The 127,685-nt window shown below is 40.3% G+C and overlaps 1 protein-coding gene across 3 annotated transcripts; it reads right to left on the bottom strand.

Annotated features, from left to right (window-relative positions):
* Nucleotides 1–21,269: 21,269 nt before the first annotated feature.
* On the bottom strand, nucleotides 21,270–102,063 carry CNOT10 (CCR4-NOT transcription complex subunit 10). Of its 3 annotated transcripts, none has more exons than XM_004419462.2 (19): nucleotides 101,857–102,063; nucleotides 79,634–79,728; nucleotides 78,045–78,206; nucleotides 74,367–74,517; nucleotides 71,213–71,355; nucleotides 67,919–68,005; nucleotides 67,278–67,361; nucleotides 64,390–64,507; nucleotides 54,313–54,462; nucleotides 52,602–52,804; nucleotides 48,165–48,286; nucleotides 45,990–46,166; nucleotides 45,003–45,083; nucleotides 29,449–29,562; nucleotides 27,201–27,331; nucleotides 26,595–26,630; nucleotides 26,265–26,392; nucleotides 22,685–22,760; nucleotides 21,270–21,703 (listed from the first exon to the last, which is right to left on the bottom strand). In XM_004419462.2, exons 1-19 carry the CDS (start codon nucleotides 101,876–101,878, stop codon nucleotides 21,552–21,554), a joined length of 2,232 nt encoding a protein of 743 aa, XP_004419519.1. In that variant the 5' UTR covers nucleotides 101,879–102,063; the 3' UTR covers nucleotides 21,270–21,551. The 3 variants fall into 3 exon arrangements, with proteins under 3 accessions (XP_004419519.1, XP_087286800.1, XP_004419518.1); XM_087430674.1 differs by having other exon boundaries at nucleotides 45,003–45,080; XM_004419461.2 differs by lacking the exon at nucleotides 101,857–102,063 and adding an exon at nucleotides 94,363–94,579.
* Between the last annotated feature and the right edge of the window lie 25,622 nt (nucleotides 102,064–127,685).

The following is a 127,685-nucleotide window of genomic DNA, read 5'->3' as shown; positions in this document are numbered from 1 at the left end:
AAAGGGGCAAAAAATTATAAAAGTTGTTTTTAAATATAGCAGAAAATCAAAAGATATATATATCAGTGCATAGTTAAGCCTGGCCGGCCTCTTATTCCAAATGCTCTCTGATTTTGTAGCTGGCTCTATGCCATTTGAGTTATCCCTGTCAGCCTCACCCTGACCTTCACTCATTCCACCTGCTCCCAGCTTTAAGGGCTCCCTCTTACCTAAAAAAGTTCACTCAGACTGCTTAACCAGAGCATCAAGGACCTTTCTGCTCAGTCCCAAATCTCCCTTTCCATTATCTTCCACACAAGCCCTGTCCACCACCCACATCCACCTAATTCAACGGCTTATGACCCGTTATGCTTTCTGCCCTGCTCTGGCTGTTTCAACTTGGCCTCTCCCCCACTCCCAGGGCTTTCACTGAGAGAGGGGCGTCTATTGCCCCTCCCCTAGAGTCTGGGCTGGCTCCTGGCTACTTTGACCAATAGAATATGGCAGAAGTGATGCTACGCCAGTTCTCGGCTCAGCCTTTAAGAGAACTGGCGGCTTCCACCTTGGTCTCTGATAGACTGAGCCACCATGTACGACTTGGAGAGTCCCTGAGTCTCCATGGACAGGGAAAGGGACCCATTTGAGCCCAGCCTCCCAGCCGTCCCCACTAAGGTGCCGGGCATGTGAGTGAAGCCATCTCGGAACCTCCAGACTATCTCAGCCTGAATGCTACCGAGTTGGTGCCATAGGGCATCACATAGCTGAGTCAGCCTGATTTCCTAGTCCACAAAATTGTGAAATATAATAAAATAGTTGTTGTTTTAGGCCACTACATTTTGGGATCTTTTGTTACACAGCAATAAATAATTGGGACACTTGCACGCCAGCCTACCCTATGGTCTCTTGCCAGAATGCCCCTAAGGTTCCTCTTTCTTTTCTTAAAATATCTTTATTGAGGTATCATTGACATACAAAAAACAAACTACACACATTTAAAGGGTACAATTTGATAAGTTTTGATATATGGATTCCCCTATAAAACCATCACCAAAAACCAAGAGAATAAATATATCCATCAGCTCCAAAAGTTTTCTTGGGCGCCTTGAGAATTCCTCCATTCAACCCCTCCCTAGGCAACCACTCATCTACTTTCTGTCACTATAGATCAGTTTGCATTTTCTAGAGTTTTATATAAATGGAACCATAGAATATGTATTCTTTTGTACATAAGAACATACTTTTTGGGGCGTGGGGATCTGGCTTCTTTCAGCGTAATTAGACAAATTAGACACTTTGATATTAATCCATGTTGCTGTGTGTACCAGTAATTCATTTCTTTTTATTGCTGAGTAGTATTTTCATTGTATAGATACACTACAATCTGTTGATCCATTCACCTGTTAATGGTCATTTGGGTCGTTTTCAAATTTTGGCTATTACAAATAAGGGTGCTGAGGGGCCGGCCCAGTGCTTAGCAGTTAAGTGCTGGCGCTCCGCTGTTGGCAGCCCGGGTTCGGATCCCGGGCGCGCACCAACGCACCGCTTCTCTGGCCATGCTGAGGCCACATCCCACATACAGCAACTAGAAGGATGTGCAGCTATGACATACAACTATCTACTGGCGCATTGGGGGGAAAAAGATAAATAAATATAATTAAAAAAATAATAAGTGTGCTATGAACATTCATATACAAGTCTTTATATGGACAAATATATCTTTTCTCTGGGGAAAATACCTATGAGTAGAATGGCTGGATCATATGGTAGGTGTATGTTAACTTTGCAAGGAACTACAAAATGGTTTTAAATAGTGGTTGTACCATTTTACATTTCTACCAGCAGTGTGTGAGAATTCAGTCTTGTCCACATGCTCACCAAAACTTTGTATGGTCAGTTTTGTTTTTTATTTAGTTTTAGCCATTCTAATAGGTGTATGGTAATATCTCACTGTGGTTTTAATTTGCTTGTCCCTAATGTCTAATAATGTTGAGCTTCTTTCATGTGTTTATTTGCAAATCACAGATCTGCTTTGGTGAAGTGTTTGGTCAAAGCTTTTGCCTTTTTTTAATGTGTTGTTTGTTTTCTTATTATTGAGTGTTTTCTTATTATTTGAGAGTCCTTTATATATTTTGGATATAAATGCTTTATCAGATACATGCTTTGCAAAGATTTTTCTCCCAGTAACTTGTGTTTTCATTCTCTTTTGAATGAATTTTAAATTTTGATGAAGTTCAGTTTATCAATTTATTCTTTTATGGATTGTGCTTTTGGTGTTGTATCTAAAAACATCTTTCTCTAGGTCTTATTTTCCTTTTCTATAAAATTGGGATAAAAGTAGATCCTAGCTTTCTGGATAATTATGAGGATTAAATGAGATAATGCTTTTACAGCATTTAGCTCAGAGCTTGGTACATGGTAAAGCTCAGAAAATGATAGTGATCTATGTTATTATTACTAATAATATGTTTTCCCTGTAAACGCTTGGACTGTGTATCATCTGAAAAGTCCTAACCCTCCATCTCCATCCATCTAAATCCACCTATCCTCCTTGGGGCCGGCCCTGTGGCTTGGTGGTTAAGTGCGCGCGCTGCGATGCTGGCGGCCCGGGTTCGGATCCCGGGTGCGCATCGAGGCACCACTTCTCCGTTCATCCTGAGGCCGAGTCCCACATACAGCAACTAGAAGGATGTGCAGCTACGACACACAACTATCCACTGGGGCTTTGGGGGGATAAAATAAAAAAATAAAAAAAAAAAAAAAATCCACCTATCCTCTAAAGGCTGACTCAAAGTCTGTTGCTTTTCCAGAACCCTGGGTCAGAAGTCATTTCTCCTTCTTGCCACCTCCCACCCCCATTACACTTTAGCTGTTAACTCTGTCCTGAAATTGAACACTTTCACCTGTTGGGGTAGATTGTAGTAGTAGTGGTCCCCACGTTGTTCATGCATCCCTGTATCATGTCTTTTGATAGTGCCCTCTCACAATGACTGAGATGGCCATGTGATTTGCCTTGGCCAGTGGAACAGTAGCAAATGTGACCTAAGCAGACACCTGAATGTATTTGAGCATATGGAGCTTGTCCTCTTGCTGCTCTTGAAGCCCTGTGACCACCTGGGCCAACCTGCTGGAGGATGAGAGACTTGTGGCCCAGCTACCCCCTTCACCCCACTGACAGCCAGCCAACGAATGAACATGTGAGCGAGGCCATGCAGGAACAGCCAACCTCCAGCCTACCTGCCAACTGACCAGAGGAGTGACTTCCCCAAGGCAATACAGTGAGGGAAGGAGGCAATAGGTGAATTCACTCAATGAATATTTTTTGAGCACCTCTATGCACCAGGCTTTGGGAATGGAGCAGTGAACCAAACAGTCCCTCCCTTGAAGGGGAAGACAGACAGCACAGGCAAATGAATGTGGAGTGTATGGGCTTCTCATCATCAGTGCTATAAAGCAAAGCTGGGTCCAGGGGAAGAGAGTGATGGGCATGGGGTGCTGTTTTAGATGGAGAGATCAAGGAAGGCCTCTCTGAGGAGGTGACATCTAAGCAGAGACCAGAATGAGGTGAGTGAAATAGCCATGCAGAGATCTAGGGAAGGAGAGCAACAGGCAGTGGGAACTGCAGATGAAAGACCCCAGGGTGGGAATATGAGAGACTTGTTTGAGAAACAGCAGTGTTGCCACTGCTGTAAAACGCAATGAACAAGGAGGAAACTGGTGGAAAATAAGGTCGGAAATGAAGTCCGGGGCCTGATTATGTAGGGCCTCATAAGTCAAAGTTAGAACTTTGGATTTCATTCTGGGTGATGGGAAGCCAATAGAGGGTTACCGTCAAAGGAGTCACATGATCTGATTTATGTTTTAGAAAGATCATTTTGGCTACTGTGCAGAGAATAGATGGTGGGGGGTAGCTAGAAGGGAAAGAGTGAAATCACAGAGGCAGATAGATGCTGGTTATGGCTTGGATCAGAGTGGTAGCAGTGGAGGTCATGAGGGGTGGTCGAGTTCAAGACACTGTATTCTGTGGACTCTAAGACCCCACTGATTGTACGATACACTATGACTGTTCTAAAACAGAGCCCCAAATTCTTTGACACTCCACTTTTTTTGTTGTTGTTGGTGAGGTAGATCAGCCCTGAGCTAACATCCGATGCCAATCCTCCTCTTTTTGCCAAGGAAGATTGGCCCTGGGCTAACATCTGTGCCCATCTTCCTCTACTTTATATAGGATGCTGCCACAGCAGGGCTTGACAAGCCGTGCGTTGGTGCACGCCCGGGATCCGAAACTTCGAACCCTCGGGCCACCGAAGCGGAGTGTGCGCACCCAATTGCTGCGCCACCAGGCCAGACCCTGACACTCCTCTTGTGGAGAAGTTGCTGGTCTATGTGTCTTCCCCTAGAATCTGGGTGGGCTCACGACTGCTTCAAGCAATAGAGTACAGTGAAGTGATGCTATGTGACTTCAGAGGCTAAGACGTAAAAGACCATGCAAATTCTGCCTTGCTCACTGGGACTCTCACCCTGGGAACACTGAGCTGCCATAATAGGGAGGCCGAGTGGAAAATCCACATGAAGTCCCAAGAATGTATAGATGATAGATAGGTAGGTAGGTAGATAGATAGATGTCCAGTGAGCTTCAACTATTCATGTCATCCCAACCAAGGAACCAGAAATGTGAGTGAAGTTGTCTCCAGATGATTCTAGCCTCAAATTCTTAGAGTCACCCTGACCATTCAACTCTTCCCAGCTGAGATTTCACACATCCTGAAGCTGACACAAGCCACCCCTGCTGTGCCTTATCTGAATTCCAGACTCACACAATCTATGAGCATAGTACAATGGTGGTTGTTTTATGCAACTAAATTTTGGAGTGGTTTGTTAAGCAGCAACAGATAACTGGAGCATATACTATTATTACCCACCACTAAAAAACCACTACCAGTTTAATATTCTGTACCATCAATCCCAGTTTCAGAAACATTACCATATGAAAAAATGTGCCTCTTGTTTTTTTTTTCCTGCTAAGGAAGATTTACCCTGAGCTAACATCTGTGTCAGTCTTCCTCTATTTTTTAGTATGTGGGCTGCCAGCACAGTATGGCTGCCAGCAGAGCAGTGTAGGTCTGTGCCTGGGAACCAAACCTGGGCCGCCGAAGCAGAGCGTGCTAAACTTAACCGCTAGGCCACCGGGGCTGGCCCCAAAATGTGCCCCTTCAAATTGATGAAACACACTACATTTTGGGGGTTCTCTGGTTTTTAAAAGTTTTTTTATAAAAAATTTTATTCCACTTATTTAAACTAAAGAAGCAAAACAGTTCACTCATTTCTCCTACCCACCGCCACCCCCTGCCTCTTGCAACCATCAATCTATTCTCTGTATCTATGAGCTTGTATTTTTTTTTGTAAATTCCATACATGTAAAATTGATCATATGGTATTTGTGTTTCTCTCTCTGTCTTGTCTCACTTAGCGTGATGCTTTCAAGGTCCATCCATGATGTCGCAAATGGCAAGACTTCATTCTTTGTTTATGGCTGAATAATACTCCATTGTATATACCATAATTTCTTTTTTTTTTTTTTTTTTTAAAGATTTTATTTATTTTATTTTTTCCCCCCAAAGCCCCAGTAGATAGTTGTATGTCATAGCTGCACATCCTTCTAGTTGCTGTATGTGGGACTCGGCCTCAGGATGGACGGAGAAGTGGTGCCTGAATGCGCACCCGGGATCCGAACCCGGGCCACCAGCATTGCAGCGTGCGCACTTAACCACCAAGCCACAGGGCCGGCCCCATAATTTCTTTATCTATTCATCCATCTGTAGATATTTAGGTTGTTTCCATATCTTTTTTTTTTTTTTTTTGCTGAGGAAGATTAGCCCTGAGCTAACATCTGTTGCCAATTTTCCTCTTTTTTTGCTTAAGGATGATTAGCCTTGAGATAACATCTGTGCCACTCTTCCTCCACTCTATATGTGGGTCACTGCCACAGCATGGCTGACAAGTGCTGTAGGTCCGCACCCAGGATCTGAACCCACAAACCCAGGTCACCAAAGTGAAGCGCAGTGAACTCAACCACTATGCCACAGGGCCAGCCCCAGGTTGTTTCCATATCTTGGCTATTGTAAATAATGATGCAATGAACATGGTGGTGCAGATATCTTTTTGAATTAATGTTTTCATATCGTTCAGATAAATACCCAGAAGTTGAATTGCTGGATCATATGATAGTCCTATTTTTAATTTTTTGAAGAACCTCTATACTGTTTTCCATAGTGGCTGCACCAATTTACATTCCCACCAGCAGTGCACAACAGTTCCCTTTTCTCCACATCCTCGCCAACACTTGTTATTTCTTGTCTTTTTGATAATAGCCATTCTGACAGATGTGAGGTGATGTCTCATTGTGGTATTGATTTGCATTTCCTTGATGATTAGTGATGTTGAGCATCTTTTCATGTAACTGTTAGCCATCTGTATGTCTTCTTTGGAAAAAATGTCTATTCAGATTGCCCATTTTTTAATCGGATTTTTTTTTGTTTGCTATTGTTTGTTTGTTTGTTTTTGTGAGGAGGACTAGCCCTGAGCTAACATCCGATGCCAATCCTCCCCTTTTTGCTGAGGAAGATTGGCCCTGGGCTAACATCTGTGCCCATCTTCCTCTACTTTATATGGGACGCTGCCACAGTATGGCTTGACAAACAGTGCATCAGTCTGCACCAGGGATCCGAACCCACGAACCCCGGGCTGCCGAAGCGGAGAGCGCGAACTTAACCGCTACACCACTGGGCTGGCCCCTTGAGTTAATTTTTATGTATGGTGTAAGGTGGTGGTCCACTTTCATTCTTTTGCCTGTGGCTGTCCAGTTTTCCCAACACCATTTATTTATTGAAGAGACTGTCCTTTTCTCATTGTATATTCTTGGCTTGGAGTCAATTCCAACTCCTAGCGACCCTGTGTACAGCAGAGTGGAACCCTGCCCAATCTTTTTGCGCCATCCTCTCACCTTTCGGCGCTGTAGCAGACAACGCTCTACTACTGTTCGTGGCCAATTTTTTTGGAAGTGGGTGCCAGGTCCTTCTTCCTAGTCTGTCTTAATCTGGAAGCTTTGCTAAAACCTGTCCACCATAGGTGACCCTGCTGATATTTGAAATACTGGTGGCATAGCTTTCAGCATCACAGCAACATGCAGCGACCACCATATGACAACTGACAGACGGGTGATGTGGTTCCCTGACCTGAAAACAAACCCAGGCTGCAGCAGTGAGAGTGCCAAATCCTAACCACTAGACCACTAGGGCTGGCTCTTGTCGTAAATTAACTGATCATTTATGTGTGGGTTTATTTCTGGGTTCTCTATTCTGTTCCATTGATGTACGTGTCTGTTTTTATGGCAATACCATGCCGTTTTGATTACCATAGCTTTGTAATATAGTTTGGAATCAGGGAGCATGATGCGTCCAGCTTTGTTCTTTCTCAAGATTACTTTGGCTACACTGTATTTTGAAAATAGAAGAAAAAAAAAAAAAGAAAGTAGAGCCAGTAAGATTTGCTGATGGATTGGATGAGAGAAAGATAAAAGTCAAGACGTAGGCATGGGGGTGACTCCAAAGTTTTTGGCCTGAGAGGTTGGAAAAATGGTGGTACCATTTTCTTTTTTTATTTTTGCTGAGGAAGATTTACCCTGAGCTAACATCTGTGCCAATCTTCCTCTATTTTGCATGTGGGTCACCTCCACAGCATGGGCGCCAACGAGTGGTATAGGTCTGTGCCTGGGATCCAAACCCAGGCTGCCAAAGTGGAGTGGACTAAGCTTAACCACTAGACCACCGGGCTGGCCCCCTAGTGGTACCATTTTCTGAGTTGCAGAATGCTGGGAAATTGAATGAGTTTATGCTGATACTGGTACCAGGAGGACTGTGCAGTTTACGTGTAGGACAAAAAACGGTTCCTGGAAAAGTCCCGACTGGGCTGCTTCTGGGCCTGTGTGCCTTCAGATCTGTTCCTTGCCCTCCCCTGCTCTGTGCTGTATAACGGAGGGGCTGATCCTCACAGCTGATCTTCTCAGGTTCCCGAGTCAGTTGGCTCCTGCCTGGGTTTGGCCAGTCGGAGGCTGGCAGTTGATTACAGAGTGGGAAGAAGGGAAAAGCCAGCATATTTCTCCCCTTCTCTCTCTGGCATGGGTGGCAACTCCAGTCTCCAGCTGTGGCTGCGTCACTTCCACGGCTTCAGCTCCAAGCCTGTTGTGGCTTCAGCTTCCAGCAGGTGACCCCTGGGTCCTGGTAACATCATCCCTTCCTTTGACCCTCCAGCCGAGGAGTGGCAGCAGCTTCCTGCTCTAGCTGACCTCTGGATTCCATCACCTGTCCAACCAAATCTCTCCATTAAATTCCTCTGTTGTAAATATGTAAAGTCACTCCTGTTTTCTTGAGTTGGCCCTGACCATGGGACTCTAGGCTGAGGACTGACATGAAAGCACACAGGCTCAGGTGAGAGGCAAACACCTTGCACAACCCCACCTTGTGCAGACTCCCGGGCTCCAGTCTGTTTACCAGCCCCTCACCTTGGGATTTGCTCATTCTTGACCTCTGTGCTTTTGTACCAGCCGTTCCCTCCGACTGTGTGTAGTACATGGTTTAATGCATCCGTGGCAATCTCCTCTTCAAATCCCAGCTCAGAAAACCTGGCCTCCTCTAAGCTTTTCAGCAATGACTCACGTGTCCAGCCTCCAGCCTATTGCCATTGCTCAATGCACACTTGCTGAAATATTGCCCACTAGTTGCACACTGCCTTCTCCCTCTGTGCTTTGGCAGACTGTCTCCTTTACCACTGCTCACAACTCTCTTTTACTGGAAAACATCTACTCAGCCTTCAAAACCCACTTCAAGTGTCCCATCTGGGGAGTAAGTCATTTTGGGTAGGTTCCCTCCCCAGACTGAGACAAAAACTCCCACATTCATACTGCCATCTTGGTTCCTGTCAAACCACACTACAGTAATTTTACACGTCTGTCTCCCATATAAAACTGCCAGCTCCTTGGAGGTGGGGGCTGGATCACAAACTCTGGTCTGGGCACTAGTGGCCTTCAGTGCCTCTTCATTGCATGCTTGCTGCTGGACGCATGGATGACCAGGGGTTTTCAGTGATTGCAAGCAAGTGCATTAGGTCTTCCCAGTCTGGTTACAAGCTTCTCCGAGAGGGGTTCCTAATTCTTGTGCAGCCTGCTGGCACCTATCTTAGGAATTACCAGGCAGGAGGAAACCAACACATGTTGGAATCAGACACGAATATTTTGTTTATTTCCCTACATACTACCTTTTTTTGTTTCTTTTTTTAGCTTTTATCTCTTCTTAAGTTTCTTTAGGGGCCAGCCCAGTGGCATGGCATTAGGTTCGTGCATTCTGCTTCAGCGGCCCCGGGTTCGCAGGTTCAGATCCTGGGCACGGACCTACTCACTGCTCATCAAGCCATGCTGAGGTGGTATCCCATATAGAAGAGTTATAACTCTACAACTATGATACCCAACTATGTACTGGGGCTTTGAGGAGAAAAAAGAAAAAAGAGGAAGATTGGTAACAGATGTTAGTGCAGGGGCCAATCTTTCTAAAAAAAAAAAAGTTTATTTAGTTTTACTTATTTTTATTTTTGTTTACTTCACATTTTGAATTTTTTTTTTGCTGAGGAAGATTCACCCTGAGCTAACATCTGTTGCCAATCTTGCTCTTTTTCTATGTGAGCCACCACCACCGCAGCACGGCCACTGACAGGTGAGTGGTGTAGGTCTGCACCTGGGAACCGAACCTGGGCTGCCGAAGCAGAGTGCGCCGAACTCAACCACCAGACCCTCTTGGCTGGTCCTGAAATAATTTTAAGTGTAGAGAAAAATTACAATAATAATACAAAGAACTCCCATATATCCTTCACCCAGAGTCCATAAATGTTTACATTTTTCCCCATTTGTATTATCACTCCCCCACCCTCCCCCAAACATATGCATATATTATTATATACATATAATATGTATATATTACATGTACATATGATATGTGTATATTACATGTAGATAAAATATGTATATATTACTTGTACATAATATGTATGTATTATATATGTGTGTATATATATGTGTGTGTGTGTACACACACATATATATACATATAAAATTGTTTTCCTGAACCGTTTGCGAGGGGATATGATGCCCCTCTGTTCCTAATCACTTCCTTGGGCATTTCCTAAGAATACAAACAGTATCTTATATAACCAAAGTACAGTTATCTAAATCAGGAAATTTAGCATTGATACAATACCATTATCTAATCCACAGACTGTATTCACATTTCACCAGTTGTCGCAATAATGTCCTTTCTGGGCACATTTGTTTTTCCCCTCCCAGGACCTGGTCCGGGATCTCATGCTGCCTTCAGGAGTCCTGTCTCCCCAGCCCCCTTTAATCTGGGACAGATCCCCAGGCCTCCTTTGTCTGTCAGGACCCTGACATTTTGAAGCGCCCAGGCAGTTGTTTTGTTTCCTTGCAGGTTTCAGAATGCCCCCTAAGATTTTACCTCTCACCACGTTGTTACCAAACCCTCTTCTCGTCCAGACTCAGGGGAGGGACTCTTTGCAGAGCCTTGTAAAACCTTAAATAAACTACATGAACAAATTCCACTTTGACCACTATCTTGTTAAAATTCCTTAAAAAAGTTAACTCGTTGGGCCCAAAGTACCTTAACAAAAGCCAGGCTGTACTTCTCCTGGTATCCGCTGTTCCTCAAAGGGTTTTATGTGCTGTTTAATGATTTTTCACAAATAGTTTTTCTTGCCCTTAAAGTCGGATTAATTGAATTTTAATTCAGGAGGATCACCTTCTAAAAAAGAGGAATATTGGCTATGCAGGTTGAGTTAGGGCCGCTAGACCTAATTAAGGCCTTTTTCAAGCAGAGTGGGATTTTGAAGGGTGGAAAATCCAAGCGTACAGCGTCCAAACTCACCTCTATTTTGGATCATAATGAAAAAATCCCCTTCTCCTTCTCCGCAAAGGAAAACCCGGATGGCCTATGAAGGGAAACCAACTATTGCAGCTTTCTCAGGCTCTGTCTACTTACCCTCCCAAATTGGATTCTCCCACCTTTGATTTGGCCAGTGGGCCTGATACCACTCTCCAGTGGCCCCAGTCACCCCGCTATTAGCTCCATGGTCTTCTGTGTGTCCTGACTCTTTCAGAACTTCACTCTTGTTTAAAAAAAAAAAAACTTTTTCTCTTTTTTTTATTCGCTGAGGAAGATTTGCCCTGCACTAACATCCATGCCAATCTTCCTCTATTTTGTATGTGGGTTACTGCCACAGCATGGCTGCCCAAGAGTGGTGTAGGTCTGCACCTGGGATCCGAACATGCAAACCCCGGGCCACCAAAGAGGAGCATGCCGAACTTAACCACTATGCCACCAGGCCGGCCCCTAAAGTTTCTTTTGAACAGCTAAATACAGTTGAAAAATCGTCTCTCTCCCCTGCATCCTGGCCTCAATCTCACCATCCTTAGCTGTTTCTGAGGCTCAGGCAGGTTGCCAGGGGCCTTGAATCCTTTTGTTGTATGAATTTTACTGAATGAATCAGTGGATGAGGGACCAAAGCTTGTCATTTCCCACCAGAATCCTGCTCTCTGTTTTCATGGTCAGCCTGGTCTGGACTTCAGTTAAAGTTGATAGATGATAGACAGATAGATAGATAGACGGATAGATGATAGCGATAGAACAACCCGTACTCAGAGTTCTACAAAACATTCTGACTTTAAGTGGAGAAGACAATTATCACAGAAATACCGGGCTAGCCAATAGCCACTCCACTTCTGTGGCCTCTGAGGGGCTAACAGAGGCCAAATGAGGGGCTGCTAGTGACCTCAGATTCCTGATCTGTGAAGCCACTGTTGGGTTTTTCACAGTGTTCTTATGAAAGGCTAGAAAGGAAGAAAAAGCCTATTTCCTTCTCTGAGAGAGAAGGCCTAGAAAAGTCAGGGGATGCCCCTTCCCACTTCTTATTCTTTACACCTGAGCAGACTGGGTTTGAACAGGCAGAAATCAGAAACTCAGGGAACCACTCCTAAAACGGCTGGAGGCTAGAGTACTGAGCAGCGTTCTCTAAGGAGGCACTCCTCTGTAACACCGCCCTGCAAAGTGAACATTACTCTCCTTTTACAGATGTGGAAGCTGAGGTCCAGAGAGGGCGAGCCACCTGCACATAGTCACACAGCGACAGAGCTGGGATTTGAATCCAGGAGTGTCAAATTGCAATGCCCAAGACTTTCCCATGAACCCATCTTTCTTCCTTTCCCAGACTGTAGCAGAGGGCTGGATTCAGGGTTTCCACATGGCATTGATAGTAACCTCTGCATTTACTTAATTTATTTAACCTTCACTGATCTGGTATTTACTAGGTGCCAGGCACTGTTCCTAGAGCTTCACAAATATGACCTCGTTTAAGCTTTATAACAGGCCTATGAGGTTCATATTATTATGATCGCATCTTACAAATGAGGAAACTGCAGCACAGAGAGGTGAAGTAATTTGCCCAAGGTCACACAGGAAGTAGTAGAACTGGGATTTGGACCCAGGCAATTGGGTTCCAAAGTCTGTATGTTTCCTATTTTCCCTGAAGCCAGATCCAGGGGGAGGAGAGGGCATGCGAGCAGATGCATCACAAATTAGAAAGAAAGCAAAGTGGGATACCTCCCAAAATTTGTGGAAAGGAAACCTATCTTTTGCCCAGTTTGAGCGATGAGCGCCTCACTGGGAGTGGTACCTGGGCAGTGTCTGGGCCCATTGCCAACCCCGCCCTTCCCAAGGAACCCTTTCCCACGGGGACAGCAGGAATCTTGTCCAAGCAGGCTCCTTGGCCTTACCACCGACTGTGGCACCATGAGCCACGGGTCCAAGGACTGGAAGGAGGCTTCTTTCTTTATACCCCCTCCCATCCTGCCCCTCTCTGGACTCATAAAGCCCCACGTGAGCTACAGGTCCCTGAGATCTGCCCCCACGTGCAGAGGGATTAATCCCAACTCAGGACTGCTGTCCACCCTGCATTCACCAGACGTGCGCTGAGGATGAACAGATGGCTCCCCGCTTCTCACCACCAGGGTGCGTCTCCTGATCCCAACAAGTGTCCTCCAGCCAGCTTTGGCTGTTGCCTGGGTCTGCACGTCCCCTGTCTCCCAGATTCCTCCCTTTCCAGTGTGCAGTGCTAATGAAAGCCACAGTCATTAAATGGCAACAGAAAGTTGAGCTTCTCAACCTGAAAAATGTGCCATTTTTAGAAAGGGAGATTGGGATGTCTTGGTGCTCTCCTTATTGGGTTGTTTTGAGAGTGGTATGGAGACGGGTGGGGGAATCTAAACAGACGGGAAAGCCAGAGCAGAAAACTTATGAAGAAACTGCAGTCCTGTCTTCTGAGGAGATCCTTCAGCTTGGGGGAAGGGGTGTCATGAATGAAAACAAGGGGTCTCCTCCCCATAAACATGCATGGACAGTATCAAGAAACAATCAGATAAATCCGGGCGGAGGAAGCTTCTCCAAGACCACCAGCATGGAGCCCTCAAAACTATCAATGTCCCAGTGACCAGAAAGGCTGGGGGGATGCTCTGAATTAAAGAAGACTTATGACAACCACATGCAATGCGGGATCCTGAAGAGGATTCCGGACCAAGGGGAAAAACAGCAATAAACAGGATTTGGGGGCAATATAGACTGTGTGTTATTAAATAAAATTATTGTATCAATGTTAAATTTCTTGAGAGTTACAATTGTGTCATGGTTATGTAGAGAATGGCCCTGTTCTTAGAGATACGGGCTGAAGCATTCAATGGTGAAGAATCATCGTGTCTGCATCCTACTCTCAAAACTTTATTGGAAAAAAATGCAGATATATATATATATATATGGAGAGAGAGGAGAGAGAGGTGTATATGTGTGTAAGAGAGAGGGAGCATGCTAAAGTGAATGTTGGCAAAGTGTTAATTGGTGGAGCTAGGGCATAAAGTTTTCATGAAATCACTTTTTCATCTTTTCTACATGTTTAATTTTTTTGTGTGTGTGAGGAAGATTAGCCCCGAGCTAACATCTGTTGCCAATCCTCTTCTTTTTGCTGAGGAAGACTGGCCGTGGGCTAACATCTGTGCCCATCTTCCTCCATTTTATATGGGACGCCGCCACAGCATGACTTGACAAGAGGCGCGTCAGTGCGCGCCCGGGATCCGAACCTGTGAACCCCGCGCCAACGAAGTGGAGCTCGCGCACTTAACCGCTACGCCACTGGGCCGGCCCCTCCTTTTTTCTATATGTTTAATATTTTTCAAAATAAAAGGTTGGGAGAAGATAAGGTTAAAGTTCAGAAATGCAATTGGTAGTGCTTTCTAGAGGATTGGTAGCAAATAAATAGACTCATTGTCCCCTTCCCCAGAACAACACAGGACACACACCACGTTGGACATGGTCTCTCAGGGGAGTCGCAAGCGCCAAGGCCCTCCGTGGAACCCACAGAACCACGGGGTCTGAGAACAGACTTCCCTGACAGACGACCCCCTCGCCTACCTCGAATTACAGACCACTCGCCCTCCCGCACCTAAGACTCTCTGCAGTGTGACAGGGACCTTCTTTCCTAGTTTTCTCTGTCTGGAACATGCCCCCTGTGGTCCAGTCACCGCCGGCAGTCTCCTGCCCCTCTCTATCTGCCCCCCTGGAGTGACACCTCCTCCAGGAGCCTTGTTCCAGGTCTTGGGTCCTTGTCTCCATCCTCAATTTGGCTTGGAGCTCGGGAGGCTAGGACTCTGTCCCCCTCGACTTCCGCCCTGCACACCTGGCCACGTGTCTGGCCCAAAGCAGGTGCCCTGCTGGAGCTTCAAAATCCGATTAACGGGACATGCAACGAGTGTTTTACACTGTGCCCACAGGAGACACATTTGTTAATGACTTTCGGTCAGTTAACATTCCCCTGGCCCAATTATGACTTCAAACTTGTCTCTTACTTTTAGGTGCTTCCAATTTAGTTGTGGAGGTGAGACAAACACTCTAAATAATTAGCTAAGAAAGTATTTGTTTTCACTATTTTTCAAAACTCAGAGGCAGGAAAATACATAAGCCTCAGAATAGGATGAAAAAGGTATCCACCTTTTTCCTTCACCTGCAAATAAAGTAAAATAAGATTAAATAAAATGAAATAAATAAAGTAAATGAGAAAATTAAATTAAATAATAAAGTGAAAACAAAAAATAAACGAAGTTAATAAAATTAGTAAAATAATATGAAATGAAATAATAAACCAAATAAATAACGAAGTGGAATAAACGAAATAAAAACTAAATAAAAGGAATAACTAAAATATATAAAGTAACATAAATAAAACTAACTAAATAAACATAAGCAAATAAGTAAAAGAAAAGAAATGCAAGGAATCAAATGAACACCGTCATCACCGAAGGAAACAGTGTATTGCTGGGCAGGACTCCGCTGTGCCGCCTGCATCTGAGGGCCCCCAGCTGTCCGCCGGACCTGAAGCTCAGCTCCAGGAAATGCTGGGTCCCCGACGCGCTGCGCCTCTTGGGGAGGGGGTGGGTTTCCAAGCCGGTGAACGCGGAGCCTTGCTGGGGAGAAGGGGCCCTCGGGGCTTGTGCGTGTCTCCGCTTTTCCGGGGCGCGCTCGCGGAGCCGACCAGGCCGCCGGTAGGTGGCGCTCTGGGTCCCGAGGCCCACGCGCGGCGCCCGCGGGGCAGGTCCGCTTGGCGCTGGCGGGGCTGCCAGGACCGCCACTTTCAGCCCGCGCGTCTGCGCTCCGTACGCCTCTGCTGTGGGACCTCGGGCCGCCTCTTAAGCCTTTGGGCTGAGTGCCCTGTTTAGTAAAAATGTGCATAAACCCCCCACCCCCACGACCTGCGGTCTCTAGGCTGCTCACTCTGAGGATCAACCACGTAAATGGTTAGTTTGGAGCCCCTTCAAAGTGTCACATCAAGCGCAGGGTTCTTGCCACAAGAACGTAAATGTGAAACTGGACCGGAGGATGGGCCATCCAACTCCTTGATCTACCCTGAAGGAATAAGTTGTTGCATATAAAATAACTGAAAGTGTAAATTGGGGTAAAAAAAAGTCATCTGCCTGGTGCCTCAGGGGAAAGGACACTCATTCAGAAAATTCCAGAATAGCTACCTGTGGCTTTGGTAGGGATTAAATGATGGCAGAGGACATTTGCAGGCGGCCTTTCCAACAGTCCCAGAAGTCCCCAGCAAAGCTGTGCTGGGGGAGGGGAGGCTTGGGGGTGGGCATGGGGACAAGGGGCCGCTCACATGCAAATGCAGCTGTGACAATCCGGCCGGGCGCCTCCGCGCCTCCGGGAGGCCGAGGCTGGAACAAAGCATTAGCATTTTCTACATGTGAAAAGCTCGCATTCCTGGGCGGGGAGGCCGCGAGGGCGCCGCCCCCCTCTCCCCATTCACACTCCAGACCACACAGAGCGCCTCTCGCGCCAAATGCTCGAAGGTTCGTTTCAGCTTTTCTTTTGACCCGGGCGATGCATACGAAATGTAGATATTTCCCTAAACGTCGGCTTTGACATTTAATGCGATCCTAAGTAGTCTGAAATGTGGACGGGATTAGGAGGAGGCTTGGGGCCCACAGGGACACTTGGCCAAATCCTTCTAAATCCTCCAGGACAATTGTTTGTCACCACACGGATCCCCTTTGCCCCAAATGAGGGGGCTAATGAACTTCGCTGCGTCCTCCCGCGGCACCCCCACTCCTACCCCAGAGCCGGCATTTCTGCCCTGTTCTTCCGGGGGAGAAAGGGAAGCTGAATGTGTAAATTGCTTGTGTACGTATGGGTTTGGTTACTTTAGGCTGGGCCAGCTGAGTTTGACCAGCAACCCACCCATCCTGGGCCACTATTTAACTCTCACTCCATAAGGCTCAGAGGGTCAAGGATGCTGAGGCCCTGTGAACCTTGGGATTATGGTAATAGGCCATCCCCACCTTGAAAGAAGGTCCTTGGACATTGCTAAGCCTAGAAAGAAAACATCACCAAAAGTTCTGTTCAGCACTTTATTATTCATCTAGAACAATCCACACACTGTATAATGCACAGTCCTGTCTTCAAAGCACATACTCATAATCCAGGAAGGAGAGGAAAACAGTTGACACGGAAGACAGACTGTGCCTGCAGATTTGTCAAGTTACCGTTGGGCTCAACAGGAAAGCTCAGCAGCCCCCACACGCCCTCCAGCAGCACGTGCAGATGGAGGGGGAGTGGGCATAAGAGGAATCTCCCGGGAGGTGGGGGACACAGAGAGGCAGTGTGAGATGGCAGGGACGTGGACACGCTGAAACTGGGAGGGAGGAAATTCTAGGGAGTGGAGGAGACTGAAGCAAAGCCCTGGGGTGGGAAATGGTGACTCCTTTTGGGAGATGGCAGAGAATCCAGTTTGGGTAACACATGGGACCTAAGGGAAGGATCAATAGAAGCTGAGGAGGGAGAGGGGAGCAGTTACCATGAAGAGACCTTGGTGGTCTTCCTGAAGGAAGCAGGAGTCTGAGCTGAGCTGCAGGCAGTCACAGGCCGTAGGGAGGAGGAAAGGGTGGGAGAAGGGACCCGAGGCAGGGAGACTTGGGACCTCTTGTCATCACAGGACAAGGGCCTGGGCAAGGCAGGTAAGAACGGGATGACAACATAAGATGCCAGTATTGGGGGCCGCCCCGGTGGCGCAGCAGTTAAGTGTGTGCACTCTGCTGCAGCGGCCCAGGGTTCGCAGGTTCGGATCCCGGGTGCACACCGACGCACTACTTGTCAAGCCATGCTGTGGCGGCGTCCCATATAAAGTAGAGAAAGATGGGCATGGATGTTAGCCCAGGGCCAATCTTCCTCAAGAAAAAAAAAGGGGAGGATTGGCATCAGATGTTAGCTCAGGGCTAGTCCTCCTCACAAAAAAAAAAAACAAAAAAAAAACCTCCCAGTATTTACTGAACAACTACTATGCACCAGACACAGGACGTATCCAAAATGGTGGAGGTAGCAGTTTACCTCAAGGAGTCCCCCAAGAAGTCCCCCTGCTCCCTACCACCCACCCACAGCGCTACCCTCCACATGTCAGTGGTTCAGGAAACAGTCTCTGCTTTGATATCCTTTATACTACAAGTGAAAATGATGGGGCTCCCTTTTGAACATGTGAAGTTCAAGGCACATCCAGCAATAGCAACAATGACCAGGCCCTTACACCTCATTCCCACCCTATGAGGTAGGTACTCTCAGTATCCTCCTTTTACAGATGAAGAAACTGAGGCACAAAGAAGCAAACAAGCAGATCACGCTTGTCCCTGTGAGAGAACCAAGATTTGATGTCAAAGTCTGGCGACAGGGTCCACAATGTCATCACTTTTCTCCAGGTGGCTTCCAAAAAGGGGAATGGATGTGAGAGACTGAGGGAGGTAACACTGAGATGAAGCGAATGTAGAGGGTGACCGGGCTGAGCGGGTCCTTTCGGCAACAGGAAGGCTAAGGGAACTCACTTGTATTAAATGTCTACCAGGTGCACTTTGCATCCACCATCTCACTTTAATCTTCACGCTGGGCCCTGAGGAAAGGTACCTTCATTTTGCAAACGGGTCAAAAGACCTCAAGAGAGAGCAAGTCATTTGCTCAGTCACTTGGGTTGAGTAAGGGGCAGAGCTCCCGGCTAACCATCAGATAAGGCACGATGAGTGGTGGAAATGCCAGGGCACGTTGTTATGAAAGGGTGGCACTCTGTTATGAAAGAGGTGGCGGAGGGTGAGCAGTATCCACAAGTAGGCGGCTGGAAGTGGATCAGGAAAGGTCACTGAAGGTTGCTGGGCCTAGATGCTTGTCAGGACAGGGCTGCAGTAGAGCTCTGCAGGGGGCCATTCTATGGGGTAAGGGCCAGAGGGCAAAATGGAAGACTACTCCAGCTCTTCTGAGGGTTCCTGCCTTGCAGTTTTGGGGACACTTGCAATCACATTCTCACTGGGTCTATGAAGGAATCCCTGAGGTCAATTTTGCAGATGTTGCAGCTGAATGGGTGGCGGAGCTTCAAGAGGAGCTAATGGGGCTCTTGGAATTCACAACTCCAGCAAGTAAGATGCCGTCCTTTGAGGCTGACGCCTACAGCACCCATACCTGTTAAACTACAGAAAACCACATACCGTAGAAGAAAAGGTATATATCAGGAGAGACAGAGAGGAGGAAGAAATTGGGGATAGCTAGGAAAAACTTCAGAGAAGTAGCATTTAAAATCTTTTCACATAGTTAGGATTATTTCAGTTAGTTGAGGTGGTGTTAACAAATTGGGGTAGGAAAAACAGGTGGGAAGAAGCCTTCCTGGCTGATACAACCAGTATGAATAGAGTCGCGGAGGAGAGCTTACAGTTGATACGCTGGGGTCTGCCAAGGGTGGGCTGCGGAAGGCAAAGCCGAGCTGCTGGAATGTTAATTTGACAACAAGGCATCAGATATAGTTCTCAGGTTGGGAAAACAATTCACTGGCCTCTCGTTAAGATGTGCAGGGCTATCCCTGCAACTGCAGCAGACACTGTGACGTAACTTCTTTCCTAGCCTTCTCCGCAGCTAAGGACGGCTAGGTGACTTGATCTGAGAAGGAGATGCCAGCTGAGGTCTGCTGGGGATTTCCGGGAAAGCTTTGTTCCTGAGAGTCTCCTATCAAGATCGACTGCCTCTGCCCTCTTCTTCTTGCCTTCAGTGCAGATGTAACACTGGAATATCCTGTGACCATGGGCACAAAAGCCCAATGCTAAGGACAGTGGTGTGGAAAAATAGAGCCGAGTCCCTGGAGGCATCAGTGAGCACTAGAACCAAGGCCGGCAGCTGCCTATGTACCTCTTTCTCAAGTGAGGGAAAAACAATCTCCGTTTAAATCACGGAACCGTTTTTTGCTACCTGCAGCCGAATGCACTCGTATTTAACACAGCAACATGGGGCCTAACCCGCCTCATAGCTAGTCCTGCTTCCCCATAAACCAACTAGCAAGCAGGGAAAGTTCTAATTTCCTGAGATTCCTCCAAAGATGTATTGTCCTTGAGTAAAATTACAGGCCTTCTCCCACTTCACGCTACCAAGACCCTGTGGGGTTCTAGCAATTTATGAGATCTGTGGACTCACTCTCCAGAAAATGCCCAGGCGAAGCAACTCTGCCGCCACCCTGCAGCATACAAGTGGTCCCACAGTGCTGCTGCCTATCTAAGGCTAGGGAAAGCAGAGGCTGCAGACTTGAACCAACACCAGTGCAGCTTTAGGGTCCTCCCCTCATCTCAGAGAGGCCCAAGGAAAGAAGCTAGGCCACCTCTGTTTTCTGTATCCCCCTGGAAAGAATCTACTCTGGCTATAAAACAACTGCAATGTGACAAAAGGGCAATAGAGCCCTTGTGCACATCCATCCTATCTTTAAGTGGAGGAAGAAATCCCCCCTTCTCTGAGTTATTTATGGGCAATGTCTAGTTACATCACAAATACTTAGTTCTGGTATATATCCCTATCTAAACTCTGAATTCAGCAACTGAATAATTCAGGTAAAGTTTCGGATAAATCACGTGCTTATCCAAACACTCCCCTTTCTAGTTGTGAAACTCAGGCACCAAAGATTCAGCTAGTGTGTTACAAATTCTCCAAATCAGGGAAGTGAAGCAATGTACACAGCAAGGGATACTCCTAAACAGCAAGCTTTGATGAATCTACCAAACAAGACCATAACTAGGAGGTCACCCAGTTTTTCTGAAGCAAGTCTGTATTGTGTTGGTGTTTTATCTAGAGTTAACATATTGACCGTATCGACAAATTCTGGCCATGTCAATCCTGTAACACATACCTCTCTCTTGGAAAGAAGCTTTTAAATTTTTGTTTGCATTTGCAAAGGGGTCAGCGATGAACCTTGAACTCCCTGCTAACAGACTCCAGAACCAGTGCTTCTGCCTGAGGGTGTAGGAGGGTGAACAAGACCAGCCCTGAACCCTGTTTGTCTTCATTTGTAATTTTTAAGCAAAGGACTCCTATCAGATCAGTCATCTCTTCTTAACCCAATTTTACTAGCCCTGTGGGTTTTATTACGCATTTTCTGGTCCTTTTAGTCATAACTAGGCATAAAACACATCAACTTCTCCTCCCCTCTGCCCCTGGGTCAGCTCCTGGACTGACTACTCATCTACTGCTGATGTTGCTCTCTCAATTTTTAAAACTTTAACACTAAACCTCAGATGCCAAAATACTCTAACAGTTGCAAGAAAGACAAAGTGTATTATACAAGACTGTTCTGATAAGACCATGTTTTAATTGTCTGTGACACAGATATATCACAAAATTAATAGTCTAGCAAAGATTAAAGAAAAACAGATGAAAATGAGTTTGTGATTCCTTAATTTTAATTAAGCTTTTGGCAAAAAAAATCAGGGGTTAGAATCATTTCAAAATTGTGTCTTCAAAACTAGCACCCTTTACCATCTGTCTTTTATTCATTTTGCTGTGATACAACTAAAAAGGCCCGTAAATACTCCCCTGGGTCTCAGGTAACAGTTTTCCAAGAGCAAAATATCATTTTCTCTGTACAGTGAAAGCTGGCATTTGGATGGGCTGGATCGGGTGGACAGGCTGAAACACTGGCTTCTTTCTCATTTCAGAGAGTGTTTTCACTGCAGGGAGCAGCTGATTCCTTTTGATGATCTGTAAGGCCAGCTGGGTATTACCTATAAAAACACTTTCCATTAAAAACAAAAAGCACATAACAACACCACCATATACAAGGCAAGCCATCAGAACTCTGCAAGGGAGGTAAAAGAGGGTCTGGAAGAGCAGTGGTCTGCAACCTTTGCTATACACTGGAATCATACAATGCTTCCATCCCATCCCCAGAAATTCTGATTTAAGAGATCTAGGGTGTGACCTGGAATGGGATTTTTAAAAGCTCCCCAGTGATTCTAAGGTATAGACCAGGTTGAGAACTTGCCTACAGGTAGACTGCACAGGATAAGGGATCTGGGACCATGCATTGACCCTAATCACACTCTTCAGGAGGCGAAGGCCTGCTGGGTGCCAGGCCCTTCTTCAGCTATAAGAAGAGGAGAGCCTTGTAAGGATTCCCATGATCAACAAGGAGGTATGACTTAGAACTCTTAATGTTTCTGTCTCTTCGAATTTCGCCCATTCACATCTCTTTTCTACTCCGTGCTCTCTCTCAGGTAGCGTCCATAGCCTTTCTTCTAGTAAGCCACATCCTGGAGGCTGTATACACCCCAGAGGTAGGACCTGGATTTAGGTTTGGATAAATAATTCTTAGCAAGAACTGGCTTACTGTAACACTCATTAATGACATGTGTTAAAAATACTACAGTGTACAACTCAGAGCATCTGGCATTCTGACTCATGTTCTCAATTAGAGTCACTTGGCTGCCTAAGTGTAAGGTTAATTAGTAGAGATTAATTATAATTAAGTGTCAGAAGTTATGCTATTCTGAATTTTCACAGATAAAAGGATATATGCTTAACTCGCAAGAAGCAGGAATTTGTAAGATACCAAAAACTACCTGGTTACATTTTTGTTTAGAAGAACTTGACAGGTAGTATCTTCAAGGAAGGCAAAGTTTCAATTTCGAAGAGAAAAAGCAGACACCAAGAATCTTGGGCTCTTTGAAGGGATACAGTCCTAACTAGAGAGAAGAATTACTTACCATTCTGCAGTTCAAGGTAGACTGCCAGTAAGATGGCTTCAGGGGGCACTTCTTTAGGATGGATCATTGAAGCCGCCTTTGCTCAAAACAAAAAAGACACCCATGAAAAACCAACAGCTTGAGATACAAACTCCAAGTAATTCCAAAAAAAAAAAGAAAGTCAGCCTACCAAGGCTAAGTTAGCAAACTTATTCAAGCTCATTCCCACATGACCGCCTAGGAACTACTATAGTTTTGCTCTGACGGCCTCAGCTGCCTTTGTCTTGATCCCTTTCAATTAAACTAGACATGTAATTTTTAGTTCAATATTTATTTTCCCTTGCCTGATCCATAATGAGTTCTTAATAGGGGAAAACCTTTCTTGCCTTTTGGTTTTCAGCTGCTTGGGGTTCTTCATCTACCTCCTGGCTATATTTGGTTTTGAGATGGGTGATCAGATGATTCTAGACTCCAGTCATCTGTCCATGTCTGCTGGTGGATCTTCACCATAGACACAGTTGCACTTATATTAAAATCTGCATGCCCATTTGTTTTCCTAAGTAACAACTCAGTATTTTAAGCTGCAAGTGCCCAATGTTAGCAATACGAATTCAAACTTAAAAGGTTGGTAATACAGAAAAAAATGTACCACTAAGCATGTCCGACGTCCCCATTCTTAAGGACTGAAACAGTTCAATTTAGTCAAATAAAATAATTTATTTGTTTAGGCAACATGCTGTCCTTTCCTAGATGTGAGAGCCACATCACCAGCCAGCAGTTTCTCTCTGATCTCGTCCTGAGAAGAGGAAGCCTGGACTGCTCTGGTCGAGGGTGTGAGATTACAGTTTATTTCCTCAGTCCGGGCCTCTTTGGGCTGCAGCCTCTCCCTCACCCTACTATCAACTTGTAGTTTCCCATCCAGTTTCAGGTGCTCATGCTTCCAGCCTGCTTTGCTTCTTCCCTTAATCTAATCAGAAAGTGCACTTCTACAAATATTTATTGACCAGAGGTGGGTGTGAGGGTAAGACAGGGACTTACTCCTGATAATAAACAAGCATATGCAAACAACTGACAACAATCCAAACAAATTTACCTAAATGCTTGGGAGAGAGGAAAGTGAATGTAGGTGAATATGAAGAGAGAAAGAAGAGTTTCTTTCAAATGGAGAGCTTTGGGGCAAGGGAAGCCCACCTTAGTCCCTGCAGGGCAGATACCTGATAGGCAGAAAAGGGGGAGAAATGGCATTCCAGGCTGAGGGGTGAATGTGGAAACATCTGGGGGACCAGACACTTGCACACGGTCAGTTCCCGGCAGCACTGGAAGAAATCTCAGACTGGGGGGATTCTCATCCAGAGCACATGCTCCTAAGTTCCTCACAAATGAAGCAGGGAGGTTTTTACTCCTGTTAGCACATCACTGAGGTATAACAACTCAGTTCAGAAAATGAGAATCTGTACTTCTAGGCCTAGCTTTATACACACAAAATCATCTTTACAGCATTTTGTGGATATTAAAATCTCCATTTTCCCTCCAGGTGATTAGTTAACACAGGTCATTTATTGTTCTTTGCATTGACCACAGTCTGCAGCTTTTTCTAAAATACAAGAATTCACGGCAACAACTTTATGAGACTTAATGGTATTTTGCTTACTGGCTGTTCAGAATGGTTAGTGGTGGGCAGGCAACCTCGGAAACATCTACTCGGAGCCCTTTCCAACTCTTCACATCATTGTTCTGCCCTCCCAGGCAGGGTGGGCCTCCCAATTAACAAAGGTCCAGGCATTGGATTAACCTAAAAACCAAGGGACCAAAACAAAACCCCCTTCAGACCCCGAACCAGGCCTGACCCCATCTGCTCTCCCACTGTGGCAGCCGCCATGGCCACCTGCTGTACGAGAACCTGAGCTAGACCGCACACACTGTAACTTTAGATCCAGAGCCCCGTTTGCTGCAGTCATTGGGGTTCACTGGCACTTTCAAAAGGGCTGTGAAGCACCCCAGCCTTGCCAATGAGAACAGTGAAATGTTTTAACTCTTAGCCTGTACTCAACTCCTAGATGATGTCAAACATGTTTCCCTGGATAGTCTAACACTTAACTTTTCTGATTTTGGATCAGGACTGCTGATGAAATGCCACTAAGTTGACTAAATATCACTCATGGCTATTTTTGACATGGGAAGTTTCATCACTGCTAGACACAACATGGTGGCCTTCATAGGAAGGAAATTTCTGGAAGTCACCATTATCTCCTGAGAATAGGTTTAATTTCAATTTCAGTTACTCTGACAAGCATATGGGGATGTGGGCTCTCTCATGTGCTGCTGATGAATACACCATTTGGCACAAACTTTCCATATTAGAAGTCTTAAAATTCTGCATACCTTCTGACCTTGCAAGTCCCTTTTAAGGAAGGCATCTCCTAAAGGTAAGGTCCATGGGTTAGGGTTGTATCACACCCACTTATTTACTGTCTTATTCGCACAGCTTAGCACAGAAGTAAGTGCTGAGATACCTACTGAATTTATATCCTTCTGAGGAATTTCCTCTTTCTGATTCTGTGAAACCCCTCTGGGGCTGCCCATGGTGGTACCTGTTCCCTTACTCCAGGTAAGGATCCATGCCCATGACTGGTCTAGGGATGGGTGGGTGACCTAGAGGCCCAATCAGAATCTTCCTTGAGACCTGCTGATGGTGCACCATTTCAGTGGTAGAATTCAGAGGTCTATTTTAGTTATACATTGCCAGTAGCTTTCTTTAGTGTATGTGGAGTTTCTTTGGTACCAGTTTTCTGAACCCTGTGTCTCTGAAAGGTATATCTGTAATTTAACTTTTTTAATAGACATAGATTCACATAATTCAAAATCAAAAAGTATACAAGTATCCTGTGAAAAGTCTCCCATTTTAGTGCTCCAGCCACACAGCACTAATCCTGGCACTCCTGCAACCAATGTTAGCAGTTTCTGGTACATCCTTTCAGAGATCTTTTATGTATATACAGGACTATATAGAAATTGCTTTACATCTTGCTTTTTTCACTTAATATGTCTTGGATATTATTTTATAATTTTATTTATTTATTTATTTTCCTCCAAAGCCCCAGTAGATAGTTGTGTGTCATAGCTGCACATCCTTCTAGTTGCTGTATGTGGGACGCGGCCTCAGCATGGCCGGAGAAGCAGCGCGTCAGTGCGCGCCCGGGATCCGAACCTGGGCTGCCAGCAGCGGAGTGCGCACACTTAACCGCTAAGCCATGGGGCCGGCTCATTGGATATCTTATTTCAGTATACAGAGTTTGCAGCAGCATTGTATTCAACTATATGGAGGTACCATTATTTATTTAAGTGATCCCTTATTTAGACAGTTTTGAATCTTTTGAAATTCTAAAATCACCAAGAAAAACTCTATTTAAAGTCCCTAGGTTCACTTTGCAATTCTGACCAGTTGTTTACCTTACAAGAATATTTTTAAGCTTGGAAGAGTAATATTCCAATTTTTAATAAATTGACCAGAAGCCTCAAACAAAATTACAAAAGCCATAAACTCCACACCCTTTGCTGGCTGCTTTATAAGAGGGTTTGGCACCGCTCTCTCCAGTCTCACCTGGTGGAGACACTTTCGGGCTTTGTCATATTCACTCCTCAGGCAGTAGGCGCTGCCAAGGTTGAACAGCATCACGGTCCTGGCAGAGTTGACGGAACTGGGGTAGCACTGAGGGGCTCGCTTCCCAGCTGGGGGAAAAAGAGCACAGACACTGGTGAAGAGGCTAGGCCAAGGGCAGGGAGCAACTGACTCCACCATCCCTGAGGAGCTGCTTAGAATAAAGCACAGCACTACTCCTCAGGCTGACAAATGAAGGACACAGAAGGCTCGAGTGTAAATCTTTGGGATGCGGGCCAGGCTACTTAAGTATTGACAAAACTTCTTACTTACAGGATTCCATTGCTTCATTTTCTCCTTTGTCTGATCCTACAAAGACATGAAAATAAATCTGAGGGGGCAGGATAACAGAGTATATTTTCTAAAAACCTAATTTTCATTATGAAACGGAAATCTAATATCAAAGCAACTGTCACAGTATTTACTTTTCACATAGTGGAGGTTCTATTAAATGACACCAAAATGCTACCAGCCACCACCATCCCACGCCTGAGAAATAACCTTGAATACAGTGATTGCCAGTCTCACTCCTTCAAAAACTTAGCCATGACTTAAAACTGAATTTCGAACGCAATACTTTTACTCTCCCCTGGATTATGGAATCCCTCCAAAGGAAAAACACAGTATGAGAACCAAAACAAATTGTTCTAACACTATCAGCCTTTCAAAAGTGGGAATTCAGATCATGTGATTGATAATCAACTCCTAGGTCTACTTAGCAAACAATTACTACAAAATCAGTACAACCAAAACTGTAGAGAGACAATATCAAACTTCTTTCCCTTCACAAGTGTGCCCTTAAATTTCCACACATCCCGAGTTACAACAGGAAGGCAGTGGAAATGGTGACAAGTTCTGATCAAATGTGTCCTTATTAACCTTGGTCCTGCTCATTTGAAGAGATCCCTAAGGAAACATCAGTGACATTCTCTGGGTTCAAGTGAGTAATGGCATCAGATATTCTGTCCAGAGAGATGAGAGCTTCTGCAGCATATAAATGGCCCAAAAATCTAAAATGAAAAAAACAGATTCCAAAATGAAAAGCAGGCAATCATAAAAATATCCAATGTATAATAAGATTTGGTATATGTATGTTTCACATATTTCAAGTGCTTGAATTGAAATCTAAGTCTATAACTGGCTCAATTAAGGGTCATTTGAATTTTATCTCTTTAAAAATATCTTAAAATATATAATAATTTTTATATTAGCTAAGTAGGAACAAATTACACATATCAATTGAGAAAGTAGTTCAAAATTGGCAAATTTAGGCTATTCTATTTATACAGAAAAATACCATTAGCATAGGAAGGTAATGAAGTTCTAAAATAAGAGGAGGTCCACAGATGGATGCTCGCTGAGTAGAGCATCAGAACCAGAGTCTCTGGTCTCTGCTGCTGGAAGAGTCAAAAGGCACCTGACCACCAGACCAGAGAGAGACCAGATTTGGGTTGGATCAACTTTACTTCTATTCTAGAAGTTTCCTGCTTTTCACATTATCTATTTCATGCCCACTGACGCTAGGTCAGATGCACATCCTCCCGGCCTGCAAGAGCCTGCTTCTTCCAATCTCTGTTAGCCATTTTCCCCTATGATTGCCTGGTTGATTTTTCAAAATTAAAACAGGCTTAGATGTATTACACCCTTGCTCAAAATCTTAATGACTTTTTCTACATGAGAACAAAACAAAACAAACAAAACTAAACTTTTATAGATTTAAAGCTCCCCACAATTGAGTCCCACTTTCCTATATCCAGTCAATATTCTCACTCCCCCAAAGACTCCTCTGTTCCCACCTGGGCAGTGTCCTGGGCAGGGCACACTCACTACTCCCCTGTGGCCTTGCCTTCTTGGGCTCAAAGCTCAGCCTCATCTTCACAAGCCACTATGTAACTACTCCTTTTAAAGGGCCAGCTCAGGTCTCACCTCTTCTAGCTAGCCTGCCCCAACTCAGTCTGTCCACATGGATCTTCAGTCCTCAAATCTTAGGCTCTTTCCAATTTGACCATTTTCTGGGATTTATGTACATTAATCACTCAAGAGCTCTTTACTTTTTTATTAAACAATTTCTTTCTTCTAACTAGCAAGGGCTGCAATGACCTTTTATTTTGCTTCCCCACCAAATACCCTAACAGAAATGAGAAAAAAAAAAAAAAAAATCAGTAACCTCAAGTATATTTTGAAATAAGATATTTAAAAAATTTCATTAAAGCAGTATCAACAAGTCAATAATCATCACAAAACACAAACACACAAATTCAAAGAACTACTTCAAATTGTTTCTCTGTGAATTTACTTAAAAAAAAAATTTTTTTTTTAACCAAATGAAATGCCTTCATGACCCACAAAACACAGAAATCCTTGACTAGGGGTATAGAAAGCAACCAGCAGTGGGGTAAAGATGCTGTGGTATTTGGGCTGCCAAACACAGAAAGACCTGCTTATCCTCACTGGGAAGACAGACAGTGGCCTTGTTATTAATTAATAAACCAATGCTTAGGATAGAATAGTTAAAAGAATTAAAAAAGAAATTACCAGACATGGCTTGGCCAATCCCTCAGAAATTAGCTAAGAAATCATATGACCTAGGAATTTTGTTCCTTTGATGTTCAAAAGGAAGAAACTGATAAATGTGTTTAAACACTCTCCAACAAATGCTAAGTAAAAAATCTTCTTGGGATTATTTGAGAATAGTGATCATAATGTCAACCAAAGGATTAAAAAAAACAGCAAGGATTTATGTTTCATTTTTGGTAAAAAGAAAAACAAACAAAACACTGCTCTAAGAATGGGCACGCACACCACGGTCGGAACACTGCAGTTCCAGCCATGGCAGGAGCTGCCGTTCCTGACTGGTATTTCATGGAGCTGGGCAATGGTCAGGATGGAAGGCACCTTACAGGCAACCCAAGTGCCTTGAACTGGAACTCAGGATCCTTGAGATGCAAAAAAAATTCACTACCAAACATGAAATTACCAAATTAAGAAATTTTTTAATCAGTTGCTTTCCCTAGATGATAATACATATATTCCACTGAGGAAGTAAAAAGAAGTAACATGTACCACAAACTAACTGAAAACCTCCAAACAAAACAAGCCAGGGACACACAGGGCAAGTCACACTTACTTAAGAGATCCTGACAGCTTGGGCTGCTGAAGAAGTTTATCTGCATGATTCAAAGCCATAAGGTTATCACCCAAAGCCAGAGCCACGTAAGCACTACAGGCAAGTATGGAGCATCTGGAACACAAAAGGGAAGGGCTGAAATCCTGAGCTACAAAATCGACAATCATTATATTTGTTAAATAGGAAAGAACGTCCTAATTATAACTGTGACAATCTGGACACCAGGAAAGAAGAGAGGAAGCCACAATACTAATGGTAAGAATTAGAATGATGTATAAAACTCCCATCTGAAGCAGTTTAGCTATTTACCTAAATCATCTTTAGCTTCCATCCAATTGACCCCCATCTCCAACAAAATAACCAAATGGAGTTATAATATATATTTAGCCTGTAAAAAAATAATGTCATTAACGGCCTAGTGAGAACTTACTTCCATAGAATATTTAACATCCTAGAAATAAAGCCATAGAAGTAGATCTTATTCGTTCTACGCACATTGCGATTTTGCTACAAAACAGTTAACTTACAAAAAAAGTCCATTTAGCTTATTAGCTTACTGTAAAGTCTTCTTCTCTGAACCTGTTAAGAAGTCTATATAGTTCTCACTAAGCATCAGTATCAAGAGTAACTAAAAGAATTTCATTCACATAGGTACTATTATCCTAAATGAATATTCAAGAAAAAAAACAGGCTGAATAAATACATGTGAAGATAAAAAATTTAAGTTACACTGATTTTGCTAAAGTTGGGTTGGTTTAGTTTTCTACTTAACAGGCAGCTCATTTAAAACAGGTCTAGCTAAAGACTTGACACTAATAGATCACTTGAATGTTAAACAAGCGCTCCACAAAGCAATCTTAAAATAAACCCTTGTCAAATAGAAATGAGGTCTGAATGGCCAACCAGAAATGACCCGACTTAGATACAAGGTTTTAAGTTATGTTTACAAATTACAATACATATGTATATCATTAAGTGCATTCGGGTTGTAATTTCAGTCTAAGGAAAAATGTAACCATCATATCACCAGAGTTTTCTAACACTCTGAAATCCTCTGACTAGAAATGGCCCTTCTAGTAAAAGCACAGCTGGGTAAATTCAGAAGTAGTCTGCTGTTTTTCTTCACTGGCTCACTCCTGGTTGCTGGAACCTTAGGAAATTATCCACTAAAGGAAAAGTAGCCCCTCAACTCCTAACAACACAGAAAAATAGACTGGTCCCAAAGAAGGCACAAGGAAATTGAGACTTATGGCCGTAGGGTACAGCGGTAGGGCTGAAGGATTACTTAATGAGGTTCCTTGTTTTATCAATGCAGAAACTGAGATTCAAAGTGATCAAATATATTCTCTAGCTTAGAGTGTGTGATTAGAGTCAGGACTAACATTCAACACTGTGGACTCCCAATTCACTGCTCTTCCCATCCTATCACATTGCTTCTCTATCAACTCACAAGATCACCCTAAAAATAAGGTAGAAAGAAAAGATTACATTATGATTTTTCTAATGCATACATAACTATGCATACATACGTACTCTAACCTCTCTTTTTAAAAAGGAGGAAAACAGAATCTAATCCAAACATTACAAGTTTAAATTTTGTTACTGAGCACATAACTTAAAATCTGAACCCTGTTCACAGAAGAGAGTACTTTACGAGCAGGCCAGTAGTGTCATTTCTAAAGGGATTTTCCTGGCAAGCCTAATGCCAATATCCCTGTGTCTCCAAGAGCTGTCTTCACAGCAAGGCCACAACCCCTGTGGGGAGTCCTCTCCCTGATGGAAGACTCAAGGGCCCAAAGGAGGGAGCCACTCGCTAGTCATCTCGCATTTTCATAAGCACTGCAGTGGTTAGCTCTGTGTGGCGAGATTAGGCTGATTTATTTTCCTCTTTTGGCTTATTTGTAGTTTTTATTTTAAGATGGGAATGAACATTCATTCATCAGCCAGGTAAGTATTGCTTATGAAGAAAAATAAAGACTTTTAAAGGTCTGGGTTAGGTTTCCAGATGCCCAAGAAGACCACCAGCTCAGGGCCTATATGAATGACAGTCACAAAGTTTAATATCCATTTTCATCTATGACTTTGCCCAAGGTCAGGGCAAAACATAAGCTCCTTAAAAGCAGAAGCCCTCATCTGCTCTTTCCTAGACAAAGACTAGAGCAATTTCTCACCACTTGTAGTAAATGTTTAATAGGTATTCGCTGAAGACCACAGCTTTCAATGTTTTAAATTTACTTGTCTAGGCACCCAGACCGCCATCTGTTGGTAGGCCACCTTGCTGATGAGCCACCTCCTTCCTGGCTCCCACAGCCGGGGGAGCCATCCAGCATGCTCTAGGTCCTGGAGTCTAGGACAAGCCTCACCTCAGACAGGCTTGCTGGGAAAAGCCTGCCCTGGCCTCTCCCGACAGTAGGGGGGCTATTACTGCTCCAGCCCACTGTCAAGCCCACTTTGAGTCCAGAAATCAGTCATGTAAGATTTGCAGCAGGATTCTGTTTCCCAGGAAGTCCAAATTATAATTATGTACAAGGGAAAAATCTGATTTCCTCAACTTTTACCTCTTTTCTCTTAAGATACCATATCAAATCACAGGGTAAAAGATTCTAATAATAAAATAATCTCTCTCTAAAAAATACTCAAATATGTGAATGCAAAACTTTGGGGCTGACATTCTGATCAAGAGCCATTGGGATTTAGGCAAGTTTCACTGCATCCAACTCAAACTAACATTTATGCTCCTCTTCTCTTCGTGCCTTATAATCTACCCTAACTCACCTCTCATCACCCTCTCACTCATCCTCCTTTTCCTCTTAGAAAACATCACTCCACTCCGCATAATTCCCACAAACTGGTAACACTAGAAACACACATGACTCTATCTACTAAGCCCCTGGAGAAATCACTTTACTTTTGATAGTTGCTACTTAAAATATTGACACCCCCCTGCACCACCACTTCCTTGACTCATTGTCCAATCTGCTTTACCAACCACTCAGTGGATCTGACAGTTCATCAGACTGGAAGAACTATACCTCAGGGGGAGACACACTAGCTTCTCCCCCCCTGCAGAGGATTTGACACAACCCCACACTCTCTCCTCCACATACTGGAAGAGCTGCCTCTAGGTCCACAGAACGCCAACCCTTGGAAAAGAAAAGAACAAAAAGATGAAGAAGAAGAAAGAAAGGAAAGAAAAGGGAAAAAAACAAAACAAAACTTTCCCTAAAGCACCAAATTACAGCAACAAGCTATACAAGACTGGGCATTAAAATTTGTCAAGTCATATATTCTGTGAGTTAAATGAATCTAAATGAATAACAGTGTAACCCTTATTCAAAGAAGCTAAAATAATTTACTGGGGGTAAATCCAGTCAGTCACCATTTGTCAGAGGAAAATAAATTTACAAAGCAATCTCACAGCAAACGTTTTTTGAAAAATTGGCTCCAAAATCCAATAAGGAATTTCTTCCAACAAATGGAATATGGTACTGGATTTTTAAATTAAGGAAAAAAAAATTTTCAAGCTGTTTCCATTTATCTACAACAATCTAGAACATGTTCAGTTTAACTTTCAACTTTTAAGAAAATTTAAAAGTTCAATTAGGAAGTATTTCACTTCATGTCCTCTGTAAACATTTTATTTTCCTTTTTTTTTTTTTTTTCCTAAGTATGTATTCTTTTTTTCTTTTATTTATTTACTTATTTTCCCCCAAAGCCCCAGTAGATAGTTGTATGTCATAGCTGCACATTTTCCTAGTTGCTGTATGTGGGACTCGGCCTCAGCGTGGCCGGAGAAGCGGTGCGTCGGTGCGCGCCTGGGATCCGAACCCGGGCCGCCAGCAGCAGAGCGCCACGCACACTTAACCGCTAAGCCACAGGGCCGGCCCAACATTTTATTTTCTAATAACAGTTCTGTGCAAAAAGAATCTTATTGACACACACACCCCAAATCCAACACAAATAGAAGCCCAACACAAAGGCTGAAAAAGTTTTCCCCTTAATCAAATCTAGCATCTGGAAGAACCCAGTCCTACCCTAGGCAGTAAATAAAAGGCATAAAGTCACAGACAGCATTTTATACATGGACAGGACCTTAAGATCCCCAATCCAATTCGCTTTTTTGATAGAAGAGAAAACTAAGGGTTAAACGATTTGTCCAATGTTGGCAGCAGTCCATGGGTTTCCACAGAGTGATAGACCACTGAAGAAATATTCTAAACCTAGCTTGTGGATCAATCTGATTGCCAGTTCCTCTAAATGAGATCCCGGGATGTAGATGTGAATCATGCCAATGTGAACACAAACTGCTCAGAACAGTTTCTCCTTCGGTAGAGTAGCAGGTTCCTTCTTTGGTAAAGTTTAGCAGATGGACAAATTTCAGTAGGACCACTCTCAGTTATAAGACTGAAATGGGTCTGGGTCTCTAGCAAGAGCAAAGGATATTCAAAAGATTATTAACCATAATCCTGTTTTAGTATGTCTCATAAGCTACAATAGAATCACTAGACTTAGACCAAAAGAAATATGATTCTTTAAGTACACTAAAACTGTCTATAATATTTATGTTATCAACCATTTGTTTGAGTCATTTTCTTTTATAAACAGTGGGCCAGGGGAGGTCCCTTTTAACTGAATGGGAAATAATTCACTGAGCATCACATCAGACAGTAAATGAACTAATTAAGGTTCCATAATTTATACCTGCGGAATAACTTAACTAGGGTTAATTAAATTTGGTGTGAACATTTCCTTTTATCCATTGAGCCTCTTGTTAAAAGAAAAAGAGAAGTTGAAATTTCCTTTTTTATTTTGTATACTTTGATTTTAATTTCTCATATAGTCATTTCCCATGTTGGCCCCAACATTATTTCCTACCCTCTTCCAGTTCTGTTATACTCTTTTCAGGTTCTAGAGCAGCCTCCATTTTAGTTTTAGAAATTAAATTTCAGGGGCCAGCCCGGTGGTGCAAGTGGTTAAGTGTGTGCACTCCGCTGTGGCGGCCCGGGATTTGTCGGTTCGGATCCTGGGCGCACACCCACACATCGCTTGTCAAGCCATGCTGTGGTGGCGTCCCATATAAAGTAGAGGAAGAAGCGCATGGATGTTAGCCCAGGGCCAGTCTTCCTCAGGAAAAAAAGACGAGGATTGGCAGATGTTAGCTCAGGGCCTATCTTCCTCACAAAAAAAAAAAAAAGAAACTAAATTTCAGCTAATATCACAATCTTAGAATAATAAAGATGTCCTATAATATGCAACATGTAAGACTCAGTACATACCCATGATGGTTATTATTTTACTTTTGTGTGTGTAAGGAAGATTCGCCCTGAGCTAACATTTGTTGCCAATCTTCCTCTTTTTTTTGTTGAGGAAGATTTGCCCTGAGCTAACATCTGTGCCAATCTTCCTCTATTTTGTATGTGGGTTGCTGCCACAGCATGGCTGATGAGTGGTGCAGGTCTGCGCCTGGGATCCAAACCCGCACACCCAAGCTGCCAAAGTGAAGCGCACCAGACTAAACCACTACGCTACAGGGCTGGCCTGCATGGATGAACTTTGAAAACATTATCCTAAGTGAAAGAAGCCAGTCATAAAAGCCCACATATTATATCATTCCATTCATATTAAAGTCTAGAACAGGGAAATCTATAGAGATAGAAAGTAGATTAACTAGGGCTGGGAAGCAGACTAGAAACAAAGAAGTGATAGCTAAAGAAACAGGGTTTCTTTTTTTTTTTTTTTTGTGAGGAAGATCAGCCCTGAGCTAACATCCATGCTAATCCTCCTCTTTTTTTCTTGCTGAGGAAGACCGGCTCTGAGCTAACATCTATTGCCAATCCTCCTCCTTCCCCCCGGCCCCCCAAAGCCCCAGCAGATAGCTGTACGTCACAGTTGCACGTCCTTCCAGCCGCTGCATGTGGGACACGGCCTCAGCATGGCCAGAGAAGCAGTGCCTCGGTGTGCGCCCGGGATCCGAACCCGGGCCGCCAGCAGCGGAGCGCGCGCACCCAACCGCTAAGCCACGGGGCCGGCCCCAGGGTTTCTTTTTGAGGGGATGAAAATGTTCTAAAATTGACTGTGGTGAGGGATGCATATATCTGTGAATATACTAAAAACCACTGGATTATACACTTTAAATCGGTGAATTGTAAGGTATGTGAATTATATCTCAATATAGCTGCTTTAAAAATATGATATCAGTAGACAGTCAATAAATGTTTGACTTTTTTTTTAAAAGATTTTATTTATTTATTTTTTCCCCCCAAAGCCACAGTAGATAGTTGTATGTCACAGCTGCACATCCTTCTAGTTGCTGTATGTGGGACGCAGCCTCAGCATGGCCAGAGAAGCGGTGCGTCGATGCGCGGCCGGGATCCGAACCCGGGCCGCCAGCAGCGGAGTGCACACACCCAACCGCTGAGCCACAGGGCCGACCTTGACTTTTTTTTAAATAAGAAATTTCTTAAAAGTATATCCTTATAGGGGCTAGCCCAGTGGTGTAGTGGTTAAGTTTGTGTGCTGTGCTTCAGTGGCCCAGGGTTTGCAGGTTGGGATTCCAGGCACAGACCTACACACTGCTTGTCAAGTCATGTTGTGGCAGTGTCCCATATACAAAATAGAGGAAGACTGGCACGGATGTTAGCTCAGGGACAATCTTCCTCCAGCAAAAAAACGAAGATTGGCAACAGATGTTAGCTCAGGGCCGATCTTCTTGACCAGGAAAAAAAAAAGTATACCCTTATTATTATTATTATTATTATTTTTTTTTTGTGAGGAAGATCGGCCCTGAGCTAACATCTGCCAATCCTCCTCCTCTTTTTTTTTTTGCTGAGGAAGACTGGCCCTGGGCTAACATCTGTGCCCATCTTCCTCTACTTTATATGGGACGCCGCCACAGCTCGGCCTGACAAGCGGTGCGTCAGTGCACCCCCGGGATCCAAACCGGCGAACCCCGGGCCGCCGCAGCGGAGCGTGTGCACCCAACTGCTTGCGCCACCATGCCGGCCCCCTATATCCTTATTATTATTATTTTTTTTTGTGAGGAAGATCAGCCCTGAGCTAACATCCGATGCCAATCCTCCTCTTTTTGCTGAGGAAGATTGGCCCTGGGCTAACATCCGTGTCCATCTTCCTCTACTTTGTATGGGATGCCACCACAGTATGGCTTGGCAAGCGGTGTGTTGGTGCACGCCCAGGATCCGAACCTGCGAACCCCAGGCTGCTGAAGTGGAGCACGCTTAACCACTGCGCCACTGGGCTGGCCCCAAAAGTATACCTTTATAATATAACCAATCACTGTATAAGAAAATCATTATCTCCCAAATGCATGTGGCAACATTAATATTTAAATCAAACCATATGGCCAAAATATCAATTCTGCACAAGTGTCTACATTCCAAGATTCATTTGGACACTAGCCTTTCAATGACAAAAATTTTTCTCAAGAGATATTCAGCTAAAATTTGTGGCATGTGAGAAAACCAGCATAGCTACATTACACATTTGTAGAAACCATGTATCAACCAATACTTCAAACACAGTTCTAAATCCTTAGAGCAGCACTGTCCAATAGAAATATAACTGGAGCCGTAAGTGTGATTTTAAATTTTCTAGTACACATATTAAAAAAAGGTAGAAAGAAACAGCTGAAATTAATTAATTTTAATATACTTAAATTAATCCAATATACCTAAACTATCATTTCAACATATAATCAATATAAAAAATTATCAACATATTTACATTGTTTCGGTAGTAAGTTTTGAAATCTGGTGTGTATCATATACTTAAACAGTGCACCTTCTATCAGCAACATTACATGTGCTCAGTAGCCACATGTGATGAGTGGACCTGGTACTGGATACTGCAGCCCTAGGGTCTAAGGAACACATGTTAAATTTAAGCAGAGGGGCACTTTTTTGGGTTAAGAAACCAAGTTTTCTGTGTCATGCCACCTCATATATGATATGTAAGAGAAATTGACCATTTATCAATCATAAGGGGTTAAATTATATTTCCTGCAAAAATATATTTAGAATTACATTAATTTTGCAAAATTTCAAAATATCTTAAAATTTTTAGGTGATATCATTTATATAGATTAAAATACATCATTTTAAGTGTACAGTTTGATGAGTTTGAATATATACATGTACCAGCCCTATTAAGACCCAGAACATTTCTATCACTCCAGAATGATTCCTTCCAGTCAATTCTCCCAACCACTGTTCTGATTTCTATCAACGTAAATTATTTTTGTATAGTTTTGCCTGTCATATAAATACTACAAATGGAATCATACTGTATGTACCTTATACTGAGTAAAAGAAGAAACACAAAATGTTCTGAGATTCAAATCATGTTGACTTGCGCATCAGTGATTTGTTCCTTTTTATAGCTGAGTAGTATTCCAATACATAGAGTGGATTACAATTTAGTTATCCGTTTTTCTATTGATGGATATCTAGGCTATTTCTAGTTTTTGTATATCATGAGTAACACTGCTATGAAATTCTTGTGTGGACAAGTTTTTGCTTCTTTTGGGTAAATACCTAGAAATAGAATCACCTTTCATTTAAAAAATTTAGGGGGCCGGCTCCATGGCTTAGCAGTTAAGTGCGTATGCTCCACTACTGGCAGCCCGGGTTCAGATCCCAGGTGCGCACCAATGCACCGTCTGTCTGGCCATGCTGAGGCGGTGTCCCACATACAGCAACTAGAGGGATGTGCAGCTATGACATACAACTATCTACTGGGGCTTTGGGGAGAAAAAGGGAAAAAAAAAGGAGGATGATCGGCAATAGATGTTAGCTCAGGGCCGGTCTTCCTCAGCAAAAAGAGGAGGATGGGCGTGGATGTTAGCTCAGGGCTGATCTCCCTCAGGAAAAAAAAAAAACTTAAAAAATTTAAAGTCAGAGCATTTACTCAATTCAATGCTGCAGAATGTGTGTGTGTGTTTTCCTAAATGAATGAAAAAGATGGCTCTGCAGAGCTTTGAGTGGTTCAGGAACTGAAGTAATGTTCTAACAGTGTCATTATATATATATACTTTTCCTGATCCATTATATCAGTACCTCTAAGTTCATCTGAGCCTCACAATTAAACTACTTAGTTGATTTCTGAGACATTTTTCTGATTTGGGGATAAATTTCTGTTTTAATTGTGAGAATATTTTTCTGAAAGCTACCTTGATTGTAATATAGAATCTTACAATTGCTTCACATTGAAAACATACCTGTAACTTCGTTAAAATGAATATTTTTTTGGACTCATCTTCATTTATGTACAAATGAAAAAAACTGAAAAACTCAAGAGGCTGTGACCCCATACCGTAAGAAGTGCCCATTAGAACAGTCATGATAATTTACTGCATATTAGTTATGCTGGAAATAGGAAACGAGGTTTTGCATTGGTGTCTTGGGTATTATAGAGCACAAGGGGTCAAATATAATAGTCCATAAAAACTAAACTATACACTAGTCACACACATTTCCAATCATATAAAAGAATTCAGGTCAGAAATAGATGAAATTGCTAAGAATTCCACTATCTTAACAGAGAACCAACGTGCTCAGGCTCCTTCCTTCTATGGAAGACAGCTGGCTTCTGCCACAGAACTGCCCTTTAACATACTCAACTGCATTGTGAGCTTTTATAGCTTTGAAAATAACGACACAAATCTTTTACGACTCCTTCCCTGCACCATTTGTCTCCACATTACCATTACTACTGTCTTGCATGGCAGTTCTTTTTATAAATCTACCCTAAGGCTCCTTCCATCTTGTTCCATTTCCTTTCTCCCATCTGCTCCATAAGAAAAAAAGGTTAATATATACCAGCGAACCCATCTTTGCCTCACTTTATGATGATGGAATTCCTTATGTCAAGGCTTTGCCCCTTTCCACAAAAACAGGGAATTTCATTTTCTCTGAAAATCACCAATCCTCCTATGAGGACACGTGGAAAGCAAAGACTTGTGCCATGAAAGGTACAAAATTCGTTGAGAGGAAGTACGCCACCCTGCAACTACCTTTCTCTTTAACGCCATTTTCAGAAGGTAAAGTTAAATTACACGACTCTGGAGCTGTTCAACCATCATGGGATAATATACTTCTTAAATTGTATGCATAAAGCAAGCAATCCTAAGATTAGTACTCACTCAAGTCAACTTGTAAAAATCAAATCAAGTTGAAAATTGTTTCAGGTATCTTCTTCATTAAGGATTCCCCTTAAAAATTGTATACAATGATATTCACTGCAGCATTATTTGTAATAGCAAAAACTGAAAACATTATAAACAGCTAAATATAAAGGACTATTAAATCATGTCATATCCATATGGTACAATTCTGTGTATCCATTAGAAAGAATGAAACAGAGCTTTGTACCCACAGGGAACAATCTCTAAAGATACACTGTCAAATGGAAAAAGTAAGGTATAGGGCAGTGTGGACACTATGCAATTGCTAGTGTAAACAACACCATACAGACATTTGCTGGGGTAGGAACAAGAAATCTCCCTTGGAAGGGCATGTAAGACACTGGCAAGCGGTTGCCCCTCAGGGGAGAGGACACAGAGGACTGGGATGGGACGAGATCTACTCTACACTATATAACCTTTTATACTACTTGAATTTTTACCACACAAAATAACCTATTAAAAATAGACGAATGCTTAAATAAATAAGAAATATAGGTGGCTCCATAAACAGAGACACCTCTAGAAAACATTAGGCATATTGGGGGAAAATGGTACATTTTCTGGCAAGTTACAGCATTTTACCAAATACTGTCCTGGCTGAATGCTAACAATCCACCCTCCTTCCCTGCCAGCTCTCTTTATGTCAAATCCAGTTTAGCTTTACTTAATTTGCTTTGTTTTTACACAAAATTTTCTTTGTTTTACACAAATGTGCTTAATTTGCTTTGTTTTACACAAAAATTTTGTCCACTCAGGACAAAAATTTAGCATAGTGAGTTTATTTTAGTTATATGGTTGGAATTTGACTGCTTTTTAAAGATTCAATTTAGGGCCGGCCCTGTGGCTTAGCGGTTAAGTGCACGCGCTGCGCTGCTGGCGGCCCGGGTTCGGATCCCGGGCGCACACCACTTCTCCGGCCATGCTGAGGCCGCGTCCCACATACAGCAACTAGAAAGATGTGCAGCTATGACATACAACTATCTACTGGGGCTTTGGGGGGAAAAAATAAATAAATAAAATCTTTAAAAAAAAATAAATAAAGATTCAATTTTATTTCACTCACCAGTAACATTCTTCAGTATATTTTGTTTTTGCCATTGTTTCATTGGTAATTTGTCATAGTACTTCTATTTTCTTGCTATCTTATGACTCATACAAGAAATAAGAATTCAAGAAATTTTAATATAACTAAGATAATTGAAAAAATATTTAATTAGTTTTGTCAAGTTTTAAAAAACCAAAACACTACTTTCAAAACCTTAAATGACCAAGTCCTCATTTCTAACTAAATCTGAGATTTAAGACTTTCCTCCACAAAATCAGAGGATTAATTCGTTCCCCCTGACAATAAGAAACAGTAGGGACACATATATAAAACCCAGGATAGAGAGGGTATTACTGCAAAGAGGGAATTTATGATAAACTTTGACAGAATAAAATAAAGAGATGAAATACTGTCGTTTTGTTGAGCAGAGTGTCTGGAGCCCTGCGCTCACTGAAGGAAGCAACGCCCCACCATGAACACATTGATCTGACAACACATGATCAGAAAAGAGCACATGTGCTGGCCAGTCTTTCCTCTAAAGACACTAAGTATGGAAGGAGGGGTATCACTAACATTAATGAAATATCTTCATTTTTAAAAGGCTAGAAAAAAACAGATATCCAATAAAAAAAAAAGTATCATGTTATCCCATCATTTAGGGATATAATCACTATGAAGGTTTTGAGACAGATCCCTCCAGATTTTTTTAATGCAAACAGAAATATACACGTTATTTTATAAAAATGTAATTTTAAACTGTTCAGACATAAAATCTTAGCATTTTATAGTTCTATTCCATGCTTTATTTTTAAAGTTAAATGAAATTAATGAAATGGACTATACTATGAAAAATTATACAAAATAAGGATAGATCCCTACCTTATTTGTTTATATAAAATAAATTCTAGATGAAACAAAAATTTAGATTGGTGGTCGTGATAGTGTGACAGAAGAAGTGCTAGAAGAAAACATGGGTAGGGGCCGGCCCCATGGCTTAGCGGTTAAGTGCGCGTGCACGCGCACCGCTACTGGCGGCCCGGGTTTGGATCCCGGGCGCGCACCGACGCACCGCTTCTTCGGCCATGCTGAGGCCGCGTCCCACATACAGCAACTAGAAGGACGTGCAACTATGACAGACAACTATCTACTGGGGCTTTGGGGCGGGGGGGAAGGAGGAGGATTGGCAATAGATGTTAGCTCAGAGCCAGTCTTTCTCAGCAAAAAGAGGAGGAGTAGCATGGATGTTAGCTCAGGGCTGATCTTCCTCACAAAAAAAAAAAAAAAAAGAAAACATGGGTAAATTAGTTTTATTTTTTTTATTTTTATTTTTTTTATAAATATCTTTTTTTTTTTTAACAATTTTATTTATTTATTTTTCCCCCCAAAGCCCCAGTAGATAGTTGTATGTCATAGTCGCACATCCTTCTAGTTGCTGTATGTGGGACGCGGCCTCAGTGTGGCCGGCGAAGCGGTGCGTCAGTGCGTGCCTGGGATCCGAACCCGGGGCGCCAGCAGCGGAGCGCACGCACTTAACCGCTAAGCCACGGGGCCGGCCCAGTAAATTAGTTTTAAAATCTTGACAAGAAAATCTTTCTAAACATTGCACAAAATGGGAAAAAAGTAAACAAAATTAATAAATATGATACTTAAAACATGAAATTCTGGAGACCGGCTCGGTAGTGTAGTGGTTAAGTTCGAGCATTCCACCTCAGCAGCCCAGGGTTCGCCAGTTCAGATCCTGGGCGCGGACCTACTCACCACTCATCAAGCCATGCTGAGGTGGCGTCCCACACAGAAGAACTAAAAGGACCTACAACTAGGGTATACAACTACGTACTGGGGCTTTGAGGAGAAAAACGAAAAACAAGAGGAAGATTGGCAACAGATGTTAGCTCAGGGCCAATCTTCTTCAAAGGAAAAAAAAAGAAAGAAATTCTGCTTTATAACTAAATATCATAAACAATACCACAAGACAAATGATAAAGGCCAACTTCCATAATAGATAAGAACTCTTAGAAAAACAAAAAGGATGAAAAACTCAATATGAAAATGCTAAGTTCTACAAATAGGAGGTTCACAGAAAAACATAAATACAAGCGATCAATGAACTGTGCCATCAGATTGAGCACCTTGAAAGAAATGCAAAATTTTAAAGTGAGATCATTTTCCACTTATCAGGGTGATAAAATTATCACAAAAAGAAAAGAGACACCCCAAATATCACTACCTAATAACTAACCTACTAAATAATATAATTTTCTCCTAAGTGTTTGCCATCTGCTTTTGAGAGCAGTGCTTTTTCCTTTACCTCTGATTCCCCTGCACCTCACACAAGACCACCACTAATGTTTGTTGGAAAAAACGTGAATAAATGAAATGCTTTCCAAAAGTAATGCATCAATTCACAATCCTACCAGCAATATATAAAAGTTTTAGCTGTACTCTTGTCACTTTTTTGTAACTTAACAGGCAAAAACATAATAATGGCTCTTTCTTTCCATTTTAATTTGCAGTCCTATTATTGAAATCATTCTTAAAAGTACTGCTATACCATTAAGCCTAGTTCCAAAAATCATCTGAAGAAATAATGGTCAAAAATATCCCAAATTTGGGCCTGGCCCTGTGGCCGAGTGGTTAAAGTTCCGTGTGCTCCACTTCGGCAGCCTAGGTTTGTGGGTTTGATCCCGGGTGTGGATCTACTCCACTCAGCAGCCATGCTGTGGAGGTGTCCCATGTACAAAAAAAAATAAAGGAGGATTGACAGAGACATTAGCTCAGGGTGAATCTTCCTCAACAAAAAAATAAATAAATGAAATAAAATATGGGCCAGCCCCGTGGCTTAGTGGTTAAGTGTGCGCGCTCCGCTGCTGGCGGCCCAGGTTCGGATCCCGGGCGCGCACCGACGCACTGCTTCTCCGGCCATGCTGAGGCCGCGTCCCACATACAGCAACTAGAAGGATGTGTAGCTATGACATACAACTATCTACTGGGGTTTTGGGGGAAAAAAATAAATAAATAAAATTATTAAAAAAAATAAAATAAAATAAAAAATCCCCAATTTGTTGAAAGATAAATTTATAACAAGTCAGCTAATCCCAAGCAAGATTAAAAACAAAGAAAATCACACTTACACTCATCCTAGTGTAACTGCTGAAAAACAAAGAGAGACAATCTATTCTGAGAGAAAAATGCACCTACACACGACTGTGAACTTCCAATCAGACACAATGAAGGCCAGAAGATAGTGCAGCGACATCTCTGAAAGAGCTGACTGAAAGGAAAAAAACAAGACAACAACAACAAAACCCCACTACCAACCTAGAATTCTATATTCAGAGAAAATATCCTCCAAGAATGAAGATGAAATAAAGACAATTTCAGATTAAAAACAACAAACATAGGAAAACTAAGACCTGTACTATAAGAAATGCTGAAAGGAAATCTTCAGACTGAAGAGAAATGATACCTTATGGAAACTAGAATCATCAGGAAATGGTAATTATGTGGCTAAACATAAAAGACTCCTCTGTTCCTTTTAATTTCTTTAACATACATATGACTGTTCAAAGCAAAAATAATGGGGTTTATAATGTACATAAACAAAAATATAACTTACCCAACCTGAGACAGATGAAAGAGAAAATCTGAATAGCACTCATCTATTGAAGAATTTGAATTCATTACCAAAAATTTCCCATAAGAAAACCTAGGCCAGATGGTTTCACTGGTGAATTCTATGAAGCATTTGAGGAAGAAATAATATCTATCTTATACAAGCTCTTTCAGAAAATAGAGGAGGAAGAAGGACTTCCCAACTCATATGTTCAGCATAACCCTGAAACCAAAACCTGGCAGAGACATTACAAGGAAAGAAAAGTATGAACCAATCTTTCTTGTGAAGATAGAAGCAAATATTCCTAATAAAATACTAACAAGTTGAATCACAATTTACAAAAAAGATAATACATTCTTCATCCCCCCCAAAGTCCCAGTAGATAGTTGTATGTCATAGCTGCATGTCCTTCTAGTTGCTGTATGTGGGACGCCGCCTCAGCATGGCCAGAGAAGCAGTGCGTCGGTGCGCGCCGGGATCCGAAACCGGGCCGCCAGTAGTGGAGCACGCGCACTTAACCGCTAAGCCATGGGGCCGGCCTAATACATTCTGACTAGAAGGGTTTATCACAAGATTGAAAGGTTGGTTTAACATTTGACATCCAATCAATGTAATTCATAATATTAGTAGAATAAGTGAGATTAAAAACAATGTGCTGATTTCAATAGATGCCATGTTAATCTTATTTAGCTACTCACTTTAAGTTTTCTAGTTCCTGTTTTCTCAGTGGAGAAGAAGGTGGAGCTGGAATGAATTTATCTCCATCATGGCTTTTACTGCTAAAATAAAGAGAGACTCTTAATTATGAAGAGCAACAATGAAACAATAAAATGTAAAATTTTGTTTCCTATCCTCACTCCTATGCAATTTTTTATGACAAAGTGTAAAAGAGCCAAAACAATGAAATATGCTTGGTAACTTGGTATCACTAACATGTTAAGGCTATACTGTATATTAGTTTTTTCCTCAGTACACAATATCTCTACTATACAAAAGAAACCACTCCAATATTTTTATACATTTCTCATTCTTCTGATTGCCTTTTATCAACTACAGTAAAACATAACCCTTTGATGGAGGAAAAAAAAAAATCCCACTATTTTGTTTCAAATTTTCTATAATAAACATGCATTTCTATTATAGTTAAGAAAAAATGCTAGGATGGGAGACGAGTTTAAAGGTGCCATGTGTAAAGAGAACTTTCTATATATAATGGCATTTGTTTTCTTATTACTAGATAAGCTCTTCCAATTTCCATAGATTGGCATAATATTTAATTTATATTAGAAAACTAGACATATCCTGGAGGTGTGTAGTTTACAGTATGTTAAGAGAAAAGGCAGCGAATAATAAGAAATGGAAAGTTTTAGGATTTTAGTATTTATTTTAATAAAAGTAAAAACAGGCTGTCTCTGATAGCACCAGGATTTCTTGAAACTGTTCCTACTGTTAATGAAAAGCTGTTACTTTCCACTTTTCTCTTTTAGCATTCTCTCCTCACTTAGCCTTCTTATTTCTCTCTTCCAGAAATACTTAAACATTCATACTTTCCTTTCTTATTATTCAAAACAGAGAATTTTGGAAATTCAGGCTGAAAATTTTAGGAATTCATCTAAAGGACAAAGAGGCTTACTAATGGAGCCCTGAAGGGATTTTGCCAAGAGGGTTCAAAGGGATGAGAATACCTGCAAGTTTCACTGCTTTCACTGCTCTCCGTGTTCCCACCTAATTGATTATTATTTTTAGACCCATTTTCCTGCTTCGGATCTTGTTGTTCTTCAGGTAACAGCAACAAGGCATTTCTGAGACAAATGGCTGCAAACTCCATACTGGCAACAGGAATGGCTGAAGACTGTCCGTCACTTAAAAGAACAAAACCAAATTAACTAAGTAAATAACATAAAAATAAGTAAGACTTTTCTATTATCAGGAATAAAACCAATCTAATTATAAACGAAAACTTTGTCCTTTGATAGGTAGAAATTTTAATATAAGCAGTTAGGAGAATGCTAAAGAACCTAAATCCTAAATATCACACATGAGATGTAAAAAACTACAGATTGTAAGTACAGTCATGCGTTGCTTAACAACGGGGATACGTTCTGAAAAATGTGTCGTAAGGTCATTTTGTTGTGGTGCAAATATCACAGCGTATACTTACACAAACCTAGATGATACAGCCAAGTATCTGGGCTATATGGTACTAATCTTACGGGACCACCATCATATATACGGTCCATTGTTGAGCAAAACACCCTTATGATGTGCAGGACTGTATATACATTATACGCATGTGTCTCTAGAAATGGGACCAAGGATGAGAGACAACTTGAAGGATTACCTGCAACATCAATCTTAATGTAACAGGGGAGTTACAGACAAGGCAAATTGTAATGAAGGCTAGGACAGGCATAGTAAGAATTGGAAAGAAAATAGATTTTCACATTTGAGCCTTGTTTTGATTGATCCTTGCTTTAGAAAATGCCGTAGCTATAAGTTTTGAAAAAAGCAGCATTATCTCTTATAATTTTATTGAGATTTTATATAACTTTCTATTGATTTTATATATCAAACTGAGTCAGCTTTATTAGCGAAAAATGTGAAAAGTAGTAACAATTTTGAAATTGTAGGAAAATGATGCTTTATCTTAAGCCTTAAAAAAAAAATCTGCATTATAGTTGAAATAAATTAAGACCAAAACATTGTGTGCCAGATACTACTGAAAAACTTTGGAAAAACTTTAGATGGTAGCGAACAATTTTATTTTTTTGGAAAAGATAAAAAGCAGCAAATTTTTTTACACAGTCTACTATTTTAGAAATAATAGCAGCCGGCCCCGTGGCTTAGCGGTTAAGTGCGTGTGCTCCACTACTGGCGGCCCGGGTTCGGATACTTGGCGCACACCAACGCACCACTTGTCCGGCCATGCTGAGGCGGTGTCCCACATACAGCAACTGGAAGGATCTGCAACTATGACATACAACTATCTACTGGGGCTTTGAGGAGAAAAAGGGGAAAAAAAGGAGGACTGGCAATAGATGTTAGCTCAGGGCCAATCCTCCTCAAGAAAAAGAGGAGGATTGGCATGGATATTAGCTCAGGGCTGATCTTCCTCACAAAAAAAAGTAATAATAATAATAGGAACCCCAAATTGGAATCTTATTATTTTATAAGATAAAGATGTTCATATTTCAAAGTTGTTCAACTGAAAGTTCTACATGTGACAGCTTGATATTGCTTTGGTTGCTTTATGTATTAGTACTTTTTTCCCCTAATACTAAGAATTAGCTTTAGGGACTATGAGAAAATACCTAAATGAAAAGTATCAATGATAAACTATATAAAAAGGAAACATCAAGATGCCCTCTTCTGGACATTCTGAATAATGGCACTGACTAGACCAGGGTTTCTTAGGCCATCAGCAATTTCAGCACCCATGGATGTAATAAACTCACATCACTTGTCAGATAACATTCATTATGGACCTATGTCTGAGAGTCTATTTGTTGAAGTAGCAATAAAACCTGTTTACAAAGTGGTACCTCCTATGAAATGATAAGTCTTTTTTTTTTAAATTTTATTTATTCCCCCCCCCCTAAAGCCCCAGTAGATAGTCGTACATCATAGCTGCACATCCTTCTAGTTGCTGTATGTGGGACGCGGCCTCAGCATGGCCGGAGAAGCGGTGCGTTGCTGCGCGCCCGGGATCTGAACCCGGGCCACCAGTAGCGGAACGCACACACTCACCCGCTAAGCCACAGGGCCAGCCCTGAAATGGTAAGTCTTAAGCATATTTTTATACATCAGTAACATTAATGTGAAATACTATTAAATATGAACACTCTTTGCAAAATACTTACTTATATACAGTATTCTGTATGGACTGTGATGCCAGAACTATTTTACGATGATACCCTTGACCAACAATAGACTGTACAATTCCCTTTTTGCTTGGAAGACCTTTAGTTTCTTGTTCAGAAGTCTATAAAATAAAAATAATTTCCAATTAATTCAATGGAATTGTAAGACGAGGTATGAAAAATGATCTAACACCTTTATAGTTACTCTAAGAAAATTCTTAAGATCCATCAATGTGGAGTTTTTGGTGATAAAGAAAATATGTTCAGTATTGAATTAAAGAGTACATGGGGCTGAAAGTCTGTGACATACGCTATATTTTATTAATACGAGGTTTGAGATAATTCTAAGGAAAAAAGGCAATTTAAGAATGACTCAAGTATTTATTTAGAATGACTTATTTAGAATATCCTACACCCCAGGCACCCTGATGCCTATTACGGGCACTCTGACATCAGAGTAAGAAAAATAAGAAAGCCATAAAAACACAGTGAAAAAGAAAAGGGGAGCAGTTCCACTTGCTAAAAGACAGATCTTTTCCTTCTTAATTGAAAGTATTAATTAAACTGTCAACAACATATACACTCTAATAAGCTATATATATTAAGATTTACATGGGCATAATTCTTGCCTTCTAGGAAATCCCAAAACCCTGTAAACTTTAAACTGAAAATAGTAAAAGCTACTTACGAGTGTGTGTGTATATATAAATATAGTATTTTAGGATATTTCACTAAGATACATTATCTCACTATAGGAGTTTGACAGTGCCAATTTAATTTATCTTCCCCCTTCACTCTGCCTCTGATTTACTTGCAGGTGGAATCCCAACTAGTCATTTTATAAAGTCATCCAGATTCTCATATACAGGAACAAACTGAAGCCAATCCATATGAACTTCCAGAGCTAAATTCTGCCCTGCAATAAGTCCTTCTCTCAACACAATGTTTCTGTACTGTGAATTATTGCTCCCTAATATAACTTGATTATAATTGCGCTTCCATATATGACTTTTAATAAAACAAGGATTCACTTGTGTATTCATTTAAAAAAGAAAGTATGCTTAAAAAACACAAAACTGCTCTGGGGCTGGCCCAGTGGCAAAGCGGTTAAGTGTGAGTGCTCCGCTTCAGCGGCCCGGGGTTCGAGGGTTTGGATCCCAGGTGCACATCGATGCACCGCTTGTCAAGCCATACTGTGGCGGTGTCCCATATAAAGCAGAGGAAGATGGGCACGGATGTTAGCCCAGGGCCAATCTTCCTCAGCAAAAAGAGGAGGATTGGCATCAGATATTAGCTCAGGGCTGATCTTCCACACACACACACACAAATAAAAAATTGCTCTGATTGGAAGAAATTTTGTGTCTAGGAGGTAGCCAAGCAATATTGATGAAAAATAAGAAAAAGTGGATAGTCTGAACATTATCAGAAGGACTTTCATTCTAACTTTTCCTAGTAGTGGTGATAAATTTATAATGATTCACCCATCTCTCTTCCCCGATCTTTAAGGCCATGCAAGTTGATCAGATGGCTATATCTGGAGATACAACAGATGACAATGATGGATGAAACTAAAAATCTGAAATAATAAACCATACCTTCATTAATATACCAATAGCCAGAAAGTGTGCCAGATCAGTCTTTTTTTTTTTTTCTTTTTTTTGGTGAGGAACATCAGCCCTGAGCTAACATCATGGCAATCCTCCTCTTTTTGCTGAGGAAAACTGGCCCTGAGCTAACATCATGGCAATCCTCCTCTTTTTGCTGAGGAAAACTGGCCCTGAGCTAACATCATGGCAATCCTCCTCTTTTTGCTGAGGAAAACTGGCCCTGAGCTAACATCTATTGCCAATCCTCCTCCTTTTTTTTTTTTTTTTCCTCTTTTTCTTCCCAAAGCCCCAGTAGATAGTTGTATGTCATAGTTGCAGATCCTTCTAGTTGCTGTTTGTGGGACACTGCCTCAGCATGGCTGGACAAGCAGTGCGTCAGTGTGCGCCCGGATCTGAACCCAGGCTGCCAGTAGCGGAGTGTGCACACTTAACTGCTAATCCATGGGGCCAGACCCCAGATCAGTCTTAATGCAAAAGAATCAAATGAAATTAAAATATCCATTATTTTATAGTGCCTTGGTGGTAAAAGTACTCAACAAATCTGAGTTGTGGAACTCAGAAAAGTAAATGGTACATTTTATGTTTTATTTTATTATTATTTATTTATTTATTTTGTCGAGGGATACTGGCCCTGAGCTAACGTCTGTTGCCATGGCCCTGAGTGAACATCCATGTGCATCCTTCTCTATTTAATATGTGGGAGGCCGCCACAGCATGGCTTGATGAGCAGTCCACAGGTCCACACCCAGCTTCCGAACCTGCAAACCTTGGGCCACCGAAGCAGAGCACACAAACTTAACCACTATTGCCACAGGGCCGGCCCGTTATGTTTTTATTTTTAATAGCTTTCTCTTAAATTGGTTAAATACTCTCCCTACAATTGAGCTTATGTTTACTTAGCAGATCTTTTCTCATATATTATACACTACCCAGGTAAGCATAAGCCCTGCTCTGCCAAAAGGTCTGAAGCAACATCATGTAAACAGAACAAAATGATGTCCCTGGCATCACCAACTTAACAATTAATTGGTATTTATCAAAAAATAAATTTATTTCTGAAGTTACAAACTGCTTTGTTCAGCATCCCTTCTGTCCTGACTAAATAAAAGAAATTTTATGGAATTTTATTTGGACATTATAATTTCTCCTATTGGGATTTTGTTCTCTGATTTTACTCAAGAATGTTTTGGGGTTGTTTTTACTGCCTTTTAGGTCATCTCAGATCCTTTTTAGAAGCATGAGACGCACAGACAAAGACAGATAATTATTTATGGCAAATTTCCTATTAGTAGCACAGAGTATGAGTGTCCTGGTATCCAGCAAGTTATGGCAACCAACTCATTTTTTAAAAATTACAAATTTAGAACTTTCTAGAAGAAAATGGGGAGAAAAACCTCATAATGAAATTCATAGAACAAAGATAATCTTAAAAGTACTATTCCTAAAACTAAGTAATTTAAATAAAATTAAACTTTACTATATGTCTCTACTCCCAGGAAGATGTAATTTCCTGGCTTCCAATAACCGTACAAAAGAAAGGCTTCCAACACTTAAATTCATGAATGGATTAAAGAGAACAGCAATTTCTAGAGATCCTTTTATTCAAAAAAGTACAAATTCTGCCTAGAATTATCAGTTAATTTTAGAATTATCCAATAAGAAAGCTGTCCTTTAAAAGGACAAGTACAGGGCCGGCCCCGTGGCTTACTGGTTAAGTGCGCACGCTCCGCTGCTGGTGGCCCAGGTTCGGATCCCGGGTGCGCACTGACGCACCGCTTCTCCGGCCATGCTGAGGCCGTGTCCCACATACAGGAACTAGAAGGATGTGCAGCTATGACATACAACTATCTACTGGGGCTTTGGGGGAAAAAATAAATAAAAAATTTAAAAAAAATAATAAAAAAATAAAAGGACAAGTACGATGAAATAAACCATTAAAGCCTTTCAAAGACAACACTCATCTCCTCCCCGAATGGTGTACTCAAACTGCCAGGCAAACATTTTGCTTTAAAGCCTTTCGTTCTTGCAGTTGTTTCTCAGGAAGTGCTGTTTAGCAGCAGGAGAGCCTAAACATTTAATATCACCTATGGCGAGCATGGCAGGTGAAACCTCATGCCATAGCCCCCCAGTCTCCACATACCCAAAGAGCACACAAGGGCGAGGGGTGGCTAGGAAATGGGATGATACAGACATCTGGTAATTCTTTCTTTCCCCTACCTTCCCCTACCTCCCAATGACCCCTCCCCACTTGAGATTCAAAAGGCTTCCACGAACTGCTATTTGGAGATAATCTAGGCATGGACACTGATGTAAACGGGCCTGTTTCTTAGCCACTGGGGACAAATGTTTGTCAGAAAGAAACAGCCTAGTAATCCGTGAACTCTAAACCATTTACTAATTCAAAACTAAAGCCGCCAGGCACTGAAGGAAATGCAGTGTAATGCAGTTCTTTCCACACTCACTATGTTATCATCAGTCCTTCTCTAATCACCGGGTGCACACACCATTCTCACGCCAGCAGATGGTGTGGCCCCTGCCCCAGCAGCTAGCAGACCACTGTTCCAACAGATATGACTTTCTTACTGGCTTCAACTCTTTAATGTGACTACTGATACATATTGCCATACTTACCAAGAACCACAGAAATAACTTTATGAAACCGAATTTTTTTGTCCAACTGTTAAAGAATAGAAGACTATAAATTCCCCGAGAGTCAAAAAGGGGATGAGGTCTTATATGTTTCCCAGTATCTTTTGCTTTCCATGTAACAGTGGGGCAGGAGGGGGTGTGGGGGTGTGTGGGTTCAAAAAGATACCCAAGCAGCACTCACCCCCTTATTGGCAGCAATGCAGCATTCAGCCAGCCGTAGCCAGAGGCGGGGATTTGCATGATAAACCTGAACAGCTTCAATCAGACACTCGAAGGCAGCAAGAGGCCTTCCAATGTGAAGAAGCTGAATTCCACAGTTATACAGCAACTCATACCTCTTGTTGGTTAGTAACGTACACATGGGTCTTCCTGAAAATTTTTTGCCTAATGATAAAAATTAGATGAGAATAAATCATTAGATTTAAAATGAGTTATACTGAAAACATTTATTCCACTAAGTACTTAAACACTACCTTGTTTAAGATCAATGACCCCAATTTAAAGTTGTAATAGCTCTCACCATGATGATCTCCATCCCCAACCCCACAAATATTCTCCAGGGTCATTTCAGCTGTCTGTGCTGACTGGGTCAGCAATGTCTCTTCTCATTTGCCAGCAACTCAGGCAAAAATGTTCCAGGAAGGCAAAGAAGAGACAGGACCCACTCTTACCCCTCTGAACCTTACACCATCTGTCCACATTTTTAGAGCCTGTAAAAAGATTCCACTCTTTTTCAGTTTCAGTTTGATTAACCATTTTATCATCATGTGCTTTCTTAACCAGAAGTATTCAGTTAATGTTAGGGTGTTACGGACTTTATTGTGGAAATAAAAATGAATGTACTATATACCTACAATGACTATGCTCCACTTACTCACTTATTCAAAGTTTCACAGTCCATAATAAAATAAGACTACTTGTGATTTTGGATACATTTTTCATCAATTAAATAGTTTTTTTATATTTTAAAAAGCTAAATAATTTCTTGATTTTAAGTATTTCAGATTAAGGATCCATATACCATGAATATTAAATGAATAAACTTAAGGAATTTGCTTAAAAATTATCAGGTGGGGGCCGGCCCGGTGGCGCAAGCGGTTAAGTGCGCGCACTCCGCTGCGGCGGCCCGGGGTTCGCTGGTTCGGATCCCGGGCGCGCACCGACGCACTGCTTGGCAAGCCATGCTGTGGCGGCGTCCCATATAAAGTGGAGGAAGATGGGCACAGATGTTAGCCCAGGGCCGTCTTCCTCAGCAAAAAAAGAGGAGGATTGGCGGATGTTAGCACAGGGCTGATCTCCTCACAAAAAAACAAAACAAAACAAAACAAAACAAAAAAAAATTATCAGGTGCTACTGACAGTACCGCATGTGAAACCCTGAAAAGCTATAACAAAACTAGTTTGGGGGCTGGTCCAGTGGCCGGTTAAGTTCAGTGCACTTTGCTTTGGCAGCCCCAGTTTGGTTCCTGGGCGCAGACCTACACCACTGGTCAGCCATTCTGTGTGGTGACCCACATACAAAATAGAGGAAGACTAGCCACAGATGTTAGCTCAGGGCGAATCTTCCTCAGGAAAAAAAAACAAACAAAAAAAAAACTAGTTTGGTAGTCAAGAAATCTTAACAAAATGTTCTGCTTTATAGCATTACCATATGGGATTACCAATTTTCAGATCCACAAAAAAGTGAATGTAATTTAAATTTGATAATTACTCCTAACACCTTGCTATTCAAAATAGCAATATCTACTAAAAATCCCCCGAGTCAGACTTGGTGGGCAGGATCAGTGTCAACTGTATGCAGGTACACGTGGCATTTTGACCAGGTGCCTGCTCTATGAAATCACGCTTTCCTCAAGTCGTAAAACACAAACTGTCCCCCAGTAATGGGCTTACCCGGATCAGTGCTGCCTGCACTGAGCTGTGCACAGACATTGTCATTCTCCTGCAGAGCCTTTTTAAAGTAGAAAATTCCCAAATTGTGCTTGCTCATGGCAAAATGAATACAACCAAGATTATTCCAGAACATGCATCGCAAGCATTCACCTGAGAAAACACACAAATACATTTGTCCACAGACAAATTTTAATGTTGATGTACATCATACAAGAATCAAGCTTGTCTAGCATGAGTTAATTCTATATGCAATTCCACTTAGTCCCTATGGAACAGTTTATAAGGCATTAAAAATTCAGGAAATATCTGAAAATTTTGCAAATTCCTTTTTTTTAACAATCTCTTTTGTTAAAGTTGATAAGTCAACACTGCATATTGATTTTGTTAGCCTGTTTAGTTTTTTTCTGATTTAATTTTTAATAATTGTAGGCAAATGATACAAAAATGACAAAGACAAAATACATTTATTTGTAACATAATATATACGTATTGTATCCACACAACGAAATACTATGTAGAAACTGGAAAGAACGAAACAAGTATATATGGAAACAGTCGCAATATATTAAATGAAGAATAGCAAGAATATAGAAAATAGAATACATAAAATCCCACTTTTGTTTGTTAAACTATAAGTCTCCACTGTTCTTTTAGTTCACATGTATTTAAATATCACAGTGGGTGAACATCTATCTTCTCATGTTTGTTGGGCATTTGTATTTCTTATCCTGCACACTGCCTCTTCCTGTTCTTTACCTATTATTTATTTGGTTACAGATGTTTTTCCTATTGGTTACCTGTTAGTGTATCTGTTATAGAAACTTTCTGTCACATCTGTTTAAAATATTTCCCCCATTGCCAGTTTGTCATCTATCTTGTGACCTAGTCCTGTGTGTGTGTGTGTGTGTGTGTGTGTGTGTATGTTTTTAATCATAAAAAGTTTTACATTTTTATGTGGTCAAATTTAGTAATTTCTAAGCTCTATGGTTCTTAAATTTTGTATGATGTCTAATCAAGATTTCCCTACCACAAAACTAAAATGCTCACCCAAATTTTCTTTTCTGCTTTTATGATTTTATTTTTACCTTTTCATCCTTCATCTTTCTGGATTTTATTTTGGTATAATGAAAGCAATCCAAGCTTTAGTTTTCTTTTTCTAAATGGCTTCCCAAACATTCCAAAACAATTTATTGATAGTTCATCTTTTCCTCAATGATACAAAATGCCCGACTAGATTGACAAAATTAATAATCAGAATATTCATTGCTTAATACTAAAAACCAAAGGTTGGCTTCTGATATATTTTAAAATTAAGCACTGATAATACTTAAACCAGAGAAAAACTGGGGCTGGCCCAGTGGCTCAGTGGTTAAGTTCACACGTTCTGCTTCGGTGGCCTGGGGTTCACTGGTTTGGACACTGGGCGCAGACCTACTCACCGCTCATTGAGCCATGCTGAGGCGACATCCCATATAGAAGAGCTAAAACTCTACAACTATGATACCCAACTATGTACTGGAGCTTTGGGGATAAAAAAAGAAAAAAGAGGAAGATTGGCAACAGATGTTAGTGCAGGGCCAACGGTCCTCAAAAATAAATAAAAAATTAAAAATAAAAATAAAAAAGAGAAAAACTATGCTTAGGATAAAAACTAATAGGAAATACACCAAAATGTTCAAAGGAGATTGCTTCTGGGTACTGGCATTGTGAACAATTAAGAAAAATTCTTTTTTTTTAATTTTATTTATTTTTTTCCCCAAAGCCCCAGTAGATAGTTGTATGTCATAGTTGCATATCCTTCTAGTTGCTGTATGTGGGACGCAGCCTCAGCATGGTCGGAGAAGTGGTTCGTCAGTGCACGCTCGGGATCCGAACCCGGGCCGCCAGCAGCGGAGCGCGAGCACTTAACCGCTAAGCCACGGGGCCGGCCCTTAAGAAAAATTCTATTCCCAAATCTTCTCTAATAAGCATATTTTATCAGCAGCAAAAACTAAATTATATATGGAAAGCAAATTAAAGATTATAAAATTAAATAACTATGAAAAACACCAATATATAAAATATAACTATATAAAAATCTTTCCTATTAAATTATCATAACTGTTGACTAGTCAACTATACGACCTGCTCCTGACTCCATTTTAGAGACTGACAAGATCAAGTTTGAAATCTGCGTGAAGGCAATCCTAAGCAAAATTTTCTCAAAGCACGTTATTTCTTTAGTCTGAGAGATCATTTCAGCGTTTGGGTGTTAGTGGGCCTCTGAGGGGAAACTATGACAATAAAAACATCAGAAATAAAAATTTAGCAGAATTAAAAATGGCTACTCAGAACAAACAGAATATCCAAGAGAACCATCCTCTGCGACTCCACTGAACTGAAAGGGTAAATGGGGGAAACTTTGAGGATGTTTGCATGTGTGTTCCGTGTATGTACCTGAATAGAATCTAAAACAAAATGAATTTGAAAACTTATTCATCTTTTGCATTTTAATCCTGATGCAAAACACTTGCAATAGTTTAACCTTATTTCTTGAATAAACTGATTTTCCTCCTTCCTCCCTATAAAACAGCAATGGTGGGAACTTAACTGACAGCTGCATATTTTGCCTTTCATTTTACCACTAATATCAAGCAATTCGTTTAAACTTTCTAACTAGAGGCAAGAATAGATAACAGTAGTTATGTTCCTAACTTTACAGAAATATTTTTGAACTAGTTAATGGTCTAAAGAATCATCATATTATTCACTGCTTTTATGGGAGAAAAGGGAAATGAAAGAACATTATCATCTCATTTCCTCAAAAGATCTCACGTCAAAAAGCAAAAGCCCAAGGACCTTACGCCCAGGATATACCTTCCAAGCTGGTATTAAAAAACCATTAGGAGTGACGTGACCATCATGGCAGACTGAGTTGTTCCCTCTGTCTCTCCCCTCCAAGTTACAACTAAACAGACATTCATTATCCAACAGAGAATTCCCTACACAGCACAAGAGGACACCTGAGAGATGCAGGAAGCCATACATCTGAAGGTGGGTGGACTGGATCCCCTGGAAGCAGTGGAACTAGGTGAGCCCACCCTTCTCCCTGACCCCCACCATCGGCAGTGATCTAGGTCTCAGATCCTCACACAGTGGCCAAGCACGACTGTAAGTGGAAGCAGGGGCAGTCCGGCCCATGGGAACACTCCCCACCAAGTGGGGGCAGCTCTGCCCCTGCATAGGCATCCCTCTCGCCTAGTGCTGCAGCTCAGCTGAACCACCCCAAGCGTGAGCACAGCGCCAGCCTATGTGAGTGACCTGGCTGCCAAGCGCAGAGGCCCTGCCCATGTGAGTGCAACTTGCCAAGTGGCTGCGGCCAGCCCGTGCAAACACAGAGTGGCCCTGCTGGCACAACTACAGCAGATGGGGAGGGATCAGAAAACACAGCTCCTGGGGTTGGCCCAGTGGCATAGTGGTTAAGTTCGCGTGTTCCACTTTGGCAGCCCAGGGTTTGCCAGTTCGGATCCTGGGTGCAGACCTACTCACCGCTCATCAAGCCATGCTGAGGCGGTGTCCCATATAGAAGAGCTACAACTCTACAACTATGATACACAACTATGTACTGGGGCTTTGGGAAGAAAAAAGAAAAAAAGAGGAATACTGGCAACAGATGCTAGCACAGGGCCAATCTTTCTCAAAAACAAAAAGATGTTCTTTGCTAATAAAAACATCAAAAAAAAAAAAAAAAAAAAGAAAACACAGCTCCTGCCCCCCCGACCAGTGGTGGCAGGCGGAATCTACGACCTGATACTACCACAAATGTGCTGGCAAAGAATCAATACATCAAACACTGTGACGAACTACAGTAACACTTCAGACCAGAAGCAAAATGACAACTCTCCAGAAACCAATCCTGAAGTCACTGAAGTTTACAATCTAAATGACAGAGAATTCAAAACAGTTGCCATAAAGAAACTCAATGAGTAACAAAAAAAGTCAGAAAGACAGTTCAATGAGCTCAGGAATAAAATTAATAAGCAGAAGGAATACTTCACCAAAGAGACTGAAGCTCTGAAAAAAACCCAACAGAATTTCTGGTTATGAAGAACACTATTAATTAGATAAAAAATAATCTAGAAATCATAAAAAAAAAAAAGAGCTGATGTTGTGGAGCACAGAATCAGTGACTTAAGGATAGACATACAAACAAGCTTCAGGTGGAGAGAAAGAGAGAACTAAGATTTTAAGAAAATGAAGAAACTCTTTGAGAAATATCCAACTCGATTAGGAAAAGTAACATAAGGATTACAGGTATTCCAGAGGGAGAATAGAGGGAGAAAGGACCAGGTAGCTTGTTCAGAGAAATAATAGCTGAGAACTTCCCAAACCTGGGGAAAGAACTGGACTTACAAGTACATGAAGCCAACAGAACTCCTAATTACATCAATGCAAAACGACCTTCTCCAAAGCATATAATATTAAAATTAGCAAAAGTCAATGACAAAGAAAAAATATTAAGGGCAGCAAGGCAGAAGAAAATAACCTGCAAAGGAACCCCCATCAGGCTTTCAGTGGATTTCTCAGCAGAAACCTTACAGGCTAGGAGAGAATGGAATGATATATTCAAAATACTGAAAGACAAAAACTTTCAGCCAAGAATACTCTATCCAGTGACACTATCCTTCAGATACAATGGAGAAATAAAAGCTTTCCCAGATAAACAAAAGCTGAGGGAGTTCATTGCTACTAGACCTCCACTATAGGAAATGATGAATGAAGCCCTCTTACCTGAAACGAAAAGGCAAAAGTTTACAAAACTTTGCACAAGGAGATAAACAGACAAAAGCAGGAAATCGCAGCTCTCTATCAGAACAAGTTAGCAAACACTTAATTATAACATAAAGGATAAAGGGAAGGAAAGCATCAAAAAGAACTATAAGCACTTCAATTTAGTCACAAACTTACAACACAAAAAAGAATAATTTGTGAAAACAATAACTCAGAAGGGGAAGAGGAAAGGGGTGGGACCTGCTTAGGCGAATGGACTATCTCATCTATGAGATCTTTTATACAAACCTCATGGTAACCACTAAACAAAAAATAAGAGCAGAGCCACAAACCCTAAACAAAGAGAAAACTGAGAAAACCATCACAAAAAACCACTAACTGAAATGGCAGTCAGAAATACAAGGGAAAAGAAACAATGGAAATATAGAACACCTGGAAAACGAGAGATAAAACGGCAGTATTAAGCCCTCATATATCAATAATCACTCTGAACATAATTGGATTGAATTCTCCACTCAAAAGACAAAGAGTGGTAGGAAGGATTAAAAAACAAGACCCAACAATATGCTGTCTCCAGGAAACACATCTCAGCTCTAAAGACAAACATAGGCCCAGAGTGAAGGGATGGAAGATGATACTCTAAGCAAACGGCAAGCAAAAGAAAGCAGGTGTTGCCACACTTAAATCACACAAAGCAGACTTCAAGATAAAAAAGACAACGTGAGACAAAGAGGGGCAGTATATAATGAGAAAAGGGACATTCCACCAAGAGGACATAACACTTATGAATATATGCATCTAACACAGGAGCACCAAAGTATATAAAGCAACTACTAACAAACTTAAATGGAGAAATTGACAGCAACACAATAATAGTAGGAGACCTCAACACCCCATTTACATCAATGGATAGCTCATCTAGACAGAAAGTCAACAAGGAAACAGTGGCCTTAAAGGAAACACTAGACCAGATGGACTTTAATAGATATATATAGAACATTATCTCAAAACAGCAGAATACACATTCTTCTTGAGTGCACACGGAACATTCTCAAGGACAGACCATATGTTGGGAAACAAGGCAAGCCTCAATAAATTTAAGAAGACTGAAATATCAAACATCTCCCCGCCCCCGAGGAAGATCAGCCCTGAGCTAACATCCATGCTAATCCTCCTCTTTTTGCTGAGGAAGACCAGCTCTGAGCTAACATCTATTGCCAGTCCTCCTCCTTTTTTTCCCCAAAGCCCCAGCAGATAGTTGTATGTCATAGTTGCACATTCTTCTAGTTGTTGTATGTGGGAGGCAGCCTCAGCACGGCCGGAGAAGTGGTGGTCAGTGCGCACCCGGGATCCGAACCCCAGCCGCCAGCAGCGGAGTGTGTGCACTTAACCACTAAGCCACGGGGCCAGCCCTCAAACATCTTTTCCAATCAAAATACTATGAAACTAGAAATAAACTACAAGAAAAAAGCTGGGAAAGGCACAAATGTGTGGAGATTAAACAGCATGCTACTGAACAACCACTGGTTCAATGAAGAAATCAAAGGAGAAATCAAAAAATACCTGGAGACAAATGAAAATGAAAACACAACATACCAACACTTACAGGATGCAGCAAAAGTGGTGCTAAGAGGGAAATTTATAACAATACAGGCCTACCTCAACAAACAAGAAAAATCTCAAATCAATAATCTTAAACTACATCTAACAGACTAGAATACGGAGAACAAAGTCAGCAGAAGGAGGGAAATAATAAAAATTACAGCAGAAATGAATGAAATAGAGACTAAAAACACAATGGAAAGGATCAATGAAACTAAGAGCTGGTTCTTTGAGAAGATAAACAAAATTGACAAAGTCTTAGCCAGACTCACTAAGAAAAACAGAGAGAAGGTGCAAATAAATAAAATTAAAAATGGAAGAAAAATTACAACAGATACCATAGAAACACAAAGGAGTATAAGAGAATACTATGAAAAACTATATGGCAACAAATTGGATAAACTAGAAGGAATGGATAAATTGTTAGACTCATACAACCTCCCAAAACAGAATCAAGAAGAAACAGAGAATCTGAATAGACCAATCACAAGTAAAAAGATAGAAAGAGCAATCAAAATGCTCCCAAAAAACAAAAGTCCAGGACCAGATGGCTTCTCTGGAGAATTCTATCGAATATTCAAAGAAGAGTTAATACCTATCCTTCTCAAACTATTCCAAAAAATTGAAGAAGATGAACACTTCCTAACTCATTTTATGACGCCAACACCACCCTGATCCAAAAGCTAGACAAGGACAACACAGAAAAGGAAAATTACAGGCCAATATCGCTGATGAACATGGATACAAAAATCCTCAACAAAATATTGGAAAAACGAATACAGCAATACATTAAAAAGATCATACACCATGATCTAGTGGGATTTATACTAGGGACACAGGGATGGTTCAACACCCGCAAATCAATCAATGTGATACACCACATTAACAAAATGAGGAATAAAAACCACATGATCATCTCAATAGATGCTGAGAAAGTATCTGACAAAATCCAACATCCATTTACGATAAATACTCTCAATAAAATGGGTATAGAAGGAAAGCACCTCAACATAATAAAGGCCATATATGACAAAGCCACAGCCAACATCACACTCAACGGGGAAAACCTGAAATCCATACCTCTGAGAACAGGAACAAAGACAAGGGTACCCACTCTTGCCACTCTTACTCAACATAGTAATGGAGGTTTGGGCCAGAGCAATTAGGCAAGAGAAAGAAATAAAAGGTACCCAAATTGGCAAGGAAGAAGTGAAACTCTTGCTGTTTGCAGATGACACGATTTTATATATAGAAAACCCTAAAGAATCCATTGGAAAACTATTAGAAATAATCAACAACTAAAGCAAAGTTGCAGTGTACAAAATCAACTTAGAAAAATCAGTTGCATTTCTATACTTTAATAACAAACTAACAGAAAGAGAACTCAAGACTACAATGCTATTTATAACCTCAACAAAAAGAATAAAATATCTAGGAATAAATTTAACCAAGGTGGTGAAAGACCTATACAATGAAAACTATACGACATTATTGAAAGAAATCGATGATGACATAAAGAAATGGAAAGATATGCCATGCACATGGACTGGAAGAATAAACATAGTTAAAATGTCCATACCACCTAAAGCAATCTACAGATTCAATGCAATCCCAATCAGAATCCCAATGACACTTTTCATGGAAATAGAACAAAGAATCCTAAAATTTATATGGAACGACAAAAGGCCTCGAATAGCCAAAGCAATCCTGAGAAAAAAGAACAAAGCTGGAGGCATCACAGTCCCTGACTCCAAAATATACCACAAAGCTACAGTAATCAAAACAGCATGGTACTGGTACAAAAACAGACACACAGATCAATGGAACAGAATTGAAAGCCCAGAAACAAAACCACGGAAAACCACACATATATGGACAGCTAATCTTCAACAAAGGAGCTAAGAACATACAATGGAGAAAGGACAGTCTCTTCAATAAATGGTGTTGAGAAAACTGGACAGCCACATGCAAAGAATGAAAGTAGACCATTATCTTTTGCCATCCACAAAATTTACCACAAAATGGATTAAAGACTTGAAGGTAAGATATTAAACCATAAAACTCCTAGAAGAAAATATAGGCAGTACATTCTTCGACATCAGTCTTAGAAGGATCTTTTCGAATACCATATCTACTCGGGCAAAGAAACAAAAGAAAAAATAAATAGGACTTCATCAGACTAAAGAGCTTCTGCAAGGCAAAGGAACAAAACAAAAAGACAACACACCAACTGGGAGAAAATATTTGCAAATCATAAATCCGACAAGGGGTTAATCTCCAAAATATATAAAGAACTCATACTACTCAACAACAAAAAAACAAACAACCCGATCAAAAAATGGGCAGAGGATATGAACAGACATTTTTCCAAAGAAGATATACAGATGGCCAACAGGCACATGAAATGATGCTCAACATCACTAATTATTAGGGAAATGCAAATCAAAACTACAATGAGATATCACCTTACATTTGTCAGAATGGCTATAATTAACAAGATGAAAAATAACAAATGTTGGAGAGGTTGTGGAGAAAAGGGAACCCTCATACACTGCTGGTGGGAATGCAAACTGGTGCAGCCACTACAGAAAACAGTATGGAGATTTCTCAAAAAAATTACCAATAGGGGCCGGCCCATGGTTAAGTGGTTAAGTGCGTGCGCTCCGCTACTGGTGGCCCGGGTTCAGATCCCGGGCGCGCACTGACGCACTGCTTCTCCGGCCATGCTGAGGCCGCGTCCCACATACAGCAACTAGAAGGATGTGCAACTATGACATACAACTATCTACTGGGGCTTTGGGGAGAAAAAAGGAGGAGGATTGGCAATAGATGTTAGCTCAGAGCTGGTCTTCCTCAGCAAAAAGAGGAGGATTAGCATGGATGTTAGCTCAGGGCTGATCTTCCTCACAAAAAAACAAAAAAATTAACAATAGAAATACCATATGATCCAGCTATCCCTCTACTGGATATTTATCTAAAGAACATGAAATTAACAATACAAAGAGATGTACGCACTCCTATGTTCACTGCAGCATTATTCACAATAGCCAAGATGTAGAAGCAACCCAGGTGCCAATCAACTGATGAATGGATAAAGAAGGTGTGGTATACATACAATAGAATACTACTCAGCCATAAAAAAAGACAAAATCCTCCCATTTGCAACAACATGGATGGACCTTGAGGGTATTATGTTAAGTGAAATAAGCCATACAGAGAAAGACAAACACCATATGCTTTCACTCATATGTGGAAATAAACACATGGCTAAGGAGAAGAGATTAATGGTTACCAGATGGGAAAGGGGTGGGAGGTGAGCAAAAGGGGTAAAGGGGCACAAAGGTATGCGGACGGATAAAAACTAGACTATTGGTGGTGCACATGATGTAGTCTATACAGAAAGTGACATATAATAATGTACACCTGAAATTACACAATGTTATAAACCAATATGACTTCAATAAAATAATTTTTGAAAAAAGAAAGAAAGACTAAGAGAGGTGAAAGAGAAGTAAAAGAAGTGAGCCGCCTTCTAAAACGGAAACAAGTAATAAAACTCCAGGAATTTTCTGCAGCAGAAATAACAAAACATTTTCACTAAAAACTAGCAAAAATCACTCTGAAGAGCAGTCTAGGGAAAAAAACAAGCAACAAGGGGTATAAGAGCCAGGAAGAAAATACTAAAATTTCACAATTTTCTTTTACCTGTTTTCATGAATCCTGGATGCTCAGCAATGTTTGAACTATTTAATAGCTTCACAGCTTTTCGATAATTGCCTCTTAAGTACTCAAAATTGCTTTTAAGAAACAGAGATGGTGCAGACTGTAAAGAAAATATAAGTTACTATAATTTGTTTTGAGATGTCTAATGCAAGATCATAATCATACTGTTGCACTGACGTGTTCAAGAGCATAAATGAATCACTTAAGTCATGGTGACAAAAAACTATAGTCTCTAAATTTTTCATTGCTCTCACAATCTAAAAAAAATGAAACTTGTCATAGAACATCCTGTAAATTGACTTACTAAGGGTCTACCTAAAAAAGTACACACAACATATATGTAGAAGAAAACAGCAGAGTTATCAACTGACTGCCTTTATCAACTACACTACTAACTGGAAACCATATTAGCAGCACAAACCAGGCCCTTCATTTTAACGGTTATTAGAAAGACTGGTGATCTCCAGTCTTTTTAGGATACAAATGCACCTTCATTAGAACCCAAAAAGGTTCTAATGCTTTTCCAAGTAGGAAAAAATAATCCAAATAATCAAATGCTTTTCCAAGTAGGGAAAAAAAAGTGTCATTCTACAAATGGAAAAATTTCCTAACAGAATGCCTTATTTTCGAGTGCTGATGTTGTTACAAAGATCACGTTTTAGATTACAGAACATGCCTCGCTTCTAAGAATCTTCGTGGTGGAGGGTCACCTATACAGCACCTACTTAGAATGCAAAAGCATGCAGAGCTCTGGAGGCTGAACATCCATCCAGGAGGATGTCTGGAATCCTTGTCTCGTTATTTACTCACTTCAGCTTAGCTACAGGCTTTCCTTTTAAACCCTCATTCATGCTTTGCTCTGCCTCCTGGTCACTAAGGAAACAAGAGCTTTCAAGGCTTATTCCAGGCAGCACTTCCTCCTGAAGTTTTTCCTGATTTAGGTATGACCATTACACTGCATTACAATTATTTATTTTTCTGTTTGCCTTTCCCCTACAACTATGGCATCCTTTAAGGCAGGGATCATGTCTTTTACTTCAAAAAAAAGTTTGATCATGGCTAGCTGGCTAGTTAGGCCTTTCCCTCTTAGCCTCAAGTCTACCCTTTCAGGTTTAGGCTATAATTGTTCTCCTCAAAAATCACTTGAGGGGCTGGCTCATGGCGTAGTGGTTAAGTTTGCATGCTCCGCTCCGCTCCAGTGGCCCAGGGTTCATGGGTTTGGATCCCGGGCGTGGAACTACACACTGCTCATCAAGCCATGCTGTGGTGGCGTCCCAAATACAAAAAATAGAGGAAGACTGGCACAGATGTTAGCTCAGAGACAATCTTCCTCAAACAAAAAAAAAGAGGAATATTGGTAACAGATGTTAGCTCAGGGCTAATCTTCCTCACCAAAAACAAACAAAAAAATCACTTGAGTACTGACCCAGTGGCTAACCTGGATCCTGTCTGAGATTTCTAGGTCCAATTTTCCTGAACAATTCCTACTACAAACCATATCTCCTTATGATTTCATACTTGTAATTAATAGTTTTCCTTAAAAAAAAAAAATAGTTTTCCTAAAAGCATCAAGAATGTTCACAATTCTGTCTCTTCCCTCTATGGTTTTAAAAATTATTTATCAGTGGAGGGAGTGGAAGAGAAGAGTAACTATATCTCAAATACTCTAGCACTAGTCAAACTGAAGGTACGTACTGTCAAGCCAAAGATCATTTAGAAGGGGCAGATTTGGGCTACAATTGGACTCAATCTTTTTTTTTTTTTTGGTGATGAGGAAGATTGGCCCTGACCTAACATCTGTGCCAATTTGCCTCTTTTTTGCTGAGGAAGATTGGCTCTGAGCTAACATCTGTGCCCATCTTCCTCTATCTTGTATGTGGGACAGCGCCACAGCACAGCTTGACGAGCGGTGTGTCGGTCCACGCTGGGGATTCAAACCTGTGAACCCCGGGCCACTGAAGTGGAGCACGTGAACTTAACCCCTATGCCACTGGGCCGGCCCCTGGATTGTTAAATCTTTTTTTTTTTTTTTTTTGGTGAGGAAGATCTGCCCTGAGCTAACATCTGCCAATCCTCCTCTTTTTGCTGAGGAAGACTGGCCCTGGGCTAACATCCACGTCCATCTTCCTTCACTTTATATGGAAAGCCGCCACACCATGGCTTGACAAGCAGTGCGTTGGCGCACGCCTGGGATCCGAACCGGCAAACCCCGGGCCGCCGCAGCGGAGCGTGCGCACTTAACTGCTTGTGCCACCGGGCTGGCCCCTGGACTGTTAATCTTTTTTTATAAACTTTTTTTTTTCCCCCAAAGCCCCAGAAGATAGTTGTATGTCATAGTTGTGCAGCCTTCTAGTTGCTGTATGTGGGACGCGGCCTCAGCATGGCCGGAGTAGTGGTATGTCGGTGTGCGCCCGGGATCCGAACCCGGGCCGCCAGCAGCAGAGCGCGCACACTTAACTGCTAAGCCACGGGGCCGGTCCTGGACTGTTAATCTTTAATAAACGTTTTGAGTATAATCTAAAAAACTCTTAAAGTGTCTAATAACAGCAAATGTTTAAATGAATTGTGATAATCACTCACAGAATACTAGACAACTATTTAAAATGTTGGTTTTGAATGCAACATACCAAGGAGAAATGCTTGTTATAATTTTAAGTGAGAAAAGTACGATATTAATATTAAATTGTAGAGACCATATGATCACTACTTCAGAACTCAATATCAAGGTTTGTATCTGGTAGTATATATACACTGTAACAGACTAAGATAAATCATTTAAAACTGACAAATACCTATTGTCCAAATAAGAAAGTTTTAGGACATAAAAGCCACAAATTGAAAAAAAAGAGAAATGTCAGGAAGAAACTTACATTTCCAGCTGTGTTCATGACTGATTTGATTTCCCTTTTGCATGCTTTCAGGGACTTCATTTGGATATAAGCTCTTACTTTATACTGTCAAAGGAAAAATGTCAGTATGTGTGAGAACTATCGTGGATTTACACATACTAAAGTAGTTTTACTTTCTAGTTAAGGAAATTAAACCCAATCTGTTTACAAGATAGTTATACCAATTACTTGAAAAAGCAAGTTTAAAATTATCTTAAATAATGTATTTTTACTATACTCTTGGAATATACTCTAAAAAACTAAAAACACACTAGAATAAAACTTATACTTAAGTTCCAAGTAAAAGTCCTATCAATTCTTATCTGTACATGGCTAAGTAACGATGAACTTTAAAATTCTACAAACTGATTTTATCATCCAATACATTCCCAGGCCATTTCTCTCAATCTTCTATAGAGTGATTAAAAGAAATGACACTACATTACCATCTTAAGCACCATATATTTAGAAGGATAAATGTGCTTCCAAACTATAAAACTTCAAAGCCAAATAAACATACATGCCTTGAACTGTTTCCTGCTTTCAATGATCTATCACATTCTTCATCATTCGTAACTACAATCAAACACATGTGACGTATAACCTCTCAAAATTTACGCTACCTGATGTATCTTTGATTTTGCAGCTTCTATTAGAGCTCCACTTTCAGCTTTATGATTAGCTCCGTCTTTGTTGGTGTTATTACCAGTCTGTAGGGTGATGAAACAAAGTTAACCCAAATTAAATTTTTTTCCATAATTTAAATCAGTGATTTCCGAGTGAGCTAACCTGAATCACCTAGAGAGCATTTTCGAAATTCAGAATCCCAGGTCCCACTCCCAGAGATTCAGGTTTAGTAGTCTGTACTGGGTGACAGGAAGCTCTACTTATGAGACCCTCACAGTTCAGCATAATGATAGACCAGGTTTAAAAAGCATGGATATTACTTTGGCAAAATTCAAATGATCTTTCTAAAACCCAGAACAGATCAAGTCATTCTCTCCTTAATAAGTTTCTCTGGCATCAACACTGCCAACATCATACTTTAAATTCCTAGTCAAGTATTCAAAATCCTTCACAATATGACCCATATTTGAGTGGCCAATCTCATCTCCTGCTGATCCCCATTACATTTCTGGGGTACTACTCCTTTCAGATCGCCAGAAAGTCCTCCATCACGCCACTCTCAAACCTTTTGTGCTGTTTTCTCTGCCAGGATGGTTATCCTGCTCCATTCTTCCTCTTCTGACTTGTCAAACTATTATATCTTTCAAGGCCCAAATCAAACAGCCGAATTTCTCTGAAACATTCCCTAACCTCCTTCCTTCCAGTCCATTAACAGATGTTGCTCAATCTTTCTCCTCCCAGACTTGAGTTCCTTAAAAAGCAAGAACTGCAATGTTTTCATTTTTTGTCACCTTAGGACCTAGCAGACCACAAACGCATCAGTTTAACTGAGTTATATTTCAACTATTACAAGTACTGAATATAAAAATGAAATATTTTACTGGACAGTGTTTAGAAATAATGCTAAGATTACTTAACTGAACTCTTATATATACATACTTGTTAAATTGAAAAAAGTAACACTAGCTGTTTATTTTTTTTAATTTTTATTTTTGTGAGGAAGATTGGCCCTGAGCTAACATCCATGCCAATCTTCCTCTTTTTGCTGAGGCAGACTGGCCCTGGGCTAACATCCATGCCCATCTTCCTCCACTTTATATGGGACTCCGCCACAGCATGGCCTGACGAGCGGTGCATCGGTGTGCGCTCAGGATCTGAACCCAGGCTGCCAGCAGTGGAGCGAGCGCACTTAACTGCTACGCCACAGGGCCGGCCCTAGCTGTTTATTTTTAACCTCCAGAATTTATACGGGTAGAAAGAAAGGTACTGATAATCTGTTTTCTGCAAATACCCCTTTTTTAACAAAAGGGCAGAAACAGGAAGAAAGAACCATCCCTTGACAACCAGAGCACAAGCAAAATGAAAAACATGAAAAACATGATAACTAAGATATATTCTTTTTTTTTTTTTTTTTTTGGTGAGGAAGATTGGCCCTGAGCTAACATCCATTGCCAATCTTCTTATTTCTGCTTTGAGGAAGATTGTCCCTGAGCTAACATCTGTGCCAATCTTCCTCTACTTTGTGTATGGGATGCCGCCACAGCATGGCTTGATGAGTACTGTGTAGGTCCGCGCCTGGGATCCAACCCTGTGAACCCTGGGCTGCTGAAGCAGAGTGTGCAAACAACCACTACGCCACCCGGCCAGCCCCTAAGATGTATTCTTTTTGTGTGTGTGTGAGGAAAGTTAGCCCTGAGCTAACATCTGTTGCCAATCCTCCTCTTTTTTTGCTGAGGAAGACTGGCCCTGAGCTAACATCTGTGCCCATCTTCCTCTATTTTATGTGGGACGCCTGCCACAGCACAGCTTGATAAGTGATGCGTAGATCCGCGCCCGGGATTCAAACCTGCGAACCCTGGGCCGCAAAAGCAGAGCGTATGACCTCAACCACTACGTCATCAAGCCAGCTCCCCTAAGATGTACTCTTAATGTGCGCCACCTCTCTTATTAGAACATGGTGAAGTTTAATCATCATAAATGTGCGCTGTTTTTGAAGAATTTCTAATTTTTACATTCTGTAAAACCAATATCTCACACGTGAAAAGATGCTAACATACATCCTTAGCCATTAGGGAACTCAAAACCATTATGAGATACCACTTCACACCCATTAGGATGGTTACAATTTAAAAAGACAGATACAGATAATAACAAGGGTTGGGAAGAATGTGGAGAAACTGGAACCCTTATAAGTTGCTGGCAGGAATGTAAAATAGTGTAGCTACTCTGGAAAACAGTCTGGTAGTTCCTCCTAAGGTTAAACATAGAGTTACCATATGATCCAGCAACTCCACTCTTAAATGTATACCCAGGAGAATTGAAAAGATATGCCCCACAAAAACTTGTACATAAATGTTCATAGAAGCATTATTTATAATAGCAAAAGTGGAAAACAACCCAAATGCCTATCAACTGATAAATGAATAAGAAAATGTGGCATATCCATAAAATGGAATATTATTTGGCCATAAAAAGGAATGAAATACATGAAAAAGGAATGTACATGCTACAACATGGTAAACTTTGAAAATATTATGCTAAGTGAAGAGGCCAATCACAAAGGCCACATATGGTATGATTCCATTTTTACGAAATGTCCACAATAGGCAAATCCACAAAGACAGAAAGTAGATTAGTGGTTGCCAGGGGCTGAGGGAAGGGGGGAAAAGGGAATGACTGCTAATGTGTATAGGGTTTCTTTCTGGGGTGATAAAAATGTTCTGGAATTTAGATAGTGGTGATGGTTGTACAACTCCATGAGTATACTAAAACCCACTGAATTGTACACTTTAAAATGGTAAATTTTGTGTATGTGAATTATATTTCCTTTTTTTTACGTCATTAATCAAAATTTTAATACATCTGTCTCTCCCTAGCCTGTGGGCCACCTGAGGGTAGACATAATTCTTTTGATTTTTATTCATTTATTAAAAAATTTTTTTAATTGAAGTATAATTGACATATATTAGTTTCATATGTATAACATAATGATTCAATATTTGTCTATATTACAAAATGAATAAGTCTAGTTAACATCTGTCACCAAGCACAATTACAAAAATTTTTTTTTCTTATGATGAGGACTTTGAAGATCTACTCTTAGTAACTTTCGAATATGCAACACAGTATTATTAACTATAGGTCTCTTAGCAACTTTCAAATATGCAATACAGTATTAACTATAGTCTCCATGCTGTATAGTGAATCATATTTCAAAAAGCTGTTAAAATATTTAATAACCACAAATACTAATACTTTAAATTTTAGTCTGATCACCTCAGAACACTCACCTCATTCTTTCCATTTTTGTTATTGTTACCCTGTGAAATCATTTTTTCTAGGACAGCAAGAAGATGCAAAGCTTTCTCGGCTTGGTAGGTTAATATATATAGGTCTACAAGCAAAAAACACACTGCTTGGGCAAATTTTTCTTCTGGGGGAACAAAAACAGGAAAAGAAAAGTCACAACCCAAAGTGAAGCAAACATCTCAGACCATTTCCCACCAAAAAGCGCATAAGAGCAAAGCCTAAGTCTTTACTCAAATGAATTTTCATCGCCTAGAGCCATGAACAGAAGCAACCTGCAAGGCCAACAGTACCATTCTATTAGGCATCTCAAGGCCCCTCATTTCAGGGATTCTTGTGACTGAACCTCTTTTGGCAAAATATCTACCAAACACCAGCACATGAAATGAGGAGTATTACTGCAGGTAGAAGGAAACCTCAGTTCCAATACTTGCTTGGCTACTTACTAGATGTGTGGCCCCTGCACATCACTAAACTAATTTTTAGACCTCAGCTGGCTGATCTGTAAAATGGGGAGAATTCTTTACCTGCCAAAGGCAGAGGGGTGGACCAGGTGATCTCTTAAGGTTCCTTCTAACTCTAAAAAGGTCTTTGACTCTAGGAAATAGACTTCCTTTCTAGGCACAGAGATGGGAAAAAGAAACAATTTGATTACAAAGACAAAAGAAGCAAGGTATGGATTGGAGTATATGAGAAAATTGAAACAGCCAAGAAGAAAATATAAAGACAAAGCCTTTGAAGGAAGAAGAGCCCAACGAAGAGAGGAAGGGTAACCTGGTATAACACTATCTTCCTTTCCTTTCAAAAGAGAAAGTGAAAAGAAAAATAAGGTCTAAAACAAGACTGCTATAATCAAGAACAAAAAATTTCAAAAGCCCTTATGAGCCTCCTCACAAGTCTTCCTGTGTCCATTCTTGCTCTTACACAGCGGCCAGAGTAGAATCCATTTAAAACTAAAATCAGTGCAGTTGATGTGAAAAAGGTCCCAGATCCCCCAGGGCTTCCCACCGACACACCACACTTAACATTGTAAGTCCTTACCTCGGCGACAAGGCTTTACCTGTTCTGCCCCTTGCTACTTCTGACTTCATTTCCTACAGTTCTCCCCACCCAGCTCCAGTCACACTGGCCTTCCTGCTGTTCCTGTCACTCACCAAACTCAAGCTCACCTCAAGTCCTCAGCATGTACCATGACCTCAGGCTGAAATGCCTCCCCCCTAAAGAGTTCCACGGCTCACCTCTTCTCTTGTTTTTTTCTCTCCAAAGCCCCAGTACATAGTTGTATATCATAGTTGTAGGTCCTTCTAGTTCTTTTATGTGGGACGCCACCTCAGCATGGCTTGATAAGTGGTGAGTAGGTCCGCGCCCAGGATCTGAACCCACAAACCTTGGGCTGCTGAAGCAGAGGGCGCGAACTTAACCAATACGCCACTGGGCCAACCCCTCACCTCTTTTCATTCGGGTCTCTTTTCAAATACTGTCTTATCCCAGGCCTTCCTTGATTACTTTACCTAAAAGTAACATCCCCAGCCAATCTCTAGCCTCTTATCCAATTTTAGCTTTTCTTTACAGCATTTAACTACCCCACAATATATATTGTGTCGCTTTCTCATTAGAATATAAGCTTAATGAAGGTAAAGACTCTCTATTTCATTCACTGCGTTGTCTTCAGATCCCAGAACAGTGTCTGGTCCAAAGTATATGCTCAATAAATTTATGTGGTATAAAGAACAAAGTTGTAAAGCTAAAAAGAAAAAACAATAATAATTTTCAAAGAAGAAAAATGGATTTGAATACTGACTATATTCCTCTCAGCCACAGTACAGATTAACAGGATTTCATGAACTGTTCCAGAAATTCTAAAAACCAGCTTTATAGAAACATGTATCTATGCCATCCTAGAAATCTAATTCTGATTTCTAGCTTTACAGAAGAAAGAAACTGGTCACTAGTTACACAATTCCTCACCACTGATGTCTCTCCTGCCCATTCTGTCCAGCCACCATGCCCTCAGGATTGAGGGAAAGAGAAGCATCTTGAAAATGCTGCTCTGGAGCCACAGTAAACAGCTGTTCAACCAGTTGTCAGCAATAACTCTGTAACTCTTCCCAGAGCACCACAGAGGAGCCCCCACACTCCACACCTGTCCTGTGGTGACAACATCAGCAATCACGTGTTTCTAAATCAGGAATTTGCATTAGTGTTTTAAATTTAAAAGAAAGTAATCATAGAGAAAAAATAAAAAATGTGAATCACAATTGTAATCTGACTGCTTATGGGCTGGAAACCAACGGCCCTAACAACCTGTTCTGGGTCCAGCTTTGCTGCTCTCTTTGTTCCTGCCTTTTTTCTTTGCCCTTACCTTTCTTACTACTCTTACTTGAGGCTAGTTAATTGCAAGCTAGTTAAGATACCAAAGAAGCTAACATAGTTCTGTACTAGCTACCCTATGATGATCCACAAAAATTTCAGTTAGGCAATAGACAAAATAAAATACTATGCTGCCCCCTAACATTTCAAAACACTGCTTAATACACTACTCACGTTAAGAAAGGACCAGGTACACTAAAGTGGTGTTTAAACAGCAAGAAAAAATAAAAAATCAATAACTCTTTCCAATTAGAAACAGCATTTCTAACAGTTACCTTCAAAAACTGGGTGAGGGGAGATGCTAAAAAAAAAACCCTGGAGGGCCGGCCTGGTGGTGTAGTGATTAAGTGTGCACACTCCGCTTCGGCGGCCCAGGGTTCACAGGTTCAGATCCCAGGCACGAACCAATGCACCACTTGTCAAGCCATGCTGTGGCAGGCGTCCCATATAAAGTAGAGGAAGATGGGCACGGATGTTAGCCAAGGGCCAGTCTTCCTCAGCAAAAATAGGAGGACTGGCATCAGATGTTAGCTCAGGGCTAATCTCCTCACAACAAAAAAACCCGAAAAACAACAAAAAACCCTGGATTCATCTAAAAGTGATATAATTTTTATCTTTTCTAACCATTAAGAAAACCTGACACAGCTCTTTTTTCTTTCTTTAAATACTGACATGTAATTCTCTGATTTTGGTTATCTACATAAATGCACCAGAGACCTCTGCAAGTATGAGAAGATACGGAAATTTCTGACTTGACAGATAACATACCAAAAGGTTCTATGAACTGATAAAGTTTTTCACCAACTGATATCGCTTCTGTATACTGCCGCAGATGATAAAGGATGACGGCTTGATTGTAATACAACATGCTGTTTTCAACATCATCTAATCCATCCATTTCTTCAACAGCCGAGTGGACCTATAAAACAATCAACAGGGATTATGCTCTAACAACAGTAAGAAAAGAAAGAGCAAGTGAAAGAATCTATATGAATAAATACGAACACAGGCCAATATTTCTTACTCTGAATTTTTCCACATTTTCAACAAGACCTCTACATTTTAATTGCTCTCACATACTAAAAATTATTTCTTTCATAACAAAATTTTTTTAAGTAAAACATTTTGATGGAATTTCCTAGCACAAGAGAAGGAAGTTCTCTTCCTTGCCACTGTGAAGCTATCTTCAATGTTTTAACTGCTAACGTGGCTTCTAAGTTGGAGTCCCACTTTCTAGCCTCATGAGAAGTGGGCAAAACTCAAAATGATCCTTCCTACGAGAATGTTATGCAGTATGTAAACATAAGCTTGATTCCATTTTGTAAAAACTAAAGTAAAATTTAAACATTAACAAATAGCTAACTACTTAACTATGTGCCAGGCCTGCTACATTAAACCTTTTACGCAGAACATCTCATTTAATCCTCACCAGACCTCAAGGACATAGATAACATTATCATTTCCATTTTATAAATAAGGAAACAAGTACAAAAAGCTTAATTATCTTGCCCAAGGCCATATGGCTAAGAATTATACTTCCTGATTTTCCTATTATGTTCATAATAAAAAAAAAAATTTTTTTGTTCCAATAATAAAAAAAGAATAAATTTTTTAAACTAATGAACAACAAAAATACACTTTGTCATACATGGTGGTGAAAATAGGCTTTTAATGGCTTTACTAGAACCCTAACATCCACATCTGATACCAAAATAAAAAAAATCAGAACACTTCGCATTTTAAAGTTAATGATCATCTGTATACCCCTTCTGTAAGCTGTAGCAATAGGCTTTTAAATTTTAATCAAGTTTCACAACCATTCTACAATTCCATGTAACACAAGAAACTGGAATTCTACTTGTATTAAAACTTTCTTTGCCATTACCAAGATTGCAATAAATTATTGAGCAATGTTAAGTAATTAATTCTAAGAGTGACATTTCCCTAAATTAAGCAGTGGAACTTTGATATACATGGACTTAACACTCGTTTGGCTAATGGCAAGGAAACAGGAGGTTCATGACACATAGTGATTTGTAATCAGACTTCTAGAAACGTCAGTCACCTTTGCAGTGAGCTTGACAAGGGGGTTGAAATGTTAACAAGTGGTCCTAGCTGACCAACAGCACGGGCGCAGCTCAATGAGTCCGGGAGATCTCTATAATCTTCACTTATCAAGCCACTAAGTTCAAGTGATTAAAAATAGTCTCTTTAAATAGAGAAAACAATTTCCAAAGAAAGACAACACTTCTTGGTAGTTATGTAATGGAGAGAGAATGAGCTAAGAAGGGGTTCATTCTTAGCCAGAAAGGGGGTTTTGGATAAATTAAGGAGTTTTGGATTCAGCAATAGTTGAACTTATGACACCAATACTTGACCACATTTTTTGATTCACCAAAATAATCTAGTAATTGCTCCAGCCAGAACAAAAAACTACTCATTAAATGAGATAAAATGTTAATGAAAGCAGAATAGGTTCAAAAGGTGTGTCACTGTGCCCAGGACATGTGACTGAACAGAAGCATGATATAGAGAAAGCCAGGAGACACAAGCACAAACAATTCTAGGAAACTCAAAGAGCTGGAAGGCACCAGGGGGGTTACTGAATCAACTTTATTAAGAATAAAGGTTGGCGAAAGGATTTCAAAAAGCAGTTTTCTTGACTTAACAGGAAGTTTGCAAGAGCCTTTCACTCTAAAAAAAAAGTTTAAGAATGAACTTGTGCTCAAAGACCAAATAAACGTTCCCTGGAAGAAACTGTCTACGGGGTCATAGGGCACGTGTACTAAGTATCAGCAAACATCATCTTTCCTTTGATTCTGGAGCTCCAGATAAAGTCATGGCTAATAATACTAGAGTGATGATGAAATGGGATGACACATAAACTTACAAAGACTGAGGTAGTTTTGAGAACAGGCTCAAGAGTTAGAAGGTCTGGTTGGAATCCTGTCCCGCCCCCCACCCCCTTCCTAGCTGTATACATTAACATTATTAAGCTCCCCAAACCTCAGTTGTAAAACTGAAATAACAAGTTCAAGGGTTGAACGTGAGGATTATATGACAAGGCATAAAAAGCACTTAATATGGAATTTGGAATCAAGTAAGCATTTAATAAATGTTGGCTACTATTCTCACTTTTTTGAAGAATTTTAATACGATTGTAAAATTACTTTACTCCTATAAGGAATTATGAAGAGCCTGAAGAGGTTACTTATTTCTAACTATATCATGTTGAAGGTGATACTATATATAGTATCTTTACTCCCATAAAGAATTATGAGGTCCGGCCCTGTGGTGTAGTGGTGCCCTGCAGTATAGTGGTTAAGTTTATGTGCTCTGCTTCGGCAGCCCAGGGTTCTCAGGTTCAAATCCCAGGCATGGACTGATGCACCACTCAAGTCACGCTGTGGCAGGGTCCCACATACGAAAATGAAGGAAGGTGGCACAGATGTTAGCTCAAGGCCAATCTTCCTCAGCAAAAAGAGGAGGACTGGCAACAGATGTTAGCTCAGGGCCAATCTTCCTCACACACACACACAAAAAAATTATGAAGTGCCTGAAGGGGTCACTTATTTCTAACTATGTCACACTTTAGGGTGATACTCTACGGTATAGTGGTATTCATGATTACAGGACAGGGGCCCAAAAATTTCTCAAGACCTTCCACAGCATGAAGCAGTAACTAAAAGCGCAGGCCCTAGAGTCCAAGAGAACTGGGTTCATGCAGCTCTTATCACTTAAAAGCTTTGTGTCTTTGGACAGTTTACATGAGCTATCTGTACCTCAGCTTTCCCATCTGTAAAATGAGAAAAATTACAGTAGCTACTTCATAGGGCTACCAGGAAGCCTAAGTGAGATGTATACTACAAGGAGAAGCAGGGCCTTGTTACACAGTAAGCACTAAATGTCTGCCAGCTGATCCCGTCATCATCATTAGCCCCCTTGAATATCAAAGGTCTAACTTTGTGATGCAAGAAATGTTGCTCTTATGACCAGACCAATGACTAAGGCAAGCCCCAAACCATGTATAAATCAGAATATCTTCTAAGTATTTATCTCCTGACCCAAAATGCTAAAATAATTTGATGTTATTAAAAATCAGATCTTTGCAGTTATAAATAAGATATATCTCAGCTGCTAAACTTCTTCATATATTTCTACTTTAATTTCTTCTCAAAACTCCAAAGCTCATTCAAATTTGGTATATTAAGCTATTCTGTTCAAGTTAAATACCCAAGAGAAAATTAAATCACACAACATACTTTTCATGTCCTAGAATAATTTTATACAAATAAAATTAATACCAACAAATGTTTCAGATATATTAGAAATTATGCTATATCAGACAAGAAGTCACATTAATTTTCCTTAACCATTTTTATTTCACAATTTAGACAATAACATAATATCACAATATTTTTGTAGTTAAATTTGTTTATGTATCACCTGATTCTTCAGCTGGTTAAGTGTTTGTCTCAAACTATCTGTTGTTGTTTGGTTACTTTTAAAAAACTCAGCCACTGCTGTATTCAAAATTATTTTATAGTCATCTTTGTTTATATCTTGTAGGCAGGCAAGGTGTTGTAGACAGGCATCATAATTTCCAGCCTAAAACCAGAAAAATACAAATAAAATTACCTATCAGCTTTAAGAACTATACATTCATTTCCAAATATATTTCATTCATCTTTATTTGAAAAACTCTTTTAAAAGACAGATATAAACTCCCTTAAATATACTAATTAAAGTCATTAGATGAAGCAATATTCATGTCAATTAAGAAATTGTGATATGTCAATTACATCTCAATAAAACTGGAAAAAAACTGTAGATATTTGTTTTCTAAGACTCAAACTCTAACACTGATACACATATATTATATCTGTAAGACATATATAGACATATGTATACTGGTATATAATATACCTATATATAATATATACATAACAACATAATATATATATATAAATATATAAATATATATATATAGCGCAATATATATTGCTAGTAGGGTATAATAGATGAGGCTAGCCAAGAAAGGTAATACGATTAATTACTCCAAATTTTAATTTCTAGTACAGTAGTCCCTCCTTATCCACAGGGATTAATTTCAAGACCCCCAGTGGATGCCTGAAACCGCAGATAGTACCAAACCCTACAGATACTATGTTTTTTCCTATACATACATACCTGTGATAAAGTTTAATTTATAAATTAGGCATAGTAAGAGATTAACAACAATAAACTCTCTTTGGCATATCCAAACTGCCAGCATCATTACTATTGCACTTTGGGGCCATTATTAAGTATGATAAGGGGTTACTTGAACACAAGCACTGCGACACTGTGACAGTCAATCTGATAACCAAGACGACTACTAAGTAACTAACGGGTGGATAGTATATACAGGATGGATATGATGGACAAAGGGATGATTTACATCCTGGGTGGGACTATGCAAAATTTCATCACGCTACTCAGAACAATGCATAATTTGAAACTTATGAATTGTTTATTTCTGGAATTTTCCATTTAATATTTTTGGACCATGGTTGACTGCAGGTAACTGAAACTGTGGAAATCCAAATCATGGATAAGAGGAGGCTACTGCAAATATACTTTGAATACCCAAGTATCGAGTTCTTCTGCTTACATGTACATAACCTGATAATCAAATGAGGTCTTCTTTCATATTGTCAAATTTCAGAAAAGTTCAAGTTTTGAGCCAGCCCTGATGGCCTAGTGGTTAAAGTTTGGTGTGCTCTGCTTCGGCAGCCTGGGTTTGGTTCCCGGGCGTGGAACCACACCACTTGTCTATCAGTAGCCATGCTGTGGCAGTGGCTCACATAGAAGAACCAGCAGGACTTACAACTAGAATATTCAACTATGTACTGGGGCTTTGGGGGTAAAAAAAAGAGAGAGAGAGAGGACGATTGGCAACAGATGTCAGCTCAGGGCAAATTTTTCCCAGCAAAAAAAAGATTCATACTTGACAGATCCTAAAAATGGAGCAGATTAAGAGAACCATTTCTTACCGTGAAAGCTTGGAAAGCATTGGTGGACAACTCCTTCTCTTGATCAGTGATCCCAGAGGACTGACCTGTCCCCTCATGTTTCTCTGCTCCCTGATCTGCAAACACAGAGGTTTTACAGTTTTTTAGAAACATGAGCTGTGCAGTGAATGTGTCCCCAGTTTTCTTAATTATCTTCTTCCTAATGAAGCTGCCAAAGTTAGAGTTCTCTCAACTACAATGGCTAATTAGTGTTAAAAGTGAGTAAGAAGCCACTCCTCTGAGAACTTAAAGAAGAAATGTGTCCCTTGGCCGCGGTCAGGCACAATGAAAACCCACCATCACTTATGTAAGGATTACAGCTCTGTCCATCAGGTAATTCGGGCTGAGAAGGCTGTGCTCTCTTAAAAATATGAGATTGCCCTCCAGCAATACACCAAAAGTCCCACATATTCAAGAAACTATGCCAGGTCCTGGAGACACAAGATTATAAATACATGTACAATGCCTTCAAGAAGTTTATAATCCAGTTGGAACATACTAACACTTAACAATTAGAAAGCTAAACTAATAAGAACTCAGTTAATTTCCAAGCAAAAAATGCTTTCATAGGCTTAGAAATCCAAAAGCCAAGATTAACACATTTGAAAAGCTTCCTTAACATGATTAAGTGTCCATATACATTCTAAGATTAATGATTCCTGCCCCACAATTTACTATTTTAAAAATTAGACTTTTTGTTTTTTTAGCGAAAACAGAATTCCAAAATAAATGTAAAAAAAAATCTCAGCTGAACCAAGTCTAAAACCACTCAAGTACAACACTTTTAATTGCTCTGACAAATGCTTCAATACTTTATCTTTCACTAAAGAAGAATCATCATCGATCCCAAAATGTGTAGGCACAACTGCAGTCAAATTATCTCATCTCTTCTTGTTCACAATGAATCTTTCTAGACTAAGCCCAGTCTATATTGTGACAGATGATTTTTGTAGGGGAGGGGCTCGCAGGAACCTTTCCTCCATTTTCTTTTTCTTGGGATTTGAAGTCTTGATGTCAGATGAGTGACAGGAACCTAAATCATGAAATCACACTCTGGTACTTACTGAGTTCTCACAAACTTCAATCCTTTGTCTGTAAATTACATAGTAGTAGCCTTAAACATAATTAGAATGATTTAAAAACATAGTTCCCATTCTATATAGAGAAACAGACCTGAGCTTTTAACTTCTTTTAAAGGAAAGAAGAGCAACAAAGTAAGTTATAGAAGTTAATAAGAATAAATACTTCCAGGCAACCAAATCTACAGAGCTGTTAAACGCAGCATCTAATGCACCAAGGCACTGTAAAAACTGGTAAGTCCTTTAAATCTGTGTTTAAACAGGTTTCAAAATCTTTCAGCCCCTTTTACCTTTATTCAATGCCATAATAATAATAAAGACTTTGGGAATGGGAAGGGCAGGGAGGGGGGAAGTGACGGTGTCTTGAGAAGGTATAGCTAGCCATAACGTTATGGATTATTTTAACTTTATTTAACATCAAATTAACCACCACATTTCTTGCTTTTCCCTGAGGTACTGATCTCAAAATACAAGTTGTACTTAATAGTCTTTAGAAACTCTTTTCTTCTACGATTTACAAATATTTTTCCCACTTAGAAAATTTTCTTTTGATTTTAAAAAACCACCAATCTACTTTTCTATAAATTTTCTGGATCTTTTTATTCTCCAATCCCCTCCCCCAACTTGCAATTTTGAAAATTTTCATACCCACAGAAAAGCTGAAAGAATATACAATGAACACCCATATTGTCTTCACCTAGATTTACTTTTTTTTACATTAAGCTTTTTATTCTAAGATAATTGTAGATTCATATGCAGTTGTAAGAAATACAGCGAGATCCCTCCTATCCGTTACCCAGTTTCCCCCAATGGTAACACCTTGTAAAACTGTAGTAAAATATCACAACCAGGATACTGACAACGATATGGTCAAGAAACACATTTCCATCAACACAAAGATCCTTCCTCTTATACTTTTATAGCCACACCCATTCTTCCTTCCTGCCTCCCTACCCCCAGCAACCAGTAATTTCTTCACCATTTCAATAATTCTGTCATTTCAAGAATGTTATATAAATGGAGATTCATAATTTTTTAACATTTTGCCACATTTGTTTTCTCTCTTGCTATTTATAGATACTTTTCGCTGAATCATTTGAAAGTAATATGGCACTAAACTCCTAAATACTTCAGCATGCCTCTCCTAAGATTAAGGACATTCTCCTACAGAACCAAAATAAAACGATCACTAAGAAAAGTAACAATAATTCAATAATATCATCTAACAAATAGTCTATTAATTTCCATTCAAATTTCCCTAATTGTTCTAGGAAATGTTTTATAGCTTTGTTTTTCTTTCCCAATCCAGGAACCAATCAAGGCTCACACATTTCCCTTTGTTGTTAAGTAGCTTTAGTTTCTTTGACTCCAGAACACCTCCTCATCATTTTTTTGCTTATCGAGTCACTGATTTTTTTAAAAACTTACAGAGTCTAAGTTAATTACCTTGTAGAATGTATCACATTCTGGATTTATCTGCTTGTTTCCTAAATTACATTCAGTTTAACATTTATGGCAAGAATATTATATAGATGATGTGAATATTAATTGTTTTTAATGTTAATATTTTAATTTTGTTTAAAAAATCTGCCTGTTGGGGCCAGCCCAGTAGTGTAGCGGTTAAGTGCCCACGCTCTGCTTCAGCAGCCCGGGGTTCACAGGGTCGGATCCCGGGCACGCACCAACGCATCGCTTGTCAAGCCATGCTGTGGCAGCGTCCCATGTAAAGTAGAGGAAGATGGGCATGGATGTTAGACTGGTCTTCCTCAGCAAAAAAAAGAGGAGGACTGGCATCGGATATTAGCTCAGGGACGATCTTCCTCACAAAAATTTTAAAAAAAAATCTGCCTTTTGTTTTAAAAAGGTACCTTTTATATTTCTATATCTCCCAAAGAATATTCTGTTTCTTGGTTTTATTCACCAACAAAAGCTCAAGGCATCATTAACAGAAATACCAATAAAAAGAAATACGACCAGTGCATAAATGAGATGCCATGGGTGGCAAACATAGGATTGTGAAGGTGATGTCACTGCTTATGACTCGGAATAAAGAAGAATTTCAAAGTCTCATGATATTTGAACTTCTTATTTATACAGGCAATTTTTTTCAGATAGAACTGTTGCCTCAGCCTGGAATTTAAAGACTTCCAAAGCTTGAACCCAGCTGCAAAATGGGGATAAGAAAATCCTTTTTAGAGTTATTGGGAGGCTTTAATAAGAATACGTGTAAAGTAATTGGCATCTATCTGGCAGAGTAAGCCCCCAATATGTGGCACAGTAGCACAGATTCTATTACTTTCAACATATAGCTGGGAGGCAGGTAGCACAGGGAGGTGGAGACAGTATTTGGACTTGAAATAAGAACACTAAGGCTCTAGTGCCACTTGTGAAATTAAATGATACAGAAGTGGAACTGGGGCAAATGGCAGTTTCCCTATTTACTAAAATGAGGGTCTGTATTAGATGGCTTTTATGGTCCCTTCCAACCCAGAAATGCAGTAAGCCTAAACAAGCTTCTATAAAGAAACTGATATGTTTGTTTACAAAGCAACACTCAAATCCAACTAAGGTAGCAATGGAAGAAAAATCTCCATATGGGGAGAAATGATGGACCATCTTGTCCCCCAAATTTACTACTCAATAATTCCTATACCTACCACCATCACCCAAGTTGCCCAGAAGACACTGTTCACTCTTTAACATTGGGCACACAGAGACACACAACACTTGCCCGGGAATTATTTTTTGTTTTTTTTCTGAGGAAGATTCGCCCTGAGCTAACATCTGTTGCCAATCTTCTCTTTTTTTGCTTGAGGAAGATCAGCCCTGAGCTAACATCTGTGCCAATCTTCCTCTATTTTGTATGTGAGTGGCCACCACAGCATGGCTGACGAGTGGTGTAGATCCGCCTGGGATCTGAACCTGCAAACCCGGGCCGCCAAAGCAGAACATGCTGAACTTAACCACTACGCCATGGGGCTGGCCCCCCAGGAGTTATTTTTTTAACTGTGATAGGTTGGCTTGTATATAATAAATTCAGGCCATTCATTCAATGAATAAATAGCTGAGAGACCACTATGGATCAAGCATTGTTCCAAGTGCTAGGGATACAAATGTGAACCACAGAGACAAGGTTCCAGCACTTGTGAAACTCAAGAGACTCCTTGGGAAGATAGTATGCAAATACACAATTCCAGATCTGAATAATGCTATGACAATAACAGGGGGCTGTGAGAGAGAGGGGTGGGTGTAGGAGGTGAGGCTGGACCTAAATGAGGAGGAGTCAGGCATGGGAAGTCCTGAGGGAAGAGGGCTACAAATGATAACTGCTTGCAGCTTTGAAACAACCATCATTCCTTCCATCCTCTACTATGCCAGGTTCTAGCTTAAGATATCTGCTTCCCCATCCTATACTACCTGCAATTTCTAATTGTAACAGCAACAACAATAGCAGCTAACATTCATTGAGTGCTTACTATGTGTTAGGCATGTTCTAAGCACTTCAAATGGATTAACTCACTTAATCTTCAAATCAGTCCTCAGGCGGGTCCTCTCATTCTGTAGCTGAATAGACTGAAACACAGAGTGGTAAGAACTTTGGCCAAGGTCACAAAGTTAGTAAGTTACAGAGCCAGCCTCAAACTCTAGCAGATTTCACTCCCAATCACCTGAGAACCACACTGCGTTGTCCCCAGGGAACCTTCTCCTCAGTACTGGGTCTAGGATTGGAAGGGGAAGGGTAGCCTTAAGGGTCTGCAGAGTCCCCAGCTCCTTTCCTCCCCCTTTTCAGGTTGCTCTCTTTGGTCTAAGAGAAAGGACCACCCAGTTCAGAGACTCCTCCCTTATAGAGGAATTAGCGTTTCCAGTTCCTCTGTTCAGCATCCTCTCCTCAAATGCCACGCCTGGACCACTCACTGTGGCCAGTTACCTCCTTGGAGCTCACCACTCCCATCTTCAGGGTGACAGGGCTCTGGACATTCACTGGTGTCAAGCTCCCTAGTCTTCTGGCCTTTGTTTTTTGTTTTTTTTTTTTTTTAAAAACTTACAGCAACAAACCTTGTATCATGTCATTCTGTGTTAATTACTTTTGAGGTGTTATTTAGTTTTTTGATCCAATACACAGTTGTTGTTTTTTTTTAAGATTTTATTTATTTATTTTTTCCCCCCCAAAGCCCCAGTAGATAGTTGTATGTCATAGCTGCACATCCTTCTAGTTGCTGTACGTGGGACGCAGCCTCAGCATGGCCAGAGAAGCGGTGAGTCAGTGTGCGCCCGGGATCCGAACCCGGGCCGCCAGCAGTGGAGCGCGTGCACTTAACCGTTAAGCCATGGGGCCGGCCCCTTGGCCTTTGTTTATATTAACGCAAAATACCCTTCACAGGAAAGCAAGAGATATTTGGATGTCTTGTTTATTGTCCCCAGGAGCAGCCAGACACTCAGTTTGCTATTGGTAATAATAATCAACATCAGACATTTAGTTATATGCCACCCCTTACACCAGGAGCTTTATATAAATTACCACTAATCATTACAACTTGCAAGACAGATGTTAAGGTTAAATAACTTGCCCTAGATCACTCAAGAAGCATCAAAGGTGAATTTTGAACTCAAAGCTGGTGTCCTTCCACCATGTCAAACCACCTTCCTTCTTAGCCTTCCTACATTCAAGAAAGTCATTGAGGGCCGGCCCAGTGGTGCAGGCAGTTAAGTGCGCGCGCTCTACTGTGGCAGCCCAGGGTTCGCCGGTTCAGATCCTGGGCGCGCACCGACACACTGCTTGGCAAGCCATGCTGTGGCAGCGTCCCATATAGACTGGAGGAAGATGGGCACGGACGTTAGCCCAGGGCCAGTCTTCCTCAGCAAAAAAAAAGAGGAGGGCTGGCAGATGTTAGCACAGGGCTGATCTCCTCACCAAAAAAAAAAGAAAGTTGTTGAGAAGCACGCCAGTCATAGGGCTCCTCTGCTCACTGTCTCCTTTCCACTTTTCCCTTCTCCCATAGGTCTGCCAAGAAGGACTTGGGTTGGAGCTAGAGCTGGCATAATGTTATCCTAGTATTCTGCCCCAGATTTTTGCCTTTCATAATAGCTCCTTTCCACATCTCATCCATCATAAGTCCCCTTTCCTGGACAGTGGGGAAGTGTGACACCCCTCCCCAACAGCTTTCCAAGAGTTGCCTAGATAAACAAAGTTCCTTTATCATCAATAGCCTTCTGCCCTCTTCACCAAGGGCAGCCTCACTGCCACTGTCCTTCATATCTTTCCTCAAACACCAGACACTTGTTCAAAGAAGAGTAAATTTAAATTGGTTTACTAACATGAAATGAAGTTCCATCTCATTATTATTATTATTATTTTTTTTTAAAGATTTTATTTATTTTATTTTTTCCCTCCAAAGCCCCAGTAGATAGTTGTATGTCATAGCTGCACATCCTTCTAGTTGCTGTATGTGGGACTCGGCCTCAGGATGGATGGAGAAGTGGTGCCTCGATGCGCACCCGGGATCCGAACCCGGGCCACCAGCATTGCAGCGCGCGCACTTAACCACCAAGCCACAGGGCCGGCCCGTCCATCTCATTATTAAATAAATATAAATGAAAACAATATAATTATCAGCAATCAGGTTGTAAAGATTTCTGATAATAACTAGCTTGGGTGGATGAAGAAACCCTGTTGGGTGTGAGTATAAACCGGTACAATCTCCTGGAAAGTAACTGGCAATACCTATCTATGTACAAAGCCTTTCACCAAACAACCCCACTTCTAGGCATACACCCTACAAATACACATGTTCAAATACACAGAGATGCTCACTGCAGCGCTGTTTATAATAGTGAATGTCCAAAAATAACTTAAATATCCTTCAGTTAAGAGACTCAACTAAATCAAGGTATAGGAATACATTGGCACACTAAGCAATTGTTAAAAAGTTGCACCTGCATGCCTCAACATGAAAAATATCTACATCTTGTTAAACAAAAGAAACAGATTGCAAACAGTTTTATATAACCAAACCCGATGTTTTGAAAAAATATATACACAGATGTGTATTTCTGAATACGCACAGAATAAAGTTTCGAAGGATATACATCAAACTCTTAGTGGTACCTCTAGGGAGTGGGATGGAGGAGGGAGAGATCTTACTTTCCTTCATATTCCTCTTGTTTAAATTTTTATAGTGAGTATGGATTAGTTTTTTGAAAGTTTTATTTTTAAATGCCTGCCTAAAACTAATACGACGTTTTAGAAGTCAGCTAAGTGTTACTCTCAGGAGTCTACTGACTGCAAGAGACATATGGGGTGCTTGGGAGTGTGAGCATTCACTAAATTTTAGGTACACTTAAGATGAGCGCATTTTTTGATAACTGCCTAGAAACCTATATTCCAGGAGCATTTCAAAGAACCAGTCCTCAGCAGAGCTGACTCTGGGAAGCTCTGGCCTGGCACGTGTCAGCAGTCAGTAAAGACTCCCAACTTCTCTCTCTCAAGAAGGCTACAAGGTATAATGAAAACAGCACAAGTCTTGGAATTAGTCACATCTTCAGTCTGGTCTCCCCTTGGCCACCTAACCCTAAGCTTGGAGATGCTAAATGAATATTACCTCCCTTCTCCCTTTCCTTTTGACAGAACTAAGGATTCTTGCAGTTTTTTTTTAAATATACTTCTTTCTGCACTTTAAACACACAAATTAACAATGAAACCAGATTTAGTGTGACTTGACTATGGAACAGCTCCTTAGATCACTGTGAAATCCCTATTAGATCGCACACTCTTTTGAGAATCACCACTTACACCAAGAACAAACTATAACTTGTGCTTAAGTGAACTTATCTAAGACTTAGATCTGCCCTACAAAAGACATCCTGCTATTTGGGTTCATTAGAAGTGTTACTTCTGATAATTAAAATTAGCAGATAAATTAGTATTTCATTTCCACTTCAGCATACAGATAAGTAAGAATTGATTCCTACAGAGAGAAGGAAAATCTAATAGTCTAATGGGGAAAGTTTACTAGTTTAAAAGGACACGGTTAAACTGCTTTTTCTTTAGAAAGCCAGTAACAATGAGTTATTGTTAACTCAACTGTTTACACAATACATCTGTTTTGCAAAACTTTCAGACGCACAATAACAGTACGACCAGTTTATTATTTTTTTTTAATTTTTTGTTTATTGCAGTAACATTGGTTTATAACATTGTATAAATTTCAGGTGTACATCATTATACTTCTATTTCTGCATAGATTACATCATGTTCACCACCCAAATACTAATTACAACCCATCACCACACACATGTGCCGAATTATCCCTTTCGCCCTCCTCCCTACTCCCTTCCCCCTGGTAACCACCAATCCAATCTCTGTCTCCATGTGTTTGTTTATTGTTGTTATTATTTACTACTTAATGAAGGAAATCATACGGTATTTGACCTTCTCCCTCTGACTTATTTCACTTTGCATAATACCCTCAATGTCCATCCATGTTGTCACAAATGGCTAGATTTCATCGTTTCTTATGGCTGAGTAGTATTCCATTGTGTATACATACCACATCTTCTTTATCCATTTGTCCCTTGATGGGCACTTAGGTTGCTTCCAAGTCTTGGCTATTGTGAATAACGCTGCAATGAACACAGAGGTGCACGTATCTTTACGCATCGGTGTTTTCAAGTTCTTTGGATAAATACCCAGCAGTGGAATAGCTTGATCATATGGGAGTTCTAGCCTTGCTTTTTTGAGGAATCGCCATACTGTTTTCCATAGTGGCTGCACCAGTTTGCACTCCCACCAGCAGTGTATGAGAGTTCCCTTCTCTCCACATCCTCTCCAACACATGTTGTTTCCTGTCTTGTTAATTATAGCCATTCTGATGGGCGTGAGGTGATATCTCATTGTAGTTTTGATTTGCATTTCCCTGATAGTTAATGATTTTGAACATCTGTTCATCTATCTGTTGGCCATCTGTATATCTTCTTTGGAGAAATGTCTGTTCAGGTCTTTTGCCCATTTTTTAATTGGGTTGTTAGTTTTTTTGTTGTTGAGATGCATGAGTTCTTTATATATTTTGGAGATTAAGCCCTTATTAGATGTATGGTTTGCAAATATCTTCTCCCAATTGTTAGGTTGTCTTTTCGTTTTGTTGATGGTTTTCTTTGCTGTGCAGAAGCTTTTTAGTTTGATGTAGTCCCATTCGTTTATTTTTTCTATTGTTTCTCTTGCCCAGTCAGACATGGTGCTTGAAAATATGTTGCTAAGACCAATGTCGAAGAGCGTACTGCCTATGTTTTCTTCTAGAAGTTTCATAGTTTCAGGTCTTACATTCAAGTCTTTAATCCATTTGGAGTTAATTTTTGTGTATGGTGTAAGGTCTACTTTCATTTTTTTGCATGTGGCTATCCAGTTTTCCCAACACCATTTGTTGAAGAGACTTTCTTTTTTCCATTGTATGTTCTTGATTTCTTTGTCAAAGATTAGCTGTCCACAGATGTGTGGGTTTATTTCTGGGCTTTCGATTCTATTCCATTGATCTGTGTGTCTGTTTTTGTGCCAGTACCATGCTGTTTTGGTCACTACAGCTTCGTAGTATATTTTGAAATCAGGGAGTGTGATACCTCCAGCTTTGTTCTTTTTTCTCAGGATTCCTTTAGCTATTTGGGGTCTTTTGTTGTTCCATATAAATTTTAGGATTCTTTGTTCTATTTCTGTGAAAAATGTTGTTGGAACTTTGATAGGGATTGCATTGAATCTATAGATTGCTTTAGGAAGTCTGGACATCTTAACTATGTTAATTCTTCCAATCCAAGAGCATGGAATATCTTTCCATTTGTGTCTTCTTCAATTTCTTTCAGAAATGTTTTATAGTTTTCCATGTACAGATCTTTCACCTCTTTGGTTAAGTTTATTCCTAGGTATTTTATTCTTTTTGTTACAATTGTAAATGGGATTGTATTCTTAATTTCTCTTTCTGCTACTTCGTTGTTAGTGTATAGAAATGCAACTGATTTTTGTATGTTGATTTTGTATCCTGTAACTTTACCGTATTCGTTTATTACTTCTAAAAGTTTTTTGGTGGATTCTTTAGGGTTTTCTATTTATAAAATCATGTCATCTGCAAATAGTGAGAGTTTTACTTCTTTGTTTCCAATTTGGATCCTTTTTATTTATTTTTTTTTTCAGTTTTTATTTATTTATTTTTGCCCCAAAAGCCACAGTAGATGGTTGTATGTCATAGCTGCACATCCTTCTAGTTGCTGTATGTGGGACGCGGCCTCAGCATGGCCGGAGAAGTGGTGCGTCAGTGCGCGCCCAGGATCCGAACCCAGGCCACCGGCAGCGGAGCGCGCGCACTTAACCGCTAAGCCACAGGGCCGGCCCATTATTTCTTTTTCTTGCCTGATTGCTCTGGCTAGGACTTTCAGTACTATGTTAAACAGGAGTGGTGACAGTGGGCATCCTTGTCTGGTTCCTGTTCTTAGAGGAATAGCTTTCAGTCTGTCACCATTGAGGATGATATAAGCTGTGGGTTTGTCATATATGGCCTTTATTATGTTGCAGTACTTTCCTTCTATACCCATTTTATTCAGAATTTTTATCATAAATGGATGCTGTATCTTGTTAAATGCTTTCTCTGCATCTATTGATATGATCATGTGATTTTTATTCTTCATTTTATTAACGTGGTGTATTACGTTGATTGATTTGCGAATGTTGAACCATCCCTGCATACCTGGAATAAATCCCACTTGATCATGGTGTATAATCTTTTTAACATATTGTTGTATGCGATTTGCTAGTATTTTGTTGAGGATTTTTGCATCGATGTTCATCAGTGATATTGGCTTGTAATTTTCTTTTTTTGTGTTGTCCTTGTCTGGTTTTGGTATCAGGGTAATGTCAGCTTCGTAGAATGAGTTAGGGAGCTTCCCCCACTCCTCAATTTTTTGGAAGAGTTTGAGAAGGATAGGTATTAAGTCTTCTTTGAATGTTTGGTAGAATTCACCAGGGAAGCCGTCTGGTCCTGGACTTTTATTTTTGGGGAGGTTTTTGATTACTGTTTCGATCTCCTTACTGGTGATTGGTCTATTCAAATTCTCTACTTCTTCTTGATCCAGTTTTGGAAGGTTGTATGATTCTAACAATTTATCCATTTCTTCCAGATTGTCGAATTGGTTGGCATATAGCTTTTCATAGTATTCTCTTATAATCTTTTGTATTTCTGAGGTGTCTGTTGTAATTTCTCCTCTTTCATTTCTGATTTTACTTATTTGTGCCTTCTCTCTTTTTTTCTTGGTGAGTCTAGCTAAAGGTTTGTCAATTTTGTTTGTATTTTCAAAGAACCAGCTCTTGGTTTTATTAATTTTTTCTATTGTTAAGTCTCTATTTCATTTATTTCTGCTCTGATTTTTATTATTTCCCTTCTTCTACTGATTTTGGGTTTTGTTTGTTCTTCTTTTTCCAGCTCCTTTAGGTGCAATGTTAGATTGTTTATTTGAGATTTTTCTTGTTTGTTGAGATAGGCCTGTATTGCTATAAACTTCCCTCTTAGAACCACTTTTGCTGTATCCCACAAATTCTGGCATGTCGTATTTTCATGTTCATTTGTCTCCAGGTATTTTTTGATTTCTTCTTTGATTTCTTCGTTGACCCAGTCATTGTTCAGTAGCATTTTGTTTCATCTCCACGTATTTGTGGCTTTTCTGATTTTCTTCCTGTAGTTGATTTCTAGTTTCATACCACTGTGGTCAGAAAAGATGCTTGGTATTATTTCAATCTTCTTAAATTTATGGAGACTTGTTTTGTGGCCTAATATGTGATCAATCCTGGAGAACGTTCTATGTGCATTTGAAAAGAACATGTATTCTTCGGTTTTTGGATGGAATGCTCTGTATATATCTACTAGGTCCATCTGTTCTAGTGTGTCATTTAAGACCAATGTTTCCTTATTGATCTTCTGTTTGGATGATCTATCTGTTGGTGTAAGTGGAGTGTTCAAGTCCCCTACTATTATCGTGTTACTGTCTATTTCTCTTCTTACGTCTGTTAATAATAGCTTTATATATTTAGGGGCACCTACATTGGGTGCATAGATATTTACGAGTGTTATATCCTCTTATTGGATTGTTCCCTTGATCATTATGTAATGCCCTTGTCTCTTATTACAGTTTTTGTTTTAAAGTCTATTTTGTCTGATATGAATACTGCTACCCCAGCTTTCTTTTCATTGCCATTTGCATGGAGTATCTTTTTCCATTCCTACACTTTCAGTTTGTGAGTGTCTTTAGGTCTGAAGTGTGCCTCTTGTATGCAGCATATATATGGGTCTTGTTGTTTTATCCAATCAGCCACCCTATGCCTTTTAATTGGAGCATTTAGTCCATAGACCTTTAAAGTAGCTATTGATAAGCATGTACTTACTGCCATTTTTTAACTTTTTTTTTTCTCAGTGTTTTAGTAGTCCTTCTCTGTTCCTTGCTCCTTCCATACAGAATTGATGGTCTCTTTAGTTTGACCTCTGTCTGAAAGCTCCACTCTTTAACTCCCTTCCTCCCTCATTTTATGTTTTTGATATCATATCTAACCTCTTTTTTGTGCATTTGTATCCATTACCCTCTTATCATGGAAATAGAGAATTTTTCCTATTTGTGGTCTTTTCTTTTCCCCTTAAATCAGTCCCTTTAACATTTCTTGTAGCACTGGTTTCTTGGTGACAAACTCCTTTAATTTTTGCTTGTCTGGGAAATTTTTGATCTCTCCTTCCATTTTGAATGATAACCTTGCTGGGTAGAGTATTCTTGGCTGTAAGTTGTTTCCTTTTAGCACTTTAAATATATCGTGCCACTCTCTTCTAGCCTGTAGGCTTTCTGCCGAGAAGTAAGCTGATAGCCTTATGGGGTTTCCTTTGTATGTAACTTGTCTTTCTCTTGCGGCTTTTAGGATTCTCTCTTTATCTTTAATTCTGGACATTTTGATTATGATGTGTCTTGGTGTGGGCCTCTTTGGGTTTATCTTGTTTGGGGCTCTCTGTGCTTCCTGTACCTGGATGTCTGTTTCCTTCCTTAGGTTAGGGAAGTTCTCATCTATTATTTCTTGAAATAGATTCTCTGCCCCTTTGTCTCGCTCTTCTCCTTCCGGGACACCTATAACACGGATGTTAGTGCGCTTGATGTTGTCCCATAGGTCCCTTAGACTGTCCTCACTCTTTTTAATTCTTTTCTCTTTTACCTGTTCAGCTTGGGTAATTTCTTCTAGTCCTTCCTCCAGCTTGCAGATCCATTCTTCTGTATCCTCTACTCTGCTTTTGAGTCCCTCTAGTGAATTTTTCATTTCCAGTATTGTATTCTTCATTTCTGATTGGTTCTTTTTTATATCTTCCATTTCTTTGTTGACATTCTCACTGAGTTCATCTGTTCTTCTCCCCAGATCAGTGAGCATCCTTAACACTCTTTGTTTGAACTCTCTGTCGGGTAGGTTGCTCATTTCTGTTTCACTTAGTTCCTTTTCTGAGGTTTTGTCCTGTTCCCTTACTTGGAATGTATTCCTTTGCCTCCTCATTTTGCCTCTTTCCCTGTGCTTGTGTCTATGTATTAGGTATGACCAGTTACTTTAAAATGTGTAAAAACAGGACACCAGATTTCAGGACCCCAGAAAGCAAAGTATGGGTTTATACTGAAGCAGAACTCTCAATTCCATGTATATTATTCATCATAAAATTTTAACAATGAACATAATACTTTAAAAATTTTAGCAGGGACTGGGCCTTGGCATATTGGTTAAGTCTGGTGCATTCTGCTTCGGCGGCCCGGGTTCGTGGCTTTGGATCTCAGGTGCAGACCTACACCATTCATCAGCCATGCTGTGGCAGTGATCCACATACAAAATAGAGGAAGACTGGCAGAGATGTTAGCTCAGGGCTAATCTTTGTCAAGCAAAAAGCGGAAGACTGGCAACGGATGTTAGCTCAGAGTGAATCTTCCTCACCAAAAAAAAAAAAATTTTAGGAAACCTAAAGTGTTTACAAAATTTATCTTCCCTCATAAGGAAGAACACTAAACTTAAACCAAATACCAAAAATTGTTAGTTTGCCATCAAGATATCTCCATAGCTTTTTTCAAAATATACCCTCTCTAGATTAGATGACATTCTTTAATGGGACTTCTGGGCCCAACTGTGAAACAGTGATTTAAATACAAGGTAGAGGGAAACACCCAACAATTCAGCAAGGCATTAAAGAGTTTAAGCTTCTCCTTTCCATTGTTATCCTCTAGGAACAGTAAAAGTCTCCTACAATCTTCCAGGAAAGGAGAGAAGACAAGACAAATATATATAAATAAATAAATAAATAAATAAATAAGCTAGACTCTAAGGCTGACAAGAGACTCTGAAGTTCCCTTTTCTATAGACATTTCAGAGAACTGAGCTCAACAAACAGCCTTTTACATGTTAACCAACCATTATTTTACCTATGTTCTTTTACATCAAGAGAAGCTTTAAAAAAAAAAACTCCAATGGGATTACTATTTTTATTTTATCTGTCTACACTTCTCAAGTTTTCTGCAAAGAATGGGTATTATTTTTGTAATCAGTTTTTAAAATGTTTTACAAACATACATTTTTTGTAACTGCTGACTTCTTACCAGAAAGAGTCTGCACATAATCCCACAACGTGTCTTTATTTGTCCAAAAGTAGTCTCCATTGCCAACTGAAAGAGTATGTGAGCGTTCATCCATAAGCTGGACTTTCCTTCTGCTCTGGCCTAATGAACACGACTGACCTTCTAGGCGTACAGAGCTCTTTGGTGCACAAACCTTGACACTCTTTAAGCTAAAAGGCTTCATTTCGAACCAAACAACTGCCTTTAGGTTTGAACTAATTAGAAAAGAAACACACTGCTTTTTCAAAACTGAAAAACGTCAGTTAACCGAAAGCACAGACACATTCCAATATAGAATGTTAACAATGCAAATCTGATTGGAGGAAGGTCTTCCATATAAGCTACGCTTGTCAAAATATAGCTCCAAAAGAAGTTTTTTCCAAAGAAAAAAGGAATGTTAAGGCCTAAGGAGATCTGCCACACTCACAAAACAGTATTAATGCCTTTATGAAGGAAAGTTTAAAAAAAGAAGGACGCCATTTCCAAGAAAAATAAAGCACCAAAGTCACCATATAGCTAAGGTTCACACACCTAAGCTTCACACATATGGTTTTCTACCAATGAACAAGTTTATTTGACTTGATCAAAACCCTACATAAAATGGCTAATTTCTACACAGCTCAGAGAAATAACACATGACCAGCAATGCTACAGACTTGAGCACCCTGTCCAGCACTACAAAAATAAAGGAAAAGAATATCAAAAATCAAGAATATCAGCATGCTTTGGGGAAGACAGGCAAAGCAGGACACTACCACTGCCCATGAGTATTTTTATTTTCATATCTGAGAGTAGTTTTTATGCATAGAAAAGAGATTTACTCTAGTTTTCAAATATTAATACTTGATTTATTAATGTTACAAATTCAAAAAGCCTAGATTTTCCTCAAACTTTTACATTCAACTTAGACATCTTATTCTATTTGGAGTTTTAATTTTAAAGGGCTGCAATGAATGTTTGATCTCATTTACAAAGTTAAACACCTTCAAACATATAATTTTAACTGCTTTAAATAATATATTTAATTTTAAGTACAACTGTTTGATCTAAAAAGACAAAATTTTCTGAGAACTTAAGTAATTTATAAATCTAAAAAATTAAACTGATGAAAATAGTGACTCAGGAACTCTTTAATGTCTATGCAATGATATCAATATAGCAAGCTTTCAACTTAAGTTCACAAGTATAAATCAATTATTCACTCAATTCGGGCCGGCCCCGTGGCTTGGTGGTTAAGTGAGCGCGCTCCACTGCTGGCGACCCGGGTTCGGATCCCGGGCGCGCACCGACGCGCTGCTTCTCCGGCCATGCTGAGGCCGCGTCCCACATACAGCAACTAGAAGGATGTGCAGCTATGACACACAGCTATCTACTGGGCTTTGGGGGGAAAAAATAAATAAAATCTTAAAAAAAAAAAAAAAAAAAAAAAAATTATTCACTCAATTATACATTTCAAATTAGAATCAAAAGACCAATAAATTACTCTCAATTCTTAAACATTAAAAACACTTAAAATATCAAATGTGGGTCACTATTACATCAACTTTTTATTGTGAAAACTAGTAAATGAAAAGGATGAATTAAGTTTTAACACGCCTTTCTGGGAAGAATCACAGTTCATTCCCAGTTGATAAGGGACAGCTATTCTTTACAGAAACTAACTAATAAATGTAGACAGTAATAGAACTAGGAGAAGTACCATTTTGCAACTCTCAAAGACATAACTGATTAAGGCAATGATCATCAATGTTGGAATGCTTACATAATGCCAATTACCCCACAGATTACTTCTAATTGCAAATGGAAAAAGATGTTCCTCTCACCACCTTAACAAACTGATCAAATTTAGCATCACTAATAGTGGACAAACTGACATTATGCACTTTTTATATAAAGTATACAGCAACAGCTACAAAGTATCTTGCAAATATGTTAAATCTAATCAGGCCCTTAGAAACAACTTTCAGTTCACAGAAAATACAGGAAATAAGGAACTAATTAAAGGATACAAGGAAGAAATAATCAGATGAATCCAGTGGGATATTCTACAAGAGAAGTGACTTAGTCTCTTCAAAAAATAACCAGGCGACACTGGGAATTAAGAGACTCAAGAAACATAACAAAATACAATGTATGAACCTTGACTGGATCTCAGTTTGAAAAGCACAGCTTCCTTACAGCTTTAAATAACATTTTTGGGACAACTGGAGATATTCAATATAGTATAAAAATATTAATCTTCTGAAGTACAATAATGGTATTGTGGTTACAGGTGAATGTCCTTATTTTTAAGAAATGCATGGTGAAATATTTAGAGATAAAGTGTCATGATGTCTATAATTTATTTAGAAAAGCTGTAGCTAGAGACAGAGGAAGTAAATATGACAAAATGTAACAACTGTTGATCTAGGTGGTGGGTATATGGATATTCCTTTTATTTTTTCAATTTTTTGGATGTCTGAAATCATTTGCAATAAAAAGTTGAAAAAATATCAAATATGCACAGATTCCTAACCAGACCCTGAGAAAAGTGGATGGCAGGACAGTATTGCATAGTTTATTTCCTCATCTGCACATATACATTTTTAAGTCAATGTGAGCTTGGGTAGGCCTAGAAGAAGTCTAGAAGAACACACAATTCAGTACTGGTTACCTAGAGAGTGAGACTGGGTAGGGGTGATAGAGGACTTAATACTTTTTACCGTATACACTTAATAATAATAATCAGTTTTGGGTGTTTTAAATAAAATAAAAATAGCCTTGGCTTAAAACTTTCCCATTTGTACTTCCTACCATTTTTATGGTCATCCTGGCTCAAAATTTCAAAGCCATCTTTTTTTTTTTTTTTTTTGTGAGGAAGATCAGCCCTGAGCTAACATCCATGCTAATCCTCCTCTCTTTGCTGAGGAAGACCAGCTCTGAGCTAACATCTATTGCCAATCCTCCTCCTTTTTGTTTTTCCCCAAAACCCCAGTAGATAGTTGTATGTCATAGTTGCGCATCCTTCTAGTTGCTGTATGTGGGATGCAGCCTCAGCATGGCCGGACAAGCGGTGGTTGGTGCGCGCCCGGGGTTCCGAACCCAGGCTGCCAGTAGCGGAGCCCGCGCACTTAATCACTAAGCCATGGGGCTGGCCCCCAAAGCCATCTTTAAGTAACCCTCCCCTGATTTCATATTACTCATCAAGTCCTATCTTTCCCTTATTCATAATGTTATCAACCTTTTCCTATTAAGCCTACTACGGCCATGCTCATAGTCCAAATTCTCAGATAAATTCAAATCTAGGATTTTGTGTCCTAATTCCAGCCACTTTCTCCTTTCAAATAACCATAAAAAGTAAAGTCAAACAAATCATCCTAAAACATTGTTGGTACTTCCTTAGTCAAAAATGATACTGGTTTCACACGACTTTTATATTTTATACAAGGACATGAACCTTGTGAACCTTCCACTGCCCCTTCAATCTCTGTCTTTGGGTGGTGTTCCCTCCACCCTGGGACATCCCTCCCTTTATGGGTTGCTTGAAATACAACTCAGGGTGTGAGAACTGCTGGCTGATCAGTCACTGAGAAGCCACACAACTCAGAAGCACAGGTAAATTAGTTCCCCATGGGGTGAAGCCTTGACGGTCTGGAAACAGGAAATGAGAGGAAGCTGGACAGATAAATAATCCCTTCTTTCTTTCTCATATGGACTACTCTGAAGTGTAGTTTTGCCTCGAAACCCTTTCAAAAAAGTCCCATATGCAAGTGGCCTGCTATGTCTCCTAGCTCAAGGTGAAACAGTTGCCAGGGATGTAATGTACTGCATCTTCCTTTGCCTTACCTTCCTTCTCTCCCTCATTTTCACTACCCTGGGCTTGCAGCTCCCAAATAAAAAGTCAGCCACTTAATCGGGTTCTGCTTCCACAAGGATATGAGCTAAAAGGTACACATTACCTCAGCTGATGCTCACAAGCTACAGCCCTGTGAGGTAAATAAATTAGAAAGCTATTAGAAATAAATAAAAAACCAGTAGAATCCCCACTTTACAAATGAAGAAACTGAGGCTCAATTAAGAACTTTTCCCAAAGAGCAAGGCTTTCTGCTCACTTACTATACCTAAGCAGTCACAAATTCTGCCAATTTTACACCCTAAACATTTCTCACATCTGCCTCTCCTCTCCATTCTACCACTACTCTAAAGTAATACTAGCCAGCATTTCAAAAATCAGGGCCTGAGATGATCTCATTTAACTCTTTACCAACCCTGTGAGGTAGATACTATTATCATTCTCATTCTACACACAGGAAAGCTGAGGCTTAAGTGTTCTTAAAACTTGCCCAAGGTCACACCAATATCAAGTGGTACAGCTAGGATGAACCCAGCTGTCTGATTTCAAACCTCATGCTCCTAACTCTTCATCAATTCTCATCTAGCTCAGTTAAAACATAAATCAGATCACATCATGCCCTTGTTGAAACCTCTGTGGCTTCCCACTAGAATGAATTCAAACGTCTTCCTCGGTCTACAAGGCCTGACACAAGCTGGCCCCGGCCACAACTCTGACTTCATCTCTTGCCACGCTTCCTTTGCTCACTAGCAATAAACATGTACTGAGTGCCTCCTGTATGCCAGCCATTGCTCTAGGTGCTAGAGATAGAGCATGACTAAGACAGGCAGAAGTGCCTTTCCTCAAGACACTTACATTCAAGGAGTCTTCTTGCTGTCTTTAAACATTTTCCAAGGGGTCTGTATACTTGCTGTTCCTCCCACCTGGCTCATTCTTCCCCCACATGGCAGGTTCTTTATCTTCAGCGTCTCTGTTCAAATGTCACCTCTAAGAAAACCCTTCCTTCTCTAACCAATCTATTCAAAGTAGGGTCCTTGCTCCCAGTTATCCTCTATCCTCTTCCTCATTTTTCTTTTCTTCACAATATTTATCACAACTTGAAATCATAATTATTTGTCTTTTTTTGCTGAGGAAAATTCACCCTGAGCTAATATCTGCTGCCAATCTTTCTCTTTTTGTATATGAGCCACCGCCACAGCATGGCCACTGACGGACAAATGGTGTAGGTCCACACCGGGGAACCAAACCAGGCCACCGAACCAGAATGTGCCCAACTTAACCACTAGGCCACCAGGGTTGGCCCATGATTATTTCTTATTTTGTTTATACGTTTATCTGTCTTTCATACTACATTATAAGCTCTTTGAGGACAGAGAGTTTGTAGTGCCTGGCAGAGCAGGCCATTGGTGAATATTTACTGAATAAATTAATATCACAACATTAGCTGGTCTTAGCTAGTCTCTGGCTTCCAGTCTTGTTTCACTTAAATCCACCCTCTACCACAGCCAGTGTGATCAGGTCACTTACCTTCTTAAATCCTTTCTTAATCCTGAGCCTCTTTTCTTACCTAATGAAAAACAAGCCCACAAGATTCTCCACGACAAGGGCCCTGGACTCAGGAGTTCAGAGATGAAGCAGCATATAAACTATAGTTTGAATGAGGAGAGTGTTCACCAGATAAAGAAGAGAAAGGAGGGCATTACCACTCAAAAGAACACAACGCTTTCCATGACAGTCATTTCTGTGAACAGCTAGATGTGTTGATATAGAAACATCAGCTGGAAATAGATTGTGAAGAGCCTCACAAATGACATTAAAGAGTGAGGATCTGATGCACAAAAGATGGTACACAATCAGAAAGTTTATAGACAGGGGAATGGTATGATCCAATTAGTGTTTTAGAAGTAAAAGGAAAAGGCAGCAGCAAGAAGAATGGACTGGATACGAAGAGACAAACACTAATCAGAAGGCTGCTCATGTGAAATAGACCACCTTAAAAGATAAAGGCCAGAACCACAGCAGTTGAAATGGGCATGGAGAGGGGGAGCAGAGAGATTCAAGGAAGCCACACTAAACACTCATCTACTTAATACAAATTCAACTTTATTATCTGGGTAGGAAGTTTTCTACAACATGGCCTATAAACTTAAACCAATCAAAGAAACAGCCCTCCATCACTCTGGACCTCAGTCTTCTACTATACATATTACACAGCTCTTAGCAAATGGGAGTGCCCCTATAATAGGTCTGTCTCTAACAGACTGAATGTGAGTGTGTCATACCCATTTCTTTAATATCTAAGGCAGCACTTGGCACTCAATCTTTGTGAATGAACGAATCAACAAGCAGAAGAATGCTTTACGACTGAGGTAAGACTTGAAAACTAGATGGGCTTTAGGTCTAAAAAGGTCATTCCAGGTAAATGCAATGTTATGAGCAAGTAGGAATGGTAAACCCGGGGAACAGAGACACTGTCCTAGATTAAGAAGGAAGATGTTGATCTCCTTGGTCCAGCCTTGGACAGGTCATGCTTATGCTTTGCCTGGAACGTTCTCCCCAACCTCCCCTCCCCATTCCACACTGCTCACTCCATTTCAATTGGGGGTCTGCTCAAATATCACCTTACCAGAGGCTTTCCCTGACCAGCCCACCTAAAATTCTATAGCATACTTCATTATCCTCACTTTCCAAACCTTTTCTGTTATTTTTCTTCTTAGCAGATTACTGAAGAGACCCCCTACCGACTTTATTCATCTGTATCTGTATTAGGATTGCCTCACTTTAATTTCAAATCAAGTTCATCTGTCAGTTACTGAGATCAGGACCTACTAAAACCTACAGCACACTGACATTTTCTTTCTTTCTTTCTCTTTTTTATTAACTTCACTGTAAAAAGTCTAAGTTTTGACCACTTCTCAGTCCTGTCACTTAAGTTCCTTCCAATAAAACCTGGATGCCACAGAAAACATTAATTTCTTACAGGAAATATATGCTAGACCGCCCAAGAAATAGGCAGGAAAGAATTTTATATTACTTAATGGAAAAGATTCTAAGAATGGGGCAGTAAAAAAATGGGGCGCACACACACACACAAAAATCGAGATTAAATCAGTTAATCTTGCAGAATTAGGGGGAAATAAGTTCTAAACACAAGATATTAAAGAGCACAGACCGAAGGGAGACACTTACAATTTTACGTTTATTTAAATAAGTGGTTTTCACAAAGGTACACGACTAGAGGTAGGCTGATGTGCCAGGAACAGCCCAGGTGAGTCCCAGCCTGAGCCAGGGGACACTAAGCCAGCGGGGTGCTCCGGGACGAACTTTGCTTGCTCTGGCTTCCCCGCTGGGAAGTCGAAAAGTCTGTAAAGCGTCTAAACAAATTTAAGCTTTTTAAGCAAGAGATATTCTGGAGAGCGGGGCAAAGGCGGCACTTGGGTAAAAAACTATCGGATCTGGGGCCCGAAGACTCATATTAGCGACGGCCGAGGGAGAGGATGAGGGAGGGAAATGCATGTCCGAATTAAAGTCGCCCTCGAATCCCCCCTCCTACTCCCCACCCGGGTCCCCGCCGCCTCAGCGCGCAGGGTCTGCCCCTCCCCGCGTGTCCCGCCGCCCCAGCGCGCGGGGTGCGGGAGCCTCACCTGCAGGTTTGTCTGCAGCCATCTTCCCGCCTCGGCTTGGGTTCTTCCCCGCAGGTGGCGTGGCCTCGACTCCCGCTGGCCGGCTGACCGCTGTCCTGGACCTTGGAGGATGAGTCTGTGCCCACCCCGGCTCCGGGCCCCTGGGTTCCGGCCTGGGGAGTGGGCAGACGGCGGGCTGAGGAAGTGACGAAGGCTAGTCCGCGTCGTCTAGCAACAGCACCAGCGTCTCCGCCCGAGCGGCGCCACTGCCCGCCCCCATACACGGCTTCCGCCCGGCAGCGTCCCCGTACACACTGCTTCCGGGGGCTGCGGCTGGCGTGGGAACTGCGGCTGGCCCCGCCCCACGCTGGCGTCCCCCCTGCGCCCCGCCCCCTGCGGCGTGTGCGCGCGCGCGCCCGGCCGGACGTGCGCTCACTCGCGCCACTGGGCGTGTGCTGGGTGAGACCTGTGTGCCGCTGCTGTTAGCTTACACCAAAGTGTCAGAGCTTTTGTCCCTCACTTTACATAAAATCACAATGACTACACGTGACATTTATGTGCTAAGCATTGAGTCTTGCACTTGGCCTTTACTCTCACTGATTTGTCACAACTCTGTGAGAAGGCACTGTTGCGGTTCCCCGTTTAAAAACAAAACATTTTATTTTAGAATAGTTGTAGATTTGCAGAAAAATTGCGAAGATGATACATAGAGTTCCTGTATACTCTTCACCTAGTTTCCTCTGTTGTGAACATCTTCAATAACTGTTGAATTTTTATGTACATCTGTCACATCTAAGAAACCACTTTGATTGGTACATTACTATTAACTAAACTCAACACTTTTTTTTGGATTTCACCAGTTTTCCCTCAATGTAGCTTTTCTGTTCCAGGAGCCTGTCCACGATACCACATCACATTTATTCATCATGTTGTTTTAGGCTCTTCTTTTTTCTTTTTTTTTGTGAGGAAGATCAGCCCTGAGCTAACATCCATGCTAATCCTCCTCTTTTTGCTGAGGAAGACCAGCTCTGAGCTAACATCTATTGCCAATCCTCCTCCTTTTTTCCCCAAAGCCCCAGCAGATAGTTGTATGTCATAGTTGCACATCCTTCTAGTTGCTGTATGTGGGACTCCGCCTCAGCATGGCCAGAGAAGCGGTGCGTCAGTGCACGCCAGGGATCCGAACCCAGGCTGCCAGTAGCAGAGCGCGCGCACTTAACCGCTAAGCCAGGGGCGGGCCCCTAGGCTCTTCTTGATGGTGATAGTTTCTCAGATTTTTCTTGTTCTTGATGAGTTTGACAGCTTTGAAGAGTACTGGTCAGGATTTCTGAAGAATATATCTCAACATGTGTTCGTCCAATAATTTTTTCATGGTTAGACTGGGATTATGGGTTTTTAGAAGGAAGACCACAGAGGTGACTTGCCATTCTCATGACATCAAATCAAGCGTATATGCTATCAAAATGACTTGTCATTGATGATGCTCACCTTGATCACCTGGCTCAGGGAGTGTTTGCCAGGCTTCTCTACTACAGAGTTAACCTCCACTCTCTACTCTTTGGAAGCGAGTCATTAAGTGCAGCTCACACTCAAGCGTGTGTGTGGGAGGTGTTTTAAGCTCTACAGTGGGGAGTATGCACAGAAATTATCTTCTCTAAGGGAGATTTGTCTCTTCTCCCCCATTTAGTTACTTATTCAATCATATATTTGTATCAGTATGGACTAATGGATAGTATTTATTTTATATTGTGATTATAACCCAATATTACATTATTTTGTTGCTCAAATTGTTTCAGTTTGTTAATTGGGAGCGTTTTCAGGTTTGCTCCTATGTCCGCTTGACGTTGTTGCCCATTTTTTAAAAATCTTTTTTACTCACATTAACATACACATAGAAAAGTGCACAAATCATAAGTACAGTTTTTTGAATTTACATCGACTCAACATATCCACGTAACTTGCACCCAGAAAGGACAACACAAAGCTGCATCCAGAAGCCCCTCCCCCCAAGGCGTCCTCCTATCCCTCCACAAGGTAATCACTATGCTGACGGCTAACACCATGCATTAGATTCACCTGTTTTTAAACTTAGTACAAATGGATCATACAATATATTTTCTTTAGATTCTAGCTTCTTTTGCCCAACATCATGAGATTCATCCATGTTGTTGAGGGAAGTTGTAGTTTGTTTCTTGTTGTTATCTAATCTTCCATTATGTGAACGTACCATTATTTACATACTCATTTTATTGTGGAGTATTTGGGTATTTGGTCTGTATTAAATAAGGCCAATAAGAATATTCTAGTATGTCTTTTGATGAATATGTTAGAGCCCATGTAACAAGATACCTGAAGTGTTCTTTCTGTTAATCTTTCTGCACTAAGGAGATTCGCAATAAAAGGGAATTAGGAGGAAACTCTTATAGAATTTGAGCTTCTGCTGGATGATTTTAAAGAGGGATTGGGGAAGTGGGGGAGCAACTTGGGATTGGATGAGGTCAGAAAACAGGCAATTCAGTGATTGAGTGTCTTAGTTTTTATGTAGGAGGCAGGAAGATTAAAGCAAGTCTAGAGTTGTCATTGGTCAAGGGGCAGCATCAGCCATATTAGAAGGGGGTGTCCCCTCACTTTTGTAGATGTGGAGGGCTTTGTTTCTCTCTTGTCCCAAACACAATCATGGTGTCACCTTCTCTGAACATCGTTCATATTCTGTGAACAATATTTATGTCCAGTTGGGAACATTCTGCTAGCTGAATTGCTTTTTATTTTCTTAGTCCGCCTCATGGTCCAGCTGTCAGCAGAGCCATTTTTCACTTTCTCAAATGTGGTTCCATCTGTTGGTTCTTCTTCCCAATTTCATAGATAAGGAAAACGAGGCACAGATGTTAACGCACTTTCCCAAGTCACAAGATTAGTAAGCAACTGTTATCTTAACCACTACATTCAACTTTAAAAGTTCTAGAATTTGGGCGGGCCCAGTGGCGCAGCAGTTAAGTGCGCACGCTCTGCTGCTGGCGGCCCGGGTTCGGATCCCGGGTGCACACTGACGCACCGCTTGTCAGGCCATGCTGTGGTGGTGTCCCATATAAAGTGGAGGAAGATGGGCATAGATGTTAGCCAAGGGCCAGTCTTCCTCAGCAAAAAGAGGAGGATTGACGTGGATGTTAGCTGAGGGCTGATCTTCCTTACACACACTAAATAAATTAATTAATTAATTTCAAAAAAAAGGTCTAGAATTTGCCCATATTGAAGACATCTTGGGTCTCTTCTCTGCCCTTTCGATATTGGCAGCTCTTTCTCATTCACAGCCAGGCTGACATCAGTGATGGAGAGCAGTTAATTCAGGAGTAGGAGGTAGAAAATATCAGTGGGACTCTGTCACCAACCATGGTGAGTCACTTCGCCTCCAGCCAGTGATGGTACCACTATTCACTCACAGTGCCTCAAACTGGTTGTGGTCCTTGCCACTTGTAGAAGACTGTCTCCAGGCATAGCTGTCAACAGTTCCTCCCATCCCAGTATGTTCATGCTGCTCTTCCTCTCCCTTTGAATCTGAGTTGTGACTTGCTCTAACCCAACAGAATGCAGAAGAAGTGATGCTGAGCCAGTTTGGGGCTTCGCCCTTAAAAGGCATAGCAGCTTCCGCTTTTCTTCTTTTGTACTCAGCTACCATGCTGTAAGAAAGCCCAGGCTGTCCCGCTGGAGAGACACCATGTGAAGGAGATCCAAGATGCCCCAACTGATAACCAGCACCAAGGTTCCAGACATAAGAATGAAACCTTCTTGAACCTTCCAGCCCAACCTAGCTGACAGCTCAATGCAGTCACGTGAGTGATCCTACCTAATACCATCTGAAGCAGAAAAAACTGCTCAGTCAACTCCCAGAATGGGGAAAAATAATGTCATTGTTGAGGTTTTTTTGTATTTAGTTTTAAAAGTTGAGATGTAATTCACATGCTATGCAATTCACCCTTTTAAATTAGACAGTTCTGTGGTTTGAGTATATTCGTAAAGTTGTACAAACATTACTGATATCTCATTCTAACATTTTCATCATCCCCAAAAGAAACTCCGTACCATTAGCAGCACTCTCCATTGCTCCCAACCACCACCGGTGGATCTATTTTCTCTCCCTACGGATTTGCCTATTTTGGACATCTCATATAAATGGAATCATGCAATATGTGACCTTTTATCTATTCATAAGTTAATGGATAATTGAATGATTCCATTCTTTGGCTGTTAAGAATAACTTTGCTATACACATTCATGTAGAAATTTTTGTGTGTACATGTTTTCATTTCTCTTGGCTATATACCTATTACTGGAATTGCTGGGTCATGTGGTAACTCTTTGTTTAACTTTTTGAGGAACTGCCAAACTGTTTTCCAAAGTGGTTGCACCATTTTGCATTCCCACCAGCAGTGTATAAGAGTTCCAGTTTCTCCACATCTTCACCAACACTTGTTGTTGTCTTTTCGATTATAGCTATCCCAGTGGAATGTGAAATGATATCTCATTGTGGTTTTGGTTTGCATTTCCCTGTTGGCTAATGATGTTGAGCTTCTTTTTATGTGCTTATTGGCCATTTGTATATCTGCTTTGGAGAAATGTCTATTCAAGTCTTTTGACCATTTTTAAATTGGATTGTCTTTTTATTGTTGAGTTGTAAAAGTCATATTTTATCAGATGTATGATTTGCAGATATTTTCTCCTGTGAATTGTCTTTTCATTGCTTCTTTTTTTTTTTTTGTGAGGAAGATCAGCCCTGAGCTAACATCCGTGCTAATTCTCCTCTTTTTGCTGAGGAAGGCCGGCTCTGAGCTAACATCTATTGCCAATCCTCCTCCTTTTTTGTTCTTCCCCAAAGCCCCAGTAGATAGTTGTATGTCATAGTTGCACATCCTTCTAGTTGCTGTATGTGGGATGCAGCCTCAGCATGGCCGGAGAAGTGGTGCGTTGATGCGCGCCCGGGATCCGAACCCGGGCTACCAGTAGCGGAGTGCACGCACTTAACCGCTAAGCCACCAGGCCGGCCCTCATTGCTTCTTCTTCTTCTTCTTTTTTTTTTCTGCAGAAGATTCGCCCTGAGCTAACATTTGTTGTCAATCTTCCTCTATTTTTTTTGTGTGGGCCGCCAACACAGTGTCGCCACTGACAGTGGTGTAGGTCTGTGTCCGGGAACCAAACCTGGGCCGTTGAAGCAGAGCATGCTGAACTTAACCACTAGGCCACTGAGGCTGGCCCTCTATTTCTTGATAGGGTCCTTTGAAGCACAAAAGTTTTTAATTTTGGTGAAGTCCAATTTATTTTTTTCTTTTGTCACTTTTGCTTTTGGTGTCATATTTAATAAACCAAGTCATGAAGATTTACTCATGTTTTCTTCTAAGAATTTTACAGTGTTAGCTCTTACATTTAGGTCTTTGATGCATTTTGAATTAATTTTTATATATGATATGAGCTAGGAGTCCAACTTCATTCTTTTGCATCTGGATACACAAGCTTCTCTTTTAAACCACTAAATTTTGGGATGCTTTGTTATGTAGCAACGGATAACTGAAACACCATCTCCCAATTCTTCATTCTCCATCTGGTTCAACCAGCCAACCAAGGTCTATGGATTTCACCTCCTTAATATGATGGATCCCTCCATTCCCACTGCCACTCTATTCCCACATCACCATCATCTCTTACTGAGACTAGTGCCACAGCAACCTTGTCATCTAGTCTCTCTCCCTCCAGAATGCCTCTGTTTATCCAGAGAGAGGTTTTTTTAATGCTAATCTGATCACGTCCTCATCCATTTAAAACAATTCATTGCTCTTAGCACCAAGTCCAAACTCCTTAAAATGACTTTTAAGGCCGTTTATGATCTGCCTATAAACCCTCTTCAGCCTCCACCTCACACGCACCTTCCTTTGTAGCTAATGCCATCTTCTTCCCAGGAAACATGAACATCATTTTCTCAAGAAGCCTGTCCTAACTACCAGAGACTCTACTAACAACTTCCAAGTCGTCTGTTACACTGTGGGGACAATCTCTTGGCACGAATCCCCTCTCCATCACCCCAATTATAATCTCCAAATACTGTCTTTAAAGATCATCGTTATACTGATGCTTAGTAAGCACTCCAATATCCATGAGTGCATCGTGACATTAAGATAAAGATAATTCCTCAATGTATCAGGGTACTGATCCTTGCTTTTGCACGGTCTTTTACACTTTCATAAAGAGGTTTTACAATGATTATCTCTTTTTGTCCTCAACATCCTTGTGATATGGATATTCAAACCCATTTTGTGCATGGGGAAACCGAGGCTCCAAGAAGTAAATCCACTTGCTCAGCTAGTAAGTGTCAGAACTGGAAACTGAAAAGAGTTCTTGGACTCTAGATGTGGATTTTTCTGGGAGCCAAAGGGTTAAGTCAAGGTGGTATTATTCCTATAATCAAGATTCAGATGGAAACTACAAATGATTTTGTAACTGATTCATCACAGCGAATACATTACTACCAAGAAATACAACAAAGGTGTGAAAGCATAAATTTCTTCATGTTTTGCCAAAGCAGTGACATCCACAGGGGCACCAAGCTCCTGTCCCAGCTTCATTTTTCATTCACTGGCTGTTCTAAGGCAAAACTATTTGCTAACTTAAAGTGTGGCAGTAACCATTTGACCCAAATCTGGTGAATTTTGTGTGACCCTGAAATGGATCCAAACAGAGCTGGGCCTTCACCTCAGGTGCCAAAATTTAAAGAAGTGCCAAAAAATTCAATAATCAAGACAAATAATATTTTAAAAAATCTGAAATTAATATAAAAAAATCATGATGAATAGTATATTAACATTTTAAATAAAGACAAGATCAGCATTACTGATTTTTCATTTTGCCTCCAGTTCCAACACATCTCAGCATGGCTCTGTTACTGATCCTGTCACATTAAAATTTTTGATATTTTGTTGTTGGTGGATTTTTTGCATTAATTTTTTTTTAAAGAATATTGTATTAAAATATTATTTATCTTGATTACTGAGATTTTTTGCCACCAAGTCAAATTTTGCACACAAGGCGAGTGCCTCACTTGCTTCTCCCTGTGCCTGGCCCTGTATACAAAGGCAATGTCACCAGAATGTTTGCAGTGCAGTGGCATCATCCATTTCTGCAAAACAGTCTCTGCTGCTCTTTAATAGACGTACAAGTTAGGATAAGTTTTGTTTTTTGTATAGTTGGATGTACAAGTTAGTTTTGTTTTTAAAGCAAGATTCATTTAGAATTATACTTAGTATACAGTACATAAGATACAACTTTACATACATGATGCCCAGTTAAATTTGAATTTCATATAAATAATAAAATTTTTTGTTATAAATATGTTCCAAATATTGCATTGTTTATCTGAAATTCAGATTCAACTGGTATCGTGTGCTTTTTTCCCCCCTAAATGTGGCAACTCTAGATATGCAGGTGTTGAAAACAATTTTTAAAATAAATATGAGAAACAAGAAAGTTTAACTGATTAAGGTTATAATAGTGGAATAGATCCGCTCTGCCTTCAGATCTCCTTTTTGCCTGTGCTCTGTTCTGCTCTGTATCACAAGGCTGACCCCTATGGGCTGTGTTTCCCAGGCTACCATGTCGTCTAGCTTCTGGCTAAGTCCAGCCAATGGGAGGCACGATTGGGAAATTAGGGCAGAAGGGAGAAGCCAGGGTATTTCTCCCCTTCTTTCACACCTCAGGTAGCCTTTCCGGCAAAGCCTTCACCCCTGGATAGGCTCTTATGGTTTTGGCTTTGCTCAATGACCCCAGCCCTTGGACTCCAAAACACCTCCTCCTTCCTCCCCTTCCTTCTCCAGCAGAGGGCGGTAGTGGTGCTCTGCTGTTGCTAACGTCTGGGTTGCCCCACTACCTTGCCTGATTTCTCAGCTTCTCCATCCAGTTCTTGTATTAGATTCCCTTTGGGTTTTTCTCCCTCTGTTTTAAATGCTTACAGTATTTCCTGTTTTACTGGTTAGACTTTGACTGATATAAATCCTTTGGCAAAAGACTTAGAGAAAATATATTAACCCAGATAGTCTCCTCTCTCATCCCAAGCCCTCCTGAAGAGTTTCTTTGTTCTTTCTAGAGACATCCTACAGAGTTTGTTGACATTTAGATTTGTGTCTTTATCATTATTTCTAAGCAACTACTATGCAAATACAAGATATTGTTGATAAAAGTCTTAATTGTATACACAGAATTTTCACAATTGTATCTAGTACTTTTAGGAATAATTATTCTATGTCAAGTTGCCAAGGTGGAGTATTTTTCAATGACTCATTGGGGCCATCTCCTGTGGGCATTTCTAATTTACAAGTGAAGAAAAAATATGTATGTTAAACATACTTTCATTACTCTCTAAAACATGAATTCGAGAAGATTATTTCAACTATAAATATGGGAAAACTGAGTAATTAGATTTTTATCATCATCATCGTTATGAGATATTTCAGAACATAGAAAAGTACAGAATACGAAATGATGTTTATTCACCACCCGGATTTAACACATGTCAATGTTTGCCACATTTGTTTTCGATATTTCTTTTTAAAAATAAGCCAATCATTACTGGTACAGATGAGTCCAGTTTATATTCCCTTCCTGATTGCATTTCTCTTACTCCCTTCCCAGAGGTAGCCACTATTCTGCAGATAGTGTGAATCCTTCTAGTCCATGTTTAAAACATATATGTACCCATAAACAACATTTATCATTACTCATTCAACTTTACATAAATATCACACTGACAGTATCACTCTGAAACTTGGTTTTTTTACTCAACATTATATTTTTGAGATTGAAATATATATATTTTAAAAATATAATATTTATATTAAATATACAAACTATATTATAGTTGTATTAAATATATCTATAATATATTTATATTCCTATTAAACTATATACATATAGTTTATTTTAACTACTGTTCAGTAGTCCACTAAATGATTATCACTTAGGTAAACTTTTGTGGCATGAAAGCAAAAGTCTCATCAATAATATAGGCATTAATTATCTCACTGATGAGAAATCTGCAGGTAGGATGTTCCTTTGGTAGATCAGGGACTCAGCAATGTCAGGATGTGATTTGGCATCCCTGGGAAACTTTTTGTCTTCCCCTCGTGGTCCCAACATAACTGCGGTGGCGGTGAGCATCATGCCTGACCAAAGCAGGAAGGGAAGGAAGGGGGTAAAGAAGAATTTTCCTTTTCTAGCCTTATTCCCTAACAGATAGGTACCACATTTCATCAAACCCAAGATGCCATCAATTCTAAGGCACACATTTTTTCACTACAAAAAAAAAATTCCGACAGTTAAACTGACTTAATGCTTTCTTATTCCGTAGAATTTTTATTTTACACTTTTTAAAATAGCTCTTTTAGACTTAGATATAAATTTTTAAAACTTATATATTAATCTTGAGTATACAAAATGGTAAAATAGAAATGAAATCAATTGGCGAAGGTATTTTCAGAACGTCTTCCCACCAGAGTTTCACTTGAAATAACTTTTCAATTCAGCGCCTTCCATGTCCATGTTTTCCCCCAAGACGTCACCCTCTGTGCCATCAGGAACACTGGCAGTGCAGCATCTCCTCACAGAGTGCACCACTGTTGTCTCAAGAAGGCCCATTCTGCAAGTTTTAACTCTGTTACTTTCTGGATCTTACCAGAAGATGTCACAAATGGTAGGTTTTCAGATCAAGCTCTCACACACACAGGGAACGACAAACATACCACAACAGGCATTTGACGGGCAGTGATTGGGAGATGCTATCAATTGTGAGAAGCCTGCCAATTACAGAAAGAAAGATTGTGTATCTTAGAATCAATAAAGTGTGGTGAATCTTTCCTAGAAATCTCTCACCAAAACTTGCCCTTAGTTCTCATTGGTGAAGTTGGTTGCCTGCCCACCACTGGATCAATTACTGGCAAAAAGAAGAGAGAGTCCAACGCATGCATCAGATTCATCATGATGCATCCACGAAACATTTCCGTGAGGGATAAATAAAATCAAGATTATATTAACCAGGTGGAACAGGGAATGGCTGCTGACAGGATAACCTCCTGTCACTTTACCTCTATTTATTTCTCTCTTCTTTTATTGACAGACATTGAAGTCATTTCCAATTTTCATTTTACAAACACAGCTGCAGAGCTCACTCTTGAGTACGTGCAGTTATGAGAGTTTCTTTAGGATATATACTATAAGGTGGGACTTAGCTGAATAAATACCCATATTTTTTTGAATTTTTCTTGTGAAACTTTCCAAACATACTCAAAAGTAGAAAGTATAACAAACCCCACGTGTCCATCCCCTAGCTTCATTTTATCATCTACCACTTCATTTATCATTTCATCTACCACTTCCCCCTTGTTATGTTTTGTTGCTGGAGTATATTAAAGCAAATCCCAGACATCATATAGTTCACCTCTAGACACTTCAGCGTGCAACTCAAAAAGAAATATCCAAATATTTTCTTGCGTAACCACAATGCCATGATCACATCTAACAAAATTCAAAATAATTCCTTAATATCATTCAATTACCAAGCCATACTCAAATTTCCTCTATTGTATAAAAAAAATCTTTTTGTAATTTCTGTTTAGAATCAGGATCAAACAAGATCCATTTTATTTGGTTGTTATGTCTCTTTTGTTTCTTATAAGTCTTTTAAGTCTTATGTTTCTCTTAATCTAGAACAGTTCCCTCCCCTTTTATTTTTCCTTTCATTGACTTGTTGATGAAATGAGAGTCCAATATAAGATCCCTCCTTTGAGATCTGGTATATTGCTTCCTTGTGGACTGCATCTTCTATGCTCAATATTTCCTGTGGAATAGAGATCAGTTTTAAAGACTTAATTATATTATGATTCAAAAATTTTTGTCCTGAGAATCTCTCCTATGTGGTGCTGTGTACTTTCTGCATCTCCAACAGGAGGCACCTAATGTTTGTTGTCTCACTTTTTGTGACATTAAGATCGATCCTTGGGTTCAGATAGAGACAGCTTGATTTTTATACATTTCCTATCACCTCTCTCCTAGTGGTTTTAGAAGCATTAATGACCACTGCCTGAATCGGTTATTTCATTAAGGATTGAAACACTTTTCTACTTTGGATACTCCTGTATTTGTTAACTAGAGTCAGGGCTAGGTGGGTGCCTCCTTAAATTTGGGCACCTCACTCTCCTTACCCTAGTCCCAGCCCTAGCCGGCATTCTTCCATACTGAAACACTGTCCCTTATCCACAGGGATATTCAGTTACACTGAAATTCAGTTTATATAAAAAAGGCAGGATGAGTATTTCATTCTTTCCCTATAATTATCAATTTTCAGAGGAATAAATTGATGTCTGAGTAATCTCCACGACTATTTACTTTCTAAAAAATTATTCTGAACTCATGGCTTTTTATATATCCAATATGTTTTAATCAACTGTAGTCCTTAATCTTTTTGAATTAAAGTTATTCCATGTGTGCCTGTGGGGGCACACAACCCAATGATTGTCCATGATTATATTTCTACCAGGTTTTTAATCTTCAATTTAGCTGTTGTTGATGTGTACACGTTTTAGATATACCCTCATGTCTAAACTGGTTAGATACCAGTTTCTTTGCTCATCCTTGGTTCTTTTTTTAAAAAAAATAGCTATAGTGAGATATAATTCATATCTTATACAATTCACCCATTTAATGTGTACAGTTTGGTGGGTTTTAGTATATTCATAAAGTTGGCAACCATCACCACTATCTAATTCCAGAACACTTTCATCACACCCAAAAGAAATCCTGTACCCGTTATAGTCATTCCCCATTCCTCCTAACGCCCTGCCCCTGGCAATCACTAACCTGCTTTCTGCCTCAAATTGACCATTTGAGGATTTGCCTATTCTGGACATCTCATAGAAAAAGAATCATACAATGTGTGCCTTTTGTGACTGGCTTTTTTCACTTAGCATAATATTTTCAAGGTTCATCCATGTTGTAGCATGTATCAGTACTTCATTCCTTTACATGGCTGACTAATATTCCGTTGTATGTAAAAATAGTCATGGGCTGCATAATGATGTTTTGGTCAAAGATGGACCGCATATATGATGGTGGTCCCATAAGATTAGTGCATTATAGCCTAGGTGTGTAGTAGGCTAAACCATCTAGGTTTGTGTAAGTACACTCTATGATGTCCACATAGTGATGGAATCACCTAACGACGCATTTATCAGAATGTATCCCCATCAATAAGTGACACGAATGTACCATGTTTTGTTTATGAATTCATCAAATGAGGGCCATTTTGGTTGTTTCCACTTTTTGGCTCTTGTGAATGATGCTATTATGAATATTAATGTACAAGTATTTGTGTGGACATATATTTTCAATTCTCTTGAGTATATACCTACAAGTGGAATTGCTGAGTCAAACTCAGATGTTTAATTTTTTCAGGAACTTCAGAACTGCATCCAAAGTAGCTGCACCATTTTACACCCCCTCTGGCAATGTGGGAGGGTTCTGATTTTTCCCCATCTGTATTAGCACTTGTTATTATCTGTTATTTTATACTTTGTGGTTTTGATTGTCACATCAAGTTCATATGCCGATGAGCAGTAAGCCAATCACTGAGACATTGGTGCTTGGAGATGGAGAAAGGTTTATTTGAGTGGGCCCAAATGAGAAGGCAGGAGGACAGGTTCTCTCAAATCCACCTTGACAAAAGAAGAAAGCAAGGGGTTTTATAAAGCCCAGGGGCTTGGGAGGATGAGTTTCAGAGAAACTAAGGGGAAATCCGTGTTTCTTTCACTCCAGATAAGCCTTTCGGCAATCGGACTTCTGGGCATTCAGGGCAGATGGGGGCTGGTTACCTGGTGATCATATCTTCCTTAAAGGCATTCTTTTAGTTCTGCACAACAAGCTCATAAATCCTTGTGACTCCTAATCATCCCTCAGGTTAAACAAGAAAACAGCAAATTAACAAGATTACCTTCTTTTCATCTGCTTGTGTGTTGGGAACAAGGTCAAAGGGCAGTCATGTTGTTATTGAATATTTTACTATAACCCTCAGGTACTCAGCTTCAACCTGATGAGCTGAGGTGAGAGCACTCAGAGCCCCACGACTCTCAGTGGCCCCACGTCCAAGGTAGAGCCTCAGCCCCGTGAGCAGGGTCTGGGCAGAAGAAAGGAGCCCCCACCTCTCAGCCACACTCACAGGGACTTAGCCTCAGAACAGGTTGATGGGGACAAGAAGAGAAATGCTGACGTCCTGCCCTGCCTAGAAAGATAGTCTTCCTACGGGAGCTGGGGAAGAGGGAGCCCTGTGTTCTTGGCTGCACCAGTGTTGAGTGCTCGTGTTGCTGAGTTAGGAGGGGGGAAAGAGGGAGTGGGTCTCAGCTCAAATACCACAGACTCTTACTGTTCTTACTGAATTTTAATTTTTTTTTGAGTAAATGTTTCGTTTGCTATATGTCTCTGGGACCATTTCTAGAGATTTTAAACGCCTTCATGTTTTTTAAAAATAATTTTCACCAGTTTCACTGGTGAGTGGTTCCACAGTGTCTATGCTGTCTGGTGTAAGGCCCTCTCCTCCATCCTGGCTTCTTGCATTACATCCTTACTTTCTTAGTTCCATTTCCTTCTTCTGGAAGTCCAGAATATGTTTTTGTTATAACTTTGTTAAATTAACATTTGTTAAAGAAACACAAGATGCGGATGGTGAGCTGTGCTTTAGCAAAAGACCGCAAGAGAAATTGAAATAGAGAAGTTTATTACTCATAGGTCCTGGAGGAAGTACACGGCATGCCTTGAGGGACCACATGGGGAGGTCAAAGCACGGTGCAGGCAGAGAGAGCAGCAGGACACCTAGGGCACCTGCCTTTTTTAGGGTCTGTGGGTGGAGTGCTTTGGGGTTCCTGGGATAAGGCCAGATTGGTCAATTCAAACCAAAAAGAGTGGGGTTTGGGGAAGCTCTGCAGGAGTCTTATCTAGGGGACACACAAGGGGAAGGCTCTAGGAGGCAGGGAAGACTTGTTGATCACAAGGGCTGTTGGGGAAGTCATATCAGGAAGTTATATTTGCTTGTGACTCTGCGGGCCCTTGCATGAGGGAGCTAGTGTCAGTTTAAGTGCAGTTAAGCAAGTGCAGGCTGCTTGGCTAAACAAAATGGATGCCAAGGCAGCAATACCACGAAGCAGCTTAGCTAAACTCTTGACAGTTTTCTTACTAAAACATAAGATAACAATATTAAACCTCTTCCTTTTTAAAAACTATAACATATATTTAATAACTGTTTGATATAATAAAGTATTCACACCAAGATCTATTGTTCATTTTTTTACACAAAACCCTCTACTGACATTTATAGAACCACACCTTTTTAAAAAACTTTTTATTTTTAACCAATTTTAGACTTACTGAAAAGTTGCAAAGATAGTTCAGAAAGTTCCTACGTATTTTTCACCGGGCTTCATCTAATTCCAACATCTTACGTAACCAAAGTACAGTGATTAAAGTCAGGAAATTAACTTTGGTTAATTTGGTTAAATATTATCTAAAGTATAGAACTTACTAGAATTTCAGCAATGTTTCCATTCATGTCCTTTTTCTCTTTCAGGATTTCACATAGCATTGAGTTGTTACTTCTTAGTGTCTTCTAATCTGTGTGGTTCCACAGTCTTTCCTTGTCTCCCACGACCCTGACATTTTAAAGAGTACTGGCCAGTAATTTTGTAGGATGTCCATCAATTTGGGTTTGCCTGATGTTTTCTCATGAATAGGATAAGGTTATGTATTTTGGGCAAGAAGACCACAAAATAATTTTGTGTCCTTCTCAGTACACTGTATTCAGGAGTTTATCACATCGTTGTGTCTTATTACTGGTGATGTTAACCTTGATCATTTGGTTAAGGTGGTAATTGTGCAGTTTCTCCACTGTAAAGTTACTATTTTTCCCTTGTGTTCATAAATATCTTGGAGTAGATACTATAAGATTATCCAAATACCCTGTTTCTTTTTAAACTTTTGCCCACTAATTTTAGCATCCATCTGCAAAGAATTAGTAACGTGATACTTGCCTAATGTTGATTTTTCTTTTTCCCTGTTTTGCTCTACTTGCATTAATTGGAACTCTTCTGTGAGAATTCTTCCCTGTTTATTTATTTATGTCATTATATATGTCAATATTCATGATATTTATTTTATTCTATAAGTTATAATCCAATACAATCATTTATTTACTTTAATGTTCAAATCATTCTAACTTTGGCCATTAGGAGCTCCTTCAGGTTGATTCCTGTCTTTTTGACAAGTCCCTTCCTTTTTTGAGCACTTCCTTACTTTCTGGTATCACAAAATATTCTGGACTCATCTCATATTTTCTCTACCCTAGCCCTCAAATCAACCACTTCTCCAAGGAATCCTGGTTCTTTTACTGAAGAATGGTGTGTAGAAACCAATATCTGGGTGCTAAGTGTGCTTATTGTTACTGGGGTCTCATTGCTTCTAGGCTCTTTGTGTGCGAAAAACAAAGAAGCATATGTATCTATACTAACCCCCCCACACACACCATACATCTAATTTCTGTATCTCTCTATCTGCATATATATTTTAAAACCATAATTTTATGCTGATACCTCTGATTCCAATCCAATACTGCAGCATTCTTTATTTGTAACTTTTTATCCAATGGTGAGAAACCAGACTTTCCATTGTATACAATATTTTTACTTACTTATTCAGCTCTAGTATACACACAAAGTAGTGGCAGAATTGTTAACCCATACTGCTGTGAGAAACACATTTACTAACTAGATTACAGCATTTATATAGTTATTTTTTTTATTGAGGTCATAATGGTTTATAACATCATGACATTTCAGGTGTACATTATTATTTATCAGTCACCATATATATGTGCCCCTTTACTGCTTTTGCCCACCTCCAACTCTCTTTCACTCTGGTAACCACTAATCTGTTCTCTTTGTCCATGTGTTTGTTTAGCTTCCACATCTGAGTGAAATCATGCAGTGTTTGTTTTTCTCTGTCTGGCTCATTTTGCTTAACATAATACACTCAAGGTCCATCCATGTTGTTGCAAATGGGACAATATTGTCTTTTTTATGGCTGAGTAGTATTCCATTGTGTGTGTGTGTGTGTGTATATATATATATATATATACCACATCTTCTTTATCCATTCATCTGTTGATGGTCACTTGGGTTGCTTCCATGTCTTGGCTATTGTGAATAATGCTGCATTGAACATAGGAGTGCATAAGTCTCTTTGAATTGTTGATTTCAAATTCTTTGGATAAATACCCAGTAGTGGGATAGCTGGGCTGTATGGTCTTTCTATTTTTAATTTTTTGAGAAATCTCCATACTGTTTTCCATAGTGGCTGCACCAGTTTGCATTCCCACCAGCAATGTATGAGGGTTCCCTTTTCTACACATCCACTCCAATATTTGTTATTTTTTCTCTTGGTAATTATAGCCATTCTAATAGGCGTAAGGTGATATCTCATTGTAATTTTGATTTGCATTTCCCTATAATAATTAGTGATGTTGAACATCTTCTCATGTGCCTGTTGGCCACCTGTATATCTTCTTTGGAAAAATGTCTGTTCATATCCTTTGCCCATTTTTTGATCAGGTGGTTTGTTTTTTTGTTCTTGAGTTGTATGAGTTCTCTATATATTTTGGAGATTAACCTCTTGTCAGACATATGATTTGCAAATATTTTCTCCCAGTTGGTGTGTTGTCTTTTCATTTTGTTCCTGGTTTCCTTTGCCTTGCAGAAGCTCTTTAGTCTGATGAAGTCCCATTTGTGTATTTATTCTTTTGTTTCCCTTGCCTGAGTAGACATGGTATTCAAAAAGATGCTGCTAATGTCAAAGAGTGTACTGCCTGTATTTTCTTCTAGGAGTTTTATGGTTTCAGGTCTTATCTTCAAGTCTTTAATCTATTTTGAGTTAAATTTTGTGTATGGTGTAACATAATGGTCTACTTTCATTCTTTTGCATGTGGCTGTCCAGTTTTCCTAACAGCATTTATTGAAGAGACTTTCCTTTCTCCACTGTATGTTCTTGGCTCCTTTGTTGAAGATTAACTGACCATAGAAGTGTGGTTTTGTTTCTGGGCTTTCAATTCTGCTCCATTGATCTGTGTGTCTGTTTTTGTACCAGTACCATGCTGTTTTGATTACTATAGGTTTGTAGTACATTTTGAAGTCAGGGATTGTGATGCCTCCTGCTTTGTTCTTTTTCTCAGGATTGCTTTAGCTGTTCGAGGTCTTTTGTTGTTCCATATGAATTTTAGGACTCTTTGTTCTATTTCTGTGAAGAATGTCATTGGGATTCTGATTGGGATTGCATTGAATCTGTAGATTGCTTTAGGTAATATGGACATTTTAACTATGTTTATGCTTCAAATCCATTTGCATGGAATACCTTTCAATTTCTTTATGTCACCATCAATTTCTTTCAATAATGTCTTATAATCTTTCAATAATGTCTTATAGTTTTCATTGTATAGGTGTTTCACCTCATTGATTAAATTTATTCCTAGATATCTTATTCTTTTTGTTGCAATTGTAAATGGGATTGTATTCTTAAGTTGTCTTTCTGTTAGTTTGTTATTAGAGTATAGAAATGCAACTGATTTTTGTAAGCTGGCTTTTTACCCTGCAACTTTGCTGTAGTTGTTGATTACTTTTAATAGTTTTCTGGCAGATTCCTCAGGGTTTTCTATATATAGAATCCTGTCATCTGCAAACAGTAGGAGTTTCACTTCTTCCTTACCAATTTGGATATTATTTCTTTTTCTTGTCTAATTGCTCTGGCCAAAACCTCCAGTACTATGTTGAATAAGAGTGGCAAGAGTGGGCACCCTTGTCTTGTTCCTGTTCTCAGAGGGATGGCTTTCAGTTTTTCCCTGTTGAGTATGATGTTGGCTATGGGTTTGTCATATATGGCCTTTATTATGTTGAGGTTCCTTACTTCTATACCCATTTTATTGAGAGTTTTTATCATAAATTGATGTTGAATCTTGCCAAATGCTTTCTCTGTATCTATTGAGATGATCATGTGATTTTTATTCCACATTTTGTTAATGTGGTGTATCACATTGATTGCTTTGTGGGTGTTGAACCATCCCTGCATCCCTGGTATAGATCCCACTTGATCATGGTGTATGATCCTTTTAACGTATTGCCGTATTCAGTTTGCCAATATTTTGCTGAGGATTTTTGTATCCATGTTCATCAGCGATATTGGCCTGTAATTTTCCTTCTTCATGTTGTCCTTGTCTGGCTTTCGCATCAGAGTGATGTTGGCCTCATAAATGTGTTAGGAAGTGTTCCATCTTCTTCAATTTTTTGGAATAGTTTGAGAAGGATAGGTATTAACTCTTCTTTGAATGTTTGGTAGAATTCTCCAGAGAAGCCATCTGATCCTGGACTTTTGCTTTTGGGGAGGTTTTTGATTACTGTTTCAATCTCTTTACTTGTGATTGATCTATTCAGATTCTATATTTCTCCTTGATTCAGTTTTGGGATGTTGTATGAGTCTAAGAATGTATCCATTTCTTCTAGATTGTCCAATTTGTTGGCATATAGTTTTTCATAGTATTCTCTTATACTCCTTTGTATTTCTGTGGTATCTGTCATAGTTTCTCCTCTTTCATTTCTAGTCTTATTTATTTGAGCCTTCTGTCTGTTTTACTTAGTGAGTCTGGCTAAGAGTTTATTAATTTTGTTTGTCTTCTCAAAGGACCAGCTCTTAGTTTCACTGATCCTCTCTACTGTATTTTTGGGTTCAATTTCATTTATTTCTGCTGTAATTTTTATTATTTCCCTTCTTCTGCTGATTTTGGGCTTTGTTTTCCCTTCTTATTCTAGTTGGGTTAAGTGTAGTTTAAGACTGACAATTTGAGATTTTTCTTGTTTGTTAAGGTGGGCCTATATTGCTATGAATTTCTCTCTTAGGACTGGTTTGGCTGCATCCCATATGAGTTGTTATGTAGTATTTTCATTCTGATTTGTCTCCAGGTATTTTTTGACTTCTCCTTTAATTTCTTCAGTGATCCATTGGTTGTTCAGTGGCATGTTGTTTAGTCTCCACATATTTGTTACTTTCCCAGCTTTTTTCTTGTAGTTGATTTCCAGTTTCATAGCATTATGGCCGGAAAAGATGCTTGATATGATTTCAGTCCTCTTGAATTTATTGAGGCTTGCCTTGTTTCCCAACATATTGTCTATCTTTGAGAATGTTCCATGTGCACTTGAGAAGAATGTGTACTCTGCTGTTTTTGGATATCTATTAAGTCCATCTGGTCTAGTTATTCATTTAATTCCAATATTTCCCTGTTGACTTTCTGTCTGAATGATCTATCCATTGATGTAAGTGGGGTGTTAAGGTCCCCTACTATTATTGTGTTGCTGTTAATATCTTCTTTTAGGTCTGTTAATAGTTGCTCTATGTACTTTGGTGCTCCTGTGTTAGGTGCATATATACTTATAAGTGCTATGTCCTCTTGGTGGAGTGTCCCTTTTATCATTATATACTGCCCCTCTTTGTCTCTCATTACCTGTGTTATATTGAAGTCTACTTTGTCTGATATAAGTATGGCAACATCTGCTTTCTTTTGTTTGGCATTAGCTTAGAGTATCATCTTCCAACCTTCACTCTGAGGCTGTGTTTGTCTTTAGAGCTGAGATGTGTTTCCTGGAGGCAGCATATGTTGGGTCTTGTTTTTTAATCCATCCAGTCACTCTGTGTCTTTTGATTGGAGAATTCAATCCATTCACATTGAGAGTTACTATTGACATACGAGGGCTTAATACTGCCATTTTATCTCTTGTTTTCTGGGTGTTCTGTATTTCCCTTGTTTTTTGTCCCATGTATTTACTCTTGCCATTTCAGTTTGGTGATTTTCTATGACGGTTTTCTCAGTTTTCTCTTTATTTATCACTTGTGTCTCTGTTCAAATTTTTGTTTAGTGGTTACCATGAGGTTTTATAAAAGATCTCATAGATGAGATAGTCTATTTTCTGATAGCCTCTTATCTCCTTAGCCTAAGCAGGTTCCATCCCTTTCCTCTTCCCCATCTAAGTATTGTTGACACAACTTATTCCATTTTGTGTTGTGAGCTTGTGATTAAAATGAAGTGTTTATAGTTATTTTTGATGCTTTCCTTCCCTTTATCTTTAATGTTATAATTAAGTGTTTGCTAACCTGTTCTGATAGAGAGCTCCAGTTTTCTGATTTTATCTGTCTATTTATTTCCTTGCTCAAGCATTCATAAACATTTTCTTTTATTTCGCAGGTAGGAGGGACTTCTTGATCATTTCTTATATGGGGGGGTGGGCTTCGGTGATGAACTCCCTCAACTTTTGTTTATCTGGGAATGTTTTTATTTCTCCATCATATCTGAAGCATAATTTCACTGGATAGAGTATTCTTGGCTGAAAGATTTTGTCTTTAATTATTTTGAAAATATCATTCCACTCTCTCCTAGCCTGTAAGTTTTCTGCTGAGAAATCTTCTCAAAGCCTGATAGGGCTTCCTTCGTAGCTTATTTTCTTCTGCCTTGCTGCCCTTAATATTTTTTCTTTGTCATTGACTTTTGCCAATTTTACTAATATATGCCTTGGAGAAGGTCTTTTCACATTGATGTAATTAGGAGTTCTATTGGCTTCATGTACACGTAATTCCAGCTCCTTCCCCAAGTTTGGGAAGTTCTCAGCTATTATTTTTTTGAAAAAGCTCTCTGCTCCTTTCTCCCACTCTTCTCCCTCTGGAATACCTATAGTGCTTATGTTGCTTTTTCTAATTGAGTCTGATATTTCTCGGAGAATTTCTTCATTTCATTTTAGTCTTAGTTCTCTCTCCTCCTCCACCTCCAGCACTTCTATATTTTTGTCCTCTAAATTACAAATTCTGTCCTCCATAATGTCACCTCTGTATTTTAAGGAATATAGATTGTTTTTTATCTCATTCATTGTGTTCTTCATCTCCAGCATTTCTGTTTGGTTTTTTTTTTAGAGTTTCAATCTCTTTTGTGAAGGATTCCCTCTGCTCATTATTATTTTTTTTTTTTTAAGATTTTATTTATTCATTTTTTCCCCCCAAAGCCCCAGCAGATAGTTGTATGTCATAGGTTCACATCCTTCTAGTTGCTGTATGTGGGACTCGGCCTCGCGCTGGACAGAGAAGTGGTGCCTTGGGGCGCGCCCGGGATCCGAACCCGGGCCGCCAGCATCAGAGCGCGCGCACTTAACTGCTAAGCCACCGAGCCGGCCCTGCTCATTATTTTTATACCTGAGTTCATTGGACTGTCTTTCTGAGTTTTCTTGTAACTCGTTGAATTTCTTTATGATAACTATTTTGAATTCTCTGTCATTTGGATTGTAAATTTCTGTGACTTCAGGATTGGTTTCTAGATGCTTGTCATTTTCCTTCTCTTCTGGAGTGTTGACATATTTCTTCATGGTGTTTGATGGGTTGGACCTTTGCCAGCGCATAGTGGTAGTATCTGGTCGCAGATTCCACCTGCCACCACTGGGTGGGGCAGGAGCTGTGTATTCTGAGCCTGCTCTGATCCCTGGCAGCTGTGCCTGTCTGTTGGAAGCTGTGCAGACAAGCCCTGTCTGAGTTTTCCCACTGGCTGCTGCTGCTTCACACATGCAAGTGCAGGCACTCTGGCTTGGATCCGCTGCCCTGACCAACCAGCTGAGATGGTGTGCCAGGTGGGATGGGTGGGAGGGGTGCTTTCTTTCTCACCCATGCTCCTGCTCTGCACTCACTGTGGCCCGCCTGGGCTGCTCGGCTTGGTGGGGGTGCTGCCATGGTGACTGAGCTGCCTTGGTGTGGAGTATTTCCGCACACTGATAAGCAATTCCATAGCAAAAGCATTTCTGTGGAGGGCTGCCTTTTCCCCCATATCCTCTCAGAGTCACGTGCTGGCCACTGCATGAGGTCCTGTGCCTTAGATCACTGATGCTGGGGAGGAGGAGGAGATCCACTTACCTCCCTCCACTGCTTCCCAGGGGATTCAGTACTCCCACCTTCAGATGTATGGCTGTGTGGATCTCTCCGACATCGAATGTGCTGTGTGCATGTCCTCTGTTGGTTAATGAATGTCCTTTTCTTTGCATCTTAGTGGGGAGAGACTAAGGGAACAGCTCACTCCACCATGATGCTGACATCACTCTTATGTAGTTATTTTTGTCTTTATCCTTGCAGTGTCCAGACAAGATCCTGTTTTCCAACGTTACTTAAAGTAGATCTTTTCTTCCTCACTCCTTCAGTGTGACTTTGTTTTTTACTTATAATACAATTATATTAATTTGTTACTGTATGTATTCCATCTTGGGTTACCTCCACATCCTCATTGGTCTGAATTACTGGTTTATTTTAGGGGAATGTGAAGGGCATGCGAAGCATTACTGTGGTTCTATAACTAAAAGGTATTCTCAAAGATGTGTAACCCTATCCTCATCTGTACTACCCAATTCCTGTTCTCCTCTTCTTTTTACCCCTTTCCAACCATCCCCTGTAACCAATTTATTAAGTTTCTGAGAACTGCACTTTTTCCCCACCTTTTAAAAATAGTGTAATACGTGAACATGTTTGAAGTAGAGGCTGTTAGCCACCTAGCCAACACGTGTTTATCTTCCAAAGTCCTACAATCTATGATTTTAGCTTGGCACGTGACTCCCCGGATCAAACACTACCATTTTCCCAGTCTTCCATGCAGCTACGTGCAGCCACATGAGTAAGTTCCTGCCAATGAGATGCAAGGAGAAAAGTCCCGTGGCGGCTTTTGGCCTACTGCTTTAAAAGATTGCTGCATATCTTCTTTTTCTCTCTTTTCCCCCAATCCTCCATCTTGCTGCCTGGAATGTGAATGTGATGGCTAGAACTCCAACAGCTATCTTAGACCGTGAAGCCAACAGTCCTAAGGATGGAGGAGTGGAAAGCTTAAAGAGCCTGCATCCCTGATGATATTGTAGACTCTCCATACCAGTTCCAAACTGCATTTGTGTGTGTGTGTGTGTGTGTGACAATAAAACCTTGTTACTTGCAAGGCTTATTCATTGTTAATTTGGATTTTCTATCACATGCAGCTGAAACTAGTCCTAACTGATTCAGTTTCTAAATAAAACTAAGCAAATAGATCTGATTTGATTTTTGCATGTGTCATTTAAATTTATTATTCCATTGTTTACAATCCCATGTAAATCCTGTAATAGGTCAGAATGAGAAAAATAAGTTTACATTAGAAACTTTGGTATTGTGATATAAAATCAGAGCTAATATCCAGTTAGAGTCCATGTGTATGATCATGCTGGTTGTTTACAGCTGACTCCAGTGCTGAATGAGAAGTGCCCATGCCATATTCGTTGTTAATTATTTTGAAAATCACCCCAAAGAAGAATTGCATTCACTGATTTACACATAACAAATAGCTATGGAAGGTATCGTGCTAGGTGTTGATTCAACAGAGAATGAAAATGAACAAAGACCCTGTCCACTTACACACCAATGAGGCTATAGACATTAATCAAGAGTCATATGTATGTGTGTGTATACATTTGAATATATATTATTTGTTATTATATATATATTTTTATAATGAAAAATGAGAGGTAGAAGAACAGAAAAATGATGTTCTGGGAGTGCATATTTAGGATATGTGACATAGTCCAGGAGTCAGGAGGCTCAGAAAAAGCCTGAAGAAGGTGATATCTGAAGGATGGGTAGAAATTAACAAGGTAAAGGGAAGAGTGGGTGCAAAGGCCCTGTGGTGAGAGGGATCCTGGTGGATGTGAGGGATGAAGATATGTTCAGTGTGGCTTGAGCAGAGAGAAAAAGGGACAAGATGAGGTCCATGAGGCAGAGAGAAGTGAGACTCTACCTGGTCATACTGGCCATATTAAAGAGTCCCATTTGTTTTTGGGGATCAAAAGACAAGGATCACCTGACATCCAAAGTTTTGAATACTATTATTTTTCAAATATTTTTGTGCTTTTGATGTTGTTTTCTCTACCTTTTCCTTAGTGGTTACCTAGTATTCCATGGTATGGATGTGTCTTGATTTATATAGCCAATCCTCCACAATGGTCATTGAGATATCTTCCAATTTTTTGCTACTTCAAGCAGTATTACAACCAACATCTTTATACATGTTACTTCTCATCCATTGCGTGATAAGTGTGTAGACATACATCAATAGAAGGTGCTAATGGAAGAAAAGCCAACAAGGTTTCTCTCTTATGGACATTTTTCTTTCCAGAACCTGCTCTCTCTCACTCTAGCCCAGCTTCCTTTGGAAACTCCCAGTTTATTAGGCAGGTCTGTACATGTAAATCCCAATTGTGAATTGTCTCAGGTTCTTTCTTTATGTTTAGGACTGCAGGGCCATTGCAAACTAAGTGGTGAGGTTAGGCAACTGTCTTAAATGTCCCTGCACTGTCAATGATAGTCAAGAAATTCCCTGAACCTTCTATGGCAGAGAGGAGGCTGTTCTGCCTAAGACACACAGGAGCTCTCTAGGAGCCTCATTTCCTCACACATTGCTTGTCAGCTGTATTGATGAATGTCAATAGTTGATTTCAGTCTTAAAGGAAAGCCAACCCCAGTTACTCCACTGGGTAAACCAAACAGGTTTTACATACCTTAGAGATCCAGGAGGAAATGGGTAGAGTCAGAAAACAACTAGCCGATCAGCAGCATTCTTTGGGATAGAGAGAATTGCAAGCTTCAGAACCTAAAAAATCTCACCACAGGTGTGTGTGTGCTGGTGGTGGAGGTGATGGATATGTGTGGGTAAGCCAGGGTCACATCAAACCTTCAGGAAGCTCAACTGCTCCTCCTAGGCCCAGCCTTCTGTTGTATATATCAGCCGGGATATGTGCTGGGCCAGGAGATCCTCACCAATCCTGGGGTTAGACAATATACAATAGTACTATGGGGTGCCATTCAAGTACCCTCAGCATGAATGGGCTTCACTCATCCTCCTCCCCAACCTCGGGTAAACATAGCCTGGTCCAAAATGTTCCTGAACTCAGAGCTGTGGACCTAGAACAAGGCTCAGTGCCCTGGAGCCTCTAGGATCATTGAACAGATCCTCAGATCAGATGAACGGCCTAGCTGCAGACATCCAGGGTCGAAACCCAGAATCATCTTTCACCATCCATTCTTGGGAAATGCCTCTGACAACCTTTTTCCATCTCCACAGCCACTGCTGCTACCTGTTCCAAGACCTCATCATACTAAGTCTCAGAACTGGCCTTGGAAATGTCCTTCGTGGTCCCCAGTTCTCTACACACCTCCTACATGTGTGGCTCTCATTACAGCACCAGTTTTGACCCTTGTGACTTTGCTTATACATAGACCTCTAACTTGAAAACATAAATTTACCTTTGACCACTAGATGGCACCCTATCACAAATCGTGCTACATTGAGGGAGGGCATTTTAAGACAGCCTTCTTTCTTTGAGAATGTCTGAACTGACCTGGATAATACTTCCCTCTAGAGTTTCAAGTTTACACATTGTGGGTCCAGTCCCAATACGAATGTAAAGACCTTGGCTGAACAATATGCACAAGTAACCATATAGTGAGACTGGTTGTGGTCTCTCACTCTGTTCCTCCATTCCCTCCGTATTTGTTGAATGTCTACTAATGGATTAGCTACTGTCTTTCTTTCAAATGACTCTTCTATGACTTATTTCTATCCGGACTACCAAATATCCCTGTGCCTGCCAATCTCATCCATCTCCTCCTCAGTCCAGCTGGTTTAGGCTCAGAATTTTGCCAACTGA

This window comes from Ceratotherium simum, chromosome 5 (genome assembly GCF_057802395.1).
Source record: "Ceratotherium simum simum isolate JZ-2026a chromosome 5, ASM5780239v1, whole genome shotgun sequence".
Classification (NCBI taxonomy): Eukaryota; Metazoa; Chordata; class Mammalia; order Perissodactyla; family Rhinocerotidae; genus Ceratotherium; species Ceratotherium simum.
This window is presented reverse-complemented; position numbering and strand designations above follow the sequence as displayed.

Excerpts from the sequence above, each read along its gene's own strand:
- CNOT10 (XM_004419461.2), bottom strand. The coding sequence starts at position 94,564 with ATGAAGCCTTTTAGCTTAAAGAGTGTCAAGGTTTGTGCACCAAAGAGC. Across the intron at positions 67,362-67,918 it reads CAAAATCAAAGATACATCAG|TATAAAGTAAGAGCTTATAT; the intron begins GTAGCGTAAATT and ends TTCCTTTGACAG. Across the intron at positions 48,287-52,601 it reads GCATTGCTGCCAATAAGGGG|ACTTCTGAACAAGAAACTAA; the intron begins GTGAGTGCTGCT and ends TTTATTTTATAG.